The following is a 144,179-nucleotide window of genomic DNA, read 5'->3' on the forward strand; positions in this document are numbered from 1 at the left end:
CTGTCAGGTGCAAAGAGATCTCCATGGATGCTTGCGCAACTGCATAAACATTGGAGACTTGTATGTAACACTACATGTGTGGTAAGGGTTAATTGGACTTTTGAACATGTACAAACTACATGACCCATTGCAGGAGTGGAACGAAAATCTACCATGTTGATTTCAAATGTGTTTGCATTGCCCTCTCATTTGTGACATATTAATTTGGGCTCAATGCTAGCCATCACAGTTCAAGAAAACAAGCTTCCCCTTTCCTACGAATGCAATTCTAAAAGAACCAGAGTAACACGAATCGAATCTCTGACAACAATTCCTGTGTGCGCACAGACTCATGGTGTGATTCTAGGCAGAAAACGAAATTTGATTTGCAATTTGAAAGCACACTTAGAGCAAGTGATAATTTCTCTAACAGTCTGACACATTTTCATTTTTTTTTTCAGAAACAGAAAATAGCACATGCCCAAACAGCTTTTTTATGCTGAATACAAAACATCACAGTTCTAAAAAACAAGCTGCGCCTTTCCCACGAATGCCATTCTTACAGAACCAGACCAACACAAATTAATTCTCTGACAACAATTCCTTTGTGCACACAGACTCATATTGTGATTCTAGGCAGAAAACAGTATTCCTGGGTGATACCAGTACACCTTAACTTCTAGAGAAGACATACTCCATAATATCTTACAAGTTCAAGGCACTTAAATATCTTCCCTATCTTAAAATATAAAACACAACTTTAAAAGTGGAAGGAAAATGTTCCATGTTAATTTCAAATGTGTTAGCATTTGCCTCTCATTTGTGAGAAAGTGATTTCTGCTGAATGCTAACCATCACAGTTCAAGAAAACAAACTGCCCCTTTCCTGCGAGTGCAAGGCTAACAGAGCAAGAGCAACACGAATTAAATCTCTGATAACAATTCCTGTGTGCACACTGTCTCATGGTGTGATTCTAGGCAGAACACAGTATTCCTGGGTGATACCAGTACACCTTAACTTATGGTGAAGACATACTCAATAATATCTTACAAGTTCAAGACGGTTAAATATCTCCCAAAACACAAAATGTGAAAAACAACTTTAAAAGAAGAATCACATTTCTATTAATTATATCAAAATGCACCACATACATTCCCTCTCAAATTCATAACTCACCTTTAAAAGTAGTTAGTTCAGAAAGAAATGTGGCACTCAAACAGCAGATTATCACAGCAACAATCTCTGAGCTGTACACCTCTCTCCTCTCACCAGAACCAGTTAATGGCAATGTTTCCCTCTCTTTTTTCACACATATACATGTTAACTCCAAATCACACATTTTCTTCAAATGGAAACACACATTTCTATTGGTTGCAAATTCCAACCCTTTCCAAATGATCCCTTCCCCCAACATGACTTCTGCCTGCTACCATAGCAACAGGTCATGGAACACTGCTGTGAGCAGAGAGGTCATAAGTTCAACACACAATGTTTCTAATCCTTAGAGCAAGAGTGCTTGACTTTTCAAACCTAACAGCAAATCCAAAGTAATGTTCTGTGGTTACACATTTTTCTGAGCCAATACAAAACATGCTTGTAAAAATCTAAACATACAGCCTAGTTTTAACTGTAAAATGTTTTGAATCAGCCAATCAGTTCTTTTTTTTTTTTTTTAAAGTATGTTAGCCTCCATTTTACAACTATCTTTCTTTTCATATTGCCATTCTACTGAAAGACACCTTCTGAGTGCATCCAGATCTCCTTGAAAGATGTTCACAGTGTGGATTGTAGGTCATAGCTATGTCTTCTGGAGTGAAAAGTTTGCAGAAAAAAGAGTTATTGTGAAAGACCTTGCTTTGCCAAATGTAGACATTAAATGGATTGGTCAGAGAGGGTTAAAGTGGCGCCAATTAATGCCTTTGGTGAAAACCTTTCTACATCTCCCACAGCCTAACCTTATTATTGTGCACTGTGGTGGAAATAACCTAGGCACATTAACTGGGGTAGGTCTGGAAATGCTTGTTAAGGACACCTTTGTGCAATTGATGTCACTTTTTCCACAAACTGCCTTTGTATATTCTAATATATGCCAAAGGCAAAAGTGGAACTGGTCCAACCAATTTTGTCCGCAGATTGACAAAGCAAGAAAGCACGTCAATAAGTCTGTTTCTGCTTTCCTCAGAGACTATGGTATGGGTTCTATATACCACAACAACTTGCGTTACAACATGCAACACATTTATAGAGGAGACGGTGTACATTTCAATGATGAAGGGAACAGAGTCTTCCTCTTGAACTTTAGACTCTGCATTGGTACTTACTTGTAGGTACCAAAAAAACACTCAATAAACACAACGGCTCTTTTTAGAGCCAACCAACATCTAAACATTGAATTTTGATTTTTAATTCTATTTTTTGTATTTTTTTTTACCGCCGTACACGTACCGTACGCGCACGGTACGCGTACGCCGCGATTTTTTTAAAAATAATAAAAATGTATTTTCCACACTTCTGGGTCCTTTTTGGACCCCCTGACAAAGGCTAGGGGGTCTGCAACTCTCTACCTTGCCCCCTTTTCATGTTCTTTACCTTTGTTTTCAGTGTGAGACACACAAAATGGCGGCGGACACTTCCTGATTTCGACCGACTGGAATGTTTACTGTCATGTAACCACCAATCAGAATTACGCTCGCGCACGGCAGCGTGCTCGTACGGTACACGTACGGTACGCGTACGGTACGCGTATGGTGCGCGCCTATAGATATGTATGTACTTTTAACTGCAATTTTCTCAGGAACTACTGAACAGATTGACTCCAGATATTCAAAAGGCACATCCCTGACCTGAGGACTTTCTCTTTCCCAAATTTCAAATAATTCTGTTCAGCCGTTCGGGCTGTACTTTGGACTAAAGGTCCCTATAGAAAAATGCATGGGGAAAAACGTTTAGGGACCCCCTTTTTTCTCAGCCCCCGCTTGACTAATCACCCCGAGACTTTCAGGGTAGGAGCAGAGCGGAGCGCCCCACCTATTTTGAAAATTTTGCGAGGATTCGTCAACCGGCGCCAAAGTTATTCAAAATAGAATGTTGAGGATTTCCTATGGAAACACGGTCCTAACTATAACTATCTACTGGCGACCGCCAGTAGATAGTATTATCTACTGGCGGTCGCCAGTAGATAGTTATAGTTACAACCTAGTTTCCATAGGAAATCTCAAAATTCTTTTTTGAATAACTTTGGCGCCGGTTGACGAATCCTCACGAAATTTTCAAAACTAATGGGGCGCTCCGCTCAGCTACTACCCTAAAAGTCTCGGGGTGATTCGTCAAGTGGGGGACAAGAAAAAAGGGGGGTCCCAAAACGCGTTTTCCCCATGCATTTTTCCATAGGACCTTTAGACACAGCTACAGCCCAAACGGCTGAACAGAATTACTTGAAATTTGGCAGAGAGGTAGCCATAAGGTCAAGGAAGTGCCTTTTGCATGTATGGTGTAAATCTGTTCAGTATTTCCTGAGAAAATAGCATTTCAATATCTATACGTGCGCACCGTGTGCGCACCGTGCGCGCACGGTGCGCGCACCCTGCCGTGCGCGAGCGCAATTCTGATTGGTTGTTAGATGTCGGTAAACATTCGAATCGGTCGAAACCAGGAAGTGTCGGCCGCCATTTTGAATCTCGCAGTCTGAGTGGGTGAAAAACAAAGGTGGAGAACGTGAAAAGGGGGCAGAGTGGACAGTTCCTGACCCCCTAGCCTTGGTCAGGGGGTCACAGAAGGACCCCCAAGGGAGAAAAAAACTAATTATTTTTTTTAAAAAATCGCGAGGTGCACGCACCCTGCGCGCACTGCGAACCGTGGGCGCTCGGTGCGTGAAGTGCACCGTGCGCGCACGGTGCGCGCACGGTGTAAAACCTGAAAATAAATAAATAAATACATAATTTAGCATTTAAAAAACCGTACAAATTCACTGAAAAAAACATAGGTTTCACACACTATATAGTTACGAAATAGCATTTAAAAAACCTTGCAAATTCACTTAAAAAACCATAGGTTTCACACATGTTATAGTTAGCTGGACATTTCACTGGTAAAAAACCAATACAACCAGGCAACTATAACTCACGCGACCGCAATCCTCTGCTGATGACGTCAGATATTACATCACTGATGACATATGTGTCTTTCTGAAAAATAAATATTTGTAATATATGTATAGCTAAAGATTAATGGAAGAAGACATGGGTCGTCATCAGCAGAGGATTGCGGTCGCGTGAGTTATAGTTGCCTGTAGTAACTATAACGTGGGAATTTCATTGGTTTTTTACGAGTGAAATGTCCAGCTAACTATAACATGTGTGAAACCTATGGTTTTTTAATTGAATATATATATATATATATATTCAGTGAAAAAACCATAGGTTTCACACACGTTATAGTTAGCTGGACATTTCACTCATAAAAAACCAATGAAATTTCCCCGTTATAGTTAGTTAAGCTAACTATAACTCACGCGCCCGCAATGCACTGCTGATGACGTCACATATTACATCACTCATGACATGGTCAGTGACATCACTCATGACATCACTGATGACATCTCAAATGACATCACTGATGACATCACTGATGACATCATCCAGTGAATGTGTGTTTTTCTGAAAATTACATATGTTTTATATATCTCAAGGTCGATGGAAGAATAAATGAGTATATAAGTGTCTAAATGGATGATTTGTTTTTGAAAAATTGATTGTATTACTGACTGATTAAGTGTATCTTATTGAATACATGGCTAAGTGAGTAATGTTTAAATGTGTAAATACCTGTATCAGTCTCTCACTTTGTGTATAAGTGGCTGCATGGGTTGGTGAGCAGCAACATGAGTGTCTATATAGGTTATTAGTTGGTTTTTTGAGTATCAGTATGAGTGTCTGAGTGTCTGTATGGTTCAGTGGGGGGTATTACGTAGTGCATAAGTGCATGAATGAGTGACTCACTGTTTGTATGTGTTGAAGACTGCATTTGTGCAGGACTGTATGGGTGGATGAGTGTGTGCATGGGTGTGTTAGTGAGTGAATGGCTGTCTCAATAGTGTCTCTATGAGTAACTACATATGTTTTAAACTAGTATATGTGACTATTGGTGTATATAAGTGAGTGTATGTGAGAGTGAGAGATTGAAAGAGTTCCTGTATGAATAAGTATGTGTTTCTATAAGTGATTGTTTAAAAGACTAAGTATGTGTAAGTTTCCGTAGAAGTAAGTGTGGTGGTGTGTGTATAACTGTATATGCAAGTAAATGGATGTTTGATTCTTTATTAGCATGAGTAACTATGTGTGTGAGTAACTCTATGGATGAGTGGCATTGTGTTACAGGATGTATAGGTGTATGAGTACATATGATGTGTGAGTACACGAATGAGTGACTGTACAGGACTGTTGGTGAATAAGTGGATGTTTATGTGGATCTTAGAATTATTGAAGAGGTTGTTGTAATTGGTATTGGTATGTCCATTTTTTTGAAAATTTCAGTCTCTATTTTTGAATGTGTGTATCAAAGGTTATATTAGGGTGAGAGGAGGTCTGCCACTCTATCACATGGATGATGTCATCAGTGATGTCATTTGAGATGTCATCAGTGATGTCATGAGTGATGTCACTGACCATGTCATGAGTGATGTAATATGTGACGTCATCAGCAGTGCATTGCGGGCGCGCGAGTTATAGTTAGCTTAACTAACTATAACGGGGAAATTTCATTGGTTTTTTACGAGTGAAATGTCCAGCTAACTATAACGTGTGTGAAACCTATGGTTTTTTCACTGAATTTGCAAGGTTTTTTAAATGCTAATTCCTAACTATAACATGTGTGAAACCTATGGTTTTTTCAGTGAATTTGCAAGGTTTTTTAAATGCTAATTTCTAACTATAACGTGTGTGAAACCCATGGTTTTTTCAGTGAATTTGTATGGTTTTTTAAATGCTAATTCTTAGCTATAACATATGTGATTCCCATATTTTTTTTATTGATTTTTTATGATTTTTTTTTTATAAATTCTTATATTAAATGTGTTTTTTTTTTTAAAAAAAACAAGTTTTTTTAAAAACTTTTTATTCTCTTAAAACACTATGTTTTTTTCTTTAAAATCTACAATATTTCAAGATGTTTTTTTTTTTTTACCAAACAGGTAAGATATATTAGTATAACTTTGAAAATATATATATTTTTTTTTTTTTTTTTTTTTTTAGTGCGCGTACGGTCAGCTTACGGTAAGCGTACGGTTTACGCAATGTCCGTAATTTATCTACGCTGTTTGCGTATAGTTACGCAATTTGCGTAGCCGCGCGTACTGCGCGTGGGGCGCGTACGCGTGTACGCTACACGCGCACGTTACGCGGAAGTGTTGGGGAGTGACTGTTATGCGCATGCGCGCGAGCGCGTGTCTTTTTTACGCGCATGCGTACTTTTGCCGTAAGCGCACCGTAAGCGCACCGTAAGCGTACGGTTGGTCATGTGATCATGAAACACAACTTTTGATTGGTTGAAACTACTTTCAGTTCTAGAACTCTCCTACACCACACCCATTCCCCTCATTTCTGCTTGTGATCCCTTAGGAGAAGGAGCTGGGTTGTCTTTGTGATACGATGGCAGAACAGCAGAGCCCTTCTGAGAGTGAGGCTAGCAGCACTACCTTGAGGCAGAGAGCGAGGAAACAAAAGACCTCTTTCATATGGGAGTATTTTTCTTTTCCAGAGGGCCAGCAAAAGGTAAATGCACCCTTAGTGACTTGTAAGCTGTGTGGCCGTGTACTTTCAAGAGGGAATCCCGACAGGAAGTATTCCTTCGGGAATCACACCATGTTGAGACACCTTAAGGATGTACACAGAAGGACACATGCTCGACTTACTGAAGGTAACCCTTCAGTAAATCAACCAAGCACATCCACAGCAGCTCAGCCTGGACCATCATCTGCAGTGCCGAGTCCTTCTTCTGCAGGTCAGGTGAGCCCTTCATCTGTGGGGGGAGCATCTCCTTTTTCTTCTCCTCAGGAAATTAACCCTCGGTTTCTGAGGGTTGAAATACGGTGCGCCAATTGTCATGATCTAATTTGTTATAGGGAGACCAGTATTTCCCTAGTGAACAATAAAATAGATCAGCACACTTGTCGTAGCCAACCTTACCTTTCATCTATTTTTTATATATGTTTTTAAAACTTTTTTTGTTTGTTTTTTTACCGTACGCGTACGGTACGCGTAATTATTATTATTTTTTTTTTTAAAACACTAAAAATCAATTATCACATTACAAGGTCCTTGAGAGACTACAATGAGAAACTGAAAATGTGATTGTGGAGAAGTGGAAAAAAGGGACCATGATATTTTTGACTTACCATACCCACTCAAAAAAATATTTATTCATTTAATTTTTTTTTTAATTGCTTTAAAAATGGTTCTAGTTTTCGAAAATTTTCTATCTCAATCTGAAAAAATAGAAAAAAGTATTAATATTTAATAAAACATTTTATAATACAGTACACATATTTACATATTTTTCAAAAAAAAAAATTGCCTTTTTTTTGCTGTTTTCAGAATATATTACATTTCACTATAAATTGTGAAAGCAATTGCATTCATCATTTAACAGCGGGCAAAAAAAAAATAACAATCTCAAAGATTGTATAAAAAAAGCCCAGAATCTCTTTTAACTTAAACATAACATTATAGAAATGCATAATATTCTAAAAAAATATCAACTAATATCAATACCTATTTCTTTAAAATACCGTCTGATATTTTTGTTTCAGAAGTATAATCACAAAAATATATCTCAAATAACTCCACAATACATCTGGTTCCATTTCCTTTAGGCCAAATAGTAATTTTAAAATTCTTTTTTGATTAAATTTCCAATGTTAATCCAATAAAAATCTAAAGTTTAAATTGTACAGATCTCACCGATTCTCTGTAACATTTTGGTTTCCGAAAGATTTATTAATAATTAAATAAGTCCACAATAGAATTGTTTACCTTTCCGCATGGCCAAATAGTAATTTTAAAAATCTTTTTTGAATACATTTCCAATGGCAATCCAATAACATTCCAAAATTTAAATTGTGCAGATGTTACCGATTTTGTCTAAATTTTTGGTTTTCCAAAGTTTCATTAAAAATTTAAAAAGTCCACATTACAATTGGTTACCTTTCCATTAGGCCAAATGGTAATTTGGAAAATCATTTTTTTTTAAAATTCCACTGGTAATCCAATAAAATGGTAAAATTGTTTTGTCCAGATGTTGCCAAATCTCTCTAAAATTTAGGTTTCAGGAAGATTAGATAGGAATTTGCTAAATCAAAAGGCAAACGTTGCTTAAAAATCAATTGGGAATCATTACACAGTGTCCAGCCTTTTTCACATTTAAGATAAACTGTGTAATGTCCAGAAGTTACAGTAGGTCCATCATGGAAAATTATTGCAACTGTTACAAAAGTTTTTCCTGAAATTGATAATTGCTGTCCTGTAAACTTCTTTATTAAAGTATCTAATTTTGAACCATCAGCTTTACAGCGTTGCATCATTAAAATTACATACTGTCCGTATTCCTTTAAAATTAACGTTGAAAACATGTCAGATTGACACTCACTGCATTCCATGCTATGATTAGCATCTTTAACTAATTTAGCAAAAGTGACTGTTTTACTTTCTGGCAATGTTAAATAAATAAACCTTTCAGAATAAACATTAGAGCCACATATATTATAACAGTTTTCACAACTATGTTCCCATTTATAAGAGAGACCAAATACATTTTTAATGGGAACCCCTTCTTCTTCCAGTACCTGAAGAAAAAACATCAAGAAATCCTGTGCGTCTTGCTGTACATTTTGAGAAAACTGTGTTCGTCCTGAACATACATCTAAAAGTTTTCTAATTTCAGTGGCACTTTCTATTTGAGTTTTATCATTACTCAGCTTTTGAAAAAGGAGACTCAACTCAGAACAGAATCTTTTTCCCTGATTTACTATTATCTGCTCTTGCACACTTTCCAGATAAAATGCAACATTCAGCACTACATTAGCGTAGCAGTTGACACCAGAGCTATTTTCAAAATGACATCCTACAACCTGTTCTTCATTTTCCTTTTTCTTTTTGCTTGCAATTACATCACTCCTCTTTTTTTTCCTCCTCTCTACATCTTCATTACAGATATTCTCATTTCTCCTTTTACGAGAAACTACACGTTTCTCCAACACAGGATACTGACCTAAATGAGGAGCATAGCTTCTTCTTAATCTATTAAACTCCTTTACACAATTTGCATCAGCACTAACTTTTGAGTCATCAAAGTCTATCATGAATAAACCTGATAATGTTTTCACTCGTGACAAAGCAACATATGCCATACCTTCTTTGAACACAGTTGAACCAATGTTCACAAATGCACAATCTACAGTCAATCCTTGACACTTGTGAATAGTTACAGCATATGCTAGAGAAAACGGAAACTGCTTTCTACGTACATATAAATCTTTCACAAGCATGAAACGAACTGAACAACGACAAATGTCTTTAACTTCTTCTATCTGATCAAATTTTATTTTTAAACATTCAATTCCATCTTTTTTCTGATAATTAATAAAACCCACAACTCTTCCCATAGCTCCATTAACTAAACCTTTTTCAACATCCAAATTTCTCCTTAAAAATACTCTACAGTTCATGCAAACATATAGATTTTTTTCTAATCCAGCTGTTTTGGAAATGTTCTTCTCTAGTGAATCCAATTTATTTTTCAGTGTGCCTGTTAATGTGACAGTAATTCTTCCATCCTCAATTTTGTCCACTGCTTCCAATTTCCTGATATCTTCCTTTTCCAATTTCAAAAGCTCCTCATTGAATATTGAGCATTCACGTAGAGTTGGCATTAAGCAGATGACACTTTTCTTTTCTGCAATGTTCTTGTATATCTTCTCTGCAACTATTTCTTCCTTTGGAAATAAATTATGTAGCAGCCGACTCTGTAATGCTTTTTTGCCAGCTTCAGTGAGTAGTCCAATTCTGATATCTTTCAGAATACTTCCATTTTCTTCATCGTTTGCTTGCCTCATATTAGTAGTAAGTTCCTTGTACTCAAAGAAGGACCAAATATTTGCATTACCGATGCTTCCCAATGACTTCTTTGTGTCTTCATGTGTCACAGTATTAAACACTGGTTGTCCTTTAACTGGAGTAAGTTGCAAAAGATCTCCAAAAACTATGACGTGTTTTCCTCCAAATAACACGTCATAGTCTGTCTTCAGAATTTGCTGCATTCTTAAATGCACAAAGGCAAGCATTAAGTTTGATACCATGCTCACCTCATCAATAATGAGAACTTGCATCTTCTTCAATACTCTTGAAACTTCCAAGCATGCTTCTCCAGTTAGCTTGTTGTATTGTATTTTGTTCTCATGCTCCACTGGTAACATTAGCAAACGATGTAAAGTGATTCCTTTTATGTTATATGCTGCTAACCCAGTTGGAGCAGTAACCACACAAGACAAAGTAGAATCCGTTTTTTGCTGTAGGTAGCTTCTGATGACTTTTATAAGGAAACTTTTTCCAGTTCCAGCTTGTCCGCTTACATACATCCTGATTGGATGAAATGATGTGCATGAGCACTCTTTTTTTTCATGTAGAAATCCGTGATCAATTTTGTTTCTGATCTCTTCATAAATTTGTTGCTGCTCTTCGTTCAGTTGTCTTTCCAAATTTTGTAAGTCTATAAATTCTTCTTGAGCTTGATTCATAGCTGTTTCCACTTCATTCATGGCTATTGATGCTTCATTTTCAACGATTGGTTGTCCTAGGGGATCTTGACTGAGTGTTCCTGAACTTTGGCTGTCCTGAGAACTGTCTCTAGCTATTTCTGCTGCAATTGTAGTTTCCTGTTCAATTTCTTCATTTAACATTTGCAGATAAGTTGAGAATGTACTGCATTGTATGCTGTCTTTGCAAGCATTAAAAGAATCTTCATAGCTTTGAAATTCTCCCAGTAGTTCATCCTCTGTACGCCATGGTTTAAACAGCTGTAAAAGAGCCAAGTAGTAAAATTCCTTTTTGTCAGTAGTGTCGCAACTCAGCTTCCTGTGATTTATCAAACTTCCTTTTGTTTGCTTCACCAAACATCCTTCCTCACCAATGACTTTATATTTTCCATTGTTGATGTCTTCTGTGGCTTTCCGTGAATAAATGTAGTTCTGCAGCACTTCATAGAGACACATGTTCTCCAGATGATGACTTCTCTTGGGATAATATGTGTCCAACATGTTTGATTTCAAGATATCTGTACTTTCTGGGTCATTCTCGGCCAAATATTCAATTTCTCCAACAGATTTCAGTACCCGATTTCTCATTGCTGCAAGGCCTAAACTTGCCCAAATTATTTTTCTTGATTTCGAGTAGAGACTTGCAGAAGATAACCTATCTGAACATTCGTAGGATCCAATTTCTCGATGCGATAACATCTTCAAACTAAAACTGTACAGCTTCTTACTGACAGTCTTCTCGTGAGAAATCTCTTCCCACATTTCCTTCAATTCAGTTTTTTCTGATTTCGTAATGTAAGACGTTACATATCGAGCAACAGCAATGGAATTGTCAGCTACATACTGTATATCCATGTTAGCATTCCACATGGATAAAATGACTGGGTTGTAGTCATTTATATTTTTTGATTCTTCTTTTCTTTTAAGGTTGTAGGTATTCGTAGGTGATTTTCTTGTGATAGTGTGTCTCACAGATGACATAAAACTGTTTACTCTTCCATTTGAAAGAACAGGTCTAGGAAATCCAAATCGACATTTAGTGTAGTATTTATCTTTGCTCTTGTATTTCCGTCGACAGTATTTTCCACACCGATGACTTTGGAAACGTAAAACTTGCTCCTTTAACTTTTTATCTTCTGTGCTTTTTGGTATAGCACATGTTGCATATTCTTCAATGTAAGATAACACTGCTTCATCAGCATCTGTTCCAAACTTTGGGGCATCCTTGATCCACAACAGCATATGAATATGAGGAGCACCTCTTGCCTGGTACTCTTTTCTCCAAAAGAAATCCACTACTTCTCCTAGAGGTGGATTTTATTTATTGCAGATGAACGACATCATAGCCTCAAATCTATGATTGAAATATCTGCAAACATTAACCGGATCCAATGAGCACAGTTCTCCTGCTGTCTTGTATTCGATGTTTTTAATGTTTGAATTTGCCTCTCGTAGAAAATCCAGTAAATCATCCCAAGCGTACTCAGCACAGCTTAGGGTAACGAACCATGTTGGTGTTCCTAAATTCCGTAACATGCATTTTAATTCACCATGACGTCGGTACCAATATTCATTTGTCCCACGCTGACAAGCCATCAGATTGATCAGTTGTGTTTCCAAATGATCATCTCGGTGCTGCACTTTCTCCATAAAATCCTTAGCAGACACATTTTGTAAATGTACTCCACTTTTTAAAATGTGATTTACTGCATAAGACAGTGCAGACAAGTCGCTTTCAAATAAAAGATGGAACAAATAAGGAATACTTTGTCGAAATCTGGGATCTTCAGCATATAGTCTTGTAGTCCGATACTCAGAAGCTGGAATCTGTTCCGGACGTTCATCGTATCGTCCTCCTTTTCCTGTAGGAAACAGCTGGGGAAAACATCGAGCTTCCAAGCTCTCCTCCCATACACTCACGGGAGTTCCTTTTGCTTTCTTCATCTGAAACAGATCAATATTGTCTCCCATAACTTCTTTTGAATGAAGAGGATGTATGCTAAAATGTTCATAAATTTCTTCTTCCTTTGACTTGTCCACTTTTTCAATTTGTCCAGTTGGTGTTTCTGTGTCTTCTTGTAAATCTTCTTCTTCTTCTTCTTCTATATAAATTGATTCATACCATTTGTTATTCCTTTTCAAATACAAATTTGCTCTTTGTACTTTCCGTACATCTACCAGCTCCTGCCAAATCTTCTTATTCTTTGTAGGTACACCATTAACCAGAATAATTAATGGTTCAGTTTCCAAAGTATCCGCATCAATAGTTTCCATATTTTTTTTCAAATCCAAGGGCAAATACACCACTCTACCTTTTAAACCTCTCAGTAAATCTGAAGGAGGTAATTTACCAGTTTTGGGCTCCATACGTACTATGGTCTGGAACGGATGAACACATTGAATGAGTATAGACTCATATGTATTTAATTCAGAAAGTTCAGCAGGAATTGCATCCAATTCTAAATTATTATGTACAGCTCTGGTCGGCATTCTATTTTCTTCTAACTTATTATAACAGTATTTACAAATACGCTGAACTTCACCCAATTCAAAACAATTTTCAAGAAATATATATGTGGCAAAATCCTTCCACTTATAATTATCTTCATTTTCACTTTTTCTATAGAGATCAACATACCTGGTTTGTTTTCTATAATGAGTTCTGCGGCAACAAATACAAGTAATATTTGGTCTTTCATTAGAGATTATTGCAAATTTTGTTATGTGATCATTAAATGTCTTACTTACAGAGGGTTCTACATTCTCTTCCACTTCTTCCTCATTTACTGTGTCCTTTTCTGCACTGTTTTGTTCAGGACCAAAGTAACAAAACTGAATTTCATCAACAACCTTCTCTACATCTGATACCGATCCACGGAACAGAGCCCTATTCAATTCATCTAACTTTATTGCTGGACTTTTAGCAAAATACAACCGTCTCACAAACGTTCTCATTTCAGTATGATGAACAGCCAGCATCCTAAAATGATGGAAAACACTATTACACACTTTTCTAGATAGACAAGCCAGAGAATGACCCTGCAAACCAGTATTCTCTCTCACTCTGCATGGATCCAGACTTTGAAGCACCTTAATCTTCTGTTTTACACTTTTTTTTACTATATTCTCTTAGAAACTCACGAAATTTATCAATAGATTCCTGACGCACGGTGCAAATACTACTACAATTCCAAGTGTACACTGGGGCTTTAGGACATCTCCCCATAGCCTCATCCGCCATCACTTGTACCTCATCTCTTGGAACCATTATCTCCTTCTCCATTATGCAACCATTTTTCACTTCGTAAGCACGACCTCTGGTGTCAACTGCATGCAGCAAACTATTACTTTGAAAATAGCTCTCTTCATTAAAAAAAGGTTCACTACTTGAACTATGCATCCATTTTCCTAAAAACACTTTACAAAAGTTTGTTCTGTTCACTACTCTTTTCCTTTTGCTTTGTGATTTCAGTACATTAACCATTTTATCTAATGTACGCATCCTATTCAAAATTAAAATGAATAGTTTCCTTTTTAATTCTAATGCCTTTGCTGCAATGGCTTCAATTTCTTTTTTTCTCTTATAAAAATTAGCCTTTTGCTTATATTTCTTCACATCCTTTATCAAATTGGACATAACTCTTCTCTGAAACATTTTTCTACGTATCTGTTTAAACGCTGTTTTTCTGTTTAAGTTTATCTTTTTAGTTGCAGAAGGTATATTTGCATTAACTGAATGCTCAATTTTTTCCTCTCCTTTTCTATTGAAAACATTTTTTCCAGTACAGACATTTTGTACATTTTTCCTTTTTTTGAATATGTTCTTTAAAATATATTTTGTTTGCTTACCAGAAGATTTTTTCTTTTTCCCAACATGAGCATCTCCAACTAACTTAGGTCCTCCAGTTGTCTTCAAATATAGGTTTTTTTTGTGGTCTTTCTTTACTCTGGATTTTGTAGGCATCTTAAATTTTGTTCACTGCTCTTCAGCAATACCTGAAAAAAACTAAAAAAAAATTCCTTTATTTTATTTAAATATATTACTACATTTTTTATGTTCTTTAGAAATCTTAAAATACTATAAACCCCTTTCCTATAAATGAAAATCATAATAACACCTTCACAAATTAAATTTCTAAAAATAATTCCTGTGTGCACACAAAGTCATGCTTTGAAATTAGGCAGAAAACTGCTTTTTCAGACCAGCACCATGTGTAACCTCAAACCCCACTCGCTTGTGAATACTGTGCATGATTCCACAGGGTAAGCAGCTGGGTGTGTGCTAAGAGTCTGCTTCTGCACCAAAAAATGGCTCCCCCTTTCCATCTAATGCAACTGTGAAATCACCAGAGCAATACGCAATAAATCTCTGCCTGTAATTCCTATATGCACACAGAGTCATGTTTTCACATTAGTCACAAAACAAAATTTCTTTGCCATTTTGAACGCACACTTACTACTCTTTTTTTTGGCAAGTGATAAACACTTTTACAGACTGACACATTATGAATCCACTTTTCAGATTCTTAAAAAAGCACATGTCCAAACTGCTTTTTCAGACCAGCACCATGTGAAACCTGGGTGACTGCCTACACTCCAGCAAGGGCAACCAGCCTTAGTGATGCTGAATGTATTTGCATTACTGACTGAAACCTCAAACCCCACTCGCTTGTGAATACTGTGCATGATTCCACAGGGTAAGCAGCTGGGTGTGTGCTAAGAGTCTGCTTCTGCACCAAAAAATGGCTCCCCCTTTCCATCTAATGCAACTGTGAAATCACCAGAGCAATACGCAATAAATCTCTGCCTGTAATTCCTATTTGCACACAGAGTCATGTTTTCACATTAGTCACAAAACGAAATTTCTTTGCCAATTTGAAAGCACACTTACTACTCTTTTTTTTGGCAAGTGATAAACACTTTTACAGTCTGACACATTATGAATCCACTTTTCAGATTCTTAAAAAAGCACATGTCCAAACTGCTTTTTCAGACCAGCACCATGTGTAACCTGGGTGACTGCCTACACTCCAGCAAGGGCAACCAGCCTTAGTGATGCTGAATGTATTTGCATTACTGACTGAAACCTCAAACCCCACTCGCTTGTGAATACTGTGCATGATTCCACAGGGTAAGCAGCTGGGTGTGTGCTAAGAGTCTGCTTCTGCACCAAAAAATGGCTCCCCCTTTCCATCTAATGCAACGGTGAAATCACCAGAGCAATACGCAATAAATCTCTGCCTGTAATTCCTATTTGCACACAGAGTCATGTTTTCACATTAGTCACAAAACGAAATTTCTTTGCCAATTTGAAAGCACACTTACTACTCTTTTTTTTGGCAAGTGATAAACACTTTTACAGTCTGACACATTATGAATCCACTTTTCAGATTCTTAAAAAAGCACATGTCCAAACTGCTTTTTCAGACCAGCACCATGTGTAACCTGGGTGACTGCCTACACTCCAGCAAGGGCAACCAGCCTTAGTGATGCTGAATGTATTTGCATTACTGACTGAAACCTCAAACTCCACTCGCTTGTGAATACTGTGCATGATTCCACAGGGTAAGCAGCTGGGTGTGTGCTAAGAGTCTGCTTCTGCACCAAAAAATGGCTCCCCCTTTCCATCCAATGCAACTGTGAAATCACCAGAGCAATACGCAATAAATCTCTGCCTGTAATTCCTATTTGCACACAGAGTCATGTTTTCACATTAGTCACAAAACGAAATTTCTTTGCCAATTTGAAAGCACACTTACTACTCTTTTTTTTGCAAGTGATAAACACTTTTACAGACTGACACATTATGAATCCACTTTTCAGGTTCTTAAAAAAGCACATGTCCAAACTGCTTTTTCAGACCAGCACCATGTGTAACCTGGTTGACTGCCTACACTCCAGCAAGGGCAACCAGCCTTAGTGATGCTGAAGGTATTTGCATTACTGACTGAAACCTCAAACCCCACTCGCTTGTGAATACTGTGCATGATTCCACAGGGTAAGCAGCTGGGTGTGTGCTAAGAGTCTGCTTCTGCACCAAAAAATGGCTCCTCCTTTCCATCTAATGCAACTGTGAAATCACCAGAGCAATACGCAATAAATCTCTGCCTGTAATTCCTATTTGCACACAGAGGTGCCGATCACGATCCGGTAAAAAATTCCCCCGTGCGACTCGTATCGGGTCTTTTTACCGTACGAATCGTACAAGTGCCGTACGAACTGGCAATCACGATTCGCATGGTAAAAAGTCCATACGAACCGCACTGGGAATCATTCCCCACACGTCCTCGGGTCGGAAAATGTGTCCGACACGTCCTCGGACGATTTACCTTACAAACGTGAAAAGCCAAGTCCGACCGAGGAATCACGATCCATCCCGTGCGTCCGAGCGTACTACCGTATGGAAAAAACACCGTCCGCACCGAACACCTATAGCAACCATGGAGACATGTGCCCGCATACGCGCCCAACACTCCCCCCAGCCCCCGTACGTCCGACACGTAGCCCCCGTATATGTATACCCCCACCCGTCCATGTACACCCCAGTACGTTCCAGTCGTACCCCCACCCCAGTACGTGTCGTACCACCGTGAACCTACACCCCAGTACGTTCGAGCCACACCCCCACCCCAGTACGTGTCATAGCCCCGTCTACCCACACCCCAGTACGTTCCAGTCGTACCCCCACCCCAGTACGTGTCGTACCCCCCGTGTACCTACACCCCAGTACGTTCGAGCCACACCCCCACCCCAGTACGTGTCATAGCCCCGTCTACCCACACCCCAGTACGTTCCAGTCGTACCCCCACCCCAGTACGTGTCGTACCCCCGTGTACCTACACCCCAGTACGTTCGAGCCACACCCCCACCCCAGTACGTTTCATAGCCCCGTCTACCCACACCCCAGTACGTTCCAGTCGTACCCCCACCCCATTACGTGTCGTACCACCGTGTACCTACACCCCAGTACGTTCGAGCCCCACCCCCACCCCAGTACGTGTCATAGCCCCGTCTACCCACACCCCAGTACGTTCCAGTCGTACCCCCACCCCAGTACGTGTCGTACCCACCGTGTACCTACACCCCAGTACGTTCGAGCCACACCCCCACCCCAGTACGTGTCATAGCCCCGTCTACCCACACCCCAGTACGTTCCAGTCGTACCCCCACCCCAGTACGTGTCATACCCCCCGTGTACCTACACCCCAGTACGTTCGAGCCACACCCCCACCCCAGTACGTGTCATAGCCCCGTCTACCCACACCCCAGTACGTTCCAGTCGTACCCCCACCCCAGTACGTGTCGTACCCCCGTGTACCTACACCCCAGTACGTTCGAGCCACACCCCCACCCCAGTACGTGTCATAGCCCCGTCTACCCACACCCCAGTACGTTCCAGTCGTACCCCCACCCCAGTACGTGTCGTACCACCGTGTACCTACACCCCAGTATGTTCCAGTCGTACCCCCACCCCAGTACGTGTCGTACCACCGTCAATGTACACCCCCCCACCCCTGTACGTGTCGTACCACCGTCAATGTACACCCCCCCACCCCTGTACGTGTCGTACCACCGTCCATGTACACCCCAGTATGTTCCAGTCGTACCCCCACCCCAGTACGTGTCGTACCCCCCGTGTACCTACACCCCAGTACGTTCGAGCCACACCCCCACCCCAGTACGTGTCATAGCCCCGTCTACCCACACCCCAGTACGTTCCAGTCGTACCCCCACCCCAGTACGTGTCGTACCACCGTCAATGTACACCCCCCCACCCCTGTACGTGTCGTACCACCGTCAATGTACACCCCCCCACCCCTGTACGTGTCGTACCACCGTCCATGTACACCCCAGTACGTTCCAGTCGTACCCCCACCCCAGTACGTGTCGTACCACCGTCAATGTACACCCCCCCACCCCTGTACGTGTCGTACCACCGTCAATGTACACCCCCCCACCCCTGTACGTGTCGTACCACCGTCAATGTACACCCCCCCACCCCTGTACGTGTCGTACCACCGTCCATGTACACCCCAGTACGTTCCAGTCGTACCCCCACCCCAGTACGTGTCGTACCACCGTCAATGCACACCCCCCCACCCCTGTACGTGTCGTACCACCATCAATGTACACCCCCCCACCCCTGTACGTGTCGTACCACCGTCCATGTACACCCCAGTACGTTCCAGTCGTACCCCCACCCCAGTACGTGTCGTACCACCATCAATGTACACCCCCCACCCCTGTACGTGTCGTACCACCGTCAATGTACACACCCCCACCCCTGTACGTGTCGTACCACCGTCAATGTACACCCCCCCACCCCTGTACGTGTCGTACCACCGTCCATGTACACCCCAGTACGTTCCAGTCGTACCCCCACCCCAGTACGTGTCGTACCACCGTGAACCTACACCCCAGTACGTCCGAGCCCCACCCCCACCCCAGTACGTGTCGTACCACCGTCAATGTACACCCCCCCACCCCTGTACGTGTCGCACCAACGTCAATGTACACCCCCCCACCCCTGTACGTGTCGTACCACCGTCCATGTACACCCCAGTAGTTCCTGGCGCACCCCCAACACAACCTCCTAAGTACGGAGCGCACCCCATGCCCCAACATCACAACCGCATGTACGAGTCGTACAAAGCCACACACAAGGACATAATCGTACAACCAAATGGCCCATGTACACACCGTACACACGCTCAAAACGCACGTACACAACAAGGACAAAACAAAACAACACAAGAATACACCATTCGAAAGGCACACAGCCACTAAACATGGCCAACAACCACTAAAATAACACAATCACTGACCTGCAACTGCCAAAAACAAACTGAGGCCCAATACACCACCACTCCTTATAACACACCCACCCAAAATTCAAACACTGCCACACCCACCCATGGACCAATGAAAAGAGCCCACACACACAAACCATGAGCCTTTGCAACAGACTCACTGCTGCCAGACACCACAGAACCAGACTACAAGCTACACCACATCTTACACTTGCACACCTTCACACGACCACCCTCACAAACACCCTCTCATCACATTCACACACACACACAACCATCCACACCCCCCCCAACATCCACACACCCCCCACACCCACACCATCCCCACCCACACCCCTCACCATGCCCACTACCAAGAATCCAAAGTTCAGTCACCGAGAGTTGGAGGTCCTTGTTGATCAAATCCTCAGAGTCGAGCCACAGATCTTTGGAACATTGGTCAGAAGCACCAGCCAGGCAGCCAAAACAGCCATGTGGCAGACCATCGTCGATGCTGTGAATGCCGTTGCGGACACCAGGAGGACCAAGCAGGATTGCCAGAACAGGTGGTACGATCTGCGGAGGAGGGTCAGAGCCAAGAGGCAGGAGGAACACGACCAGGCCAACGCCACCGGAGGAGGGCCCTCCCGCAGAGCCGTACAGTACCATCCCTGGGAGGAGAGGGTGATGGCCATACTGCCGGTGGAGGCAGTTGAAGGAGTAGAAGGACTCCGAGACCCGGGTGAGTACACAAACAACGCACCTCACATGGGGGGAACTGCAACCACAACCAAAATTACTAACAGGCACGCAACCACCACAAGCCATCGCATGACTCAACCACACTCCATGAGCAGGCACATGCCACTGCTGCCACCATGCCCCATGCACCCAGCTGGACAATGTCAAGTCACAGGCCACAGAAGACAACAACACATGACACGGTAACCCGGATGGCGGGAGGCTGGGCACCAAAAATCACATAGTGCGACTCCAAAGCAGACAACAATGCCCTCTGCCCATATGGCCTAGGTCACAGCCAGACAAACACTGTGTCCCAACACAGGAATGACTTGCCAGCAAATGGCGGACGCCTTGCATCAACACATGGGGGTGAAGGCACTGTTTTGCACATGACAGCAGCTAATGAACAGCCAACATTGTGAAAGAGTGGCAGCACACACCACCACAGCAGCAGCGCACAGACACACAGCAGACAAAATGGGTGCCTGGAGATCAGAAACAAACTCACATCAACAGGCCAAGGGCCACTCAAAGATCTGCTAACAGTGTGTGCCCAGGAAGCTGGGCCAAGGTGACAGAGGGTGACACACGGAGGGAGGGAGAGGGGGACACAGAGGGAGGGAGAGGGGGACAGAGAAGGAGGGAGACACAGGGAGAGCAAATCAGTCCTTTGGTGTGTGGGAATGTCTGCTCGTCAGCAGGTGGACTGCGTGCATGTAGACAAGGGTGGCCAGTGCCAGAACCCCCCCTCTTCATCATGGCAAAACGCAGGGCCATGTCAAAACCTGTACACGAGCACAAGGACAGCCACCTGCATCATATAAGTGTGTGGATCCACTCCATGTGCACATGTACAGTGCTACAAGGAAGGCGCAAATGCATGGCTCGCCACACCTGCACACTCCACTGCTGACTGCAGTCACACTTGACGCAGCAAGTAAGACTGTGCCACACATAGTTAAAGGGGCCAAATTGGTGCCCAAGGGACACACCCATGCACAAGTGCACTGTGAGTGGAATGCAAGACAGATCCTAATTCCAAGAGGAAATGTGCCAACTTTGAAACGGATGAAACATGGATGTTGCATGGACCAAAATTAACATTGTCTCTCTCACACACAGGTCAACGTCGTGCTGCACCCCCCAACACTGGGGGGGAACACTCACAGGACCGGGATCTGCAGGAGACCGATCCCACCGGCAGCGACCACTCTCACCACTCTGCGGACGACCCCGACCGACCTGGCCCCTCTGGTGTCCAACCACCTGCAGCACCTGCGTCAGGTACAACTGTGCCAACCACCACCCCCACTCCTGCCACATCCCAGGAGACACCCAGGATCCCTGCCCCAACACCACAATGCAGCCAGGCTCGCCAGGAGGGACACGGTGTCCCGGGCACCCAGGAGGAGGCAGGCGACAACGCCAATGCCACCCCTCAGGGGTCCCGGAGACCCGATGTTCCCACAAGTGCAGGCCAGACGCAAGTGGGCAGGGGTGGTGGGAGTGGAGGACGGCGGAGGCGCGAGCCTGACCAGTTGGCTGGGGATCCGGTATTTTCCCATGTCCGTAACATCCTGCACTCATACCGGCAGGACACCACGGGCATGGCCCAGGTTGTGTCCGTCCTCGAGGGGATCAAGGTCCAGTAGGCCCAGCAACATGCGGAGCTAATAGCCTGTCTACAGGTACACCAACGGAGGATGGAGGACAGACAGGCTGAGCAAGTGACGGCGTCCCAGGGGATTCACGCTGCACTCCGTCGGATGGCCGACACCATGGCCGACCCTCCCTGTGCCAGAAGGCAGAGAACATCACCACCCACAGGGAGGGATCATGAGGAGGAGGAGGAAACATCCGACGGAGCATCCCAGACGTCGTCACGGCCTGCTGCTGAGGTTCCCCGCAGGAAGCCGGGTCGTCCACGGAAAGGACCGTGAGGGTGGCTGCTACATCACCATCTCCCAGGACACCTGGCCTGGCACCTGGCCCACTGGAGCAACAGCATCACAGCATCAAGAGACATTCTCTGCCACATGGCCCTGCTGGTCACTGGCTGACCAATGTTGACAAAGACTGTGGCATGGACTCTGAGGATTTCCAATGGCAAGGACACCAACTCCCCTACTGAACTTTGGATTCCCTAATCCCGGAAAGCCCCTCACTTTGTCCCCCCCCCCCCCCCAATAATAAATCACACTATTAAGAGTAGATGCCTGCTGGTAGCATTATTACCTAACATGTGTCTTGTACAGTCTAAACATGCCTGAGTCATCTGTTCACTTCAACCATCCACACCCTGGGGCCTGAGTCTGGCACAGGACACATGGGTCACAGTTTATTAGGCAAGAAAGACATGGAGCACCATACACACCCGTGATGGGCAGAACCAGCTGAGGGGGTGGCCGAACAACCGTGCTGACAGACACATTGAGAACAGCAACAGTCATGCGCAGAGGTCAGGGATCCTGGCCCGTGTCCTGGGGGGCACCCAGGTATGTGTAGACAGGTGGCAGAACCATGTCCTGCAAGCTTGAGTCCGGTGGATGCAGAGAATGGGGTCATGGACAACGTTGGATGCATGGGGATGGCACATGTCACAATACCCACACAGTCATGGACATCATGCCCAATACACAGTCTCAGCACACACACACAGCTTGCATCTTGCCACTCGACACATTGACACATAGCCACAATCAGGGAATACCATGCCAGGCATGCAGGATGCTCCGTGCCAACACACCAGCATTGACTGAGAAGAGGCACCTTGGAGGCATAGGGACACCTTTATTAGTCATGTGTTTGGGATTGCAGAGGCAACTTGAAGTACACATGAACACATCATGTGGAGTAACATGTGGCTCCAACACTGGCACCCCCCTTCTGCAGCACAATTGCGTGATAGCCATGGAACTGGCACACAAGCGTCGGCTAACAGCTAAACACCCACAGCTGCTCACGGAGAGCCTGCCATACACCATAGATCCGCTGATGTGGAAGTCCCACGCCATGTCAAGACAATGTTAACCGTATGTGTCCGAGGGCAGTGTCACACACATTGATGCCATCATCACAATCCACTATCCCATCACTGATGACTGACAACCAGGCAGCCCATCTATTCAGGTGTACCCAGCTGCATGTCGTGTCCCATGGGGATGCCACATGTCTGCAGAGGAACCAAACCCCGACCGGGGCAGTGTGCACACATCGTGAACAACTGCCACACCCAATACACCCCAGATGCATCCCTTACCCGATGGAGACTTCCAAACGTGTCCGTGCCTGTAACGCTGAGTCAGCCCACGATGTCATGTCCATGAGGAATAGCAGTGCCACAACAATTCAACCAGCAAACGGCATGCGCAGGTACCTGGGGAAGAGAGACACACAAGAAGTCAGCCACAAAAAGCACAGCCACTTGCATGTGCATTTACTCGACACATGTATGGATGACAACATGCTAGGTCACAATTATGACTGGGGAAATACTACCATCACTGCCACCATCACTCCAGTGACACACCCACACACACCTCTGACCCACGTGCCATACATGCAGGTGGAGACACACATCACAACGCATGCCACACGGGGACCAATGCGTGCACACTCAGACCCTGGTACTCACCACTAAGCAAAGAAGTCGCGTATGAGCCGAGTCCGGATGTCCTCTTGCGGCTCCACATCCTCCACATCACTAGCCCCATTGCCAAGCCCTTCGTCCTCCACGGGTGGATGGTCCTCGTCATGTTGATTCAGGATGAGTGGCACAGCTCTTTCAACTGCCATGTTGTGCAGCATGCAGCAGACCATGAAGATCTTGCAGACCTTCGCCGGGGCATAAGGGAGTGCACCGCCGGTCTTGTGGAGGCACCGGAATCGGCTCTTCAGCATGCCAAACGTCCTCTCTATCACTCGCCTTGTCCGGCCATGGGCGGTGTTATAGCGGAGCTGGGCCGGCGTGATGGGGTTGCGGAGAGGTGTCAGCAGCCAAGGCATGTTGGGATAGCCAGCGTCCCCTACATGGGAAGCACATGGACATCGTTAGAACTGGTGTAGCGGTCGTGCTGGTCGGCTATACAGAATACAGGACAGACAGACTATACCCACCAACAACACATGCCCGTTCGTTGCGCAGCTGCATCATCATATCAGGCATCCCGCTACGCCTCATGATGTAGGCATCGTGTGCTGATCCTGGGAAACGAGCACAGACATGTGAAATCACCATATTGGACAGACACACCACAAGGGCATTGATGGAGTGGTAGTGCTTCCGATTGCGGTACGCCACCTCCCGTGCGTGTGGTGGTACCAAACCTACATGTGTCCCATCTATGGACCCAATGACATGGGGCATCCCTCCCAGGGCATAGAATCCACACTTGACCTCAGTCATCTGTTCAGGGGTTGGGAACTTGATGAAGTCATCCAGGTGAATCAACATGGCCTCCAAGAAATCATGCAGCACACCGCTGAACATGCTCTGGGACATGCCACCAACATGAGCTATGGTATTTTGGAAGGTACCCGTGGCAAGAAAATGTAGGGCAGCCATTACCTTCAGCTGGGGTGTCAGTGCCGTAGGATACCTGTGCTGCGGTTGCAGGTGTGGTGCCAGTCTCGCCGTCAGCTCCAGAATCAACGGTTGGGTGAAGCGGTAGAGCCGGATCCTGTCATTCTCCTGCATGGTAGCCAAGTCTGGAATTCTTCGGGCAACAGGAGGCGCTCTGCAGTAATTTGGAATTGACAAGGAAGAGTGAGTGCACTACGAGAACAACTCATGTCTACTGAGCACATGTAAATCTGGCAATACACACATGCCACATAGGGAGTCAGGCATGTGCTACATGCCCAGGACACGTATGGATGCAAGGTGACACTCCTTCCAAGACCCAGCTACACACGGTGATTGAGAACCTCCCCATGCCACGCCATGGAAATAGCTGTGTCCCAGTGCAAGTGCACTGCCCGACGCAAGACAGGAGTGACATACACCCACACATCAGCAGAAGTGGGATGCCGATTGCAGAGACTGGTAGAGGAACACTGGAGCCACAGGTCACATGACATTACACTAGTCCAGCCCACACACCTTGCCATGAAGGTGCACATGTCATGACTCACCACACATTCCTTGTGAGTTTGCTGACATGGCCTTGTCACGCTACTCCGTGTCCCATGCATACATGTGCACCTCACATCCGATAACACATGTGGCATGGTGTGCGGAACAGTGTGCAATGACAATCTACACACAGCCACATGTTGGTTGCTGCAACGGCTGCAGCTTTTGAGGGTGCTACAACATCAACCTGATGTAAATCCCGGACACATATATGACATAGTCACATTGTGCACTGTGGGTAGTGACAAGTCATGTGTCATGACCCCTGTACCGGGCATCATGGGACACTTCCGTGGGTTGGTGTCCGTGCCATGCCAGTGACGCTCACCCCAAGTGCGCAGTCCCACATGCACACATGTCTAAGGAGTCAAGGGCATGCCTGGCACACATTGCACCCTCACACAGTACACATGTACACATCTCATCATACATCTGGTGCCTTCTCCACTCAGGAGGCATGTTCCACATCACAGCCTGTGACACCTGTGCCCCACACATGTAGTAATGCACAGACGATGCCTTGATGTCCATTCCTGGACAAGTATGTCCATCCATGGACAAGTATGTCCGCCCTATTCCTACATGTGTGTCGCCTATCACCACAGTGATGTGTAAAAACCGCCGTACTGCTGCTGAGAGGGCCTGTGCATGTTCCCAAATCACTGTGGGAGTGCTGCCGTATGTGTACCCATCGTGATGGCGAGCGTACAGGCATTTGTACGGTCCGTAGCACTACGGGTACGCATACGCGTGCAGACCCATAGTGATAGTGAGCGTAGATGCGTGTGTACGTTCCGTACCACTACGGGTACGCATACGCGTGCAGACCCATAGTGATAGTGAGCGTAGATGCGTGTGTACGGCCCTATCACTATGGGTCTGCACGCGTATGCGTACCCGTAGTGGTACGGACCGTACACTCGCATCTACGCTGACTATCACTATGGATCTGCACGCGTATGCGTACCCGTAGTGGTACGGACCGTACACTCGCATGTACGCTCACTATCACTATGGGTCTGCACGCGTATGCGTACCCGTAGTGCTACGGACCGTACACTCGCATGTACGCTCACTATCACTATGGGTCTGCACGCGTATGCGTACCCGTAGTGGTACGGACCGTACACTCGCATGTACGCTCACTATCACTATGGGTCTGCACGCGTATGCGTACCCGTAGTGGTACGGACCGTACACTCGCATCTACGCTCACTATCACTATGGGTCTGCACGCGTATGCGTACCCGTAGTGGTACAGACCGTACACTCGCATGTACGCTCACTATCACTACGAGTACGCATACGCGTGCAGACCCATAGTGATAGAGAGCGTACATGCGTGTGTACGGTCCGTAACACTACGGGTACGCATACGCGTGCACACCCATAGTGATAGTGAACGTAGGCATGCATGTACGGGCCGGTGCCATGCATTTGGGGTGCCCTAGGGCCCCGAAACGCACCGTACCTGTGTGTGATGCTCCAAATTACCTAGGGGACAAGTATTAAGGCCTACATGCATGCTGGTTGTCATGGAGACCAAGTTCAAATTTCGAAATTGTTCTGGAAGGTGCACAGCAGAAGTCAGTTGGAATTCTTCTACTTTGTTGCAATGTGTTTGTGGGGCTGACATCATGCAGGAGAATGAAACCGATAGAGAACCCACAGACTGCTAGGTTTGAAGGGATTGGTGGAAACATAGGATGCAAATGTGAGTGACCAATCACTCTGTACTCCTGTGCATGAGACTGGGCAGAAGGGCACATATAAGGCAGCCAGGTCCCATGAGGGAGCACTTGCCTGCACATCTTTGCATTCGTCGACCCAGCTGCTGCTACTGATTCCCTGGAACCATGTCAAGGGCTGTGGAGAGGACACAGCCATTCACCCTGGAGGAGAACATGGCTCTGCTGGATGTGATCCTCCCACAGTACTCCATGCTGTATGGGCGACCAGGGTATCAGGTGAGTGCATAGGCCACTGCCACAGACTGTCCCTATGTTGTGACTGTGACTTCTGCCATTGCGTCCAGGTGTAACACACATGCCATGTACTGTCGGGGGGGTCCCAGATGTCTCCCAGCAGTGCCCTGAGACAGGAGGGGTGGGGGCCTATCACTCACAGCAGTGCCCTGAGACAGGAGGGGTGGAGGCCTATCACTCACAGCAGTGCCCTGAGACAGGAGGGGTGGGGGACTATCACTCACAGCAGTGCCCTGAGACAGGAGGGGTGGGGGCCTATCACTCACAGCAGTGCCCTGAGACAGGAGGGGTGGGTGTGATGCACAGTGTGAGCCTTGATCATTGATTGTGACATTGCCATCATTCCACCTGTGTACCCACTGTGGCACGTACGGCTTTTTCCCTCACCAGGGGATGATGTCCCTATGACAAAGGTGCAATGCGTTGGCTGCATGACATGCCTTGTTGTGACCAGCTAATTTGTACCCATATGTCTCTCTGTGACATGTGGCTGGTGTATTGATGTGGTGTCACTTGTTCCTCCTCACAGGTAGGCGCCACTGCCAAGGAGCAGATCTGGCTGACCGCCGTCAGTGCCGTGAGGGGTGTGGATGGTCGGAGGCGGAGCCTGCCCCAGGTGAGAAAACGCTGGCAGGATATCCGGTGCTGGACGCGGAGGATTGCACGGCTCCTGCTGGGGGACTCACCTGAGAGCCACAAGAACCGCGGCCGCCGCCGTCTGAGCCACCTCCACAGGCGTGTGCTGCCGGTGGTCTTTCCAGACCTGGAGAGGCGCTTACAGGCGATGCAGCAGCCGGAAGGGGGTAGGTACATGTGTGTTTGTTGTGTGTCACCGGCATTTGTAAGGGCACAGTAGCATGAATTAACTGGCAGGGTTTAAAGGTGCTGTGCAGATCCTGTTTGCCCCAGTATAGCGCTGTGCCCCTGCCACCCTTCCCCTCCTTGCAATGTGTTCCCTGGTCTGTGTGTAGTCACTCCTTCACAAGGTGATGTAGGCTGGCGCTTTGTCCACGAGAACAATGACTGTAGCATCATGTGTGGGGGTGGTGTGTAACAGGTTGTGGGACCTTGCCTGTGCACTGTCAAGTTCACTGCATGTGGGTTCCATGTCTGTTGGCACTGATGCTGACTCCAGACATGGGAGTTGGTCTCTCATGTGTCATGCCTTACAGCGCGCATGTCCTATGTAGTGGCCTGTGACATGATGTGCATGAGTGTGCGATACACATAGTGCAGGGATGGTGACGTGTGTTGCAGTCATTACCATTCAGTAGCATGTAGTTGCGTGCCCACTACTGTCCCCTGGGGCACATTTTCCTCAGTGGTGTATGTGTCATCATTAACGTGGACAATCTCAGTGTCTACAGCGTAGGTTGTGCTCTGTGCCATTGTCCCCTGTCACCATGTATATAGACGTGCTATTTTGTACAGGTGTCCACTGTGCAGCCTGACCTGATTGTCCTTCTACATACTCACAGTTGCCAGTGCCTGTGTGTCTTGTTATACTCATCTGAGGATGGGCACTGGTACCTCATTATTTGTACAGGCGCACCTTGGCTGTTTGGCGTACACTCTTGCTTTTTGCCTGCCCCTGTGTGTATCAGCCAGACTATGAGATGTTGGTGCCACCTGTGTCTCAACAATTTGCCTCGTGTAGGGTCTTGTTGGTGCAGGCAATGCCTATGTGTTAAATCCTGATTTCTACTTGCTGGGTCTGGGCAGTGTGTGATGTGTCTGGACACACACGCAATGTGCAGTGACCGAGTCATGTTGGGCATGTTTTCAGCATTACCTATGCAGCATGTGTCTCAAGTTCATGGATATGGTCCCTGGTCATCGGTATTTTCGCCAACGCTGTGTGGTGCAGATGCAGTGCTGGATTGTCCCCAGGGCCTGGGTGCTATGTCAGACTCCGTTTCCTGTGTTTAGCTATTGTCTCATGCTCTCCATGGTATTTCAGTGGCATGGTGGCTCAACCAACTGTGTGTTTCATGCCCTACATCGGTACCTTGTTTAGTAGATGTTAGGGATCTTCCTTTTCAGGCTATGCAGTGTTACCTATGTCGATTGGACTCATGTGACTGATGTGTACAGCTGTCTGATTAATTTCTGTCTCTCCACCCTGCCCACAGCATCGTCGGGGGACACAGAGGGAGACATGGACACAGGCAAGGCGGAGGGACCGAGCACCAGTGCCAGCCGTGACATCGGGGCTGGCACATCGAGTGGGACAGAGGTGGAGGATAGTGCGGCCGAGGACCTGTCGACTGGCACGTCAGAATACGAAGCTGACAGGTCCGAGGAGGATGTCTCCGAGTGGGCGGTGGCTGCACCAGCAGCTGACAGCGGAACAACACCTCGCACCGCCCCCTCAGTTCCCACCAGCCGCCTCCCACTTGCTCGTGTCCCTTCCCAGCGTGCCCGGTCACAGCATGTCTCCTTCCTGCCAGGCACCGCACCCCCTGCCCCTGTCTCCACTGCTGCCGCCAATGCAGAGTCTGTGGACATCCAGCGGCAACTGCAGGTTGGTCAGGCTGCGATCCTTAATGTCCTCCATGCCCACGGCAAAACCCTCACCAACATCGAGGCTTTCTTGGAGGGCATTCATTCATCGCAGGCTGACCAACGCAACTTGCTGAGGTCCATCGACTCCACACTGACTGCAGCAGTGGGTCTCCTGCAGCGTGACCTCCCCCCACCTACCCCTGCCCCATCCACACTTCCCACTCCCATGCCTGTCCCACGTACACCCAGACGTCGGCATGCACCCACATCAACGGACACGGGCACCACACCAGCAGGGAAGGTCCACCGCACTCCTCCTGACACGCACACACAGGGTGAGGTAGGCACACCCACTGGGTCGGGGGGCAAACGTGTGACACGCAGCCATAGTGGGAGTCCGCATTCCACCCAGTCCACTCCCTCCAAATCCCCTCCCCTCAGCTCTCCTGGCCACATCTCCCCCAAGGACTCCTTCATGGCCGCTCTGTCCCTGAGCCCCACAGTTACACCACCACGCAAGCGGTCAAGGAGGTCCACGGTCAGGGTGGTTGAGTCTCCCCCCCTGTCTCCACCCTCCCCCGGTGGCGCTGCGACCCATCCCTCTGACCCCCCCCCTCCTTGGGGCCTGAGGTCCCTTCGGGTGCAGGGGACTCCCTGGAGGACCTTGCAAAGGTGTGTAGTGCCATCCTGGCCTCCGCCTTTGGCACTGACCCACCCCCTGTGGTGGAGTCCTCCATCCCTGCACCCACAACGCCGCCCCTTTGCCCTGATGTCCCTGCGGTGCCTGTTGCTTCCCCCCCCCCTGATGCCCTCACCAGTGTGGAAGACGATGCCATTTGACTGTGCAGGCAAGGTAGGGGACACGCATCCCACTGTGTCCCCCATCCAGCTGAGAATCAGTGACTGCCCTATGGGCTTTGTGAAGATTGAACTGCCTGCGATCCACGGACATTGTGCTCATGCTGAATAAAGCTTAATTTTATTTTCATTATCACACTACTGCTATGCTGGTATTGGTGTTGGTGGGGCTGCTACATGGTTTTGGGTGGTGTGTAAGGGTTTGGGTGTGTGGGATATGTAGTAGTGTACTGCTCATTGGTGGGACCCTGGGATCTGTGTGCCATCACAAGGTGTTGGCTAACTTTCTTTGTTCATGTAAGCAGTTACTGCATGGGGCACTTGTCCCAGGGTGTATTCCTTCCTCTGTGTACCCAGCTTTCTTCCCTGCAGGGTGTTCCCAATGTTTAGCGCAGAGCTGTGTCTACATGAGCTGTGTGTGTGACGGAGCCCTTCTACTTTGGCCATGCATGCAGGGCCATGTCTCCACCTGCAACAATCGTGGCATCCTTGATGATCACTGTACTTGTGTGTGGAGTCTGTTGACATGAGTTCATGGGGACATGTTCCCTTGTAGCCAGTATGCATGTGGATAATTCTGGCCTCACACACATGTGTTACACCCCTCCTGTCTCAGGGCACTGGTGGGAGGACTCCACACCCACCCCTCCTGTCTCAGGGCACTGATGGGAGTGATAGGCACCCACCCCTCCTGTCTCAGGGCACTGCTGGGAGGACTCTGCACACACCCCTCCTGTCTTAGGGCACTGCTGGGAGTGATAGGCACCCACCCCTCCTGTCTCAGGGCACTGCTGGGAGGACTCTGCACACACCCCTCCTGTCTCAGGGCACTGCTTGGAGTGATAGGCACCCACCCCTCCTGTCTCAGGGCACTGCTGGGAGGACTCTGCACCCACCCCTCCTGTCTCAGGGCACTGCTGGGAGTGATAGGCACCCACCCCTCCTGTCTCAGGGCACTGCTGGGAGGACTCTGCACACACCCCTCCTGTCTCAGGGCACTGCTGGGAGGACTCCACACCCACCCCTCCTGTCTCAGGGCACAGCTGGGAGGACTCCACACCCACCCCTCCTGTCTCAGGGCACTGCTGGGAGTGATAGGCACCCACCCCTCCTGTCTCAGGGCACTGCTGGGAGTGATAGGCACCCACCCCTCCTGTCTCAGGGCACTGCTGGGTGGACTCTGCACACACACCTCCGATTTCAGGATATGTACGCTTGGCACATACACGGTGGGGGTACGCTCAATGCATTCGAGGTGAGGGTACGAGTCTACTTACACTGGTGTGGTGGGGGTACGCTCCATGCATACGCGGGTGAGGGTACGGGTCGAACTTACACTGTTGGGGTGGGGGTACGCTCCGTACGTCCGCGGGTGGGGGTACGGGTCATACTTACACTGTTGGCATGGGGGGTACGCTCCTTGCATACGCGGGTGGGGGTACGGGTCGTACTTACACTGTTGGGCTGGGGGGTACGCTCCTTGCATTCGCGGGTGGGGGTACGGGTCGTACTTACACTGTTGGGCTGGGGGGTACGCTCCTTGCATTCGCGGGTGGGGGTACGGGTCGTACTTACACTGTTGGGCTGGGGGGTACGCTCCTTGCATTCGCGGGTGGGGGTACGGGTCGTACTTACACTGTTGGGGTGGGGGTACGGTCCGTGAGTCCGCGGGTGGGGGTACGGGTCGTACTTACACTGTTGGGCTGGGGGGTACACTCCTTGCATACGCGGGTGAGGGTTCGCGTCGTACTTGCACTGTTGGCATGGGGGGTACGCTCCATGCATACGCGGGTGGGGGTACGGGTCATACTTGCACTGTTGGCATGGGGGGTACGCTCCTTGCATACGCGGGTGGGGGTACAGGTCGTACTTACACTGTTGGGCTGGGGGTACGCTCCTTGCATTCGCGGGTGGGGGTACGGGTCGTACTTACACTGTTGGGCTGGGGGGTACGCTCCTTGCATTCGCGGGTGGGGGTACGGGTCGTACTTACACTGTTGGGCTGGGGGGTACGCTCCTTGCATACGCGGGTGAGGGTTCGCGTCGTACTTGCACTGTTGGCATGGGGGGTACGCTCCATGCATACACGGGTGGGGGTACGGGTCATACTTGCACTGTTGGCATGGGGGTACGCTCCATGCATACGCGGGTGGGGGTACGGGTCGTACTTACACTGTTGGGCTGGGGGGTACGCTCCTTGCATACGCGGGTGAGGGTTCGAGTCGTACTTACACTGTTGGCATGGGGGGTACGCTCCTTGCATACGGGGTGGGGGTAGGGTCCGTACATATCCGTCCCCACGCTATGTGATGTTTGTGCGGCCCGTACCCAGGCCTTTGCCACGTGGGTGCGATCCGTCCCGCCATTGTTGGGGTGACGTGTGTGGGCGTGGTCCGACTCGTACCCACGCTCTTCAGGCGTGGGTACGGGACGTACTTGTCTGGTTGTGTTGCCGGTTCGCGTGGTGACGACTTCCGTTGTGGCGGTCGCTGGCTTATCAGGACACGCCCCCACCCCCTCGTGCTGACCAGGGCATGGGAGTCAGGTATGTCCAGGCCATGTGTGGTGTGTGACTTATGTGGTTGTTTTGTGGCCTGCCCTGGTCCTGCCACCCCCACCCCACCCCACTTTCCCCCCTCCCTTAGTTATTCTGACCTTCTGCGGCGTCTGCGTCGTAACCTGTAGAGGAGGTGTACTGCTATGAGGGCAGGGATGACTCGTAGGTTCGGGTCCATGTCTGTCCGTCGCGTACTGGTACTCCTTGCTCGCGTCGTCCTGTCGCGTACAGGTCCTCCTTGATCGCGTCGTCCTGTCGCGTACGGGTCCTCCTTGGTGGCGTCGTCCTGTGTGTCCGTCACGTACTGGTCCTCCTTGTTCGCGTCGTCGTCTGTCCGTCGCGTACTGGTGGTCCTTGTTCGCGTCGTCCTGATTTCCCGGCAGTTTTTGGCTGCCGCAAAATATTCACCGTGCGGGGTGACGTCGGTGCGAATCGTGATTCCTGGGTCGTGAATGGCTGGCTGCGAGCGTCCCGACGTCAGGTCGGCGCTTTCCCGGATCGCATTGGTAGGTGTTTTTTTGTTCGGTCGGGCTTTTTTACGATTCGTACGGTAATGGTGTACCCGTGCGAATCGTAATTCCTTGTTGGTGAAAATTGACGACCGGGTACGCGTCGGGCGGAGATTGTGCTCCGTCCGACGGTTCGTACCCGGTTTTTGCAGGATCGTGATCGGCACCAGAGTCATGTTTTCACATTAGTCACAAAACGAAATTTCTTTGCCATTTTGAAAGCACACTTACTACTCTTTTTTTTGGCAAGTGATAAACACTTTTACAGACTGACACATTATGAATCCACTTTTCAGATTCTTAAAAAAGCACATGTCCAAACTGCTTTTTCAGACCAGCACCATGTGTAACCTGGTTGACTGCCTACACTCCAGCAAGGGCAACCAGCCTTAGTGATGCTGAATGTATTTGCATTACTGACTGAAACCTCAAACCCCACTCGCTTGTGAATACTGTGCATGATTCCACAGGGTAAGCAGCTGGGTGTGTGCTAAGAGTCTGCTTCTTCACCAAAAAATGGCTCCCCCTTTCCATCTAATGCAACTGTGAAATCACCAGAGCAATACGCAATAAATCTCTGCCTGTAATTCCTATATGCACACAGAGTCATGTTTTCACATTAGTCACAAAACGAAATTTCTTTGCCATTTTGAAAGCACACTTACTACTCTTTTTTTTGGCAAGTGATAAACACTTTTACACACTGACACATTATGAATCCACTTTTCAGATTCTTAAAAAAGCACATGTCCAAACTGCTTTTTCAGACCAGCACCATGTGTAACCTGGTTGACTGCCTACACTCCAGCAAGGGCAACCAGCCTTAGTGATGCTGAATGTATTTGCATTACTGACTGAAACCTCAAACCCCACTCGCTTGTGAATACTGTGCATGATTCCAAGGTTCCATGATGGAATATCGTTAACATAAATATCGTCAGAAATAAATATCGTCACTAAAATATCGCTTACATTAATATCGTCGTCCTGTACTTAAACAAGATTTCACACAAATATCGATTTTTTTTTATCGACAACCCTAATATCGTTCACACTAATATCTACAACATAAATATCGACTACTACATTATCGACTTTATTTTAAATATCATTACCTTAGACATTTATATCGACTACACTAACATCGACGACCTATCTGCTTATAGAAATATACAAAAAATATCGTCTTTTTATTACCAACTCGATATGCACGATTCTTTTATTTTACTCACTTGTTTTTACTATTTTACTTTACAAAACTATTCACACATACAATTATTTAGTTTTCCTAATACTTATTGATATAAAAATATATAATATATGTTAAAAAAAATTACATTTACTGATACTATCATACACTCCGATGGCCTAAATGTGAAACACATTTCATTATTTTCTACATATAAACTATTTACATATCAAACAAAAAAGCACATATAAACCTTTTTACAATGTACTTTAACAAACAAATAGTGATGCAACAAACTCTTACGAAAATAACGGTTTTCTAATTCGAAATTACGTTCTCGACCAATGATTTTGAAATTTCACTAATTGAACCAATCAAAAGCTACCATTAATTAACTCACTAATATAAAAACAATTATACACTTAACGTAATTTACCATTTTTGGCACAAACTTGGAGAAAAACGGTTACCTTGCTGAGAGAAGAGAATACAAACCTACGACTACAACTACAAAACGTCATACTACACTTCAAGTAAGTAAAATCCCATTGCTTTTTTCATTCGAACTTAGCAAAAAGTAGATAAACTCCCTAATTTAAAAACTGTTCTTCTTTAGAGTGAAAACAAAACATGTTGAACTTATCAACAACGACCAAAAAATTAGATGTAAAAACATTTATAAACTACCTTATCCATGTCTACTTAGATAGCTGATAAAAATTATTTAAACTTGCTAAGTAAATGTACTATTTACTTCATATGTTAACAACTACTATCATCCAAATACTATAAGTAACCCAATGATTATTTTTTCCACAGACTCTACAAAATTATTTACCTATCTACAACTACACTACCAACATCTTCTACTACATCAAGTAAGTATAGTCACTGTATGTATAACAATTCTGAAAGTAAAATCAAACACCTATAACACTAAATCATGTCTTTCAATTATTCTTTAACACTACTACAGAACTTAAAAATAAGAAAATTCAGAAAGAGAAATACGAATAAAAGAATTACCAGTGAAGCCACATAGTAAGTATATGTTCACGCTTTTTCCTGCTCTTATACACATCTCTGTAAATCGTCTTCAATGTTCTTAAAAATACATATATATATTTTCCACAGATCTACCTTAGACATGGCAACTGGAGCTACTTTCATTACTTCGCAAAAAGGGAAACTAATGCTGAACTACATGGGTTACACCTACACCCAAGAAAGAGTAAAAGCGAATAAGACCCATTGGAAATGTAGCAAATATTACTCAAGTGCATGCTATGGTAGAGCAACAACTGTTGATAACAATGTGGTAAATGTACGTGAGCATAACCACCCACCAAATGTAACAGAAGTGGAAGTTAGAGAAGCACTGGAAACATTGAAAGATGCTAGTAAAGGATCACAAGAAACAAGCACTAGTATTTTGAAAAATGTTTTAAGCAAAGTGCCAGAACATGTGACAGGACAGCTACCTTCGATTCCCAACTTAAAAAGATTAATTTCAAAAACTAAACGTGCTTCAGATCCAACTCCACCAACGCCAGAAAGTTTTAAGGATATAAAAATATATCCTGAATATACCATTACACATAATGAGGATAAATTCCTAATGTACGACAACCAGAGTCATGACAAACGAGTTTTACTTTTTGCTACTAATAGTAATTTGCAAAAACTTAAATCATGTGAAACATGGATGATGGACGGGACTTTTAAAGTTTGTCCCAAACCTTTCTATCAACTTTACACCATCCATGGGGAATACCAAGATACAAATATCCCTCTACTTTATACTCTGCTGCCAAACAAAACAAATACTACCTACGTTGAACTTTTAACAAAGATCAAAGAATTAACAGATAATTACTATCCTCAAAGAATTATAATTGACTTTGAAATAGCCATGATTCAAGCTATCCTTAAGATATATCCCCATACCTCAATACAAGGTTGTTATTATCACTACAACCAAAGTATATGGAGGCACTTACAAAAATCTACCTTAAGCATTGAATATTGTACAAACAGTCACTTTGCTTATCAGATAAAAAAGTTGATTGCATTGGCATATGTACCAACAACAGAAGTAGCTAACTACTACAATTTATTAATTGACAGCCCTTTCTACCGCACCAATGAGAAAATACTAACTCCCTTCTTGGACTATTTTGAAGATACCTGGGTTGGAAGATTACATCGTTCAGGCCACCGTAGACAACCTAAATTTCAAATTCCATGGTGGAATGTGTATGCTAGTACAATAGCACAGAAAGCTAAAACTAACAACGCAGTTGAAGGATGGCATAATGCCTTCCAAGCCACTTTAGGAAGAAGTCAACCAACACTTCACAAACTAATCCAAAGCATTAAAAAAGAACAAAGCTACCAAGAACTCAGAATAGAGCAATCCCTTTCTAAAATTGGCCCTAAACTAAGTAAACAAACATTAAATATGTACGAATATCTCCAGCAAAAAACTAGACTGTACCCAAGTATAGAAGGTCTAGCATACTTAGACCTAATAGCTAAATCCATCCTTTAAATATAAATTTACCATGTTTAGTAATAATTTACTTTTTATTCTTAAAAAACAAATGAATATTGTAAAATATACATTAATATGTTCAATAGAATTATATATTAATTGTTTATTGTATATTAAAATATGTTTTTCATTGTTAAATATTTTTCTCAGATGTTAAAAAATGTACATTTATGTTATGTACATATCGTGATAAAATCAATGTCATAAAAAATATGTAATATATTAAACTTTTATAAAAAATATAAAAATTTAATATACTAAAGTATGCATAATTGAAACTGTATTTATGTACAAAACTGCATATAATTTGTTAACAAAAATTATGTTAAATGTTTTATAAAATGTTCAAAATCTTTGCAGTAACAAATTAAAATATAAATAAAAAAAAAGATCTAAAAATTGTTATTTCTTAATTTAGAAACTTGTCATATGTATGTAAAAATGTTATAAAAATGTTTTTAATTTATATTGTTGAAATTAATATTACAACATGACATATATTATTCTTATTAAAAATAGTAAATAGATAATGCTGGATAATAAACCATAATAATTAACTATTCTAACTCCAATCCTACGTAAGTCAGGGTAAATGGTGGATAGTAAACCATTATAATTAACTATTCTAACTCCAAACAAAACATAAGTCAAGGAAAGTGCTGGATTGTAAACCATAATAATTTACTAATCTAACTCCAATCCAACATAAATCAGGGAAAGTGCTGGATTGTAAACCATAATAATTTACTATTCTAACTCTAATCCAACATAAGTCAGGGAAAATGCTGGATAGTAAACCATAATAAATTACTATTCTAACTCCAAACATAACATAACTCAGGGAAAGTGCTGGATAGTAAACCATAATAAATTACTATTCTAACTCCAATCCAACATAAGTCAGGGAAAGTGCTGGATAGTAAACCATAATAAATTACTATTCTAACTCCAAACATAACATAAGTCAGGGAGAGTGCTGAATAGTAAACCATAATAAATTACTATTCTAACTCCAATCCAACATAAGTCAGGGAAAGTGCTGGATTGTAAACTATAATAATTAACTATTCTAACTCTAATCCAACATAAATCAGGGAAAGTGCTGGATTGTAAACCATAATAATTTACTATTCTAAGTCCAATCCAACATAAGTCAGGGAAAGTGCTGGATAGTAAACCATAATAAATTACTATTCTAACTCCAAACATAACATAAGTCAGGGAAAGTGCTGGATAGTAAACCATAATAAATTACTATTCTAACTCCAAACATAACATAACTCAGGGAAAGTGCTGGATAGTAAACCATAATAAATTACTATTCAAACTCCAATCCAACATAAGTCAGAGAGAGTGCTGGATAGTAAACCATAATAAATTACTATTCAAACTCCAATCCAACATAAGTCAGGGAAAGTGCTGGATAGTAAACCATAATAAATTACTATTCTAACTCCAAACATAACATAAGTCAGAGAGAGTGCTGGATAGTAAACCATAATAAATTACTATTCAAACTCCAATCCAACATAAGTCAGAGAAAGTGCTGGATAGTAAACCATAATAAATTACTATTCTAACTCCAAACATAACATAAGTCAGGGAGAGTGCTGGATAGTAAACCATAATAAATTACTATTCTAACTCCAATCCAACATAAGTCAGGGAAAGTGCTGGATAGTAAACCATAAAAAATTACTATTCTAACTCCAAACATAACATAAGTCAGGGAGAGTGCTGGATAGTAAACCATAATAAATTACTATTCTAACTCCAAACTTAACATAAGTCAGGGAGAGTGCTGGATAGTAAACCATAATAAATTACTATTCTAACTCCAATCCAACATAAGTCAGGGAAAGTGCTGGATAGTAAACCATAAAAAATTACTATTCTAACTCCAAACATAACATAAGTCAGGGAGAGTGCTGGATAGTAAACCATAATAAATTACTATTCTAACTCCAAACATAACATAAGTCAGGGAGAGTGCTGGATAGTAAACCATAATAAATTACTATTCTAATTCCAATCCAACATAAATCAGGGAAAGTGCTGGATAGTAAACCATAACAAATTACTATTCTAACTCCAATCCAACATAAGTCATGAAATGTGCAGGTTAGTAAACAATATAAATTTTTCTATCTAAATTATTTTTTATACCCTATTACCCTATAATACCAAAATAACGCTTATTCAATATTAATGTAATATTTTTTATTAATATAACAAAATAAATTTCATGTAAAATTTTAAATTTCGAAGTTAAATTTTGATTTCATGATAAATTTCTAATTTATTAATATTTTCTACACTTTTAAAAAACGACATTTTTAAATTACTACCAACCCTAATCCCCTATAATACCAAAAACCCGCTCCTACAATTTTTTGTTGGAAGTTTAAAATTTAATTACAAATTTAATTTGGTGAACAATTCGAAATTTCTAATTAAAATTTGGATTTCTTAATTATTTTCTAATATTTTTATATTTTAGCAATTTTGTAAAAACCAAATTTTAAATTACTACCCACCCTTATCCCCTATAATACCAATAACCCGCTCCTAAAAATTTTTTGGGGAATTTTAAAATTTAATTACAAATTTAATTTCGTGAACAAATCGAATTTTCTAATTAAAATTTCGATTTCTTAATTATTTTCTAATATTTTTATATTTTAGAAATTTTGTAAAAACCAAATTTTAAATTACTACCCACCCTTATCCCCTATAATACCAATAACCCGCTCCTAAAATTTTTTGGGGGAATTTTAAAATTTAATTACAAATTTAATTTTGTGAACAAATCGAAATTTCTAATTAAAATTTCGATTTCTTAATTATTTTCTACTAATTTTATATTTTAGAAATTTTGTAAAAACCAAATTTTAAATTACTACCCACCCTTATCCCCTATAATACCAATAACCCGCTACTAAAATGTTAACAATTCTTTTGTAGAAAATATTTTTAACACATATTATTACTAGTAGGAGTTTTGTAAGTTTTTTAAAAACATAATACATATTTTTTTATAAATTTTATAACAACTTATATTTTTCTGTCGATATTATATGAAACGACATTTTGATCAACGATATTCTGTTCATCGATATTTTTTCTTGACGATATTTTTGTCATTCTCAAGAAACAATATTTTTAACAAAGATATTTTCTATTACGATATTTTTCACAGTCGATATTCTTACCACGATATTAATGCTAGTCGATATTTTCCCATCGAAATTCTATCTTTATACCGATTCCACAGGGTAAGCAGCTGGGTGTGTGCTAAGAGTCTGCTTCTCCACCAAAAAATGGCTCCCCCTTTCCATCTAATGCAACTGTGAAATCACCAGAGCAATACGCAATAAATCTCTGCCTGTAATTCCTATATGCACACAGAGTCATGTTTTCACATTAGTCACAAAACGAAATTTCTTTGCCATTTTGAAAGCACACTTACTACTCTTTTTTTTGGCAAGTGATAAACACTTTTACAGACTGACACATTATGAATCCACTTTTCAGATTCTTAAAAAAGCACATGTCCAAACTGCTTTTTCAGACCAGCACCATGTGTAACCTGGTTGACTGCCTACACTCCAGCAAGGGCAACCAGCCTTAGTGATGCTGAATGTATTTGCATTACTGACTGAAACCTCAAACCCCACTCGCTTGTGAATACTGTGCATGATTCCACAGGGTAAGCAGCTGGGTGTGTGCTAAGAGTCTGCTTCTCCACCAAAAAATGGCTCCCCCTTTCCATCTAATGCAACTGTGAAATCACCAGAGCAATACGCAATAAATCTCTGCCTGAAATTCCTATATGCACACAGAGTCATGTTTTCACATTAGTCACAAAACGAAATTTCTTTGCCATTTTGAAAGCACACTTACTACTCTTTTTTTTGGCAAGTGATAAACACTTTTACAGACTGACACATTATGAATCCACTTTTCAGATTCTTAAAAAAGCACATGTCCAAACTGCTTTTTCAGACCAGCACCATGTGTAACCTGGTTGACTGCCTACACTCCAGCAAGGGCAACCAGCCTTAGTGATGCTGAATGTATTTGCATTACTGACTGAAACCTCAAACCCCACTCGCTTGTGAATACTGTGCATGATTCCACAGGGTAAGCAGCTGGGTGTGTGCTAAGAGTTTGCTTCTCCACCAAAAAATGGCTCCCCCTTTCCATCTAATGCAACTGTGAAATCACCAGAGCAATACGCAATAAATCTCTGCCTGTAATTCCTATATGCACACAGAGTCATGTTTTCACATTAGTCACAAAAAACGAAATTTCTTTGCCAATTTGAAAGCACACTTACTACTTTTTTTTTGGCAAGTGATAAACACTTTTACAGACTGACACATTATGAATCCACTTTTCAGATTCTTAAAAAAGCACATGTCCAAACTGCTTTTTCAGACCAGCACCATGTGTAACCTGGTTGACTGCCTACACTCCAGCAAGGGCAACCAGCCTTAGTGATGCTGAATGTATTTGCATTACTGACTGAAACCTCAAACCCCACTCGCTTGTGAATACTGTGCATGATTCCACAGGGTAAGCAGCTGGGTGTGTGCTAAGAGTCTGCTTCTGCACCAAAAAATGGCTCCCCCTTTCCATCTAATGCAACTGTGAAATCACCAGAGCAATACGCAATAAATCTCTGCCTGTAATTCCTATATGCACACAGAGTCATGTTTTCACATTAGTCACAAAACGAAATTTCTTTGCCAATTTGAAAGCACACTTACTACTCTTTTTTTTGGCAAGTGATAAACACTTTTACAGACTGACACATTATGAATCCACTTTTCAGATTCTTAAAAAAGCACATGTCCAAACTGCTTTTTCAGACCAGCACCATGTGTAACCTGGTTGACTGCCTACACTCCAGCAAGGGCAACCAGCCTTAGTGATGCTGAATGTATTTGCATTACTGACTGAAACCTCAAACCCTTAAATTATTCTTTATTTTTACCAGTACACCTTAATTTATCGTGAAAACATAGTCTATATTATTTTACATGTTCCTCACATTTAAATTTCTCCCAAAACAGAAAATAATAAACACAACTTCAACAAAAGGAATTCCATTTCTATTATTCATTTCTTAATTTACCATATACATCCCCTCTCAAACTCTAAACTCACCTTTAAAATTAGTTAGCTGTGAAAGAAATGTGGCACTCAAACAGCAGATTATCAGAGCCAGGATCTCTGTTCTTTACACCTCTCTCCTCTCAGCAGAACCAGATAATGGCAAACTTTCCCTCTCTTTTTCCACACATATACATGTTAATTTCAAATCTCAGTGCTTCCCCTTTTTTTCAAATGTAATCACACATTTCTATTGGTTGAAAACCAACCCTTTTCCAAAAGTACCCTTCCCCCAACTTGACTTCTGCCTAGTACCCTTCCCCCAACTTGACTTCTGCCTGCTACCATAGCAACAGCTCATGGAACACTGCTGTGTGGAGTTAGGTCAGAAGTTCACCAAACAATGTTTCAATTCCAGAGAGCAAGAGTGCTTGACTTTTCAAACCTAACAGCAAATCCATAGTACTGTTCTTTGGTAATACATTTTTCAGTACCAATACAAAACATGCTTCTATTAATTTACACATACAGCCTAGTTTTTATTCTAGAATGGTATGAAACAGCCAATCAGTTCTTTTTTTTATGAAAAAAATATGTATGCCTCCATTTCCAAACTGTCTTTCTTTTCATATTGCCATTCTACTGAAAGACACCTCCTGAGTGCATCCAGTTCTCCTTTGAAGATGTTCACAGTGTGGATTGTAGGGCACAGCTATGTCTTCTGGAGTGAAAAGTATGCAGAGAAAACAGATATGGTGAGAGACCTTGCTTTGCCAAATGTAGACATTAAATGGATTGGTCAGAGAGGGTTAAAGTGGCACCAATTGATGCCATTGGTGAAATCCTTCATGCACATCCAACACCCTGACCTCATAATAGTGCACTGTGGTGGCAATGACCTAGGCACTTTGACTGGGGTAGGTCTGGAAATGCTTATGAAGGACACCTTTGCACAACTGTTTTCACTTTTCCCTAAAACTGCCTTTGTGTTTTCTAACATATGCCAAAGGCAAAAATGGAACTGGTCCAATCATTTCTGTCCGCAGATTGACAAAGCAAGAAAGCACGTCAACAAATCTGTTTCTGCTTTCCTCCGTGACTATGGTATGGGTTCCATTTACCACAACAACTTGCGTTACGACATGCAAGACATTTATAGAGGAGATGGTGTGCACTTCAATGATGAAGGGAACAGAGTCTTCCTCTTGAACCTTAGACTCTGCATCGGTACTTACTTGTAGGTACCACTAAAAAATCACTTCATAAACACAACGGCTCTTTTTAGAGCCCCCTAATATCTAAACACTTAAATCTGCATTTCATTTCATTTTTTTTTTTTTCTACCGTACGCGTACGGTAAGCTTACCGTACGCGTACCCCGCGATTTTTTTTAAAATCAATAAATGTTGTCTTTGTACTTTTCTGTCCTTCTTTGACCCCCTTACAAATGTTAGGGGGTCTGTAACTCTCCTCCTTGCCCCCTTTTCAAGATATCACTCTTTTTTTTCTGAGTGAAACACACGAAATGGCGGCCGCCGCTTCCTGGTTTCGACCGATTCGAATGTTTACTAAGATCTAAGAGCCAATCAGAATCGCGCTCGCGCACGCCACTGTACGCGTACGGTAAGCGTACCGTAAGCGCACCGTAAGCTGGCTCAGATATATATATTGATTTAAAGGCTATTTTCTCAGAATCTACTGAACAGATTTACACCAAACCTACAAAAGGCACTTCCTTGACCTGAGGACTACCTCTCTGCCAAATTTCAAGTAATTCTGTTCAGCCGTTCGGGCTGTAGCTGTGTCTAAAGGTCCTATGGAAAAATGCATGGGAAAAACGCGTTTTGGGACCCCCCTTTTATCTCAGCCCCCGCTTGACGAATCCCCCCGAGACTTTCAGGGTAGGAGCGGAGCGTAGCGCCCCACCTATTTTGAAAAATTCGCAAGGATTCGTCAGCCGGCGCAAAAGTTATTCCAAATAGAATGTTGCGGATTTCCTATGGAAACGTGGTCCTAACTATAACTACCTACTGGCGACCGCCAGTAGGTAATATATATATATATATATATTACCTACTGGCGGTCGCCAGTAGGTAGTTATAGTTAGGACCCTGTTTCCATAGGAAATCCGCAACATTCTATTTGGAATAACTTTGGCGCCGGTCGACGAATCCTCGCGAAATTTTCAAAATAGGTGGGGCGCTACGCTCCGCTCCTACCCTGAAAGTCTCGGGGGGATTCGTCAAGCAGGGGCCGAGAAAAAAGGGGGGTCCCAAAACACGTTTTCCCCATGCATTTTTCCATAGGACCTTTAGACACAGCTACAGCCCGAACGGCTGAACAGAATTACTTGAAATTTGGCAGAGAGGTAGCCATAAGGTCAAGGAAGTGCCTTTTGCAGGTCTGGTGTAAATCTGTTCAGTATTTCCTGAGAAAATAGCATTTAAAAGCATATATATATGTGGGCGGAGCCTAACCACACATCTCATCCTGAGATCTGATTGGCTGTCAGCACTTCATCCAAGAAGTGTTGGCAGCCATCTTGGGACCAATATACATGATAGCACCTCATTAAAAAGCATTGCAGTTAATTGAAGGTTTTAAGACTTTAGTTACATTATAAATCATTTGTTGATGGTACCATACTCATTTTAGGAATTGTGGTATGTTCTAAGGTGATTTCACCATGTGAAAAAGCCTTCTGCTGGGATATTATGATTGAGAGAAAAATATTTTCTCATGCTTTTACCATAGAGGTTTGGAAGGTGATCTATAGGCTAAACTGAGAGCTTATTTTCTGTAAATTCACATTATCTTTCTCAGTCATGTGAGAATGAAGTCTGACATTCTCAGTAAAACATGTACATCCAACAAGGGCAGAGACTGTCAGTTGATTCCTTTGTGTTCTACTGCAGCTTCCCAGAGTGTTCCAAAGAACTACTAGAGCGCTAACAGTCCTACTTATGATAAACGTATGGCACACCTGAAGCCATCTTGCTTGGATTAAAGTGGTAACTCTTAAAACATTTAATTTAAAAAGGAACAAAATGAGGGGGTTCATTTTTCCATCAAAAGTATGATTAGTGCTGCAGAAAGAAAAATTAGGGCACATTTTGAGTGACTTCTCAAATCCTCTTCTATTTCATTAAAAAATTCTGACATGCAGACTGAAACATGCACTTTCAATACCAGCAGCAGTTTTCCCTGGTGAGCAGTAGCTTTACTACATTGATCTAATGAGCAAAAAGAGTGTTAACATTCTGAATTTATGGCAAATGTGTGACACATCTGAATGCCTTCTTGATGGAATCAAAGTAAAAAACTGAAAGTATTTCCTACTGAGGAGACTGCAGTAAATGAGGAAATTAGGAAACTTCATAACAAATAAGTCTCCCAAGATGGCCACCAGAGACAAAAGAGCCCAAATGTAGCCCAAATATCACCCAGATGTAGCCCAAGTATAGCCCAATGACAGAATGTCCCAGAATGTTCTTAAAAACAACTAGAGCGCTTACTGTCTTCATTATGACAAAAGTAAGGCACACCTGAAGCCATCTTGATTGGAATAAACTGGTAACACTTAAAACATTTAATTTAAAAAGGAACACAATGAGGAGGTTCATTTTGCCATAGAAATTATGATTAATGCTGAAGAAAGAAAATGAGGGCACATTTTGAGTGACTTCTCAAATCCTCTTCTATTTCATTAAAAAATTCTGACATGCAGACTGAAACATGCACTTTTAATACCAGGAGCAGACTTCCATGGTGCAGTAGTTTTACTACAGTGATCTAATGAGCAACTAGAGTGCTAACATTCAGAATTTATGGCAAATGTGTGACATATCTGAATACCTTCATGATGGAATCAAAGTAAAAAACTGAAAGCATTTCCTACTGAGGAGACTGCAGTACATGAGGAAATTAGGAAACTTCATAACAAATAAATCTCCCAAGATGGCCACCGGAGACAAAAGAGCCCAAATGTAGCCCAAAATCACCCAGATGTAGCCCAAATATAGCCCAATGACAGAAGTGTGCAAAACACTTATTATTTTGTGTTTTTGCAGTGTTATATAGTGCAGACTTGTCAGGTATTGGAGTGCTTTACATGAGCATTGGTTACATCACACAAGAACAAATTCATTTTGGTTGTAGACATGGGGAGACTAAGTGATTTGACCAGAATCACAGAATGTCGAGCTGAAGCAGAAACTTCAACCTGGTTCCCCAGTTGCAAAGTCTGCAGTTCTGGAAGTAACACCACATCCTCTCCCCTAAGTGCAACATTTAATCAAGTGGTCAACTGGATAAAAAAACATAAAGATAACAAATAATTTAAAAGTGCTTTGTCGCTATTTGAAAACTCAGAAAATATGTCCTTATTTTAGTCTTTTAGAGCACTAACCATAATTTTGATGCCAATAAGACCCTCTCATACATGTAATTTCTAAAGGAAATGCTCTAGGTATTACAGTTTTGATTACATCAAGATGATGTCAGGCGTTCCACACTTTTGTAATAAATATAGAATGTTAGCAATCTAGTTGTTCATTAGGATACTGTTGAGAGGCAGAGGCCAGGGGCAGGGACTCTGAAAATTGAAGGCAGGTAGGAGGGTGCAAAGGCAACAATTTAACCACACTGAGCAGGCAGGAAGGGCCGTGGAAGCACAACAGACTATGGAGGGCAGTGGAAAGGGGGGCAGGGGCAACAAACCAACAATACAGGACTTGCAAGAGAGGCTGTTGGAGGGAAGATCTATTACGGGTCAAGGAAGCTAGGGGCGGTCCCCAGATCCCCGGGAGCCACCACAGAACTGAGCAGGAGAGTGAGTCAGGGACAAAAGGGGCACCTTAATTTGAGCCGGGGTGCCTAGGAACGCTTGCTCCAAAAATGAAGAAAACAGACATATGAGACATGGAATTGGAGGCAGAATACAATGGCAGTTTAATGAGAAGATGCAACTTCAAAGAAACCGCAGAATAGAGACATAAAGTACAAAATACAGAATCCAGATAATCATACAGCTGTCATAATATTCTCTGTATCTCAATTAATGTACTGAAAGAGAGAGAGAGAAAACACATCTATAAATGCATCATGAGAAACAAGTTACACCAAGGAAAATGTTACCTAGGAACACTCACGTTTACTCTTAGAGCAAGCATTCCTGCAATTACAATACAAAATCTTTTAAATGCAAAAGTAAAGAGAACAATGGTTAAATATAACATGACATTTCATATAGGTAAAATAGAATAAGATACTTCAAGCAAAGCAGAGCAAGACATTTTAAGCAAAGGAAGACAAGAGCTCCCAGCTCTTGGGGAAAACCTGCACTGCCTGTTAACCTACATACAGACGGCGAGGTAGTCCGTCGATATCTGTGGGTGCTCCCTTTTTATATCATTTTGTGGGCTCCTTTGCACGCTACATCTACCTACGTATGCTACCCAAAAGCTTCGTCTGTAGATTTTACCAGACATTTCGTCATTTACCCACTTAATGCTGACAATGGACTGGGTGAAAAGGTCAGTCTCTCAGGCCAATCGCTTATCGTAAGTTCCATAGAGCAAGCAGAAAATAATGGGTATTGTACGGGAATTCAATATATTCATGTATAAAATCTCCTCAGTTCTCCTAACTTGACGCTCTGCGGTTGCCACTTCCTTAAAAGCGGGAAACCTGCCCAGGAAGCAAGTACCAGTCCAGGATGCAGCCTACTGTATGTCGACAGCTTCAGGGGGATGATGAACTTTGATACCGAGCACGGAGCACTCGGGTAGGGTGGGGGCTACTAGTTTGGATCAGAAGGCCTCGCAGACCTGCCTTCAGACTGCTATACACTAAAATTGCAGAGCTATGGTCAATTTAACAAAGAGGCCTACATATTGAACAGAAGGGCCTACACAGGGGTTTTATGCTGGCTGAGTGGTAAGGATGTCTCAGGATAATTATATAGCAACACAGGACCCGCTGGTCAATTTAATACGGCCTACAAATGCAGCTGGCAGGGCAAGGACAAGGGTCTCATACTTCAGGTGTGGACAGAACGGGCCAGGGGCCCCCTGTGATACAAAATCTACCCTCCTTCAAGGCTGTGGCAATGTAATAGACCATTGTGGGCAGAAGGAAGAGGCAATGGTAGTACAACCATACATGCCAACAGACCCGATTCAGCCAGGAAACGTCCAATGTTTTTAAGCTCAAATGGGCTTTATTTGATCTGTCTCCTGTCTACAATATCCTCTTTTTCAATGTAACTCAAAGGGGAAAATCAATACCCCAGTTTTTTTTCAAAATCTCCCTCTTACCAAGTTCAAAATGTTCGCAAGTATGGTACATTGGATCATGGAAGGAAATGGGATAGGGACATGGACTTGGATAACAGAGGACAGGAGGGACATGGAGAGGTGCACCAAACTGACCCTGCAGGGCAGGCATCAGGGTTTGCAGCAGCACAATACACCACACAGGGCATGCAGGACGGGAGTGCAGCACAACAATCCATAGAAAGCAAGAGGGAGGGGACAGGACCATGCACATGGACAACAGAGAACAGAGGGGCAAGAGGCAATTGTAGCTAGCTGACCATAATGGACAGACAGGAGAGAAAGCTGCAGTATAACAGACCATAAAGGGCAGGAGGGACGGATCAGGGGCATTACAATGGAACAGACAAGCCAGGAGGGAGGGAGTAGGGCTGGGGGCAAGGGGGCAGGGCAGGAGCAGCAAGATAGCCATGGAGGTCAGGCAGGATGGGCACTAAAAGCAAGACACACCATGAAGAGCAACAGTGAGACTGTGATGGCATACACACAGAACATGGAGGGAAGGTGGGAGGGGGTCAGGGGCAGCTAACTGACCACACAGGGAAGGTGGGAGGGGCCATGGCAGCACAGAAGACCATGCATGGCAAGTGGGAGGGTTAGTGGCAGCACAATGGCTATGATGGGCAAGAAGGAGGGTGGAGGGGCATGCACAAAGGACGATGGAGGATAGAAGGAAGGGTCAGGACCTGTGCACAGACAAGAAAGTTCAGGGGAAGGGACCTCACAACAGACCACACGGGGCAGGCAGGAGGAGCAGTTGCAGCACAACAGACCAGGGAGGGCAGAAGGGTGTGGCAGTACAATGGACCATGTAGGACAGGAGGAAGAGGATAGGGGCATGGCATGTGGACAGGCAGGGTGGAGGTGGCAGGGACAGGTTACAGTCATCTGACAATGCTAGGCAGGTGGGAGGGGAGTGGCAGCTCAACAGAACACTCAGAGTAGATAGGAGTGGCAGGTCCATGGGACATGGTGGGCAAAAAGGATGGAGCAGGGGCATGCACAAAGACATCGGAGGGCAGGGGGAAGGAGAATAGGGGCAGCAAGCTAAGCACAGAGTTTAAGCAGGAGGTCAATGATGGGGCATAGAATTGGGCAATGGAGGGCAGGAGGAGTGGACTGGTACATCTCTACTAAATTGAGGGCAGTGGCAGCACATCAGACCATGCATGGCAGGAGGGAGGAGGCTAGTCCATGGATTCACAAACAGAGGATAGGGAGGAAGGGGATGGGGCAGCAAGCTAACTGTTCAGAGAAGGCGGGTATTAGGAACTTTATTGTTTTTAAAACATTGTGTCTGTGCGAACTACTTAAAATATGAACAAGTATGCAGCATAATCTCACTTTTATTCAGGAAGAAGAGGACGTTTGTGACTGTGACTCCGGGCTCACTTGGCAGAAACACCCCCTGACCCTCCACCCCCTATCGCAAAATGTAATGCCCGTGAAAAGGGTAGGTGAACACAGTGTTATATAGAACATAGTCCTGAGAGCACGATTGAAAATGAAAACTAGATATAGTGTATGGTATAAACTATGCACCAAAAAGTGTGTTATAAGATGAACCGGGCGTGAAATATAATATGCAATACATTGTGCGCAATGACAGATTCATTGGAGAGCGCGAGATAGCACAGGCACCAGCGCGTGCTATGCGATATGCGCCTTGGAGTGTAATATGCACAGGGCAGTGTTGTGTAACCTAACTAGTCTCTAAAGTTGTAATATAAAATATGTGCTGGGGAGTGTAACGTTGCATATGCACTGTGACAAAGATATGGATCCCAGATTGTAATATGTATGGCATAGCACTGTGCGTTATAACATAGGCATCGAGAAAGGCACGTTAGATGGGGCAATATAACCCGTGCGAAGACAAGTGTGGCATGACATATTCACGGGGTGGTGTTACAGTGCACATGGGCTAGAGAGTGTCATAGCATATGCACTAGCTAGTGGAATACAACACAGAGGTGTGTGGCACTCGGCAGGCAATGGTGGGTGTAACACAGCATTGGGCTCTGTCAGGAGCACGCTGTGACTCTCAAGTGATGTTCGTCCCCTTTCCAGAGAGTAAAATAAAAAGTATTACACATCCGGCAGTGGATGTGTGTTTTATTAACCGTGAGGGGGGTTTCTTGCATAGTTTTGGTCGAATTTTTGTCGAATCCCCTTTGAATGGCTTGGTGTGCATGTGTATTAAATGTGCCCGTCAATAGCTACCCATGTTTGTATAAATAAACGACAAGGGTGTCTACCAGGATTAGGCACGGTAGGGCATCAGACATGTCAGAGCTTCACTAGTGATGTAAATACATTCCATGTGGATTCATTGCATGCATAGTCGCCTTTTAATGAATATCACGCAAATCGTCATGGTGATAGGTACGTACGGTTTGTCCAGCATGTCCTAGGTGTGTCTATAAATATATATTTTTTAAAAATAATAAAAAAACAGTGGCCAGCCCTGGGGATTGGGGTCAAAAAAATATAATTAGGAGACTGGCCCTGGGGGATGGGGTCATCAGGGCCAATAAATTAGAATAAGAAGGGGAACAAAAAACAGCCCCCCTTCTTAAAAAACTAAAATAAATAAAAGACTGGCATCGTGCCGGAGGCCATGCCCCCTCCGTGCAGCACTCTGCAAACGCGCCCCCAACAGGCATCTCCAGTATGCGCCAGGGAGCTGCGCTGCAGCCAGGTGTTCTGAGGCCAAGCCCCTTTTTACACCTCTCTGCAACGCAGCTCTGTGGCGCTTACTGGAGGTACCTAGTGGTCTAGTTTGACCCTAGGGACCCTTAGGATTCAGGGGGACTTAATCTCTCAACTTAGAACAGCCACAGGGCGCGTTTACACAGTGGTGAAGGGAGGGGACGGGGCCTGAGGTGACGTGTGCAAACACGCACTATGGCACGTTTTAAATTGGGGATATAATTTCCCTTCAATACTGAGGGCCCCTGGGGGCTAACTAGCCCACCAAGTGCCTCCAGTAAGCGCCACTGAGCTGCATTGCAGAGAGGTGGTCCAGGCCGTGCCACTTTTTACACCTCTTTGCAACGCAGCTCTGTGGCACTTACTGGAGGTACCTAGTGGGCTAGTTGGACCCTAGGGACCCTCAGGATTCAAATGAACTTAATCTCCCAACTAAAAATGGACACAGGGCGTGTTTACACAGTGGTGAAGGGAGGGGACGGGGCCTGAGTTAACGTGTGCAAAAACGCCCTGTGGCCTGTTTTAAGAGGTAGTTTTAATCCCCATGCCCTATTATACACTAGGGGCTTACAGAGGAGGTCATGCTAATCACAGGGGGACCCCAACGCATAATGTTCCCTAGTGTATGTAGGTGTTTTCACTGTATTCTAAGTGTCTTTTAACATAGCACTGGCTCTAGGACTGGTTAGTCAGACTCAGTTACCACCAGTATCCGTCTGAAAAAGTTGAGGGTACAGGATGATTTTGCAACAAGGCTTCTTTCTGCTCTTCTTTTTGTTCTTTCTGCACGTTATCCTTCTTCCTGCACTTATCTTCGTATTTGAGGACTTCTGTTGCTTCTTTCTGCACTTCTTTTGTTTCTTTCTGTGCATTTTTTCTTCTTTCTTCACATGTCCTATCTCTGTAGGCATAGTTAGAAATTAGCATTTAAAAAACCTTTGAAATTCACAGAAAAAACCATAGGTTTCAGGCACGTTATAGTTAGGAATTAGCATTTAAAAAACCTCAGAAAAAACCATAGGTTTCAGGGGTGTTATAGTTAGCTGGACTTTTCACTTGTACAAAACCATTGAAATTCCCCCGTTATAGTTAGTTCAGCTAACTATAACTCGCGCGCCCGCAATGCACTGCTGATGACGTCACATATTACATCACTCATGACATGGTCAATGACATCACTCATGACATCACTGATGACATCTCAAATGACATCACTGATGACATCACTGATGACATCATCCTTGTGATAGAGTGGCAGACCTCCTCTCACCCTAATATAACCTTTGATACACACATTCAAAAATAGAGACTAAAATTTTCAAAACAATGGACATACCAATACCAGTTACAACAACCTCTTCAGTAATTCTAAGATCCACATACACATCCACTCATTCACCAACAGTCCTATACAGTCACTCATACATGTACTCACTCATCATATGTACTCATACACCTATACATCCTGTTACACAATGCCACTCATCCATAGAGTTACTCACACACATAGTCACTCATGCTAATAAAGAATCAAACATACATTTACTTGCATATACAGTTATACACACACCACCATACTTACTTCTACGGAAACTTACACATACTTAGTCTTTTAAACAATCACTTATAGAAACACATACTTATTCATACAGGAACTCTTTCAATCTCTCACTCTCACATATACTCACATATATACACCAATAGTCACATATACTAGTTTAAAACATATGTAGTTACTCATAAATACACTATTGAGACAGTCATTCACTCACTAACACACCCATACACACACTCATCCACCCATACAGTCCTGCACACATGCTGTGTTCAACACATACAAACAGTGAGTCACTCATTCATGCACCTATGCACTACGTAATACCCCCCACCGAACCATGCAGACACTCAGACTGATACTCAAAAAACCAACTAATAACCTATATAGACACCCATGTAGCTACTCACCAACCCATGCAGCCACTTATACACAAAGTGAGAGACTGATACAGATATTTACATATTTAAACATTACTCACTAAGCCATGTATTCACTATGATACACTTAATCAGTCAGTTACACAATCAATTTTTCAAAAACAAATCATCCATTTAGACACTTATATACCCATTTATTCTTCCATCGACCTTGAGATATACATATATAAAACATATTTAATTTTCAGAAAAACACACATTCACTGGATGATGTCATCAGTGATGTCATCAGTGATGTCATTTGAGATGTCATCAGTGATGTCATGAGTGATGTCACTGACCATGTCATGAGTGATGTAATATGTGACGTCATCAGCAGTGCATTGCGGGCGCGCGAGTTATAGTTAGCTGAACTAACTATAACGGGGGAATTTCAATGGTTTTGTACAAGTGAAAAGTCCAGCTAACTATAACACCCCTGAAACCTATGGTTTTTTCAGTGAATTTCTGAGGTTTTTTAAATGCTAATTCCTAACTATAACGTGCCTGAAACCTATGTTTTTTTCTGTGAATATATATATACATATAAACAGACACATTTGCTCATCGGGGCTTTTAGTTAGCCCCCAACTTCGATTTATCTTTTGTTGTACCACTCACGTTTTTCTTATGCACATTAAAGTATCTGCTCACTTCAGCCACTGAAGTACTTCACTGTGAGTGATAACATTTTTCTCTTTCCCAAGGATCATATTTGCGCACAGAGTAATGGCCTGGTTACTTCTTGGCAATCTTTATTACTCCAAGTCCAGGTTTTCCTTGTTACAGCCCTTACTCACACAGTAGAATTTCACGAAGCAAAAACTATAAACTCCACCCACCCCCCAGATTGCTATCTTCTGGCATACCTCCCATTATTAGCACTTTCTGCTTCTTAAAAGTTTAGCATTTCTGTTGAAGCTGAAACAACCTCTCACTCTTCAGGGTGGGTAGAGATAATTCGACTGTCACGAAGAACACCTGGAAGCTGAGTAATGATGATTACTGGTAAGTAAACAGACCATTACTGGTAAGTAACCCAGACCATAACCTCTTTGTCCATCCCACAATTTTAAACTCTCATGAAGGTATGAGTGGTATTCCATGTGGCAGCTGTCCATGTGACGTAGGCGTGGATGGCTGCTTAGATAATTGCAGAAGTCCCACCACCTCTGTGGAACAACCCAAACTTACTAGGTTTGCCATTTCAAATGCCATCCCTTTAAACACAGCCCACGAATCTGCCACTCCTCTAGATAACCTCTAGAGAAGCTGGGTGGACAATGATCTTCCTTGTCTCTCATACAATATTATATTGACTTGCTTCAGCTGCCTACTTAACATAAATCCTAGGGAGTGAATCTCTGGCCTCTTCAGAGAAAAAAACTTTTCCGCAATCTTGTTGCAAGGGGCTCAAGACCTCCGGATGTGGACTTCTACTCGCTCTTACAACCACACACTGGGCACTAACAGTGGAACTGCAAGTCCCAATAAATTCCCATCCCTCAAGAAATCTAAAACTGAGGTTGGATCACAAGAAATTGGATTTAGATTTATGGCTGTACATTCCAGGGAGGACCTGGCTTGGTAGTTCGGGCTGGACTGTTCCCATGAGGCACAGGGTCAAGACTGATTTGCATATGGCTGGGTTCAAACTGGAACTGCATGGTGAGCAAAAAAACTATGGATTTAGGCCCAGATCTCTGTACTGGGGTGAATGTATGACATTGTTCTGCATTCTGTCCATCAACTTGTTTTTGCATTTGTCACCCCGAGTGGGAAGGGTATGCCCAGACGTGGGTCCCGTGCTCTCCATGCCACTGGAATCAAGCTATCCTGGCTGAAGAGGGGTGACACCCGAAACCAGTCCTAGGATGCTTGTTTCCAGTCCAGGGAGGACCTGGCTTGGCAGTTCGGGGTGGACGGTTCCCATGAGGCACAGGGTCAAGACTGATTTGCATATGGCTGGGTTCAAACTGGAACGGCATGGTGAACAAAAAAACAATGGTTTTAGCCCCAGATCTCTGTACTGGGGTGAATGTATGACATTGTTCTGCATTCTGTCCATCAACTGTTGTTTTTGCGCATGTACATCATTTACTAATAACTGCAACAATGCCTAGAATGAGACTGAGGCGTGGATGGCTGCTTAGATAATTGCAGGAGTTCCGCCACATCCGTGGAACAACCCAAGCTCACTAGGTTTGCCATTTCAAATGAATGCCATAGCCATAGTGGGAGACAGGTCAACGTTTCAAGTTTAGACGAATAGAGAAAAAGATGTGAAGGAGTGCTTTGGCCATGGAAAAGAAAAGGCATCCACCTTTTGAACTCGCTGACAAGGAACTCTCAAACAAAACTGTGGCAGAAGTGCATTTGCCCTGGTTTGAAACTATTCCACCACCAGGCTCTCAAATCTCTGCACTATCTGCTGGAATGTTCCTGGAAAGAGGGCTAGATGTCCTCATGCCCATTCTCTCTCCTTGAATACAGACTGCGTGTAAGGAGAGGAGATTGCTCTCCACACAAGATCAAATCTTCTGGGCCAGGGACAACAAACAGTGTATTCTAGAGCCCCCCATGATGGTTGATGCACAGAATCATTATGTTTAATGTCTTGACTTGAACATTGGGTCTCTTCACTAAAGGTGTAAATGTGTCAATATCAACTGGACACGTTTAACTCCTTCCAAGTGGAAAAATACATTTTCTGGCTCTCCGAACTCTTGACTCAATCGCCAATATTAACTTCCATCCCTGCTTGCATCTGCGGTCAGGATGCAGATCTGGTTGAAAGTATCTCCGGAGAGAATCCCTTGTCTGGATTTTCATAATTGAAGCATCATTGTAGTGCTTAGGACACTTCCAAAGAGATCAAAATTCTGTGACTGTATTGTAATTTGGGATATAAGTAAATAGATGACTACTGATTAAAGGTGCAGCTTAGCCTAAGGTAGAATTGTCATTGATGATGCCATCTAATGGCATGAAGTTTCAACCAATCCCTGACTGTCGGGTTTTCCTGAGTCAGAAGAGCTCACATGTACATCAGCTTCTGCTTTTGGGAAGACAACAAGCACGCTTTCCCCGAATGTGTTTCTGAAGTGGGCTGTAGTACTGGATATCCTGTGTCAGTGTCAAGTGAGGCTTTTTATGGTTTATCAGTAAGCGGTGACAGACCACTTTCACCTGAGGCTTAAAACATCAAGAAGAACACATCAGCCAGTCATCCAAATATATGGAACCAGAATGCCTTTCACATGCATTAGCCCCACCAATGGTACCAATACCTTGTTAAGGACTTTTGGGAAGGGGGGGTCAAATTAAAAGGTAGATATTGAAACTGGTAATGATTGTCTTTAATTGTAAATCACAAATACTTATGTGATGTTTCATGTAATGAAACATGTAGGCATACCTCCATGAGATATATCGACATCAGAAAGTATCCTTGTTTTACATATTTCAAAAGTTTTCAGTGACATCATCTTGAATTTGACATGTTGAATAAAAATGTTAACTGCTTTTAGATATAACACTGGCCTGAAGTTTCCAGATGCCTTGTGAGCCAACAAGATGATTGAGATGAAACTTTCACCATTCTCCATGATGGCACAGGAACTGGAATCCCTGCCTTCTTAGAAGTAGAGCTTGGACTCCCCCCAACAAGGTCTGCTGCCTCATCTGAAATTTTGGTAGAGGGTTCAGCTGAAAGCAAACACCTGGATCTGATTGAAAAGAAATTTGGTAATATCTTTGAACAATGTCTAGGACCCACTGATTTGTAAGTGACACTTTGCACTTGTCTTGAAAATCAGACATTCTACCTCCTACCGCCGAGGTCAGAGGGTGACTGGGGTAGGTTGGAAGACACCCTGGCTTGAAAAGGTACACCAAAAACTAACTGATTTCTTGACAAATGTCTCTAATTTGGTGCCAATCAGCTTAGACTTTCTGTAGGGGATATGCATTAACAGTGTTTTTTCTGCACAGAAACCACCTTCTGAGCCCTCATCGAAATGTGCCTTCTTGTAGCTTCAGATGAACCTGCTGCTGCCACTGCTGAACCCAGATATTCGAACGGCACGTCTGACAGGAAGCAAACCCACTACTACATTAACGCTGTGGTAGAGGTCACATCCTCACCTTGATCCATTTGCCCTGCCGGTTATTGAAAATCTTTCATTTAGGGCAGTATGGCACAATTAGCATATGCTGAAGCCATGACTGTGAAATTAGAGGCTAACTATGCTATTTTCATTACCAACTCAACCAGCTTGTCTATCGGGTCTGATGGTGATGCCTCTGTGGATATTATTGAACCTAGTGATGACTGCTCTGCCATTATGAAGTCCATTTTCACCTGTGAAAGGAACTCCTCCACAAACTCAGCAAGAAAATCAGGAAACTCTGCTCTCTCCACTCATGTGGCATCACTTTTCTAAATGTCCCAGGGAAAGGTAAGCTCTCTGGATCTTTTCTCTGATATTTGACGAAGACGTCTTCTTCTTTTTCCTGGGTCAGGGCATTTTGGAATAGCAAATTCTACCTGAGATGCTGCAATACTTCTTTTAATTCTGCCCCTGGATAAATCTGCCCTTAATTTCTTCCTCCACCAGATCCTGGTCCTTTTTTTTTTTTTTAAATATTTTTTTTTATTTTCAGTGGCAGAGGCATACAAAATACAAGGATGAGAAAAACATTTTAAACAATGACAATCATTCGCATAATTGCTGATACATTATTAACAAAACCAAGTAAGAAATAAATGAAAAAGAAGAGAAAATAAACCGGTGAGACATAGAAAACATAAGATATCTCTTTTTACAGATGTGGTCGTTATTAGATTAAATCCAGTTATCAATAGGAGACCATAGTTTCCTAGCAAATATCTTCTTTCTGTGTCCTTTCAATTTGTACACTGCTTTATCCATTCTATAAACATTTAACAACTTTCCCAACCATTGCTCAAATGATGGTGGATCAGCATCTAACCATCTTGAGGTAATACAAAAACGGTAAATGGACATTCCAATAAAAAGAAAATGTTCTTGATCAGCAGATAAGCTCTCAGATGGAACATATAAGCCAAAAATAATCACAGATGGACATAACTTGATATTAGTATTAAGCAAATTAGTCAAAAACTTTTCTATCCTATTTATATATACAGTTAGTTCAGAACAGCTAAAAAACATATGACATGAGTCTGCTGCTAAAGTTCCGCAACGACTACAATTGATACCTTTCGTAGCTTTCCATTTGGCCAGTTTTGCCGGTGTATAGTAAAGATCTAGAGATGCCATGTAATGTTGACTTTTAAGAGAACTGTTGATTAATGTTTTATTGCTAATCTCAAACGCCCTTGCCAGATCTATCCCTTCTATACACAGTTTCCTTTCCCATTTCTGGGCTTGTTGGTCGAGATCATCATGCAGCCTGTTGACCATTAGTTGATAGATTGTACCAATGCGACTACCCCTCCTGCCGCTCTCCATAACAACATTGGTCTCCATTGCGTCACTATATAAGAGGTTTTTTTTTCCAGAAAACTACGAATTTGTAAGTATTTAAAAAATTCGTTTCTGGAGAGACCCAATATATCTTGAAGTTTGGAAAAGGACATTAGAGCCCCATTTTGGTACAGTTGCCCAATTGAATGAATCTGTCCCAGACGAAATCGATTCGTGGGGATATCTTGAGAAATACCAAATAATGAAATATTGCAACAGATGGGTGTATAAAAATTATATTTTGAGATTATCCGTAAAGCTTTATTAATTTGTCTCCAAACCAAAAAAGCAGAGAGAAGAACCTTAAATTTTGTTTTTTTGTAATAACTCGGCTCCGTAAATATCAATAAACATTGGCGCACATGAGCACCCATAAGCATTTCAAAAATGGATGGCGACATAAAGGTTTCGTTGACATGATCATAAAATAATAAAACCTTAATTGTTTTAAGAGTTATAGCCCAATAGTACATTCTAAAGTTCGGAAATCCCAACCCACCACGCCCTTGCGGTAAGGTGCACCATTTTAGAGATCTTCTTGAGCGGCGATACCCTCATAAAAATCTGGACAGCATCGTATCTATTTTATTAAAAAGGGACATTGAGAAAAATAGGGGAATGGTGCGAAAAAAATAAAGAAATTTTGGAAAAATCAACATCTTAATGACATTGGTCCGTCCAAATAAAGATAAATGTAGATTATTTATCCTTTCTAAGGTTCTGTTAGTGGATATGAGTAAAGGATCCAGATTTAGTCCAACAATGTCATCTATTTTAGATGATATAGTTACACCAAGGTATGTAGCAGTATCATTTAGTAGAATATCAGTGGGTGTACCAGTTTTAGAATGTACAATTTGGGTTTTTGAGATATTTAATTTGTATCCAGAGAATTTACCAAATTCACTAGCAATTTCTATTATTTTAGGTAAGGCGGAAGAGGAATCAGAGGTTACAATGGCCACATCGTCTGCGTATGCTAAGACTTTGTGGTCTATCTCATGGAGTCGGACAGGTGGAATACCGGGTTCTATAATTAATCTATTCAAATAGGGTTCTAGATAAAGTGCAAACAAAAGTGGAGAGCAGGGGCACCCTTGCCTGGTCCCCCTGGTAATTGAAAATGGACTAGAGATATCCGTGCCTAATCTTATTACACCCTTTGCATTAGAATAAAGTGACTGTATAGCTTTAATAAATTGTGGTGGAAAACCCTTCCATTTTAGTACAGACCAAAGGAACCCCCAGTCTACTCTATCAAACGCTTTTTCAGCATCGAGTAGGATAACTCCGACTGGGGATTCCTTTGCTTGAGCCCAATCCAACAGTGCAATAACACGTTTAACGTGATCTGTAGTGTCCCTGTGTTTAATAAACCCGTGTTGAATATTAGAAACCAAACACGGCATAACATCGTTTAGTCTATTTGCAAGAATTTTAGAATAAATCTTACTATCAGCTGTAATCAGGGAGATGGGACGATACGAGCCTAATTCCTTTGGATCCTTATTCTTTTTGACAAAAACAACTATAGTAGCTGTGGACCAGGAGTCAGGAGCTTTGTCTTGAAATGCTACGTTAAAAATTTTAAGCAACTCTGGTTTCAGCAAGAGTCTAAATGTCCGATAAAATTCAAGAGGAATCTGATCGGGCCCCATAGCTTTACCAGCTGCAAGACTCGTAATAGCCCTTTCAATCTCTTCCCAACTTATTGACCTAGAAAATAAATCTATATCATCTGTGCACAAAGAAAGTTGGTTAATGTTTTGTAAATAATCTGTGGGATTAAGAGTCTTGTCAGTTTCATTGTTAAAGTCGTGAAGCCCTGAAATGCCTCTAATATTCCTTCCCTACTTTCGTGAAGGACCCCATTTGTATCTTTAACACATTGTATTTCGTTAAAAGAAGATTTTTGTCGTAAGCGCTGTGCTAGAATTTTTCCCGTACGTTCGCTAAATTCGTAACGTTCCATTTTATATTGTTTAAATTTTGCAGCTACTTCTTCAGCAATATGTGTACGAAGACCTGAGCGTTCAATAGTTAATCGTGTTTGTACATCCTCTATATTAGCATTGTTTTTACATGCGGTAGATAATTCCAGCTCGACCTGCCTTATCTTGTTTAACCTGTCCCTGAGATCTGTTTGGTTTTTTTTCCTCTTATAATTTGCAAAACTGATTGTCTCGCCCCGTACAATAGATTTGAAAGAGTCCCAGACTACTTGTGGAGAGGCAGTATCGTTATTTATTAGAAAATAATCTTTAATAATATTAACCATAAATTGAAGGTATTCTTCATCTAATAATAAATTTCTTTGAAATGACCAGGATCTAGTGGAGTTTTGGCAATCAGTAGAAAATTGCATCTCAGCAATTATAGGATTATGATCTGAAATGACTTGTGGTAATATCTCAATACGAATTTTCTCCAAAAAAACTGAGGATACAAAAAAATAGTCTAAACGGACAAATTTTTGATAAGGAGTAGAAAAAATGTATATCCGGGGTCATTATAAAGAAATTTATTCCAGACATCAGTTAACCCATTACTTAGTACCAGGTCTCTAAGTGCTTTATAAATTTTAACCTTTCGACCCGTATATCTCTTCTCTGATTTAATATTCCAGTCGGCTGACATATGTATATTTAAGTCTCCACAGACTATAATCGGTTGTGTCCAAGTGGATAGCTCTGTATTCATAGTGTTAAACAATTCGGCATCGTCCAGATTGGGACCATAAATACAACATAAGGTAAATTTGCAGCTTCCAATTTTTAGCTCAGCCAGTCCCCATCTGCCCCATTTATCAGAGAGTGTTTTTAAACATTTCCCTATTCCCTTTCGCATGCAAATTGCAACGCCTCTTTTGATACCCATTTGCTTAGATGTAATCAAAACTTCCAATCCCAAATTATTCAGAAGAAAACGTTTATCCCATGAAATGTGAGTTTCCTGTATACATAGCAGATCAATATTCAGCACTTGGAGCATTGTTCGGAACATAGCAATCTTCTTTAAATCATTAAGACCATTGATATTAATAGTACATATTTTCACCTTTTTATACATATCAAAAGTGATAGAAAAAAATTATCGACCATCATCACAAGTATTTGCTCTTCAATGTTATCATTTAAATGCCTTATATTCATCCCTGTGTTGAACACCTCTGCCTTACACCCCCACCACCAACCCTTGCCCTTGCCCACCCCCACCCTTGTTCCCAGATCCTGGTCCTGGTGAAGGGAGGATATCTAATGCCTTTTAGGAGAAGAAGGGTTCTCTCCAGCTTTAGATGATATAGAGACAGCATGCTCAATTAAATGCTGAATATCAATCTTAGCAGGTACCTGGGCAGAGGATTGGCAGTCCTCTGTCTCTTCAGAGCTACTCAGAACCTCTGCCTAGTGCTTCTCAGCACCACTCTTTCTCTGCTCCATGTTGCAGCCAACAGTGATTGAAAACAATGCTACCCCCAACAGCCAGAGTGTTTCTACTAAAACTAAGCAGACACTCCACAACAATTACAGCTGCTTAAAATGTACACTAATCATTTTAAATTTAGGCCCCACTTTCGCTTTACGAAATTTGTGTTTCCAAACCCTCTTCCTTGATAAATGGGGTAGGTACACCATGAAATGAAGTGTACCACTCAGTTGGTGCTAATTAAGGAGCATAGCTATGAGGGGAGTTGCGTTGCTCTTTCACCACTCAATGTGATGAAAGTGGGACACAAGCCCAAAATGCACAGAGTGGCTTCATAAATCTGGAGTACCGCAACACAGCGCAAATCACTGCATTGCGTTACTCTACCCTGGGAAGGTGTTCCCATTTAACACCCCTGGTTTTTGACATAATCCCATATTTACTAGGGGTGGGCGGAATTTGCGTAAATGCGTTACGCAAATCTCCGCGAAACGGTAAAAAATCTCCGCGAACACGCAGAAATTCCGCGAACACGCGGAATTGCTTGTTCGCGATGCTTTTTTCCTGTTCACAATCGCGGTTTGCGTGCTCGGGGAGAAATATCTCGCGAACACGCATTTGAGAACGCGAACAAGCAAAAAATTTCGCGAAACCGCGGAAAGCAGACTTTTGAGCAATTTCGCGTTCTTCGCGGAACGCGAAATTACGCAAATTCCGCAAATTCCGCGAGCGGAACGGAATTTACCGCCCAGGCCTAATATTTACCAAAAATGGTAGACCTGGGAATGCTCCAAAAAGATACGACTTCTCAGAGGAGGCATTCTGCAGCACACGTAGAAATAAGAATATGCCTCTGAGGATTGTTTTTGTGCAAGAAGGTACCCCTTCCTGAACAAAAAGAATCCTGCATGCAACACCACCATTGTACAAGAGTGCCTGCATTTGCGCCAGGCAGCCAAAAGGAGCCAGCGCAGGAGCAAAGGGAGGAATGCGCTGTATGCTTTTAAATACAGCACAATTTTGCCATGTTCTTGCGACGCAGCGTGACTTGCTGTGCTGCATGACTTTCACATTAATATGCCCCTCACTCTAAAGGACTGTGCCGAGGAAATGGACAAAGTGGTAATTCCCGCCACTGCCAGGGACTATTATGACAATGTATGCTTTTTGATACCAAAAATTATTTTTCATTATAGCAATTTGTGTGCAAGGGTCCAGCGACTCCCCAAAAAGTTTTACTAAAACCGTTAAAAAATCTAAATGCTGACAGTCATGCCAGACCTACAGGCTTTGCCAATGATTATTTTGACTGTGTTATAAAAATGATTCTATGGCTGGCCTGCTATCGACGGTGTGTGTATTTTTTCTCCTCTTGCCGTATACCTGACTTGACACAAAGCCCGCCCTGATGAAGGCGCCGTTACATAGAGGTGATTGAAACATACCTCTCTGTAAATTACAATCCGCAAGCCGGGCTCCCTCCTCATCACTTCCCGAACTCGTTTTCTCAGGGAAGCGTGCATTTCTTTAAAGGCCTGTTAAGCAAAACCAGAGCTATATTTATATGTGGCATGCATGTGCCAACTACAACTGGCCATTCACGTCTACATTTTTGTGCACAGCGACAGCAGAACGCGCCTCAGAAATGGCAAACATACATATACAAGAGCGGGCAATGGAGTTTGCCCTCATTGGTCAAGAGAAATATGTGGCTGAAATGCCCTCTTTAATGACATGAACATGCATCTGCCTCTAAATGCTTCAAATATAGCATTCATGTTGATAAAAAGGCAATAGTTTTTCAGCCTACATTGATTTTCGCAAATATACTCTTCTGACACATAATTATATCAAATGTCAGTAGCTGATGGAAAAGAACATTGATTTCAACTCTTGCTTCATCTGAAGGACAGATTAATGGTTCAACATTCCTCTTTTATTTATGGTTATATATCATAGTGAAGGGTATTCAAAGTTACAAAGTGTTCCAACTTAAATTTGTTTAAACTTTGCAAACTGCGTGAGATGCAAAACTATCAAACATTCAAAATGAAAGGACAGTTTCAATGACAGAACCAGCAGCACAAAACTTTCCTCAGTGCAAAGGAGGTCTGGGTGCCATTTGGCATCTGTTACATGGACATTTCTGGTTTTTTTGGAGCGCTGGGTAAATAGGGAATGTGTATGTATTTATTTATTTGCATAATTTCTTTAAAACCATTGCATTACAATAAAGCATTAAAAAAGGACATCGCAGTTCATAGAGGTTAAGAGATCTGGTAAGGCGCAATAGTTAAGCGCCAACGTTTGACTAAGCGAATATCACCCTACTAGCTCCTTCAAATCACCAGAACTACTTTTGTTTCCATTCTTCTCGCTGGTACTCTTTCTCTTGTCAAGTGCCTATGTTTTGCGACTGTATAGGAGAGTGTTCTTCTGAAGTCCTCTGTTTAAAATAATCCAGTATCCGCGTTTGGACAGTACGAGGGCTAGATCGGGAGGCCGTGCCGGGGTACATAGCACCCCTGATAGATTGTACAAATCTTCCTCTGCGGGCCACGATATAATGTTCTTTTTGTATGAAACATACAGCAGAAGCCTCCTGTAAGGTGGTTACTTTTTCTCTCGAGCAAAGTTCTCTAAGAAGGATCCTCCTTTCAGTTGCTAAGGTCGGTCAACACCAGAGGAGGTAAAGCCATGATTCTCGTTTGTATTCACACAGTCAACATACTCCTGTGTTTTGGTTTGCCCAAGCCCAGCTGAAATCCATAATTCGAAGTGTCAGCAATCGCATGTACATAATCTCTCTTCTGGCTTTAGCGTTAAGCGGGGCAGAAAGGTAGGGCTGGTGGTTGTTTACTAAATATGAGTCATTCAGCAGGATCAGGAAGGATAGTGTTTTTAATGTTGCCTGGTCTTGCTGAAACAAAACTTGTTGGAGTTGTTTATTGATACGCGTTTTCCTGGTAGTGTATGAAATGCAAGGCAGAGCTAGTGCTGGTTTGTTTATTTCAATCGAGACCATGGCTCTCATAAGCTGCTTATTCCATGGTGACACAATTTTTTCAAATGTGTCTCTAAGGCAGCTCTTTAAGGATTCCCCTGGAGATTTTAGGATTCAAATGTAATATTTTAAGAAGTGGGCCTCAAGGGTTAGTAATTGTTTGACCAACCCGAGGTCCAACCTAAGTCTTACCCTGGAGAGGTGTTTTGGGAGTTACAAATTCTTTTATAGGCCATACATTGAGCCCGCTCTAGGATTTCTGAACAGGTGCCCGGAAACGCTTGATGCCCATACGAGAGTGCTGGGAGAAGGGAGGCTTGAGGGACCTTTCTGATGGCCTCTGCTGACGGAATTTTTAACTTGTTGTTCAATTTTATTAATCCATACATTATGCCTGTCGATTTATTAGTGAGATCCTTTTTATGGGCAGTGGGTCTTGCTGTTTCTGAGAACCAGATCCCCAAGTACTTATATTTCTGCAGTGAGTTAATTATCCTGGAGCCTATGGTGCATGTAATATGTTTTTTGTGTTTTTGCCTGCCTAATACTATGATCATGGTCTTATCTGAGTTGATGGTAAGGTGATTGGATGGGCTGTATTCATGTAAACTGGTCAAAGCTCGTTGGAGACACACTTTAGTGTGATCCATGATGACTATGTCATCTGCATACTGAAGAATGTGTAGAGGTTAGTTGCCTAGTCAGGGAGGGGCCAGGCAACTGTTGACAAGAGCTTTTCCCAGGTCCACGGTATGCAGATTGAAAAGGAGGGGAGCGAGCACACAACCTTCTTTCAAACCACCAGTCGCACAGATGTTAGCCGAGAGAGATGTGAGACCTGTTTTCACCTCTACCCAGGTTTCTGAATAGAGGGACATTATAGGAGTGAAGATGGGATGCCCCAATTTGCTAGTTTCTTCCACAGCAATTGTCTTTCAACCTTGTCGAAGGCTGTGGTTAGATCGACAAAGCAGCAAAAAGAGTGGGTGTTGGTGAGGCTGGGTGGCATGGTGGCAGAGGGCAGATAGAACGATTATGTTGTCGGTTGTTGCGGCTCCATCTCCGAAGCCTATTTAAAAGAAAGTGAGCAACTCATTTTCTTCAGCCTAATTTTCTATTTTTTCCAGAAGGATATGTGCATATGCTTTAGCTTCCAGGACTAACAGGGCTATTAGGTGATAGTTGCTTGGATTTAAACGGTCTCCTTTTTGTGAATCGGGCATAGTATTGAGCCCCTCCAAGCACTAGGGGTTTTTCCGAGGGTGTATGCGATGTTGAATAGGGGGGTAAGTAGCGTTGACAAGCCCTCAGGAGCAGTTTGAAAGAGCCCGCAGGGAAGCTGTTTGGGTCCAACACCCCGCTTGATTTCACAGATTTTATTAGTCTTGCAATATCCCTCGGTTGAATCGGGGTTTGATGCTTGTCTCAATTCGATGAGACTGTGCCCTGGATGGCTGTGAGATTGTGTGCCAGGAACTGGGTTCTTACATGGTTCTCCCACACAGGTGCCGGGACCGCATTTGACCTCGGGGGTCCGAGGGATTTTAGGGTGTTCACATACTGTCAAAATCGAGCTAAGGATCATTCTTTTAGCATTAAGAAGATCTTTTTTCATCTCTCCTCTTGCTGAGCACGTTTCAGGGCACAGATGTTTTTTTTGTGGGTATTCTGTGCTTCTTTTACTGCCAGTAGATTTCCGTATGTTGAATTTAGTTTGAGCAGGCAGGATTTCATCCTCAGGTTGTTCCGCGTGAGGTTAATGCTTCATTCTGATAAAGGTTTGTTTATGTAACTTGGAAATTGTTGAAATCCCTTTGAGAGACCTCTGTGACCCTGGAGAAGTGCTCGCAGCTCTCTGGTCATCTGATCCCAATTTATTAGGAGAAGATTCCCTGGATGAACCTGTAGTCGCAGATTCACGTTGTTGAGCCATTTAGCCACCTGGGACGAGTGGAGAGGTTGGGACTTAATTCGCATTACCACGTTTATTAGTTAATCCTCTGTAGAATGGCCTAGCTCCTGGCCTGTATCTGCTATATGGTGGTTTATATTCAGATTTATTACCAGGGGATAATGATAACTTTCTGTGTGATTCACGATGATGAAGCTCTGAAGATGATTAATTGAACCGCTTGACATGAAGATGTATTCGACTGTAGAGGATTTCTTAAACATGGAACGGGCTTTCGTTGGTGTCTGGTCTGACAATTTTAGACCAAATATGGTAAGTAGATTGTTGAATTGATCATGTTCGCTATTCCTTTGTCCGGTATTATGACGATAGCCAAAGTATTTGGTGTTAAAGTCGCCTACCAACACAATTTCATGTGTGGGATGAGATTCGATGATTGTCTTGATGGTCGAACACAGGGTCCTCATGGGGTGCACCTTTGATGGTTTGCGGAGGTTTAGGTAACAATTTATAAGGATCAATGAGAAAGTCTTCTGGCTGCTTTTTAGGCCTTTGATGGCTAGGGCTTGCACGTTCTTGTGGGCCTGCATGAGTGAGGAGATTAAAACTATGAGAGATTGTTTTAGAAAGATTGAAAGGCCCCCCGATTGCCACCCGAATAAACTTGTTTGCGTTACCGATTGAAATGTTTTCTAAAACCCATAGATTGCCGTGGGGTTAGTAAACAGGTCTCCTGGACTCAATTGATGTTGTTCCAGTTTAAAACGTCGCGCCCCTGTTTAGAATGGAGTGTTGAAGCCAGCCTTGCCACATTCCAGGAGATAATGGTGAGTTGATCTTTTGATGCCTATTTCCCCGACTGAATGGGCACAGTTGTTGGCCTGGGAAGCAACTTTGAGAATAGCGTCTCTGGTGGCTATTGAACCCAGTTTGTTATTGTGGATTCGGGTGACCTTGTCCCAGGTATGCGGGTGAATTTTAATGAATGTAGTTCCACTGAGGTTAGATGCTTGAGGGATGGTATATGTTGAAATAATTTTAATAGGATCCCTCTGTTCAGAATATCCAAGTCACACTGGAGGCATAGTGAGGGATAAATGTTAGGCCAGCCGAGGAGTTTTCTGCCTTCTTTCCCCGTCCTCTTTAATACGGGGATGCAAGGTTCCCCCCGATAGATGAATTTGGGGTGCTAAGCATTCACGTACTGGCGGGCCTGTTTCCTTGTAGTCCCTTAACGCTGGTGACCAGGGTGCATGTTCCCATGTGACCTTTTCCTATGCGGGTAGTTTCATGAGTTGGTATGGACTACGATTTCATGTAAGGTCCCATGTATTTATACTCCCCCTCAACAAGTTTTCCTGCACCTATTCATCATCCCTCGTAGATTTGACCATCGTGTGCATTAAGGTTCCTTGAGGGAGTTCGATTTGAATGGATGTTGACGATGAGCTGGCAGAAAAGAATGGCAAGATGGAAATGGTGTGCATACCGTTCCGTGCGGCGCTAATTTTTACACTGAAGGGGAGACCAGGGGCTGTAGTTTGAACTGCGCACCTGCTTGAAGGATGGTATGCACTCTGGTTGTTTATTAATTTTCCTGTGCTGGCCTGGTGTAGCGATGGGTTATCAACCAGTGATCCAAGCATAGCTGTTATTTGAGTTGGGGTCAATAGCAAGTCACTTTGCATGCCTTGTACAAGTTTGTCTATGTTTGGTTTTCATTGGGTGCTCTGAATGTCTCTCAATACTGACAACTAAGTCCTTTACGTCTGAGTTGTTGGAATTCGAGCTGGTGCCAAGGTTGGATCCCTTATTGAAAATGGGGAAGAATTTTAATACCTTTCCTTGTTGTACGATTGTGCTTGTTCTTGATCCTGGGACTGTTGTCACTTGGAACGTTTTTTGTAGGTGCTGTTTTTTGAAGGTTCTTTTAGTTTCTTTTTTGCTATTCTGGATAGAAGAGGCTCCCCTGAGACATGAGTGTTAGGGGCTTGCTGGGAGCTGAGAGAGGGCTCTTCTGAGGCATGAGCATTGGGAGCTTGCTGGATGGGGCTCATGGATAAAACTGAGTTTGTGTGGGAAGTTGAGGTGGGATTGGAGTGGGCATTTACATCCCTGCATTCGTTACGGCGAGAGGTTGCCCACTGGTGTGCTGGTTCCCCTTTGGGCATTGGGGCACTCGTTGCTGCCTCTCCATTATCCTTTTGGGTGTTTGCGGGTGGACGATTCTTCTTACCGGTGTCTAATAAGGCCCACCGAATTTCTGGAAGTGTGGTCAATTTGTCAATTAGTTGAGTGCTAGAACAAGGTTGGCCTACTTCCGTCTGGTTAAATCTGTGTTCGATCATAGTTAGCCTATTCTCTAGAACCACTAATGTTGTTGCTATCAACTGAATAAGGTCAATCTGGAGCTCCATTTTTTGTGACTGCCAGAGTAGAGCTTTGGCTATTGTGTCTTGTTTATAAAAAGAGAAATCTTCCCGGTTGTAATCTACTGAGCTACCCAAGCTGGCTTGGTCGTTGCTCTCTTCAAATAGATGGGGTGGGCGAGTGATAATTAGTATTTGTGACTTGTGTAATGACTGGCCCTGGTGTTTGGGATATGGGATTCGGATATTCTGAACAGAGGGAACTTATTAAAATTATTTCAACATATATCATCCCTCAAGCATCTAACCTCAGTGGAACTACATTCATTAAAATTCACCCGCATACCTGGGACAAGGTCACCCGAATCCACAATAACAAACTGGGATTCAATAGCCACCAGAGACGCTATTCTCAAAGTAGCTTCCACCTTCGATGCATGGGGCATAGAACTGGAGCCCACTTGGCGAAGGAAATATCGTCATATCCTAATTGAGGACCACAGATCTCCTCCAAGAAAATATATATTGAAGGGAGCTTGGGGCGCCATTCATGATTGGCTAACAAGTACATCACGGGCATTCAATCCATTAACGATCCGTTTCAGTGAAATTTACCAGATTATCAGCTGGCAACTCACAGCCCAGAACTCTTAGGGGACAACCACATATTCAGCTCCCATGAGCAGTAACTTCCATTCTGCTGCCTAGCACAAGGGAACTCTCTCCCAGGCCAACCACTGTGCCCATTCAGTCAGGGAAATTGGCATCAAAAGATCAACTCACCATTATCTCCTGGAATGTGGCAGGGCCGGCTTCAAAACTCCGTTCTAAACAGGGGCGCAACGTTTTAAACAGGAACGACATCAATTGCGTCCAGGATACCTGGTCACTGACCCCACGGCAATCTATGGGTTTTATAAAACATTTCAATTGGCAACGCAAACAAGTTTATTTGGGTGGCAATCGGGGGGCCTTTCAATCTTTCTATTTGGGCTTCTAGAGTTGTTACGAATTCCTGTGATAGGGCCCACTGAACAAGCTCTGGTGTATTCCATCACTTCTGCTCCCCTTGTAAGGCTTGTATTTCTGGGGAGTTTGGCGGCTTTCGTTGAATAACCGCTCCCTGTGCTGAAAGACGTGCATGAACTTGCGCTATTATTACAGTATGGGTATTTCCCCTGGCCGGTCTGTGTGGGTCACTATTGATGGAGTGTAAGGTGGGAGTTTGATCTCCTTAGGTCCTTAGGCTGGGTCGGCTCTGGGCTCAATGAGGCTGCCCTATTTAATCGGGAGCATCTGGTCGATTCCTTTGGACCCTTCTCAATGTTGCAGTTGTGTTTTTGGTTAACGGTGAAATGTGAGGGATGAGTGATTCTTTGGAAATAGCTTTGGATTTTGCCCCATGGATGAGGGTGCGGAGGCATGACTGTCAGTCCTCTCCTGGATGGGCTCTTGCTCAGATAATTGCCAGTTTCCATTTTGAGTCACTGTTAGAAATGGGGGTCCCTAGTTGGCAGAGGTAGGTACCTTTGACCAAATAGGGACTCTTGCTTCTAGTCAGGGTAAGGGGGATACACACTTTAGATAACCCCTGCTCACCACCTTGGTAGTTTGGCACGAGCAGACAGGCTTATCCCAAGGGCATTGTGTAAAGTATTTGTACCAACACTCACAGTAACACAGTGGAAACACCACAAATGGACTCCACACCAGTTTAGAAGAATAAAATATCTTTATCTAAACTAAACAAGACCAAAACGACAAAATCCAACATACGGAAACTCATTAGAATGTCTTTGAAAAGGGTTGTTGCAAAAATAAACTTGTAGATGATAAATGCAACACTTTAGTCTCAAAGTACCTGGGATGCGTAAAGCAAAACCAACAAAATGGGCACAGAGAAGGCGATGCGTCGATTCCTCCTGCGCTCCGGTTCTAATGCGACAAGATGGCGCCTTGATGCGTAGCGACGATCCGGTGCAATGCGACAAAAATGGCATCTCTGTTGTGATGCAACAATGTGGAGGTGATGCGTGCATGCCCGACGGCCGTTCGGCAAACTCTGTGGTTTACTGAGCTGCGACAGGCCCTGCGACACGCTTCTCCGGTGATGCGACAACACCCTCGGTGATGGGGACACGCTTCTACGGTGTTGCGGCGGCACGCTTCTTCAACGATGTGATGATCCAGCGACACGCTTCTCCGGTGATGCGATGGTACCCTCTGTGATGCGACGGCAAACAGCGGCAGCGGCGATACGATTCCTCGATGATGCGACAGCAGCTGCTGCAGCGGCGTCAAGCTTCTCTCTCGTTGCATCGCGCTTCAAGCTCCCAACAGCAAAAAGGCCACACACACTTTTACAGGCCCTCCTGGCAGACTGGAACTCCCAGGAAGGAAGTTCAGGGAAGCTGAGGGTGAAGTCCTTTTGGGCCGGGAACTTCAGAAACAGGAGTCCAGCTCTTCTCAGGCCCTTGGAGACTTCTCCTCAGTTGGACACAGCACTCAGCAAAGTCCTTTTTTAAGCAGGGGGGACACACCACACAGCAAAGTCTATTGGTCCTCTCCTCAGTAGAAACAGAAAACTGCAGGCCAGCCCTAGACACACTTGGGCAGTACTTCACCTCAGTCTCTTCAGCTGATCTTCATTGACAGGGATTCCTCTTGAACATTAAGTAGTCTGACTTACAGGGGTTTTAGCTCTAGCATTTATACCCCAAAAGTCTTTGTTCTCCATGTGTGAGGGGTCCTGGACCCAGTCCAAACCAGTTCTGGGTGCACTCTGCCAGTGCACAACTTCTTCCTTTGTTAGTGTGGTCCAGGGTCATCAGATACAGCAGGAGGTGGAGCCAGCATTGTGGAAGGCAGGCACAGCCCTATTCAGGCCCAGGTGCTACTCCTCCCACAACTTCAAATGCAGATCCGCCTATTCAACCTAGTGCTGACTCACCCAGACTGCTGGAGCCACCCCAGCCCCTGTCACTCTCAAACCAGACAGTCAATCCACAAACAGGCAGAGGCACACAGAAAGGTTGAACAGGAAAATAGCCACGTTTTAAAAGTGCTATTTTCAAACACAGAATATAAAAAACATCCTTACTAAAAGATGTGTTAATAAATTCTCAGTTCAGGGATACTAGACTCCAATTTTCTGTCTCACTCTTATGGGAAGATATGCAGGTAATATGTTACACAACATTCCCCATTCTGTCCTATGGGCAAGTTAGCCTTTCAATAGTGAAAAACGAAATTGGCAGTATTTCACTTTCAGGACATGTTACACACACTAGAACATGTCCTACCTTTCACATACACTGCACCCTCCCCAGGGGGTACCACGGGCCCACCATAGGGGTGTCCTAAGTGTAAGAAAAGGGAAGGGTAAGGCCTGGGAAGTGGGTACACTGGCCAAGACAACATGACAGTTAACAAACTGAGCGCAGGCACTGTAGTGGCAGGCCTGAGACATCCTTTTAGGGCTACTCATGTGGGTGGCACAATCAGTGCTGCAAGCCCACAAGTAGCATTTGAATTACCAGCCCTGGCACACTCAGTGCACTTTACTAGGGTCCTACTGGTAGGACAAATATGCCAATCATGGGTAACCAATCACAATAACAATTTACACAGAGAGCATATGCACTTTAGCACTGATCAGCAGTGGTGAAGTGCCCAGAGTCCTATAGCCAATAACAACAGGTCAGGAAAAACAAAGGAGGAAGAAGCAAAATGTTTAGGAATAACCATGCAAAAAGGGCCATTTCCAACAGTCTCATTACGAGTTCCATTGTTGGATGAGTTTGTAGGTGTACGTGACTGGTACCCAGTGGTTCTGGTAAGGGACTATCTTGCCCCGTTTTAGCTGCCTCTTGGCACTCACTTGTGTGGTCTGTTGGCCCCTTCCTATCCGTGCTTCTGCCCATCCTTGGTCTTTTCTTGTTTTGGTCTTTGGCCTTGGCTACTAACGCCTAAAAAGTGCCCTTTTTTCCAGGTGTCTTTTCCGGACCCTTTGGGTCTTTTGGCCGGGATGTCTGTATTGCTGATACCGGTGCAGTTGCTTTAACATTGCTAAAGGGGGGATGCCGGCTGATTTTTCTGCCACTTCCCCCCACCCCTGTCCGAGGGCTTCCTCGGGGTACGAACTACTGGCCAGCCTGGGCTTGGCCCCTCTGATCCCCCTGATCCCCCTGTGTCCCCCTTGGGCAAAGTGTGAAGTCCGTTGAGGTGCTGGGCAAGCTGGGGGGCCTGGGGGGCCTGGGCTAGAGGGTTAGGGCTAGAGGGTGGGCATCTACTTTACCACCTCCTTCATAGGGGAAGCGCTGCTGGAAGTACTGGAAGTGCTAGCTTGGCAGGAGATGGTGGCAAGCTCCTGGAGTGATGGCTGGATTTGAGGCAGGGTTCAGGCGAGTGGGACGAGTGGGGCACTGCAGGGTAGGCACAGGATGCACCCGGGAATAACCAGGCTGCGTCCTTGCCCCCTGAGGCTTCCTCTCTGCAGCAGCTGTCTGACAGCGGCCGCACTCGTCTCATGCACTTGCGTCTCGGCCCACTCACTGGAGCTGGAGCTTCACCTCTTTCTTCAGGGCGCGGGGTGTGTTGGAGTCTACCCATGATCACTGGATCACACAAAAATGCCCAATAAGTACAAATATTTGAAAGCTGTATAAAGAGGAAAGATTATATTAGTCACACTAAGTGGAAAGGTTTGTCCCACTCTGTGTGGAAAGGTTTGTCCTAGGTCTCCTAAAATGTATTTCTTTAATCTAATGTTAACAAATTGTATCCAGATTTATGTTTTATGTATGTATGCTGTATGTACCAAGCCTTAAGACAGTGGAAAGTGGAAAGACACAGAAGTCGGCTCTTGAGGTAAGATTTATTCTGGTCAGTAGGACATATACATCTTCTTCCTCCACTACAGAAAACCAACTGCCCTCCCTCACACTATGGAATTCTTCCACGACCACCTTCTACACATTCTCCAGGCACGCATAGAAGCAGCTAATGTGAGAAGAATGTACGGAAGAACCCAGCACATCTTTCCACTTTACATCGAAAAGAAGACAGCGATAATTAATCCTAAAATTAGCTGATTAAATATGAGAAGCAACATTTTAAATTGAACAGTGTTATAACATAGAAGCATGAAAAATAAAATGACTACAGATAAGGAGTCAGTATTAAAAAATGTAATCCTGGAACCTTGACTGCAATCGGGTAGCCCTAAAAGATGTGGAACGACTCGTGAGTTGTTTCCCCAAGACCCAAGACCTTCCACCCGGACTTGATACATGAGTCTGTCCCCTTGGGATGATCTAGACAGAGATATCTTCCCCTTGTTTCACCATTTACCATCATCTAATTTCACAGCGCCTTTGTTAACCTTCACCACTTCCTTAAGATCGGAGAACCTAGATTCTCCCTTGGGTAAAACCCTGGATGCTTCAGTGTCACCATATCACCGACATTCACTCTTAAATCCCAGGAACCCAGTGTTAAGTGCGTTTGATCATATTTGTTCTGTGCCTCGACTCTCAACCTACCTACATCTTCTATTTTCTTCTGCGGCAACCCAAACGCGTCCTCACCCATCCATCTCCTCAACAACTTTGAAGAGGATAAACACCCCGTAGTAAAACAAAAGGTGGCACACCAGTATCAGAATTGTCAGTAGTGTGCACTGCCCACAACAGCTTCTTGACTTCTATTTTGCAGTCGAGTCCCTTGGCTTTTGACAATTGCACATTCTCTTTTATCACTCTGCTAAAGCGTTCGACAAGACCATTACTTCTTGGGTGTTACAGGGATGTTTTGATGTGTTTAATGCCCATGAACAGTAAATTCTCCTCATATTATGTGGATGTAAACTGACAACCATTATGGCTAGGTAGCTCATCAGGGATGCCTTCTCTTGCAAAAAATAGACTCAAGAAACGAAATCACACATGCAGAATTGGATGTTTTCACAAATTTTACTTCAGGCCAGCGACTAAAGTAGTCCATGAGGACTATGCCATATTCTGGTACACAATTCATTGGACCCACAATATCTATGGCCAATTTAATGTCTCTGTCCTGAAAGTAACCCGGGAGACCACAGAACACTCCAACCTCCCTGGTACCTTAATGCAACATAGCATATCAATGACTTTTGCTGGCTCAAAGCAACTGCCACAGATCGAATGTGACTGCCCTGACAGTAACGAAGGAAACCACAGAATACCAATTCTGGCAACATAGCATTGCAATTTCAACATATCCTTTTCCCTTCATGTGACAACAAATTCACAATGAAAACAGGTAACTAGTACTGCAGCCCTTCCCACCACTTTCAAAAAAATTACTTAAACATTACATTACCTAAACCTTTAAGTACAACGGAGCTCTCCTTGTCCTCTGAGCTCTTTCTGCACCAACACCCTATGCACCTACAATCTCACTGTTTTGAGTAGCAACCTGCAGATGCTATGGAGCAAAGCCTGATGGGTCGGGAGGACGTAAAGGATTTGCCATATTCACTGAAACAGATGGAACAGAAGTGGGCATAACTAAAACAGTCAACTCACTGGCAGTACATAGAAGAGGCACACTGTGCTCTTTGTTCTCACCTCCCACTAGGAAGCACAAAACACAACTATCCCCTTTCTCACAGCATCCATGCAAGTTTTCTCTCAAACCAAACTTTGCAACTCCCATGTAATTCCATTTCTCACCATTGTTCAGCACCACATGCCATCTGTGAACATATCCAACCTAATAAAGGCCACAAAACGTATTCAACCCTCTGACAGTCCTTCCAGACTTGATCTTCACCCAATCACCTTGCACAGTTTTGTTTTTCATGTTACTCCGATACGCCTCAGTTCCTGACTCACTCTCCATTCCTCCATCTATACTGATCTCCTTATTACCCTTCAAAAAACTCTCCAACCAAAATGATGTCAATCTGGTATTAAGCCTCCTACCGTGCATCAACCTAAATGGTGAGACTTTCACTGTGGCATTTTCCATAGTGTGATACTCCCATACAAGATCAGAAACAGTCGTATCCACACTCAACTTGCTGGCTAACATCAGCTGAAAGGCCCTTTTGACCTTCCTGTTTGCCCTCTCCACTATTCCGTTAGCCTGGGGATTCTACAGGGCAGTGTAGAATCAATAGTGGAAGCTGTCATCACCCCGACATAAACTTAACCACAAGCCATCTTGTGTGTACATCAGGTAATACAAAAGCAACCCTTTTTTGCATGTCCTAATCCAAACAAGGGACCTATAACATCTCCACAAACCGTGTGCCATACATGACCGGGGTCGTGAATACTCCCAAAGTCAACCGGAAACCCCACCTTCAAACGTTTCTCACCCTCAATTCATTCTGCACATCTCTCCACCCATTAGACCACATCATAATCAATCCCTACCCACCAAAATCTGGCCCTGATCCGTTTTGTTTGTTATTGTCTGCCCCAGATGTCCCTCATAAGCAATTGAAAACAGTTTATTCCTCACACCAACAGGTGGTATGATCTTTTTGCCGCGTACCAAAACATTGTCACCCATTAAAGATAGCTCATCCAGCACTTTGGCATATGTCCTTAAAGCCCTAGGCAAGGTACTCTCTCTACTTCCACCTTTCAACATCATCTCAGCCACAGCCTTCAGCCCTTTGTCCTGTAACAGATCCTCATTCCACTCCTCCTTCCTCACGCATCCAAGGACCAGTGTACCACATCACTCACACATGCCACTGCTCCCTGTCTTTTGCTTCTCATCACTGCCTCCTTGTCCACCAGTTCCCAGTTCAACAGTAAGAACAAAAGGCAATTTGCTTGCACGTTCTTCCCAGCAGGAATATATTCTAGCACAAAATTGTACTCTTGTAACCTGCCCACCAATTCGGGATGTTTGGCTGACCCTTTACCTGCTCCACCAGGGGAGAGAATCTTCATTAATGGCTTGTGGTCTATATGCAATTTCACCTGACGGCCCCAAACATAGGTCCTGAAGTGCTCCATACCCCATGCCGTGCCAACGCCTCTCTCTCTACACGATAGAATAATGGCACTCAGTGAACATTAGGAAACGAGATGCAAACACCACTGTTAGCTCACTGGATCACTGAACCTGGCTGAGAACTGCCCCTATGCCACAGGCACTCAAATCCACTGTGACAAAGGACTTACACCTTGTGTCAAAGGGAACTAGAATGTCCACTTTACAAATGTCATCCTTTATGTTCTTAAAACTCGCATTCTCATAAGGATTTTAAGATCTTGTGTCTTAGTGGCAAAGTTCTTCAAAAATGTTGAATAGAACTCAATCAGACCTCAGAAAGATCTCAACTAATCTTTGTCCTGAGGTGGCGGTGCCTACTTAATGGCATCTAACAAATCTTTCTTAGATTTGATTCCATTCGCTGACAACGTATGCCCCAAATATTCAATCTCTTTGGCAAGAAAGACACATTTCTTTCATTCTCAAAGTCAAACCAGCCTTTGTGATCCTGTCTTGAATCTGTTTTAATTTTGTGAATCTCTGTAGTGTCACCTAAGACTAATATATTGTCTTGGAAATATATGACATTAGTCATACCCTTGAACACTTCTGACATCACTCTCTGAAAGACACTTGCCGCAGAGCATAGACCAAATGGCATCTGGGTAAATTGGAAAGTGCCGTCTATGGTTATAAAAGCGGTCAGTGGTTTGGTGCCATTATGCAACTTAACCTGATGGTAAGCATGTTTGAGGTCTAGTTTTGTGAAAACCCCTACACTTTTGAGTATTGAGACAAGCTCATTGATATTGGGAAGGGGAACATTGTTCCCTACTACATTCTGATTCAAGCTTCTCAAGTCGACACAAAATCTAAGCTTGCCATCAGTTTTTTGGGTAATGACTACAGAGAGATGCAATTTGATGTTTCCACAGGTTCTATGACTCCACTCACCAGCATCTCATCCAGGAATTTTTTTACTTCCCCTTCAATCATTATGGGAACTCTTCTAACCTTGCGTTCTATAGGCATCACATCTTGTTTTGCCTGATCTTATGCAAATAACCTTTCAACTGTTCCATCTCATTACAAAACACACTCTGTGTTCCTAATAATATCATCCAACATTAACTCAGCCACCATTACTTGATTTGGAGCATGAGGGTCAATAACAATGTGGAGGTCTTACTGATGGATTAAATTGAAAATTGGTGGTCCTGACTCAGCCACATACAGTTTCCCTCTTGTGTTTCAGCCCCATAAGACAATGTGAGATACTATATACCTTATGTTGTCGATCTTCCCTCCTTGATATCCCTCTGGATTTGGAAGCAATTTCACATTTGATCATTTTGACGAGAACATATTCTGGGAATGTCTGTGTATGAAGATCCTGAATCAACCATCAAAGCTACTCGTTTCTCTCCTACTTCAAATTCTGCCTTAGGCATGTGCTCTCTACCTGGACAATCATCATCTTCTGTGACATATAGATCCTCTCAGTTACCACAATCTCATTCCCAGAGGCTGGTTGTTCAGTAAGTAGAGCCACTTTACTTTTCACTGCACCTCAACATTTATGGGCAAATTGTCCCGTCCGTCCATATGCTGTGCAAACTATCCCTGAGGCGAAGCAGTTTTTCGCTTCATTAGTGTAATTGAGATGGTGACACCTCCCACACATCCTATTAGAGGATTTACCCATCTGGAATCCTTTGTATGGCTTCAAGGCTACACCACCAGCCTTGGTCATAGCTGCTATCTCATTTGCTGGAGAATCCACAGCTGTTACTTCTTCCTTCACTTCGCACTTCTCCATTTCCTTCATACAGTACTCAGACTCTTTTACTATCTGTGCTTTAGCTATTGCCTCATTCAAAGTTAGGTTCATTGCAGTCCACAGCCTTTCTTGCATCTTTTAACTCCTACACTACACTATAAGTTGGTCACAAAACATTTCCTCAGCCATTGGACCAAACTGACACCATGTTGATAATTCCCTCAACCTAGAGACGAAATCATCAGTATAGATTTTGTACCTCCTCATCATTACATTTCTTTCCTTAAGAAATCTGATTTTCAATTTCTTTCGTGCCTCTTCGTACACAAATAAATCATGCTGACCTTCCAGCGCTGGTAAGTATCTAAAAATGTGCTGTCCCTCTTTACCCAACGCTGTCAAAAACATCACCCTTTTGTGACTAGGACAAAATGCCAACCTTTCTAAAGCATCTATATAATTATACAAAATGTCCACCCACTCTTCCAATTCAATTGGTGGGTCACCTGGTTGACACAAGAAAGATGGTGGTGGTGATATTGAAGATACATTTATTTTGAATTCATACTGTTTACCTTGTCCCTGCACAGAATACTATGGACACAAATATAAGCTCAAAAGACAGACTTGCTTGATTAAAAATCAATGCCATGCAAAAAATAAATGTTTGTCCAAAAATGTAACGGTCTTTCCTCTAATCTTCTAGGTTGACACGGAACACCAGTTAGTTCCTAGCTTGTGAACAAAAGTGTAAGGAGTATTCCTCTAATCTTACTGGGTGGACCAAACTGCTAGAATAATAAATCTTCAAGAATCTCCTCATTCAAATAAAGTGCTGAGCAACTCTTCGATGAGGTGCTGTGTTTCGTTTAGCAAGCTGACATTGAAAGTCTGCAGATGAGAAAATGCTTCCCCGCATTGGCGTTGATGCAGCAACACACAAGATACGGCACTTGAGCTCCGAGCAGATGGCATGGGGTGTGCTGTAAAATGATGTGTACTGTTTGATCCTACCCGCAGGTGGGGTGCGGCATTGAGAGGCGGCGCTTAAGACACACAAGCAACTAGCACGCGATAAGCTGCAATACTCTGTTCGCTGAGCAAACAAACAGTCTATTTCCACCGCAAACACACTTACCCCACCAGATGAATTCTCCAGATGTCTATAGCCGAACACTTTCCACCACCTAACAAATCACAAAGGCTCAGCACTACACAATACAATTATATAGTAATATTCAAAGCAGTGAGCACATGAAGAAAAATCCAAAGTGCAATCGTTAGTCTTTTTTTTGTACCAAGGCTGGCTTTATTGATTTCTCATTAAAATCTCAAAGGATCATAGCCGACACGTTTTGTCTCAAACTGAGACTTCTTCAGGGCTTTGGAAAAACACATGCAAACATATATTTTAAAAAACAGCATACAGATATACAAACAAATATGTATATTTTGTCTCTTTCTCTTATTTGTACAATTCATGAGACGATTTACATTGACAAATTGCAATTCAATTTATGACAAAAGCTAATTCAAGCTATTATTGCACAAATGTAATAATAGATTGAATTAGCTTTTGTCATAAATTGAACGGCAATTTGTCATTGTAAATCGTTAGTGCCGTCTTCTCATGAATTGTACAAAAAAGAGAAAGGGAAAAAATTTACATATTTGTTTGTATATCTGTAAGCAGTTTTTTTTAAATATATGTTTGTATATGTTTTTCCATAGCCCTGAAGAAGTCTTCAATATATAATACAATATATATTTGTATTGTGTAGTGCTGAACCTTTGTGATTTGTTAAGTTTTTAGGAATTCATTCCTTGTTGAGGAGTACAGAGGGAAGTGCTCCTTGGTTCTTTGCACTATTACATTTTACTTAGAAATACTACATTTGTCAGGATCTCGATAGCCCCTACCCTCAGTCTATTTAAATATTATTTCCACCACCTTCACAATTTTCTTCCTCCTTATTCAGATGGTGCGTGGTGTACTGCGCTCTGCTGTATAACAACTGCTTAGTGATAAAATTAGTTGACAACTAAGACAATCCTCAAGTACATCTTAGTTCACTCCTCACACGTCAGTTACCACTTTCCCAAAAGGTTTGTAAATAAATACGTTATGACCCTCGCATCGCGTAGCTCAACTGGCCAGAGGTGTGGCAAGTTGTGGCCCATTCAGCTCGTATGTGCAGTGTAGCTCTTACCTCGACCAACTGAAGATTTGATGGGCTGCAGCACAGTCTGGCTTGTAAGTTCCAGGCAGCACTTACCTCAACTAGCTGGTTACATCAGCCAGTTGGAGGCTGAAGCACTGCTGTTGTGCCACTGGACATTGCAGATTAGAATTCCTTTAAAAAGCTGAAGGTTAGATCATTTGCTGCGGTTGTTTAGCTTGCAGATGTTCGGCTTGTATATTGTGTTGAAAAGTACTCTGGAAGGTTGAAGTTCATGCCACTACTTCTCCTTTCAGCCAGGGACCCATTAGTTGCCAAATCTATGTTATAAAGAGGGTCAGAATCCGTTAATATGTTAAAGGATGATGTTAATTAAGATAAAGATAAAGGGAAGAGGAGTTGGCCTAACAGTTAGGGCGCTCGACCTCGGACCTGGGGGAACTGGGTTAAAGTCTTGGTAATGACGCTGAACATCCTGTGATTCTATGCAAATCACTTAATCTCCCCATGCCTATCAAAAAAACTAAAAAATGAATGCGTGTCCTCATGTAACATAACTGGTGCTATGTAAAGCGCTCTGATACCTGATTGGATTCGGCTCAAGTTCGCGCTATATAAAACTCTGCTAAAAAAAAAAAAAGTGTCAGGATCTGTGCTGGCTCAAAGCAACTGCCATGATCAAATTTCTCTGCCCTGACAGCAACAACGGAGACCAGAGAACACTCCAACCTTCCTGGTCCTGTATGGCAACATAGCATTTAAAGTACAACATAACACAGAAGAGTTTTGAGTATATGGGTATAACTAGCTATAACTAACTGGTATGCATACACTTGATAACCCAATTAAAAAAAGGCTGTGTGAAAAGGCAGTAGTGCACAACACTCTAGACCCTCTCAGGGATCACAATAACAGGACACACCCTTTCACTCTCTCACTCGGTCTTGTCCACCAAAAAACAAAAAAAGAGACACAAAGGAAGTTTATTTAAACGATTGTGCTCTAAGATGCAATAATTGTTCCACAATTATTAAACATATACATCACAATAATGTCATCAACATGCTTAACGAACCATATACAATAAAGAGCATTGTCATGTTATCTGACGGATCTGCCTGAACTCTCCCTCACTACTAAAACTAATAAATTATAGATCTCTAGGTTTGATGGAGGACCCCGTACCTTAACACACATAGGGGGATGTTCTACATGTCGGCTGACACGGCACTCCCGCCTCAGGACCTTCGCTCTGTGAGTCTATGGTTTTCCAGAACCCTTGTCCCTAGTTATTTGACACGATATGTGTATTCAAAACAGCAGCTGCAGCTCCTAATATGTCTAAGTGCTAGTGTCTGACCAGAGAAAATTATAAGGGGCAATGTTATTTGACCGTGCTTAGGCTGTTCAGACTAAATCCCAGGAAAAGACTAAAATGCGAAAACATATGCTGGTTCTGATTGAAAATATAACTTGGCACAAAGCAAGCATGATATTTAGTCATGTGTGCAAAACCAAAATGCCCTACAGTGTGCATGATTAGGGAAAACGACAATGGTTCATGTTAGAAAAACACAACAATACCTGAACTGTTTTACTTTTACTTTGCACTGCTGCCTTTTCACACAGCCTGTTTTTAATTGGGTTAACAAAGTGTATGTATACCAGTTAGTTATAGCTAGTTATAGCCATGTCCCACTACCCTCTGTAAATATATTATTGATAGACCATTAGTGGGGTAGGGTACGCTGCCAATGCATATATTGCATACAACAATCTAGATAACTAAGGAAAGTCAAAGTTATATAGTATAGTTATCTGCAGTAGAAGTTGGTTACTTACTAACTAAAGTAGTTCACTTCACCCCAGTTATCTAACCTGAATAGAATAGAAGTGATGGCTGCTAGCTCTCTCAATCTTCCAAATCATCTTGCAGGGTATCCCAAGGTATCTTCTTAATAGTGGTGGTGGTAGTAGCAGCAGTCTAGTGCGCTAAAAGAGATGTCATCACAACAAGTGAGGTCACACTGCCACCTAGTTGAGCTCCAACTGTATGATAAAGCAAATGTACTGTTCATCACAGGCAACTAAATTGAAAGAAAAATACAAAGTTAGTGGGTTATACATTCATATCATAGCTTTACAAAGACTGAGACCAGACTACTACCATTGTGACACAGCAAAGAAAATAATACCTTATATTATAACAAAAACTAACAATAGTTTTTTTTTGTGTGTTTTTTACAGAGTTTTATATCGCACAAACTTGACCCGAATTGGGTATCAGAGCGCTTTACATAGCACCAGTTGCATTATATGAGGACACATTGATTTTTGTTAGGCACGGGGAGATTAAGTGATTTGCCCCGAATCACAGGATGTTCAGCGTCATTGCCAAGAGTCGAACCCAGTTTCCCGGTCGACCGCCCTAGCCATTAGGCCAACTCCTCTCCCCATAGTAACTCCTTGAGTCAGGAAAAGTGGACTCATAGTCAGGTGTGGAGGTGACAAGGTTAAGCATTTACGGAAGACAAGGACTGAATGATGAAGTTGACAAATTCTGTTCTACATCTCTAACCATTTATGCGTGGGTAGTAAGTGGGGCTGGTGTGGGTCATTGCTCAGGTAATAGAAGATTCCACAGTGAGTTGTGTTGCTTTCACCACATCCGCGCCACCAAGTGTGTGATCAATTTATGGTGTAAATTAAGTCACCTCAATAAATCACAAAGCCCAGGGAAACAGGGTTAGGTGTTTGATGAATGGATGGGAAAGGGGATTTGGAGAAAGGTGTGACAAAGACAAACACTACACAACAACAATATGAATATTCATCAGGGAGATGATGAGCAGCACATCAACATTAATCTGTTATGGAAGGAAATTAAGAAAATAGGATGACACAGTTCAGTTAAATCTATGGCAAACAGTCCTTCAGCCGCAGATAACCAAGTTATATATCTATATGAGGAAAAGTCCTTTCAGACAAAGCCGGAATCGTGCTGTAACAACACAGTGCTGGCAATAGAACCAACGCAGCATTAGCACACATTTGTTTAGCATGAAAGTCGTAACAACAACTTTCTTTTAAGGGGATGCATTGGTGAAATGGTGTTGGATTGTAAGTCCAACACCCCCCCTACTGATGCGCAGAATGGAGTGGAATAAAAATTAAGCTATTCCAATATCCAGCACCCTCTAAGGCAAGTGGTTAAAACGACTTGCATGCCGAAGAAATGCATCCTAAAGATGTGCTCATACTAAAGACGGCATTCTGAACATATGTGTCCTGAATGCTTGTGTAATACTGTCAAACATTCATCTAAATGTTCTACCATCTAGGTTTGAAAAGTACAAAATATGGAGGAGTGAAAAGTAGTGTAGTCTGGGTGTGCTGAGAGGGGCCATATAAATTGATAAGTGCCTGGATACCCGAGCAATGTGCATCCAACCTGCCATTTGAGACTGAACAGTGACAGAAGCACCTGCGCTACTGAGACAATGCAAATGGAGGGCAAATAGGAAGGTTCCTTGTTTAAGGTCACTCAAAGGCTTGAAAATGTGTTGGTGCACTACCAAAGTTGGGGTATCAGGAGGGAACATCTGAGGTGCAATGAGATGGGGGTACTGAGAGGCCAGAAAAGGAGTAAGAGGCACAGAGATATGGGGATCTTGTACCTAGTCCCAAAATGAGGAGAGTCAAAAAGACCCTGCTAAAGTTTACTGTACAAGCCTGACCCCATTTTGTGCACCCTGGCTTCCGCTGTAATTAGTGAACCCACACAGTTCTGAAAATGATGATTGTTAATAGAAAAATGACACTGCTTTGCCAAATTGGGCGGTGCATCTGAATTCCTGGAATGCCCATCTTTGGTGCATGGCTAAAATGCTCTTATAAGGTAAGAAGGAGTGTTATGGAGCTTTCGCCTTTCATGCAGGAGAAGAGGAGGCCTACAGATTGTAAAACAGAAACTATATTGTATAGTCAAGGAAGAGGACAAAAGGTAAGCTTCTTGAGGAGTGTACCAACAACCAAGACTTAAAGGCAGAGCAAGTTCATAAGCTGCTGTAATCATTCATTTTTATCAGTCACAGCATATTGATTAGCTGAAAAGTGAGAGCAATTGACAACCAAACACAGACAAGTGGCTGGAAGTACTTGGCTGATCAATCCCACAACTGTCATCATAACATTGCTTGTATCTTCTGATGATTGTGATGTAGCATCATGAGTCTGTTTCCATTTAAAAGCAAAAGGGGCGGAGCCAAGATGGCGGAGTGAGCAGTCGTCCTGCTCCGGGGCTCCCGCCGAGGTCGGATTCAGCACCGGCCACCAGGCCATCCTTAGCACCGACGGTACCCGAACTGCATCCCCCAGAGTCCCGGGACCAGAACTACTGCCATTAGTAAAAAGTTCAGCGGCCGAGGGCTGTTTTTGACGCAAGTGAAAGGAGGCGGCGTATGGCGGTGCTGAGACCGCGCAGGAGAGGCCTGAGCCGGCAGGAGCATCGGAGGTCGGTGGGGGCTGCGACGGAGACCTCTCGAGCCTGGGGCGGAAGGTAAGCGACGGTGACCCCCAAGAGCAGTGGCTGGAAAGGAGGTGAGGGTCCCCGGGAGCCTGCGACGCGGTGCAGCGGCCGCGGCCAGGTCCGGCCCGCCATTTTGGAGAGCCGGGTGCGGCGCTGGAGCCGAGACAGAGTAACAGGGGCCCGTTGCCGGCCATGGGGCCTGGGCCTTGGTCAGATGCACTGACAGGGGACTGCGGGCTGGGAGTCATGCGCCCCCCCCCGAGACAGCGGACGAAGCGGAGAAGAGCGTGGAAGGCCGCAAAGACAGGCAGCGCGGGGGAGCGACTCGTACCCAGTGAGAGCCACATCAGAACGGGGACAGCGGGGTGTGGGGGCTCGTTGTGTGCTTCCTCCCCCCCCTAGTGGCAGTGCCCTTGTCCAAGGCCTGGTGGCGGTCGGCGTGAGGACTCTGGGAGCATAGGGCTTGCGGTCCGGCGGCCTGCTGGGACTGAAGTGCAGAGGTAGGCCCTCACGCCCGGAGTCGGGCGTGGCCTACGGCACTGGCCACAACGAAGCAAGATACAGCGGGGCGCAAAGCTGAGCAGCGCCAGGGAGGGACCTACTGTTTTGGGGAACTGAGCCGGGGTTGGGACGGCGGGGCCCGGAGGCCTGTCGCATACTCTGCTCCCCCTTCCCGGTAACGGTGGATCATCTGGGACCCATTCGGGACTGATGCGGGGCCTCTGGGTGTCGGGGCTTTGCGGTCCAGCGGACCCCTGGGATTGTGGTGCCGCACTGGGCCCCCGCCGTACGAAGGAGAGCGGGGTCTGGTGAGCCAGGAACATGATGGGCAGGCGCCGTACCTGTCAATAACAAAAGGGTGGCCACCGCGCGCCGGAGGGGACAAGACGACTGATGCTCGCATTGGCGGCGCGGAGGCGGACTGAGGTCGCGGGCTGTTCGAGCAGGGGCCGAGGTGCACTCACGAAATACAGCACTCCTTCGGGGTTCACGAGCAGGAGTGCCACAGGTGGCTGAGAACGCTGGAGCACCTTCATGCGGAGACAGAGACTCTGGGCCTGGCGCTGCCTTTCCGGGGATCGGCCGGGTCCTGTTCCCCGACTGCGGCCTGGTGAATAAGGGATAGGATAATTGCACGACACTCCTTGGGTCCCTCGGGACACGCTATGTCCACCTCCAGGAAGCGAACAAAAGGGGTGGGGATGGACGGAGCATCAGAACCAATCAAACACTCACACCCAGTCAACAGATCTGGGTTTGATCCATCACCGTTCTTTAGCCCACTCTGCCATATGCAAATCAGTCTGACCCTGTGCCTCATGGGAACAGTCCAGCCCGAACTGCCAAGCCATGCCTTCCCTGGACTGGAAACAAGCTTCCTAGGACCGGTTTCTGGCATTTCAGCCGTCTTCAGCCAGGCTTGCTTGAATCCAGTGGCAAAGTGAGCAAGGGACTCACGTCTGAGCATACCCTGCCAACTTATGGCGAACAAGGCGAACAAAAGGGGGTGGTGATGGACGGAGCATCAGAACCAATCAAACACTCACACCCAGTCAACAGATCTGGGTTTGATCCATCACCATTCTTTAGCCCGCTCTGCCACCCCAGTTCAGACATGGCCATATGCAAATCAGTCTGACCCTGTGCCTCATGGGAACAGTCCAGCCCGAACTGCCAAGCCATGCCTTCCCTGGACCGGAAACAAGCTTCCTAGGACCGGTTTCTGGCATTTCAGCCATCTTCAGTCAGGCTTGCTTGAATCCAGTGGCAAAGTGAGCAAGGGACTCACGTCTGAGCATACTCTGCCAACTTATGGCGAACAAGGCGAACAAAAGGGGGTGGTGATGGACGGAGCTTCAGAACCAATCAAACACTCACACCCAGTCAACAGATCTGGGTTTGATCCATCACCGTTCTTTAGCCCACTCTGCCACCCCAGTTCGGTGATGGATCAAACCCAGATCTGTTGACTGGGATGCTCCGTCCATCACCACCCCCTTTTGTACCTCCAGGAAGCGGCAGGCCAAAATTATTAAGGATCTGTTCTCCAAGACCCTGGTCGGACAGATGGCCGCTGCTGCGGACTCCGGGGGCTCGAGACGGGGGACGTCAGAGGCTGGGTGATCGGAGCCCATCACCAAGGCCTTCCTGGAGTCGATGTTTGCCGCATTGCGGGACGATATCCAAACCTTCAAGCAAGAGTTCACGTCTGAGCTCAAAGAGGTCCGCCGCGACATGGATGGCATCGGTGAAAGAGTTGCGAATCTGGAGGGCAAGAGCGAAGGAAGGGATGAGGAAATAGTGAATCTACAGCAGGAGATCATTCGACTGCACGATCAACAGGTGGATCTTCAGGTCCACCTTGAGGACCTTGAAAATCGCTCCCGTCGCCACAACATCCGAATCACGGGAGTGAAGGCGGATGACACCTCGAGGGATCTTTTCACTTACGCAAGGGAGCTCTTCAACCACATCCTAGACCGACCATTGGACACAAACTTGGAGATTGATTGGGCGCATAGGGTGGGTCCCCCTAGAGCGCCATCAGCCCCTCCGTAGGACATCCTAGTGTGCGTGCAGGACTACCGCACTAAGGAGTTGATAATGCAAAAAGCACGTTGTTTGCACCCCTTACAGTTTCGTGGCCACAAACCGGTGCTGTACCAGTACTTATCCGCTCTCACGCTGCAAAAAAGGTGCCTATTCAAACCCATCACGAAACACCTCCAGCACAGTAACATTCCCTACAGCTGGGGTCACCCCTTCCGCTTGGTGTTTCGTAAGGATGACAAGCTATACCAGTTGCGCTCTCTGTCTGAAGCCAGCAAGCTGTTAGGGGTGGACCTCCCAGACGAGGAGGGAGGTGAGGGGGCCCCCACAACAGGAGCAGAGAACACTGGGCCTCGATGGCGTCAACAGGGTTGTAAACGCTGTCTCAAGAAACCACCAGCTGCGGAGATTACGAAGGGCCGACTATCGGCGTTGGAAGCTGTGTCCACAGACTTTTCTGGTTCTAATCTTGGCTGACCCGGTTATGCACGGTACCTGAGAGACATCCTTTCTTACATCCAGATCTTTGGCGGGAGGGGGGCTTTCTTCCACTGTTGGTGGACACACCCCAATGACTTTTCACCAATCACAGACGAGTGATGGACTATGTGTTTCCAGTTATTACGGTACTCTGTTTTTTTGGTTGGGGACTTTTGGGGTGGGTGAGGGAGGGAAGTTAGTTCTCCGCATCCACCTTTCCTTTAGGGTTAGTGCGACCCCCTGCGCCCCCGTGTCCCTGATTCATTTACACACCGGATGCTCCGGAGCCACAATACACGACGCTTCACGGTTGCAGTGCCTCCTATGCGACACATATCATGCCACCCACCACAGTTAAGACACTGACCCTGAATGTCCGGCGTCTTCACAACCCAGTTAAACGTAGGGCTGTCCTATCATACTTAGAAAATTCCCACGCAGATCTTTGCCTGCTTCAGGAATCCCACCTATTAGCACGCGATTGCCATCGTCTTAAGTCCCGGAGATTCCCCACCCAATTCTTCTCCTCCGGGTCTACTAAAACAGCAGGGGTGGCGATTCTAGTGGCACAACGGTTTTGGGGGGGAAGTTCTGCGTGGCGGAGATCAGGGGGTGCCTACTGACATACCGCTTTGCCCTTGGAGGAGTGCCGTTCACGATTAGCTCCGTGTATGCCCTGAATGAGGGATCCGAACGATTCTTCCATTCTGCGCTCACAGAGGCCACGGCTACACCTGATCGCAATGTCATCCTTAGGGGGGTCCTCAATTTGGTGTTCAATAATGCTCAGGATAGATCCAGCCAGCGCTCTCATCAAGCCGGGGCAATTTCTGCGGAGGGGCTTGAACGCTTGCAGGACTTTGGGCTATGCGATCGATGGCACGGCATACATCCCCGAGACAGGGAATACTCCTTTTATTCTAATGCGCATAAGACCTACGCCAGACTAGACCATTTCTTAGTATCGGCTTCGGCACGGGCGCTCTCGACAGCAGCCGACATAGGAGTGGTTTCTTTATCAGATCCTGCTCCGGTGACTGCGACTTTCACCCTCCCGCCCATGTCACGTCCATCCAGGGTGTGGCGTCTTAGAGACGCTCTCCTGCATCGGGAAGAGGTGGTCACATGCATACAGCACCACATTCACGATTTTCTCATACATAATGATAACCCAGACACTACACTTGCCACACAATGGGCAGCGCTGAAGGCGGTTCTTAGAGGGGAATTCATCTCGATCTCGGCGGCGGACAATAGGGAATGAGGGTGCAAACGGGAAGAGCTTACACAACAGGTCCAGAAACTGGAACGGATGCATCAGCGGACGGGAGCCCCGAGGATATGGCGGCAGCTCAGAGCTGCTTGCCAGCAGCTAACGGCACTCGACCAAGACAGGGCAGAGTTTGCGGCACTGAGGTTGCGACACGCCTACTATGCGGGTGGGGAAAGGTGTGGGCGCCTTTTGGCCCATAAGCTTAGAGAGGTTCGTCAGAGACAGGGAGTTAAAATGATCTCTCGGGATGACGGCACAGAAGCAACGGAGGATAGGGATATCGCAGAGGCATTCCGAGATTTTTATGCGACTTTGTACACGGAGGCCCCCTTGGCCCGCTTGGACGGGACGGCTCTCTTAGACTCCGTCACACTGCCGGCTCTGTCCATGGCACAGGCCGACCATCTAGATAGATGCATTCAGGTGGAGGAGGTAGTGTCCTCATTTCTCGTCTCAAACTGGGAAAGACCCCTGGTCCAGACGGCTTCCCCGCTATCTTCTATAAGAAATTTTGTTCCCTGTTGGCTCCGATTCTTACCTGGTTGTTCAATTCCTTTGCTACTCAGGGAGCCATCCTGGGCGATCTCTTAGAGGCTTCGATAGCAGTAATTCCCAAGCCAGGGAAAGATTGCTCACAATTTGGATCTTACCGCCCAATATCCCTCCTTAACATAGATTTTAAACTATACACAGGGATACTGGCTGCCCGCCTCAGCCCCCATATGCCAGGCCTCACGGACCCAGACCAAGCGGGCTTCATCCCTGAGCGGCAAACGACAGACAAGCGGATTTTGCATCTTATTGAAAAGGCTACCCGGGTCCCGGGGGAATTCATGATGCTGGCCATCGACGCCGAAAAGGCGTTCGACCGCGTACACTGGCCATTTCTGGAACAGGTACTGGAGAGGCCAGGAATAGGCGACCGGTTCCGCACGCTTATCCTTAATTGTTATAGATTCCCCACAGCTACAGTCAGAGTGAACGGCTACACATCCTCTCGCTTCAAGATCGAGAGGTGCACGAGGCAGGGGTGTCCGCTGTCTCCCCTCCTCTTTGCCCTTAACATGGAACCCCTGGCTCAGAGGCTGCGACAAAACCCGGAGATCACGGGAATACGGTTCGGGGGCTTCGTCCACACAATCAGTCTATACGCGGATGACGTATTATTATCGTTATCTGATCCGAGGTCTGCTCTCCCAGCGTGTTGGGCAGAATTGGATGCTTTTGCCCAGGCTTCCGGGTTCAAAGTGAATGCAGGGAAATCCTTAGCCCTAGACTTATCGTTATCGCGGTCCACCCAAGATCATTTGCAAACCCGGCTCCCCATCCATTGGGCGACAGACACGATACCGTATCTAGGGATTCAATTGGCCCCATCGCTCTCTAAAGTGGTTCATACGAACTATACACTGCTACGTGACAGAATCCGCCGGGAACTCAACAGATGGCGGCACTATCCCCTCTCTTGGTTGAGTAGGGTTGCAGCGGTCAAGATGACCATTCTCCCACAGATTCTATACCTCTTCCGCACTATACCTCTCCGTCCGCCCGGTGGATGGATTCGAACGATGCAGTCAGATCTGTCCCGGTTTATCTGGAACGGGCGGAAGCCGCGAATGCGGCGAGCGCTGGTGGTATTTGCACCGAAGCGGGGGGACTGGGGGTTCTAGATCTGGGACTCTACTTTCAAGCAGCCCAACTGAGATATTTAGTGGAATGGAGCAGATGAGAATCAGAGAAACATTGGTTATTTCAAGACCAGGCGGTAGCAGGAAATTCCTTTCTTACGCAAACCCTACAGGCCTCTTAACCTGTATGCCTCTTATATTACGCGGGTCCCTCTTGAAGTTTGGGACACCACTAACCTCACGCATGATCTCACATCATTCCCGTCTCCGCTTACCCCGTTGATAGGCAATCCCGACTTTACCCCTGGATTGGAGGATGCTGCCTTTGCGAGTTGGAGAGCTGTGGGTTGCCGGTCCCTGTATCATGTTTATGGGGAGGAGGGGGTACGCTTGTTCGTCCAGATGCGGAGAGACTTTGGGCTGCCGGAGACAGAGAGGTTGCGGTATATGCAGGTGAGACACTGGGCGCTCCAGCCACAGGTTCGCTCCGGGGCGGAGAGGCGCCTCTCCCCCTATGAGCGATGGCTTATTACACGCACAACAGACAAACATCTCATCTCCGATCTCTATAAACAATTGCAGATTAAATACAAACACTCATATAACTCTAGCAGAAACCGGTGGGAAAGGGAATTGGGAAGAACACTGAGTCATAAAGAATGGGAGGGCATTTATTACAGGGCGTGGCATTCTGCATACCACATGGAGCTCGCGGAAGATTGTGACATACTGGTACTACACCCCGGAGTGCTTGCATGCGATGGATCGCCCTCGGGAGGCAACGTGCTGGAGGGGTTGCGGCCAAGTGGGCAGTCTAGCTCATGTACTGTGGGAATGCACACATCTCCAATCTTTCTGGAAGCAGGTGTTGGATGAAGTGGACAAGCACTTCGAGATGGAGATACCGCGCTTCCCAGCTTATGTAATCTTAGGACTGCCCAATCCCCTGATCAATCCATTGCGTTCACGTAAGGGCAGGCTGATGGCCATCGTGCTAATGTCAGCTATACAAAACATACTCACACACTGGCATACACCCCAATTACCGACCTTCAAAGAATGGTTACATCGTTTGTGGTATGTCTTGGGTATGGAAAAATTAGCACAAACCATGGCAGGAGAGGGGGACAGATATGGGGAATTATGGCGGCCCTTCTTGTCGCTCTTAGCCTCTGAATTTAGGGAAATCACGTACCCCGATATTTGAGACTGTTACGTATCGCAGAGATCCCGGAGGGAGGTGGGCATTAGAAGTTCAGCGGGACCCCAGGGAAGACGCGGAGCCAGGGTCGGGAGGGATGGGGATAGGGGGAGTGGGAGCTTTTTGGGGCTTGAGTTTTTTGGGTTTCTTTTATACTTAAGAGCTCTGTTCGACCAAAGTGATTCCTCAGCTATGCACACTCTGATTATACGGAGCACGATGAAGACCCGGTTTGCAGTTATATCATAGCAATGTATATTAGCGGCTCGTTGCATGTAATTTTGTCTAATAATCAATAAAAACATTTAAACCATAAAAGCAAAAGGACCCCAACTACAACCACATAAAAGAAGCTTCACATTTGTGCCAGCACACACACTTAGCCTCATTCCTGAAATTCATGCACCTCACTCCAGTCCACAGAACAGATGTTGCAATTAGGGGTGGGCATAATTTGCGTAAGGAACCTATGCGGAGAGGCACGGAGATGGAACCAATCTCCGCACTCTCCGCATAGTTCCGTTATGCGCCGCCCGCCTCCCACCCTCAGTATTAAATAACTTTAAAAAGCACATTTCAAATAACCTTACCTTATCTTCTGATGAGGAATGCGCATGCACGGGCACCCGCGCATGCGCAGTTTCCAGAAGAAGACGCGATGGAGACGGATGGAAGCCCGGGGACGCCGCCGATAAGGTAAGGTTATTTGAAATTTGCTTTTTGAAGTTATTTAAAACTGCGGGCGGGAGGCGGGCAGCAGGCGGGAGGCCAATTTCCGTTAAGCCCAAGTGTGCGGATATTTTTGCTTTGTATCTCCGCCTATATCGCGGAAGGCGGAAGGGGCAAATCTGCGCATATTCCGTGGGCGGAACGGAGTTGTCCGCCCACCCCTAGTTGCAATATGTAATAGGTTGAGTTCCAAGGTGTTGGCACCGACCATATGAGGGCTTTAACAAGTACTCTATTCTCTTGCTGATTGATCCTCAACTGGTCCTGGGCTTTAAAAGACTGGCTGAAATAAATGCAGATTATTCTGTAGGTGGTCAGTAAGTTGCTGAATGTGTCATCTTTTTTGAGAAAGTCCTGCATAAAGATGTTGATCCAATACCATGGCCTTAACTATATTACTGCCATTGCCATTACTGCCATTGTCAGTGGTAACAAATTCAATTCTGAGACCTCCGGTTCGCAGTTATTCAAACACCTTGTTGGTAAAGTCTTCCAAGATGTTTTTAGCAGTATCGGATTTCTCCATGGTGAACATGGTGAACATAGCAACTGTTGCATGATGCCAAACGCCCTTAAAAATTTTCTTTAGCTCCAAGATCTAGAGATACCTGTTGCATAACCCCCACAAAAGAGATCCAGTGTGCAGTGATACACATGTAATCAGTGGCTTGACAAATTGTCCACATGTCTATTGTCAGGTTGATAGTGTGAACAGCAATCTGCTGCAAAGCTTGTCCAACAAATTGCATCATGTCGTGATGGAGCGCTGGAAAAATAAGTCCAGCTGGGAACCTTCCATTTCGGGCAGATGGCCTGCACAAATTCCAAAAGACACACAATTTCCACACAAAAAAGGGGAAGAGGTCCAGCGCTAACATTTTAGTCAGCTTTCCATTGCACAAATGTGTGGTTGGGTGGTTGCATTTGTAGGGCTCCTCCTGCCTAAACATGCCCGTAATAGTATCCTGCATTTTTTTCATTTGTGGTACTACTGATGCTGGCGGCTTCCAGAGAGAATCAGTAGATGGGAGACTCAATGTGCATCTTGGGGAAGTCACTGGATGATATTGCTGTGGTGTGTCTCCATCTGACTCTTATGCCATTGAGATGTTGCTGAAGTGGGTGACACTAGAGCAGTGCTTTGTGTAAAGAGCATTTCACCCTCTTCTTCCTCACCACCTTCACCTTTCACAATAATCAGACTCAGAGGTGATATCCCTCGCTCATCACCGCCACGACCTGCAGCAATTTTTTTATGGTGCACCTCCTACGAGATTGCGTGCTGTTTTTCATATGGTCATTTGACCTCCAGTAGCATAGTATGAACCAGGCTGCCATCAACGAACAATCGTGTGGCAAATGGAGCATATCACATAGTTATCCTACTGCTTGATAATTGTGAAAAAGTCCCAAACTAGGAAGATGAACTTTGGTGCCACTGCCAGTGCCCAAAAAACTGGAGGTAGGCGGGTGTGTCAACGATTGGCTCTCTGTAGTGCATACTTCTACTGATCTAGTGTGGATGCAGGTCTCAGCGGGGACCTTACAAATATGTGAGCTGGTGCTGCCAGTCATGTCACATTCCTTGGAGCAGGTTGAATAATAGGAGTAGTAATGTCTATGTCCTCTGGGCCAACTTCCACAATGACTGGCTCATCATCATCCTCACCCATTTCCAAAATTGTTAGGTTTTTCTTTTCCTGACCCTCTCCTGGCATGTCTCCTACTCAGCCGGGTTCCAATCCATGCCCAGATCATCAGAAGCGGGCCTTGGAGAAGATGGAGTACCTTTCATTTTTCTTGCCGGAGATCCAGAAGCCAATTGTTCTAAAACAGAAGGTTTTTCTTGCTCAGCAGGAAGCTCAATATCCTGTTCTACTACCACATCAGGAAGACCTACTATTACTGGCTGAGGCTGTTGTCCACTATGCTCAGTTTCCTGCAACAATTGGGTACTAATTTGCAAACTAGAGTAATCCACTTCCATATCACTGCTCATCGGATTTGCCATGATTGCAGTGGCTGCTTCAGTAAGAGACATGGGCTTGAGCTTAGGTTGGGGAGGCACAGGTTTACTGAAAAATGTTCTGCTCAGCACGCTAGCGGCAGAAAACTGCTTCTTCTCACTTGCCACTTTCTTAGCAGTATCTTTCACTGGGGCCATCTTGAAGCTGTCTGTTAACAGTGGCACTTAGCTGCACAAGTGGAAGAGATTGAGGACTCATGTCACATCACGTGTTACTCTGGGTGGCCTCTTGTGCACCTAAAGGCAAACAAGGAAGAAAAACATTGAGGCAAATGTGGCGTTGTTGCAGTTTGAATCAGTACAGGCAAAGACAAAATAATGTAGTGTGGTTAATTAAGTTATTATCCTAACTGATTATCAAAAACAATGTATGCATTCCAAAGTCAAACCACACCACCATAACATAAATATTTAATTTCCGATCAGTGCAAGCAATATACGGATGTAAATGTTTGCTTTATGTGCATCTAAGCCAGAGAAACACCTGTGACCATCAGAAAGATGCAGGGGAAAATGGAATAATCCTTAAAAAATGAATGCTGGAGTGCATCTATTGCAGGCAAGGGGTCCAGGGGCAAATTGAATAATCCTTAAAATATGAATGCTGGTGTGTGTGCACCTATGGCAGGCAGAGGGTCCAGGTGAAAATGGAATAATACCTAAAAAATGAATGCTGTTGTGTTGCTGTGCACCCCTGGCAGGCAGGGGTGGATGGGTGGATGGATGGAGGGAAAATGCAAACAAATAAATACAAATGTTTAAAAAAAGTTGCAAATAATCTACCTAGAAAATGGCTTTGAATGAAAACTGAAAAAAGTAAACCAAGGATAGCTGTACAAAATGGCCGCAGACCACATAGTCAACCAACAACAACCAGCTAGGAGGCATGGCCTTAACGAAGAACACATGCAGGCCTACGGGGAAAGCACACTGGCTGGCTACACAAAATGACCACCGCCACATGGTCAAACAACAAGCAAAAAGGCCTGGAAAACAAAGAACACATTCAGGCCTACAGACACTGTCTACATAAAATGGCCCCTGGCCGCATGGCATGGAGAACAAAGACAAATGGTGATCTATGACTAACACACTCACTGGCCAGACAAAGGGGGCAAGGTAACACTGAAGAAAACACTACCATTAATTCAGCAATGTCCAAAACGAAAATTAACTGTGCTATAAAAAATTTACAACAACACACATCCTGCCAAGGAATCAAAATGTACCTCATCTATGCATTTTTTGCAGAAACAAAAGTGAAATACCCCCCCCAAAAAAATAAATGTTTAACTTAATGCCATTCCAACATTGAATGATGTTTTAAACAACATATACCACAGAAACAGTTGTTTCATGCACCTATGACTAGTACTGGGCCACATAGTGAAATAAACCAACAAGGAGAAAATGTACTGCACTGTGCAAAATATTTCCTTTAGAAAAGGTTACACATTAAATGCAAAAAAATAACTAGGTCCCTGCTGAAACTGCACACCACCTACCACAATAAATTAAAAAAATGGATTAAAAGTACAAATAAATACTGCTACAACACTCTTATACAACAGTTTTTTAACTTACCAAAAACAAAGGGCCTCTTTTAGATCTCATCCGAGGGGTTCCTCCGTCATAACATGACAGATATCCTGTCCGCCTAAATATAAATCCCATTATGTTGGGATTTGCATTTCGAAGGACAGGACATCCATCACCGTTGTGATGGAGTAACCCACCTTCCAAGATCTAAATCAGGCCCAAAGTCCTTAAATCGAATGGCATATATTCAGCAGGCAAAGAGAGTGAACCTTCCAGCCACAAATACAAATGAACAGTGACCAGGAGTTTGACAAAGCACTGGGAAGAACCTGCTGGACAAGAAGAAGAAGTTGAAGTCTCTGGGGCATTTTCTTCTTGTTGAAAGTAAAGAAAATTGAAATAAATGCTTCTAGCACTAAAAACTACTTGAACAGTCCATTGAAGTAGAATATCAACTTGAAAACATGTTTTCAAGGTGATTTAGCTGCTTTTCGAGAAGACAATCTGCTTGAGGTGCAGCCGCCATCCCTAGCTAGCATCACTAAAAAGGCACCCAATCTTGCATGTGCTTGATAGCGCCTGGCTAGATTAGTGGCACTTGCCAGCATGCGCTAAAACATGTTTCACATGTGCAAACAGAAAAATAATTCAGCCTCATGCCGGATGGCTACAGCTGAAACACGGTGTTCTCAAATTCGGCAAATGCCACAAGCGGAGTGAATTTTTCCACCCACCCTCTACTCAAAGTAGAAAAGCGAATTTGAGAGTTTTTCACTACCAGGACATATAAACCCTGAGTACATGTCCAAGTTTTTAAATAGAATACACCCAGTCCAATGGGCTGTTTAGGGCCTACCATACGGATGCGTTATATATTAAAAAGGAAAGGGAAGTTTAGGGCTGGCAAAGGATTTCTTTTACCAGGTTGAAGTGGCAGTTTAAACTGCACAGACGGCAACAACAGGCCTCAGAGGGCTACTTAAGTGGGTGGCACAATAAGTGCTGCAGGCCCATTAGTAGCATTACCTGGGTACATGTAGTACCACTTTACTAGGAACTTATAGGTAAAATAAATGTGTCAATTGGATGTAAGCCAATTTTACTATGTTCAGCAGTAGTAAAGTACACAGAGTCCAAATGCCAGCAAAAACAAATTTCAGAAAACAGGAGGGAAGAAGGCAATATGTTTCAGGGAAGACCACACCAAAGTCAGACAGGTCTGACATGAAAAGTGCACAGCCACATTTACCCATCTCTCTATGTGACATCTGGTGCAGAAAGCCAGGCCCGAAAGTTTGTGTGTAGTTTTATTTAAAACGATTTCATGAAATACCTTTATTTAGTAGTAATTTCAAATAAACTTTGATTGAAATTTGCTCAATGAATGGCATTGATGATTTCATGGAAATCAATTAATAGAATGTCTGTTTTTTTCTAAATTGCCATTTGCATGCTTATTTATTAAGGTGCAGATGCAAGGTTTAGAAACATTTTGGTGGTGTTATTTATTTCAAAGCTTAACTTCAGCTGACATTATTTCGGACTTACATCTTTTACAATATCAAACAATTACTGTGAATGCTTTGAATTCAGTGACTGCTTACCATCCATAACCATCATCCATCCTTGACCCCCTCACAATCCCTAAACACCATCTATCCCTGGTCGTGAAAAAGTCCTCGCAACACCAAAACTGCACCCATCATTGACCCCTACACTCCATCATCACTAAACCCTAAAAGCCCTTTACACACTAACTCCTTCCATCCCGAAACCTTAAAAGCCACAATTATCCCTAAACTCCAACTATTCCTAAACCTTTTAATCCCCATTCTATGTCTAAACCCCTCCAATCACTGAACCCTTAAAACTATGGTTGGGTGTAAACTTGGGTGTAACTCACATAATTTGTATAGCCTAGTTATTCAACATTACATAAAACTACTCAGAATGCAGAGTAATTAGACAAAATCATGTCACACGCAATAAATTAAACAATTGGTCCGCTAGGGGTAAAAATTTCACTCAAAGGTGTAATCTCAAGTTGATTTCTGGTTTCTTGAGTTCAAAGCACTGCTGCTTGCATTTGGATTTGTTGCTTTGCGCTCAGAAGTTACCCAAACAATCCACTCGGGTAAAAAAATCTATCTGAAATGGTTATTGACAGCCAATGTTAATGGAACTACCGCCCGCATTCAAAATATTATTGTTCACATTTGGATTTGTAGTTTTGTGCTAAAAAATTACTTGAACTGTCTTCTTGGGTAAAAAATCTACCTGAAATGCTGCTCCTGTGCAAAAATTACTCATAACGGTAAATCTTGTGTTTAAATGTTATCCCTGAAACTATACAACACGGTATAATAGAGTAATCACGGTAATCTTGGGAAGTTTATGTAATACAAAATTCACCCAGGTCTACTTAAAACCCTTCAGAAACACTAAAATCCACCTATCCATGAACTTTTAAAAGCCCTCCCCACCCCTAAACTCTATCCATCCCTGAACCATGATAACGGTCCTTCAATACCATTAAACACCAACCATCCTTGACTCAGTTCTTAGTTTGAGCTGAAGGTTGACGGTGGGGCGCTACCAGCACTCATATATGGGAACAGGCACTTAATTGTCCTCATTAGGTGTTTTTAGAAATCAAGAGGGGAAAAAACAAGCACAGGGGAAATATGAAGGCAGAGAAAGACAGAACACTCAGCACAAAAGGAGAAAGCAGAAACTTGCACAAGTGAGATAAATGATCAGTGAGTGTCTGGTAGTGGGTTAAAGAGTCATGAGGTGGATTTAACATCACACCGCCTTGGGTTCAATGTGCAGATATTTAATAGCGCTTGCCTCAAACTGCTGAGTAGAGCTTTGTGCACTGGCACTTATTTCTTTACAAATTAACTGCTGATCTGAAATTAAAACAACCCCGTCAAAAACCATAACCTTAAAAACCATTTCCACATCTAAACTCCATCCACCCATGAACCGTTACACTCTTTCACCACCCATAAACACCACGGGCCATACGTAGGTAGCATCACATTTACCGATTCATAAATATCGAATTTTACCGATTCCGTATTTATGAATCGGTAAATGTGATGTAGGTAATAATTCGGTAAATTTTACCGAATCGGAAAAATTCAGTAATTATGAATCGGTATTTACTGATTCGGTAATGAGGCATACCTTCCCATTGATTCCTATGGGCCTGGAGGCCCATAAGAATCAATGGGAAGGTATGCCTCATTACCGATTCGGTAAATACCGATTCGGTAATGGGGGGAGCATATTCAAGGGTGGCAGGGTGTCACATTGACACCCTGTTGCACCCCTGAATCTTGCATGTGTGCACATGTGGGGCACATACATGCCCTGAGGGCATGTATGTCTGCCACATGGCACTCTTAAATCTGCAAAATATTACTTTTTGCAAGGTATTCGTTATTTATCACCAACCTGTATTCTTAATACTAATTTTCACTCTTTAGAGTGCTCCCTACATATGATTTCAGGATTCGGTATTTACCGAATCGGTATTTTACCGATTCGGTAATTTACCGAGTCCTGAAATATGCCTCCTACATCTCAAATAGCTAAATACCAGTCGGTAACGGGATATTTACCGAATTTCGGCCGTTACCGACCGGTATTTAGCTACCTACATGAGGCCCCACCTGTTTCTGAACCTTTAAACTGCTTCTTCCCAAAAGCTCTACCCATCCCTGGCCCCTACAAATTCTCACCACCCCTAAACTCCAACCATTCCTGAATCCTAAAAAACCTTCACCACCCCTAAACTCTACTCATCACTGAACCCTAAAACAACTCTCATGACCCCTGAACTCTACCCATTCATGATTGCTAAAAAAGCCCTCACCCCTCATAACTCCAGCCATGTCTGAAGGCAAAAAACCCTCAGCATCCCTAAACATCACCCATCCTTAAACCCAAGAACCTGTCACTACCTAAGTCTGCCAACGTTTAATGCACTTTTGCATTATTACTCAAAATAATCTGGGGCAGATTTACAAGGACTGGCGCATCCCCGCATATCAGCAGGGATGCGCCAGGCAAGATGCGTCACGCAAGTTTACCCCTGCGCCACCACAGATGCGCCGCATTTACAATACGGCGCATCGTGGCTCAAGGATAAACAGATGCGTGACGCAGCTGATGGCGTAAGGGCGGCGCATTGCTGGAGTCGTGTCGCAAGAGCGACGCAACTCCAGCAATGCTCAGGGGCTGCCCATATCTAACATGCTGCGTCACGCCTCACGTCTGCTTCAAGCAGGCGCAGGGTTTTGACGCAGCAGCGTCACTTTTCCGAGGCTTTTTCCGAGGGAACACCCACCCTGCATACATTAAACCTGACTCAGGTTTAATGTGGCGCAGGGCTTTACAACGTGACGCATCTCCCTAGATGCGTCACGTTGTAATTAAGGCGCAACATGGCGCATGGTTTATGCCACCACTGCGTCACAGAAGTGACGCAACTGCGGCGTAAATGTGTCGCAAGGGGCATGTAAATCTGCCCCTAAGTCTTTTAAAACATTTCATCCAATGTTTGATTTATTTGTATTTCCTTAAAATTGTCTTTCATTAAAAAATTTCTTTTTATGGTTTGGATTATTCCAACGTGTTTTCTCAGTTTTCGTTTTTCCATTAATTCACAACAATAAGCCCCAAACATGGCTGTATCTCACTGGTGGTCTGTTAGTTAATATTCACAGATTCATCACCAGGGCAGCACACAAAAATTACTTAACAGCCATAATTCCCTTACGTCATGGAGGTTCCTTGTGTACTGATTTGTTCGCACTGTGTTTTAAATCAGGGTGTGCAACATTGCTATTAAAGAAGCAAATCTCGTGAAGTATCCAATTATTCAGTTAACCATGTTTTATGGGTTTTCATCGTTCCTGAAATGTTCACTCTTGAGGGGGTTGATTCTTGTAGAAAATGCCGCTCAGGAGCTGAGTGTGTGTACAGGCTGATTGAAAGATGCTAGCATCAATTTTGGTGTGAGTTTTTAAATTTAATGGGGAATACACTTTACTGGTATGTCGTAAGGCTGTTGCATTTAAGGGCAAACCTCTTGTAGAATTTTAATTCAGACCCTCAATGCACCTGCTATGTATAAAATGTGAAACTTTTACAAGATTTTCAAGTGAAAATAAAAATTACAATTGGGCCTAGTACCAGTTTTTTCATCAAGCTCAAATTAAACAGTGAGGGGCATATTCTCAAGGATTTTATCGCCGAGTTATCGGCACTTTATCGCAGCCAAAGTGGTGATAAATTAATCGCATCTTTCACAAGCTGGTGCTAACAGCCAATACCACCAGTTTACCTGCGACATTAGCCGCAAAATACATCGCCACAGATGACACAGGCAACTAACGCTAATGAGATGCAGATTAGGTGTTCCCGTGCAAAAAGCCGCAACAACACCACTTCGGCAACATTCCTAACGACCAGCCAGATAGGCGATATGATCACAAAACAGGTGATAAGACATGTTAGCAGCAGGGATTTAACACCTGATCTTACCTGGTGTAAAGTTGGATGACAACCTGCACCATGAAAGGGAGTGCAGCCCAGAGCCACACCTGAAGAACAACAGATGCCATGGAGCTACTGATCATTCAGCTCGGACACCCAATAGGGCCACAACACCCACCACCACCACCCCCAGGACCCCCCCCCCCCCTTGGGCCCTACCCCGGGCACACCCCCGTACAAAGATATTTCACATCAACTTTACAAAATCATGATCAAAACAATTTGCATGATGTCACACAATCACAACAATCAACATTCGTGTGTGGTCAGAAAAAGGAGAACCATTCAATAATCTTTGAATTTCCAAACAAATCATTTTATTCAAATTAAACTCTAGACAAATATAGGGAACAGTCATGGCGGGTCTCCTCTGGACAATCTGTAAGTCACAGCCTGCCAGACAAAATCCAAGATAAGAAGGTGTATCATGCGCCCATCAGAGGACAGAGAGAAAGAAAGGGAGAACAAAAGGGAGAGAGAGAGAGGGAAAGGAAGAGAGGTAGAGAGAAAGAGAGGGAAAGAGAGAGAGAAAGAGAGGGAAAGATAGAAAGAGAGGGAGAGAGAAAGAGAAAGAGAGAGAGAAAGAAAGGGAGAACGAAAGGGAGAGAGAGAGAGTGAAAGAAAGAGAGGGAGAGAGAAAGAGAAAGAGAGAGAGAAAGAAAAAGAAAAAGAAAAAGAAAAAGAGAAAGAGAGGGAAAGAGAGAGAGAAAGCTAGAAAGAGAGGGAGAGAGAAAGAGAAAGAGAGAGAGAGCAAAAGGGAGAAAAAAAAAGAGAAAGAGAGAGGGAGAGAGAGAGAGAGTGTGGACACTGCAGACCCTGGGCTCACTGCTCAACTGCTGCCACCGGTGTGTCTCCAACCACGTGCTGATAGACACTGCAGTCCATCAGGTCCCTTACCTGAAACAAAGTCAAGATTTATGAATGTCAGAGTTCCCATAATTGAACACGCGATCATCGCCTGCCCACCCCTGCACACACAGGCTGCTGCACCCAGCCCCTCCCGCCGCCCAGCGGTGATTGCCCGTTCATGCACACACAGGCCTCACTGTTCACCTTCTGCCACCGGCGTTTCTCCAAGAGGGCCCACCACATGCTGGTGAAAGCTCGAAGCCCGGGGCCCCGACCTTGGCATCCTCCACATCATGCAGGCCCGCACTGCAGGCCACAAGGTCACAAATGTGATTCTTGGTCTTAATTTTGCAATGGCAGAGAATATATCAGTGCACACTGCATCATTGAAGGCTGCACACCCGCTCAGCCCTATGGGTGCCACTAACTCTGTGAACCGTGAGGCCACACCATGTGGCGGTCAGCAAGCGCAGCTCGCTAGCTCAGGCCTACACTGCGGTCCAGCAGGGCACACACAAATCCTTACCAGTCCGGACCGCCAGGATGGTGCATCATCGCAGGCTGCACACCCACCCCTACACTGCGGCCGGCACGGGCCCACCTCAGTGCACTGAAAGTCACCGTCCCGTGGCGGTAGGCCCGTGCCGGCCGCAGTGTATTCTGTACCACCAAGTTTGTGCAATGCAAGTCATGGCCCGTTTATGATTGAGTTTCGTGGTGCGGACACCATAATGTCACCTCCGGAATGTGATGTTGTAGTGCACTAGGCCATCATGCATAAATAAGAACCACACGCATACACCCAGATAGAGAGTGGAAATGGCATCCAGCACGTGCGCCCGGCCCTTTTTATTGGCAGGGTCACATGTCCTGTGACGCCTGTGCTGGATGGGTGTGGCGTGGGTGTGAACCAACCGTGAGGGAGTGGCTGTGGCATGCTGACAACTAGACCTGTGATCAGCAGATCACTACAGGGAAGACCTGGGGCATGTAGCGTTGTCGCCCCCTGTGAATGTGAGCAGAGTGGGCTGGCCTGGCATATGCCAGTCCAGTGTAGGGGTGTGAACAATGACCCCGGGGCACTGGGCGTGGTTCCGTCCTGGCCTGGACAAGGAGGTAACTTCTGTGTGTGTCTCTGTTGTAGTGTCGGCGTCACTCGGACCGCAATCTGCAATGTTGCACCCTGTGACTCAAGTCCCACAACATGAGCAACATGGACATAAGGGGTACTCACTGACCCTATATCCATCCATACTTCCACACTTGAATGATCATAGACATGACACATCTGTGTGAAAATGATGGTTTAATGCACATTCAGAGGAGTGTTGTAGCTGGAGCAGTACAGGGCCATGCAAACCCCACTTTACCCCACTTTACATTGTTGTTGCTTGGAGGGCCAGCCAGAGTCCTTTAGGGAATGACAAGTTCATCGGAAGAGGAAGGGTCCAGTCTGCAGTCTGATTGCTGTGTCATTGGTAGCGAAACAGAATGTGGCAGTCCATGTCGAGGTCCAAGGTGAGGGCCGCAGAGTGCATCGGGGACAGTGGAAGGTGATGATGCAGAGGGCAGAACCAAGCAGGAACAGGCCATATGGCGGAGATGAATGCTACTGCTTCCTTCTTACCACCAAGGCAGAATCATCTGCATCTTCGTCCTCCGCTGTTTCATGTGCCTCACATGTGGGTGGTGGTGTTCTGTCCCCAGCACTGTGTGGCAGTGACACCTCAGGGGCTGGAGGTGGAATGTCTGACACTTCAGGGGGCGGAGATGTGGATGGAGTGGTAGCAGCAGCATTCATCCACGCCAGGTCTTGTGACAGCAATGCCATGAATAGGGTCTTCAGGCCATTGAGGAACCCAGCTACCTCTTGCTGGTGTGCAGCCGTGGCAGCCGCTCTTTCCGCCTGTGTCCGCTCCATGTTCTCCATGATCCTCAGCATGAGTCCCAACTCCCGGGTGACATCGCTGGAGCCACTCTGACTAGACTCAGAGTTAGGACTCCAGCGATGTCAGCCATGGATCGTTGGAGAGCATGGAGCGCACTGTGGGTCTCTGTTAGGGACTGTGAGTGGTCCCTGATGGGACTTAGACACCCACGTATGGCATCTAGTTTGGCTGCCATGCGGTCGAACCCCATCCGCACCTGTTCAGCCATCTTCTCCTTGCACCCCAACACAGGGCGTTGGAAGGACATGTGTTGTTCGTGGGGGTCCTGGGAGGCAGCCGTGGTGGTGGGTGCTGCTTGCTGTGTGGTCGGTGCAGGGGGTGGGGTCTCATCGATGCAGCTGGGCTGGCCTGCTCCTTGAGGTGAGTTGAAGTAGCTGTTGATGAACTCTTGGAGGGCGTCGGTGTTGAATGTGTGGAGGTCCTCTTCGTCATCAGAGAAGAGAAGTTCGGTCTGCTCAGCAGGAGGTGTTTTCCCCCGGCAATGTGAAGGGGAGATGCAGTTTAACATTGTGTTCACATGTATGTTGACGAATTATACATGTTTACATACAGACTGCATGACAGTGTACATTGTGACTGTTTTGGAGGAGCTGCTTATTTGATGCGGGACAGTGGACATTTCGACAACATCACGGATGTGTGTTAGTACTTGTAAATTATCAACTCACATTTCCCTGATATGCCAAATGTGATTGGCCAGTTTCTATAGACAAGCGGCCCCAGTTGTGTCCCCTGTTCTGTTTTGGACGTGTTGCGGTTGGTACCACTTTGTCAATGGTGATGTTCTCTGCATGTTATGTGTGTGTGCTGCAATTTGGGAGAGTCGCCCCTGCAGCTTAGATTTTGCTGCCCCTTATCCCTTTCATGCGGTGTGCCTTTGACTCCTGTGCTTCTACAGAGCTGAGATGTTGCATACTTGGGTACATTGGTTTCTTGGTGGGAGTTGGGGGTCTGGGGCATGGTTTGTCCGCAGATGTGATGTTGACGTCAGGGGTTGTTTGTGCACGTGGATGTGTCAGAGTGTGACCTGCTCATTTGCAGATGTGCTCCACACTCAGCCACCTCAGTGTCGTTGCGTGCACCATTTCATGGTATGCGGACTGCAGCAATGCTATTCGTCATGCAGTGTCACTTGCATTGTCTGTGTTGCTCACAGACATGCCGCATTGCTGGGTTTGACACATGTGCATGGGTTGGTTGTGAGATTAGTGGTGTGCGGGACGGGCCCCCTCTGGGCACATAGTCGACGGAGGCCTACTTGCTGTTCCTAGGTGTACTGCAATGTGCCAAGGGGATCAGGGACATGATCCAGAGTCATTTGGATGTGCAGTGTGCTCTACTTAATTGTGCATGTGTGCCATTGTGCCCATCTCCCCCCGTCCCCCCAGTCCCTGGTCGTTACTCACCCTGTTGTTGTGGTATCAGGTCATGTTTAGCAATGACCGGTCCCCCAACTCCTGCCACCGTCTCCCCACTGATGACTGTGGACATCATTTCCTCCATCTCATCCAGCTTCTCCTGTGGGGCAGGACTTCCACCTGCAGTCTGCACTGCTGCCTTCTGGTTGTTGCCTGGTTTCTGCTTGGTTTTGCTCTTCACATCATTCCAGTGCCTCTTGACCTCTTCCATTGTCCTCTTCAGCACACCGACTGCATTCACCTTGTCCACAATGGACTGCCATATACCATTTTTGTTGCCAATGACACAGTGGAGGTGACTAACAGTAGTTGATGGTGTTCTATCACCTCCATTATCAGGATCCTGTTTTCCTGAGGACTGAACCCCATCTTCCTCTTCTTCTTGTCCTTGCCTTTCCCTGACCACGAGGTCACCACCTGGGCCTCCGGGGGGCTTGTGGGATTCTGGTTGTCCTCTGTACTTGCTCCAGCTCCCTCCATTGTGCTTCGCAGTAGTTTAGCTTTTGTTTGTATTTCTTTTTTTCTACTCTTATAGTGATTTTTCCCGCCTGACATGTGTGAATTGCAGGTCTGGCGCAGCTGAATGCTGATTTTGTTATCGCGGTTGGGCCCATCGCAACTTTTCTCACGTTGGGGTTTAGATTTTTATCGCCATCTCGGTGACTTTATCGCGGACATTTGATGTGTTATCGGGGGACTATCGCATGTTACCGCTGTGTTGTGAATATGACGTTAACACAGAGTTATTTTCCCGTGATAGACGGTGATATGTGAAATTGCGTTAACCGATTTTGGCGATGATTATCGCACATTCTTGAGAATATCCCCCTGAATGTACTATTAATGGCATTTGGTTTGACCTTATTGAATTTGCATTAAAGCGCCTCAGATTTAAGCAGAGAGGACTTGTGAATCACAGTGCGCACATGAATTGTAATCTGAAGCTTCCCTTTCACTCTGCCACACTAGCCTAAACACTGAACTGAAGGATTTCTTTCAGATACAGTGACCCAAGACCAATCTACTTGGCTGGTAATTATCTGTAAGATGCATCGATTCTCCCACACAGAACTGAAAATGGGTGTTTTTCTCCTCAGAGCATGCTCATTTGTTTTGTCATCCATAATAGGAACAGTTCTTTTATGAGTCACACACATTTGATTTCAGATAGAGAATTGTTGGGTGATAACAATTTACAATGTCAGTCATAAGGGTATGATAAGAGGTTGCAGATGATGGATGTCACAGGATTATTCATCTGATAACAGACAGCTCTTGAAGTTGGGATAAAGACAGACGCTTTCATCATGAGAGGATATTCTCTCTACATTTCCAGCTTCAGTTTCAAAATGGATGGCAGTATTTCTAGAGTGAATATGTCATTACTTTTGAAACATATTTGTAGGGATTGATGTTAAACTTACATTGTTTTTACTTTTACAGTCCTTCACATAACACGCAAGCAAAGGAAATTGAGTATATTATCTGACCAGGTGCATAATAATTATGGAATTTTGTGTTCAACCTCATTTTGTAGTATGATTTGTAGTAGTACAGAACTTACTAAAAAGTGCTGCTCACAAATTGTGCTTTTTGTATAATAACTTACACTTTTGTAGTAAGCCCCTATCTTCATGTTTTTATTTGGGAGGGTGTTGCAGTGCCAGAGGATGGTCTTGTAAAATGCTGGCCCAAATTAAAAAGTAAAAGTTACTACAAAAGTGCATTTTTTTAATACTGAGATGTTGTAAACGTACTCAAAAGTTTAATAAGGCGAATTGTGTCTACTTTTGTGAAATATTGAATACGGTAAACACAGATAATCATGTTATAAAGGGCAAAGGGTGCAAGATATTTCATCGTTGGTATAATGTCACATGACCCCACCCCTTTCCGTAGACATCGCCGCATAGGACAAGCCATTACCCTCAGGCAACAGTGTGCATAACCAGACACTCTGAAGTACTAAGAAGACAAAGGAAAAGTGATCTATTGCACTATGCAAAAAGTGTGCAACATGACTTCAGAAAACATAGCTATTCATTAACACATCTTTGCCAGCCTCTCTTTCTTGTCTCATGATGGAAGCAAGTGTGCGTTTTTCTGATAAGTAAGACAAATTGATCCATTCCAAATTGTACCACAACTTCTTGAGGGGTAGTGAGCCATGACGTATTCATTGGGAGAGGATAAACCCTAGCTAATGCTGCTATCCATGACCTGGCCATTAGTAAATATGGGGGATTGGATCGCGGCAGCAGAACCCATGAGACAAAACAGGTGAAAAATCTTGGGCTTTATCAGGTCACATGTGCAGCTTGACTTATCCAAGCAGTGTTATCTTTCTGGAGGCACCCAACAAGTTTAGAACATTTAAGCTGTTACCACGACATTCCATTAAGTCTGAAATGCCAACCACAGCAGTGACTCAGGCTTAAGCCCTAACATCTATTTTTACATTGTGGCCTCTAGTATGACATGTATTGTAACAGTATCAGAGATGGCTGGCAGGTACCAGGCCAGTCCTGATCACACCCTGCAGATCTCTTACTGCCCAGGCAAGAAATGCATACCAGTTCACCGTTTAGATCAGGAAAAATGGTCCGGTGTCCCATGAACCTTTTATAATTTTGCATGTAAGGTATCCACATGAGGAACTGAATGGATATTACCTGTTCACTCTTCCCTCATCCTTTCCTGAGAGAGGGCACGCACCGAAAGAATATTATTAGAGACTTTTATTAGCACCATCGTCCTGTGCACCAATGGCTACCTCTCCTCCATATACAAATTGCCATATGCTGGCTATGGAGCATTCATGACCTACAGCGGAGAGAAATCCCTCTTTCTCATTACGAGCTTTAGAACAGTCCTGGGGTCCTGCACGCCCCCTTCACCCAGCACCACCCGGCCTTCTACCCCTACGGCCAGTACCAGTTCGGGGATCCTCCAGGTCCAAGCACACAGCTCGTGAAAACACTAGCACCCTGAAGGCCTGGCTGGATGAGCACCACAAGAACCCAACCAATGGCGATCAGAGCGTGCTCTGCAAATATGTGATATATATTTGTCCAACCTCAATCGCTTCAACTTTTCTTAATATGTAATCTTGAGTGAATTTGCAACTTGTATATCTGTAACTCTAACCACCAGTAACTGTAGTAGACATTTGTACTGTCACTTACTACCAGTCTTTTTGAGTTGACGGTTTATCTGTTGTGTATCTTTCATGTACTCTGAAGTCCTTAAGTAATATATATTGTTCAATTGTAAAGTGATCTGACACCTTCGGGTAAAGTATGCGCTATAAAAAAATGCTTAAATAAATATAGAATATATGCAAACTATAGTAGCAAATATAGGAGGAAATATCATACGACTTCTGGATATATCTTTCTCTAAAGAACACACCATGATCGGACGGACACCAGGGGAACCCCAATAACAAGGGGAGACCATGCTGACAGCCCCTCATCATGCAGCATACAAATTGGAGACCCAAAGACACACATGAAAATACACAGCCACTGAGTAAACCAGCTAACCCACCTGTGTCCTAACACAAATTCGACAAGAAAGGGTGTGGTATTGATAACACACAAAGAGAATCCACCACCTTATACCTTTCTGACTACACTTTGTAAAAGACCATAGAGCTGAATCAGTGTTACCAAAACAGGCTCGCAGTAATTTTGAGATGATGGATGGCAAATATCGGGTACTGCAGACCCTTAAAAGATGTCCAGGATCAACATTCAGAATATCCAAACAATCGCCTGGGCGGAGCACAGATAAACCCCAGACTCTTGTAACCATTAAACAAGTGTGTGTAAACTGAGCAGAGCAGAAGTGGGAAGAAGTAGCAGACTTGTAGAGAAGGAGCAGAGCTGAAACGCTGACCACCGAGACGCCGATTGCAACTGCGCCGCGCTTCGCGGAATGCGACCTGTGACACTGAGGAAGGCCGGGGGTGAGGTGCAGCAGGGGGAGGAAAGCCTGCTGCCTGTGCACCAACGCAGAGCATTGGCACCCCAGGTGGTGTCTGCAGGTCATGATTGGCCTGGCTCGAGGAGGAGGTCCGTGGATGAAAAGGCGTTGATTTTTTAATTGACATGTGTTTATTAGGGTTTTTTCATGGAATGCATTACAAATAAGAATCATCGGTATTATCATAAGTTCTTGTACTACGGCACAGCATAACATTAGGGATCTATAGGGAAGTTAGCGTGTGTATGTGCTGTAGTCCGTCAGTGGCTCATATCCCTCGTGGTGTCTTGAGAGACTCGTCTTCCCAGTGGTCGGCTCCGTCTGGCCCCCATGTTCGCCGACCTAGTCGTGTCTACATTTTCGGCCTCGGTCGGGGGACGGTCGCCCCTTCCTATCGAGGTCCGAGCTGCGGTCCCCTCCCTCCTGGATTCCCTGTCATGTCATGTAACTACAAACAACTGTGTTGAAACCGCTAACTGGGGCTCTCGCTGCCTACGGGGCGGCTTGAACAGGGCTCTTGGGTAGGGGAGGGGTCTCGTAACCAGGTAGAGTAGGGGAGGGAGGGAGGTGATGGGGAGAGCATGGGGGGAAGAGGGAGTGCGGGGTCGGCAGACGAGGGAATCTCGTGGTAGATTGGGTATGGACCAGTGGTAGGTGTGTGTGGCGTGTCCCGGGTATCCCTGGGTGGGGGGGGGAGGCGGATCCGCTACCTGACCTTAGGCGGGGAGGTCGGGTTCATACGCGTTCTCGCGTCTAGGCATGTTGTCTGCCTTATGGGTCGCCTGTGTCTCTTGTCGTATCGGGGCCACCGGGGGGGGCCACTGGGGCGTGGGGGGCGGAATGTGTTAGGTCTAGGGTTTCCCCCGTTGCTCCCGTTTGCTTAAAAAGGATGAGGAGCTGAGCCCACTCCATAGATATCGGGTGTTTGCGGGCGCCGTTCGCCTCCTCCTCTCGCAGTAGCTCCTCCTCTGCTGCACCCCACTTGAGCACCGCGCCAACCCATGCCTGGCTGGAGGGCCCCTCCGGGGCCCTCCAGTACATCGCGATGTTCCTCTTCGCGAGTAGAAGGGCCAGGGAAATGAACTTCCTGGATACCTTCGCGGATTTTCTCCTCGGGGTCATCCCCAACGCGCATTCCTCCCATGTGGTGGCGGGCGGGAGGTCGGTCGTCTCCTGAAGGGCTTGGCGTACTCCCCCCCAGAAACATTGTATGGACGGGCAGGCCCAGAACATATGTTTGAAATCGGCGTCTACTTGGTGGCATCGGGGACATTCGAATCGCGTATCGGGGTAAAACCGGTGGAGCCTGTCCGGGGTGAGGTATGCCCGGTGTAGGATATTAAATTGGATATTTTTAAAACGCGCATTCCTGGACACCTTTTTAGGAGATTCCAGGGCTTTACGCCATTCCGCGTCGTTGAATACTCTGCCGGCGTCGTTTTCCCACGCTTCTCGGAGTTTGTCTAGGGAGACGTCTGTGAGCTCCCGGATCGCTTTATATAGCCAGGTGATGAGGTGGTTGCCCGCCCCCATCCGTAGCACTGTGTGCAGCACCGGGTGTGTCGGCGGTTCCCCATCGCGTGTATGCCAGAATTGGCCGCTACTCTCCAGCAGCTGTCTGTGTGTCAAGAACTGCCCCTGAGGGAGGTCATGCCACTCCACCAGCTGTGCGTACGTCCGCAGTTGTCCCTCTTGGAACAGTGCCTCCATCTCAGTGACCCCGTGCTCCGTCCACACCCGGAGGGCCTCCGCAGTGTAGTATCCGCTCCGTCGGGGGAAGCCCACAAGGGGGAGCAGAGGGGAATATATCGGCTGGCCCCTCGACATGCGGTGTATCCGCATCATGCATCTGCGGGCTATAGCAACCTGGAGCGGGTGTGTACGTGCCGGTTTGGAGCCCGGCATGAGCAGCCGGCGGATCATCGGTAGAGGAAGTTTGCCGCCCTCCGTGATCGTTTCCCCCACCTGTCGCTCCGCCGTCCAGTGTGACAGCCACTGGAGCTGCGCCGCGAGAAAATACGACTCAAAGGATGGCGCTCCCAGGCCGCCAGCGGTCGTGGGGAGGTACAGTGTACGCAGCGCCACCCGGTGGCGACCGCCCCCCCAAATCAGGGTCGTCAGCAACGTGTCTAGCTCCCGGAAGAAGGAACGTGGCGGTATGATGGGGAGATTCGCGAAGTAGTAGAGCATCCTTGGGACCATGATCATTTTTGCCAGAGCGACGCGCCCTATAGGGGCTAACGGCAATGTCTTCCAGAACCCTACCGCCGAACGCAGCCCTGTCAGCGCTCTCCGGTGGTTCCCCTCAAAGAGGTCACTGGGGGAGTGATATAGGCGTACCCCCAAGTATCTGGGGGCCGTCCCGTCCCATCGCAACGCCCGATCGCCCAACGTGATCTCTAGGGGTTCCGTGCGGGCGCCCAAAGGGAAGATGGACGATTTCTCCCAGTTGACCCGGAGTCCCGAGAGTTCCCTGTATTCTCGCAACGTTGCCCAAATGGGCGTGAGGTCTGCCGAGATATCGCGGACATATATCAGGAGGTCGTCCGCATATAGTGACACACAGTGGGTAACGTCCACTATGGGTATCCCCCATGCATCCCCCTCCCATCGTAGTCGTATTGCCAGAGGCTCCATGGCTAGGGCGAAAAGGAGAGGAGAGAGGGGGCATCCCTGCCTAGTTCCGCGGGTCACCGGAAACGGCGCCGATATGAGTTTGCCGAGTCGCACTCTGGAGGTGAGGCCGTTGTACAGCAGGCGGGTGTAGGCCAGTAGCGTGGGCCCCACACCTACGAGCCGCAGAACCTCAAAGAGGTACGGCCATAGCAGGGTATCGAACGCCTTCTCCAGGTCCAGGACCAGACATGCCGCCCGGGGATATCGTTCTTTTGTCTGATCCTGAATGTGGAAGAGGCGACGCAAATTATGTGAGGTGTTTCGCCGGGGAACGAATCCACACTGGTCCGAGTGGACCAGTGCGGGAAGAATTTGGCGATAACGATCCGCTAAGATTTTCCCGAGGATCTTGCAGTCCGCGTTCAAAAGTGTTATCGGCCGATAGGACGCCGGGAGCTCGGGGTCTCTATATGGCTTCAAGAAGGTCACTAACATCGACGTCCGCATCGAGTCCGGGAGCATTTGGCGGGTCACCGCCTCTTCGCATATGGAGACCAGCCGCGGCGCTAAGATCATCGCAAACGTGTGGTAGTACTCGACCGGGAATCCATCCATGCCCGGTGCCTTCCCGCGTGCCAGAGCTTTAATCGCTTGTTTCACATCGACCGGTTTGAGTTTCTTGTCGAGATCTTTTCCGATCTCGGGGGGGATCCAGGGTAGAATCAAGCCATCCAGGAATCCGGTAAGGTCTCCCGAGGGCTCGTCCCGGGGGGAGCGGTACAGGGTCGCGTAGTACGTGCAGAAGACGTGTAGGATATCCGTCTGTGTACTTTTGAGTTGCCCGTCCGGGGCCCGGATTTCAGTGATTGGGCGCGACACTGTGTCTTGCTTGGCTAGCCAAGCCAGCAGGGATCCCGCCCTATTCCCCTCCCTATGTGTCCGAGCTGCATATGCTCGAAAGTTATATTTGCGCAGATCTCGCATCGCCGAGGCATGGGAGGATTTGGCCGCTGAGAGTTGCGCCGCAGTGGCGGCTCCTTGGTCTACTCGCCTTGAGAGTTCCGCGAGCCGGGTCTCCGCCCCCTGCAGTGTCCTATCTAGCATTCTTCTGACCCCCACTACCTGTTGAATGCAGTGGCCTCTGGCGCTTACTTTGAACGCATCCCATTCAAACGATCGTGCGGTCGCCGTGTTATCGTTTTGTCTAAAGTGGCCTTGCATAAAGTCCTCTAGGCTTTGGCGGAATACCGGGTCTGTCAGGCATTCTCGGGGCATCCTCCATGTTGGGATTGGGGGGTGAGGGGGTGTCCACCTGAGGACCGCCGTGTGTGCGTCGTGATCCGACACTACTCTACCTAGGTAGTCGGACTCTTGTACCGAGGATAGGAGCGACGCGGAACATAGGAATCTGTCTAGTCGGACCCTCAGATCGTGTGGGATCGAGTGAAAGGAGTACAGCTTCGTGGTGGGATGGCGTGCTCTCCAAATGTCGGTCAGTCCCCATCTGTCTGCCCAGTTGCGTAGGTCCGTGGCTTGTTTGTATGCTGGCGAGTGGGCCTGTGGCGGGTGTGAACGGTCGAGGTGTGGATCCAGGGTGCAATTGAAATCCCCTCCCAGAAGCCATGGGACCGATGTGTGGGGGGCCAATGTGTGGGTGAGCTTGCCCCAGAAACTCTCCTGCTCTGTGTTAGGGGCATATATACTCCCTATCATCAGTTGTCGGCCCTCTAACAGTCCCGTCAGTAGTGCATAGCGGCCCTCTTTATCCACAAGTCTGTTTTGCTCTTTAAAGGGTACCCCCGGTCTGATCCAGACGAGCGCACCCCTAGCGAACGCTGAGTAGGTCGTGGCACAAATGATGCCTCGCCATTTTCTCTGTAGTCGGTCCACCTCCCCTGCCGTCAGATGTGTTTCTTGTAAGAGTGCTATCTGGGCTTTTTGTCGCTTGATGTATGCATAGACGGAATAACGCTTGCGGGCTGTATGCATCCCCCGAATATTAAGTGTCAGGAATTTTATGTCCGTGTTGGAAGAGTTGTGGGATATGGTGTGGGAGGTCATGTGAATACGTCCTTGTAATAGTGTGGGCCCTTCGGCCGTCTCCCCCGGTCGCACGTCCCCCACCCACCATCCATCTGTGTATTGTCTCGTCTGCGAAGGTTATCCTGTCCGCACTGGGAATGACGGGGAAGGAACATAGGGGATAAGGAAATGAACCGTAACAAGGGTGGGAAACAGTCCCAATGCTGGGGGCACATCGTGCGAAGCGATGTGCCCAAACTGGTTGCCTTGGCGTAGCTTTAGTTCGTAAGCGCGGGGGTGGTGAATCTAGTGGCTGCCGATTCCTGCTCCGGCGGTCATCCGTAAATTATTGAAGTCTATACATGTTCTGCCCAGTGTCGGGCCTCGTGGCTATACTGTTCCTCGTAGTCTGCTGGGCTGGTCGTGCTTGTTTTGTCGCCGACCCGATCCGTGGGTCCCTTGTCAGATGAGCGTGTCCGCGGTCTGGGGGGTCACCACAGGGGGTGTCATCGAGCCCTCCCGTGATCCTGGCGTTGCGCTCTTTTCGTCATCTGAGCTAAAAATGTGAGGGCCTCGCTCCGAGTCCGAGCCCCTATCCTGGGGACTCAGGGTGGCCACCACCTGGAGCGCCCTCCGTCGTTCCGCGATTATCTGAGCGAGGTCTGGAGAGCTGGCGGTGGTAGTTCCTGTTTGTCGGTTAAGCGGTGTGGAGGACGTCCCACGGGTCCGGCGGCCCGGGCGACCGGGTTTCGTGGGCAGGCGAGGGCCGGGGCCATCTCCAAGTTGTCGTGTGTGCTGCTCCGCCCAGACCGCCGCGGCGCCCGGGTCCGTGAAGAAGTGTGTCTCACCCCCATAGATGATCTTAAGGCGGGCCGGGAACAGGAGCGCATATTGGATGTTCTGCGAGCGTAGGGTACGCTTCACTGCCAGGAAGGTGGCCCGTTGCTGCTGGACTGCACGGGAGTAGTCCGGGAACAGCATAACTTGTTTGTCCTCCAGCTGTAGCCGTCCCCGCTGTCTGGCTGCCCGTAGGATAGCGTCTCTGTCCTGATAATGGAGGAGTTTAAGCAAGAAGGGGCGAGGGGGCATACCCGGTGGCGGTCGGCGAGCCGGTACTCTGTGAGCCCTTTCCACGGAGAAAAACGCGGTGAGTGTGTCTGCGGGTGTGAACGTGGCTATCCAGTCCGTGATGTATTTGACCGGATTGGGCCCTTCAATGCCTTCCGGCAGGTTCATGATGCGGATGTTGCTTCGCCTGGATCGCCCTTCCAAATCATCTGTCTTATTCTCCAATACCTTTACCCTAGCGAGTAGGTCCTGGAGCGTGGTGGATGAAAAGGCGTTGATTACGCTAAATTGTACCCCTGTCTTCCTCCTTACAATTAGCGCTCAGGATTTTTTATTTACCTACTAAACAGTGGTGGAGGGGAAAAACACTTCATAACACGATGACAATAATATACCTGAAAGTACCACAGACTCCGTCTTTAGGGTTGTCAATTTATTATAAGGCCAAGAATAATAAGATGTATACACATTGTAAGATTAACATATAAAGATATAAGAAAATCAATACAGAGCCGATTCTACGAATATAAGTAATTCGGCATAACAAGAAAAGAATTGTAAATTCGATGATCAGGATGCAACTCAAAACTGACACAGAGTCTAGGTCCCTTTTTATCAGAAATAAAACAAATCTATCCCTACACTGTACTAAGAGGAGATACTATCTAGTACCCTTCCATCTATTCCCAAAGGTGTCAGCACGTGTTGACTTCCTGAGAAGTACTCACGTCAAATGGGTTAGGGTGCTTAAGGCTAGGAGCGAGTTTTAAGATGCTCCTTTCTCTCCGAAAACTAGCAGAAGTCTGGGGTCTCTGTCCCTACGCACCATACAATATAGAATTCGATTCTTGGTTTCATCCTGGTACAATTTTCCATTGCAACTTTTTTCTTTCTGGGGAGGTTAACACTTTCTAATTAAGTCTTCTTTGTTCGGCGTGGTGACCTTAATTCTCAGACCAGCCAGACACGAAAGATACCCTCCCTTCTCGCTTCCAACTGTCTTCAAAGCATTCCTTGTATCTTCTCCAATCTGAAAATAACGAGTTGGCATTCCGATACCTACAGTAGGATGAGAACATTGCTATTTCTTAAAAACAACATGCAGTTCATTATTTATTTCTTGCGAAGCCAAGGAGGTGCAAAACAAGTACAGTCTTGAGCCTAGGAAATCAGGCAACTTAAACATCCATTGATTATAATATATGATACTGAACTGTCCTGCTCTCTATATATGCAGGCATGACGATACATAGATGATCATATTATAACAATTGCACTACAATAAATATGTTAATGAGTCTAGTGAATACATGTGCATGATCACAAAACACTGCAAACAATATATTTGTGCTTAAGTGCATGACAACTTATGACTATAATGCACCCATACAAAATAGAGTGCTGAGAGTGCTCTACCAGCGTGAAGGGGCCTGGAAGGAAAAGTGGAGGTGAAAGGAGGGGGGACTGGATTATGGCCTAAATCCCGGTGAAGAGCTGGGGAAATGACTGGCCGCACTCGTGCCCTCCCAGGCCAAACCACTGCCTTGCCTGTAGCTGGTGGGCCTGGCAATGCCATAGGGGCGGCGTGGTGGCCCATTAGCTCTGGTTTATGCTCTGTGGTAGGTAGGGAGAAGGCAGTGCCAATGCGGCTTACAACAGACAAGCTTTAGAAACCCCTGCTCTGACTCATGCAGTCCTGGAGTTCCTGATGCCTCAGCAATATTCATCATAAATCCAACAATAATAACTACTGGAGTCTTGTGTGGTGTCCTGCACAGCCTTTGGTCCCTAAGGAGTGTACACAGACACAGGTACATGGATTAACACCTGTTTATTCTGTGGCGGTTTCGTGGTGCATGCAGGCACCTCTTTCCTCAATACCTTCTCCCCTAGAACTGCCCTATCCCCCTTCCCTGACCCTAAGTGGTATCCAGGGGCCAACTCCACCCTTTGTGTCCTGTGCGGGGTCCTAGTGCCCTCTGCAACTCACTCTGGCATCTCGCCCTTTTGTGGAAGGAAAAAAGAAAAAGATAGAGAGAACTAGTGATAGAGAAGAAATAATAGCAAGAAAATAAAGTACGAAACAAAGAGAAAAAGAAACAAGCATAGGACACAGGAAAAGAAAAAGAAAAAAACAATGTCACTACTAACACACCCCCATTGTCCTGTCTACTGTTGTCATTGTCTGCTTTGTCTCTGAAGGTGGCGGCTTGCTTTCCTATCGCTATAGTTCCTCAATGAGCCTTTTTGGCTTTCTGCTCACTCTCTTTGAGCAGGATTTTCTGTTCCCTCTTTCGGCATCTCTCTTGTAGTTCCAGCTCTGTCCAGTACTTCACTACTGTGTGTTATCCTTTCTACATCGTCCTCAGCTTCCTCTTGTACTGTTGTTGCGTTGGTCCATGGCACTTCCTTTCCTTCCTCTTCGTCTGATATTCTGAATCCCTTTAAGTGTGAGATATTTCTGGTGATGCAGTAAGGGCCTGCTGCTGCCATTATCATGGGCCCTTTCATTGTTATTGTTAGTGGGCACTCAGGAAGGGCAGCCCGACTTTCTTGATTGGCGCTGGCACACCAGCACTAAATCCCCTTATTTCAGCACTGATGCTGTGACACGATGCTGTGCATCTGCGTACTGTTTCATCTTCCTCCTTGCCTCTTGATCTCTTTCGGCAATGCTGCTATGTTCAGGTGGCACTTTTCCCTTCAGCTGGGGCTATCTTGCTCTGCTTGTTTCCCCCAACACCAGTTCTGCTGGTTATCTTCCCTTGCAACTGTGTGGGGTGTTTCGGTAATCTCACAGTACTTGGCACAGTGCTTGGCTCACTGAGATCTGTGCCAGTTTGGCACTTTGGACATCCTTCTTGATGTTTCCCATGAATCTTTATACCATGCCATATGCTTGTGGCCACAGAGGTGTTATTTACCTTTGATGTATTCCCAGGTATGCCATGAGTCTGGGAAACTCTTCTCCCCAGAATTGTGGCCCGTTGTCTGTCTTTGTGGTTTGTGTGGTGCCCCACATTGCAAATATGTCATCCAGTATTGGCAAAGTAGCAGTTGCAGATGTTGATGACACTTGTCGTACTATGGGGAACCGTGGGTACTCGTCAATGACTACTAGCAAATAGCCTCCAGTTTCCAACGGCACATAGAAGTCAGCTGCCAGTGTCATTCACACTGCCCAGGGAGGTTAGACATGTGTAGTTGTTCTGGCTTTACTAGCCTTTCATTATCTGCCATAAGTGACAGTTCATGATTGTGTCTTCAACCAAGCAATCAATACCCAGGAACCATTCTTTTGCCTTTAGCATCTTTTTAGTTGCCATTTTGCCCCTGTGGGACTCATGGGCAAGAGTCACAGTCTCCCTTTGTAGCATTTGTGGTATTACTATACTTGTTCCTCGAAGTAGAACCACTCTTTCCATTTCTGAAAGCTCCTCCTGTATTTCTATGAATGCTAGAATTTCCTCCCTTCTTACTCCTTCGTCATTGGAGTGTTGTTGTTTAACCCTCTGTCTCTGTTGCCATGTTGTGGCTTTGACTGCTTGTAGCATGGCATTACCCATTGTCTCTTGTTCCAGTTCCTCAATTATTATTGGAGCTGGGGTGTTTTGTCGCAACACGAAGTTGAGGTACTTCGCGCCAGGGACATGATGTTTGGTGCCCATGGTAGGGGACAACATGACATGTAATCAGTAGGGTTTTGTTCCTTTCCTGGTATGTGCACTATTTTGAAGTCATAGTTCATGAGGCGTATCCCCCACCTTTCAATGCGCAGCAGAATTTTCGAGTGGCGTTTCCATATATCATCTCTAGTGCCTGGTCGTCTGTCAAAATGATGAACGGCTTCCCATATATGACCATGTGGTAGTTCTCACAAGTCCACACCACTGCTAAACTTTCCTTTTCTGGTTGCGAGTATACCCTTTCTATGTTTGATAAGCTCTTGCTTGCATAGGCAACAATCTGTCTGGGCCAGTCTGTTCCTGGCATGTGTTGTGCAAGAATGGCTCCTAACCCCACCGGGCTAGCATCAACAGTGAGCTTGGTGCATAGCGAATGGTTGAAGTAGGCAAGGTTGTCCACTGCTGTTACTGCATGCCGGATGGCTTCAAACACCCTGTCACATTCAGTGGTCCATAGAAATGTCTGGCCCCATTTTGTTAGTTCAAAAAGTGGGCTGCTCACCATCACAAAATCCTTGATGTAACGAGTGCAGTAGCTCCAAGCCCAAGAAACAACCTCACTTCTGCCACGTCTGCTGGAGGCATTGCTTCCTGCAATGTTTCTACTTTGTTGGAATCAGGTCTCATTCCTTTCTTTAAGAAGATGTGTCCAAAGAACACTAGTTCTACCTTTCCCAGCTCACATTTGTCCTCATTCAGGGTCAGGCCAGCGAGTTCCAGCTGGCTGATGACTTCTCGTAGGGTCCTATCATGCTCCTCATCTGAGCGGCCGAACATCAGGATATCATCACTGTAGTGTAGGCTGTTCTTTATGTGCCTTATCATCTGCCTCCCTGTATCTTGGAAGATTTCCACTGCGGATGATATTTCCAAGTTGAGTCGCTTGTAGCGAAAGAGATCCATGTGAATGGGGAATGTTGCGATGTAGCGTGATTGTGGATCCTATTCCAGTTGATGGTACCCTTTGCATAGATCTAGCTTTGAGTATATACATGCTCCAGTGAGGCAGCTGAACATGTTGTTCAAATGAGGGCCTGGTCGTCTTTCTCTTTCAATTGCTGGGCCCGATTCACAGAATTAACTTAAGACTAAATCCTAAACTTACTACTTTGTGGTATTCACAGAATGCACTTACTACTTTTGCTATTCACAGACTGCACTTACTACTTTTGGTATTCACAGAATGGATTTACAACTACTAACTTTATGTCCGCACTCGGGCCGGAAATTCCGGCCCGGAGGCGGAGCTTCCAGCCTGGAGGCGGGGCTTCCGGCCCGGAGGCGGAGCTTCCGGCCCGGAGGTGGAGATTTCGGCCATGGCTAAATCTCCGGCACCGGCCGGAATCCCCACCTCCGGGCCGGAAGCTCCGCCTCCGGCCCTTAAGCCCCGCTTCCGGGCCGGAAGCTCCGCCTCTGGGCCAGAAGCTCCGCCTCCGGGCCAGAATTTCCGGCCCGAGTGCGGACGTAAAGTTAGTAGTCGTAAATCCATTTTGTGAATACCAAAAGTAGTAAGTGCAGTCTGTGAATACCAAAAGTAGTAAGTGCATTCTGTGAATACCACAAAGGAGTAAGTTTAGGATTTAGTCTTAAGTTAATTCTGTGAATCGGCCCCGCTGTGTTTGGAATATAGATGCAAATTTTTGATACGTTCTTCTTCGGTACCGCCACTATCGGAGATACCCATGGAGTTGGTCCATCTGCCGGCTTTATAATGTCTTGCGCTAGTAGGCTCTTTTGTTTTTCTTCTACTTGTGGTTGTAGGTGTACGGGCACTCTTCTGTGGTGCTGAGCCACTGGCTTGACTGCTTTGCTGATTTGCAGTGTTATTTGCGTGTCTTTCAGCTTCTGTGGTCCTTGAAGCATTGCTGGGTGTTCTCTCAGAATGTTGTGATGATCTAACATGTAATATGTCATGGCTAGGAGGCCCATCACATTAGCAGTGGCATTGCTTAGTAGACACGGTGCTGAGATGTCTCCGCAAGGGACATGCACTTCTTTTACCGACCTTTCTTTGTATGTTAGCGTCCCAACAAACTTCCCTATGTTTACCACCGGTTTCCTTGAGCCCCATGTGAAAACATCGACTGTGGACAGTGGCAGTGGAGGCTTGTTTCTCATCTTCTCATATTCTGACATGCACATGATGTTGCATGTGTCACCACTGTCTAACATAAAGCTTGTGTTGTGGTGTCCTACCTCAATGTCGACCATCACTGTTTTTTTTATCTGCTGTTTGTCCATAAATTGGATATGCCTGGGCCCCTGTGTTGGAATGTTTGACATAAGGTATAGTCGTTCTTCGACCTCGTGTGCATTTACTCCATCCGAGTCAGCTGATGGGTTGCAGTTCTGTGTGTCCATGTTCCATGCATACAGACTTGCTGTTGTTTGTTGTCTTGCTGGTCACCCTCACTCCATTTTGAATTGGCCGCTCATGCAGACACTTGCAAAGGGATTTTCCCAGTTGTATTTGCGACACTGATGACCCATGCGGAATTTGAGTCCCTAATGATGGCATGTTCTATCTTGTTTCTGCTTCTGGAGTGGCAGTGTTTTGTCATGTCTTCTGGCATTCCCAGCCGTGTGATTAGCTTGCTCCATCATCCGCGCTCCCCCATTTCCCATTTGTTTGGCATGTGTTGTTGCCTTGTCCTCTGTGCGAGCCATTGTCAGTATCTTCTCCAGTGTGTATGGTTCTTTGAGCATTCTGGTGTCAAAGTCAACTGACTTACAGCCTTTTATGATGCGCAGCCGTATTGCTGCCTTGTTGGCAAATTTGTCAGATTCGCAGTATGTGACCAGTTTGTGTAGTCAGTTCACAAAGTCATTAAGGGATTCCTCTGCCAGTTGGCATGTTGTGTTGAAGGTATATCTTTCAAAGTTTACTTTTCCCTGGGGATCAAATTCATCAGTGAGACAATTTACTAGGCCTTTTTATGTTTAGATTTCTTCTGGCAGGAACGTTACGAGCAGGTCCTTAACCTCATCACCCATGTAATTTAAAAACAGATCCATGTTTTGTTTGTCTGTGTTGTCTTTGCATATGGTTCCAGCTCTACCAGTGAGCGCCTTACGTCTGAAAGTCAGAGTTGTTGAAAGGCAGGTCTGTTGAAAATTGCACTTGTGGCAGTGCTTTTGTTTCGCTCCTCTGTCATTGTGGTGGTTGCGCAGGTCTGCTCCTCCTTATTTACTTGCCTTTATGTAACTATTGATTTCTTTATGTCTTCTTTCTTCTATTTTCCTTTTTTTTCTTGTAATTTCACCCTTTTTGTGCTTTCCAATTCACTGTGCCTGACTTAAAAATGTGCGCCAAGGCTTTCCTGTTGCTGATTGGCTCCTCTACCTGGTCCTAATATGGCCGCCGAGGTTCAGCAAAAGCGAGGTTTGGCTTTTTCTTTACTACCTGACTCTAAGATGGCTGCCGGTGCTTCTAGCCTCGCTATTGACAGATGCACCTGACTTTGTAATGGCCACAGAGGTCTCACGAGATTTCAGTTCCTACTTGAAATCTTCGTGGGAGGCTCGGGCTCTGTCTTTAGTCAGTGGGCGGCTGTGGGCATGACGGTGTGCACTGCTTGCTGGTGGAAGGTCGCGCGGGTTTTTCTTAACACCTGCACGCAGTGTGACCAGGATGGACTCCTGACTTTGCTTCCTCCCTCCTTTGTGTTTCTTGGCAGGTGGACCAGGGTGGGCTCCTGTCTCTGTAGCTCTTCGTGCTACTGGGTTGGGCTCATGACATTGCTTTTTCCTTACAGACGGACCAGGGTGGGCTCCTAACTCCATTTCTTTTTTCTGTAATTCGGAGGACACGGGCACATGCGTCTGGTGGCAATATGTTGATCCCAACTTTGTGTCACCAGTTGTAGTGTCCTGCACAGCCTGTGGGCCCCAAGGAGTGTACACGGATACATGTATGTGGATCAGCACTTGTTTTTTCTGTGGGGTCTCGTGGTACACGCAGACACCTCTTTCCTCGATCCCTACTCCCTATGAGCTTCCCGGTAATCCTTCCCTGATGGGAAGTGGTGTCCAGTGGCCAACTCCTCCCTTTGTGTCGTGTGCAGGGTCCTAGTGTCCTCTGCACCTCACTCCGACATCTTGTAAGCCAAGAGGTAGAATTTAACAGGTTATCAGGACTTTAGTACAAAGGATCAGAAGGATGGGCAGTGTGAATGCCGACTGACAAATATTTGCACTATTGGACCTGATCTATTTAGCATTGGGCACTTAGCAGTACCTGGTTTCCATACCTCTGCGGTTGGTGATCGGAAGCTGACAGCGAGTGGGCACCAACGCTACGCCCCCGAGAGGAGCTGTTGGGCCAGCTGTAGTCAGGTGCTGCTATCCTCCGGAGCCAGACCTATTTTAAACCAAGGCGGATTCAAGCCAAGGAAAACAAGTAAATGAAAGAACTAGTACTATTAACAGCCACCAGAGACATTGGCCACAGCAAAAGCAAAACAAGCGAAAACCAAAAAGTCAGTGCTGTTAAAAATGCCCTTGGTAATGGACACTGCACGGTTGTGTGAGACCAGTCATGACAGATAAGATCAGGAAAGACCAGGACCATGGTGTATGTTGGTGTAAGGAAAAGAAAGTGTGAAGTTCAATCAGAGTTGGTCCCCTGAAGAAGAACACAAAACGTAAAAATGTAAAAAGCTCACTAATGTCACCAATCACAGTGCCCATACCTGGATCTGATCCTGAGAAGGGTCAAGTGATGATGGGCAGCTTCAGTCACAGGCCCACACACTGGGTAAAACTACCAGACAAATATCAGACTTGTTTCATGCCCTCAACCTACTGGCAACAACAGAGGTTTTTAAAACAACAGAGGCAATTAAAACTAGTCCTGCTACCTCGGCAAACAGCTGCATATTGTTGGGCCTCAGGAGCTTTAGGTCTTTTTTTTACTGGTGCTGGATGGCTGCTTGTCAATATTTATGCTTTTTGTTCCAACACCGTGGTTGTATGATGGTACAATGCATGCTTGAACAATGCATGCCTGTACCACACGGTCTCTACCACAATTGGGTCTTTATCACGCATACCTTTACCATGCGATTTTGTGGTAAGGACATGATGGGTAATGGGACATGCATGGTAAAGAGCATACCCCTGCCCTGTAAACTGTCCCATTAACAACTGCCCTGCACCCTATAAATTAGACCCAAGCCCCCACAATTATCCTGACCCCAACCACCCCAACCTGAGCCCTAAAAACTGTCCCCTACATCCATAAACTACCCAGCCCCTCACCCTGAGGTCAAAAACTGCCCTCTGCCCTGATACCTGTCCATTTTCTCCCTGCCCTGAACCCTAACAATTAACCCCATGCCCCAAAAATTACCCCAACCCCAGCTCCCCCGCCCCACCCTGAGTCCTAAAAACTGTCCCCTACATCTGTAAATTAACCCAACCCAGCCCCGAGGTCTAAAACTGTAATTTCCTGATGTAAGTCAGTTATGATACTAATGTAATGTCAGGGATATAAGTACAACACGGCTGGGTCTTCAGTGTTTGACAAAATCCGCTAATTTTTTCAAGCAAAATGTCAAAAGCAATTTGGTTCTTTATTACCATAGCCCTGATTGAAAGCCTCTCGCCATCTATGAGCAACAAAGATCTGGCTGTGTCTGTAGATAGCTTATCAACTATGGTAGACAGCTTCCTAATCTTAACATCATTCAACACCACTCCCAAACTAGGTATCACGGCTCCAAAGATGTCTACTGTAACCGCTCTAGCGTACCCTCCACATTTTAGTCTAATATAGTCACGCCACTCAAAGCACCAACTTCCTCCACAGGGTATAGCTTCTGAAATACCACAGCCAGGTAACAAGTACCATACCACTTACTAATATATGGCTTCTTCCCACACACAAATTAGACTCCTGGAATAGGATATACATAATAATTCAAAAAACATCTTCCATGGGCCATGAACCACAAATGTGTGTTCACACTCACTCTTCCCCACAAACATAGAGCTATACCCACTCTCAGCCAGCTTAATACACAACCTTCTTTTGTGTCAATCTAAAGCTAATGGTCCTAAACTCCTTTTCGCATAATGATCAAACTCCTCCTTTGTCCAATAAGGGGATTTGTAAGATTTAGGCACTTCCTTTACAACAACTCTAAACCTATCTTCTACTTGGTCTATAAACTTTTTCTCTACATCTGTTAAGGTAGAACGTAGAAGTCAAGTTGTTTCTATGAGCATAAGCAGTATCTAAGGCAGCAATGGGCACAAAATAACTTCCTATCATCTCAATAGTCTTTTTAGTGACATTTCTGTTCAAATGCTTCTAAACTGGTACTTCAGAAAATACTAAATCATAATTAGAAAAATAGAATTCATAATGGTCCTTCTTATAAAATATACTAAGAAGCAAGTTACAACTAATGCCATAAGGCACAGGTAGGTGATTGTAGGTTATGCCCTCTTCTACAGATGAGGGTAGCTGCATACAAACATAGCAATACCGAGCTTCCATGGTGTGTACATATTTGTACAGCAATCTATAATAAGATTTAAGGGTGTAATCACCCTTAGATAGATCTACATGAAGATGTTGCTTCCCTTTAGCAGCACAATCGTCAGTTGATCCTAGAGTACCTCTTTTTGGAATCTCAGGCCCAGGGGTAGCCCTCTCACGGACAATATCCTTTCGTCCCTCTTCTGGAAATCTAGGAGATAACTCTACGATTAGTACTATTATTACTACCACTACAATAGTTATGAGTGTGCCTATACCTTATCTGCACCCACGGGTCAGATTTCCAGACTCCATTTTAACAGTGTCAGCTTCAACCGGAGTGGAAGCACAGCAGCCACAGAGTCTTTTTTCTCGGTTAAGTTCAACTCAAACAAAGCATGAAAGACAAATTCTATAAGCAATTTTGGACTCTTTTCTCAATTGTTCCCTTAATGTATATAGTTGGTGAGACATCTTTAACCCTACTCGGTCTTCTTCTAGGTGTAATCTCTAATTTAGTTATTTGCCCACATGACATTGTCATTGTCTAGGTAGTCTTCTTTATAGGCACTTTTATCACAGTTCATAAAGTTCATTCAACATCTCTAATGAGCACCAAACCCAATTATTGTTCAGGTAGTTACAATAAATCAGCTCTCAGCACTGCTTCTTCCACGAATCCTGGTTCTATGCCAAAAGGAGTAAAAGTGACATCATTCAAAACCAGAGATCACAGGCTCTCATTTTGGTGGATAGGGGATGGCTAATTAAAGGAGTGCATGAACTTCAGTCCCAGGAATCCTCAACAGGACTTCGATTATCAGCACCGACATCTCTGAGCTTGCCCATGTCGGCATTGGTAGCGAAACAAGTCGACTCAGGTGAAGAGTACCTCCAACAAGGTACACTAACTCTTTTGGACCTTCTGGAACTCAGACTCTCACCCTCAGCATCACTTAGTTCAGATTCTGACATTTCAGCAGTAAGTGCAAGCCATCTTTCAGGTGCAAGCCTCAGATTCTTTCTTTGATCTCTTTCTGGCCAGGTATCTATCAGGTCTGTCCTTGGTTTTGACTGCACTTGCCCTGTTCCTTCACTGATTCCCTCATCGGGGTCGGACTCCTTCTCAGACACCACTGTCTCATCTCCTTCAAAGGCAACATCAGCTCCTTGTTCAACTGGACTCCCCTCTGGTCGTTCCAAATTCTGTCAGCCTCCACCGCTCCCTCAACAGCTTGGCTCTTCCCCTGCGGTGACCATCCTGTCACGTCCGTTAGTCCTCCAGGCAGATGAGCTGTTTCTTCAGAGGGAATTGGCACTCTTCGTGTGTGAGAGGCATGGATCCGATTTGGAACTCCGCCACACTTTACAGCAGTCGTGGTCACCAATATCACTTAACATGGCCCACGCCAGCGGGGTTCGAGGCAGTTCTTTCTCACATGCCTTTATACAAATAACAAGTCTTTGGGGGCCAGATCGTGACAAAGGACTCTAGTGATTGGTGCAGTTGCTGCTTCAACCGGATGAGACACAGAATGAACTACATCAGCCAGTAGTCAAGAACCAAATCATCCATCATGTTAACAAATGCATTGGCAGGTACGTCAGGCAATCTTATTGTGGTACCCATAAGGATCTCATGAGGGGACACGCCAGTCCTCCTGTCAGTGTTACTGTGCATACTCATCACCCCTAGGGGCAACCCATCAGGCCATATCAAACTGGTGGAAGCATACACTTTTACCAATTTGCATTTCATAGTGCTGTTGACCTACTCAACTATTCCTGATGCCTCGGGCCTGTAACTGTAATGTAATCTTTGTTTCATCCTCAAGACTGCACACAGTAGTTTTAGGACCTCATTATTGAAATGAGTTCCTCTGTCTTATTCCAATGTAGTTGGAAATCCAAACCTCAGAATGAGTTCCCTCAACAACAGCTTAGCTACTGTAAGAGTGTTGCACCTCCTTATTGGATCGGCTTCTACCCAGCGGGAGAATAGACACACCACAACCAAAATGTATGACAATCCATTGTGCACAGGCATCTCAACAAAGTCCAACTGCATTCTGTTGAAAGGCCCTCCTGACCTCCCTATGGAGCTTAGTGTGACAACAGTCTTCTTCCCTGCATTCATTGGCTGGCAAATCACACACCGATGGCACAGAGCCTTTGCAACCACTTGAAACTTGGGGCTAAACCAAACCTGCCTGAACACTTTAGTTTATGTCCACGGCGTTTCAACCCTTTGTTCAATGAAGGGTCTCTTCAGGACCTAGAGATGTAGGGACATCTGAGATTTAAAGAAAAAGAAACTATCAACGTGGGCCTTGATGATGGCAATAATACTTGAATAGGGGAGCCAAGTTTTTCACCTGCTGTCCCAGCAGATTTCAAGAAATGTAGCTCATGTCCCGGTTTTTAGAGAGGGTCGACTGAAAATGGTGGGAGGTGTTTTTTATGCTTTACAAAGCAGGGATAGTTAGCATTTGTTTCAAGAAAGCAATTTAATTAACAGGCAAGTTACTGGGTTTAAAAATTGGAATTTATGTATGTTCTTACTGCTTGTTCTGTAATTCTCTGCTGAGGAGCACTCTCATCACTTGAAGTAAAATTTTAGTCCTTCTTCTATTTTTGTGAAATGTCCCCGTTTTTGGCTTTAAAATTCTGGACACCCTAAGCTTACCCCTATGTGAGGGGAGGGAGACTGGCAACGAGGATGGTACAAAAAGATGTGTCTGAGGATATATGAATGAAGTGCTTCATGGGCGCGCAACGATCCGTGCAGTCCTACTCGATCTCTGTAAGAGAGTAATGCATGTAAGTGATGTGTGGTGCCTGTATAGTGACCAACATGGAGAACAGATGAGAGGGTTCTTACCAAGAACGGAATCATTAGCTCGGGAGTTGCAGTTGCTCCGACTTGCGGTAATTCAGTAATTTCAAGGAACTCAATTAATCAGTCTTGAAAGTCCGTTTTCCTACAGTAGTGGAGAACAGGTGAAGAATCAGATTTATGGAAGAATCCCTATTTGTGTGGGCTGGTTCTACTAAGAGGGGGAGAGGGATACAAGCTCTTACCTTTTCAACAACATTCACAGATTCAAGTGCACCTGCAGCCGCTACGCGCACGTGTAGAGAGAGCCACGTCTGTCTGTCTCCACTGGCCGAATGACAATGAGCCCATGATTCCACCATCATTAAATACTGAGTGATCCCACCAGAACCGGTTTAGACGGCAGGCAACACTGTGGCTTGCCGCCAAATGGTGTAAACAATAACAAACCCCGCTTCAATTGTCAAACATACATTAAAATGTATATAAGTAATACATGCATATTTAGGTTGTTAATGAGGTCACAAAATCCCACCACTCTTCGGCAGGGTTCAGTCCATGGTTTATGGAATTAATCCTTTATGTCCACTGGCATTCAAGCTATTGCAAAATCTGTGTGAGATCGCCACCTCTTTCTGGGATAATCGCTTTTTCAATGACCTGCCATCTTATGTCATCCGCTGTATGATTTTTGTCAGCAAAGTGAGTGACCAAAGAAGTATTGACTACAGAGCATCTAATGCGACTGCAATGCTGTCCAATATGTGCCTTGATAGGTTGTTGTGTTTGTCCAATATATGGCTGATTACAAGGGCACCATAAACAGTAGACTACATTATGTGTGTTACAATTTGAAAAGAATTCCAGTGTTTGTTTCCTATTCACATGATCAAATGTGTGTCGAACGTAAAGGCACAAGAGACACAGTTGCCACATTTAAAGTGTCCCTTCAACACTGGCAGGCCCCAGGATGATTCCAATGTGTTGATTTTTCGCACAGTACCTTCTGTGGATGAGCGTATTAGATGATCTTTGACATTTTTGCCCTGCTTAAAGGCAAACATGGGGGTCTCTATCAATGAGTCAATACTTTTCATTATATCCCAGTTTCTCACAATTAAATTGCAGACTTTGTACGCCAAACGTGGTCACACAAATGAGTCTGTCAATTGGAGCATTCTCCTTTGTGATTAGAAGCTCTTCCCTGGGACAAAACCAAGCTCATTTGAGCGACTTTCTTATTAGTCTATTTGGATAGCCTCTTGCCAACAACTTGGCTTTCAGTACTTCAGCCTCAATAATATAGTCTTCCTTATGTGAACAGTTTCTGCGTAATCACAAAAATTGGCCAAAAGGTAAACCATCCTGCAATGCTCGTGGGTGCTGGCTTTTGTACACCAGAAGCGTATTCCTTTCTGTTTGTTTCCTGTGAAGACAGGGGTATGGGACACCATTGTCATGTTGTTTGTTTTGGTCTAGAAAAGCTATGGCAGGCTTATGTATTCTGGATGTGAATGTGAGGTGTTTCTGAATGTTGTTGCGATGTACCACAAAGGTCACCACATTTATTCACATCTTGGGGTCTACAGGTATAGGTGCCCGCTGTCTCTCTCCCCTGTCCTGATACCCCTCCATTTTTCTAAGTCTGAACTCCAGCTGGATTGGTTCCCTGCACCCGAAGAGCGTTTCCAGCAGGTACCTGTACCTGCCCCCCTTTGAGCGTTCCACATCTGTACTAACATCAGCTTCTCCTTCAAATTCTTCTGCTTGGAATCAACTTCATCTCTACAATACCTGGCGTAGCGCAGAATTCCATCCATTGTCTTATTTTGCCAGCAGACCAAGTGTTGTTGTATCATGAGACTGATCTCAGGTCTCAACCCAGTTACAAATGTGGACACAAATTGTCTCTTGTTTTTAGAATCGAGCGTATCAAACCCGCTGTACTAGTTGAAAGCCTGCAACAGCCTTTTTTAGTACTCATGGACAGTTTCCTTGATTTCTTGAGTCGTTCTATCAATTTTTACCCAGTCAATATCCTATGGCGCTATCTTAGCCTGTAACCAGTTGAACACTTGACTATATATATCTTCATCACCATCGGTAATGGACTGGGTCCTTGTCTGGTTCCTTCTCAGGCCACTTTATGGCTATCTTACACACAGACCACAAGTCATTCAGTACCACAATCTCAAACAACGTATTCAAATCAATCCACAGCACCTTCGAGATCTTCACAAACCGATCAACATGTTGATACCATTCAGCCAGTTTCTCCCTCAATTTAGGGAACTCATTAGTGAAAGCGGCAAGATCACCTCGACTCCAGGGTACATGCACATATCCCTCACTTGGCACTTCCCATGATGGGTATACCTCGACTCCTGCTGACCCCCCTGCCAGAGGAGGTGGCTCCCCTGACACATTCTTTGCATCCTTCTTTTTTAACCACTTCTCTTCCCATTTGTCTAACATGCTTCTTGCACTCATTCCTACAACCAGTTCCTAAATGTGAGTTTTTGGACATATACACTTCTTAGCATGAGGGTATATAAATACAAAGTAAGAGGAAATTGATCTTTCTGAAAAGGCTAACTCACAGGAGCATAAGAAGAACAAGACGCTCAATTATGTTTATGCATGAGATAAGAAAACAGAAGCTCAAGTAAGTCTCCTTGATTTGGCACTTCCTCTAGATGCAGCACTTATACATTGTCCACCTGCAATACAAGCGTGAGACAGAAACATTCTGTAAATTTCACATACAAAGGTAAACAACACTATCATCAAAGAAGACTCTTCTAATGAAATACAAATCAAGCCTATGAATCAAGACAAGTTAATAAAGTCACTGTTAGAAATGGGATTTCTGGTTGGCTAGGGCTTGCGCCAAAGTCAGGCAGAAACCACCACTCCAAGTCAGGGCTGGGGAGTTACCGCCAAAGATAACCCCTGCTCACCCCCTTGGCAGCTTGGCACGAGCAGTCAGGCTTATCCCGGAGGTAATGTGTAAAGCGTTTGCGCGCGCACACAGCAACAACACCCTAGGCCCACCACAAAAGGAACTCCATACAAGGATATATATAAAAATAGCCTTTGTATTATAATAAACACATTTGATAATATTCACACCATTTACACGGTGCCAACTGGCACTGGGCGGAATTTACAGGGGACTATTTACATCAGACAGGGCCAATGGACCCCTGTCAGGATCATCACAAATCACCAATTGTAACTGTAGAAATGTAACTGTAGAAATGTAGAACAAATAATAAATGTAGCGCACAACCAGTAACCACTGGTAAAAGGTAAGTACACCCTACGCAATCCTAAACACCTTAGGCATATATCACGCAGGGAACCATGAACTCACTAGCATAACCTATACTAGGAAAAACCATCTCCTACGCATAGACATAGTTAGAAATAAAAATAGCATAAAGGCAATACACATTAAATGTAGAACCAATCAGAAATGTAGCGAACAACCAGTAACTACTGGTAAAAGTTAGGAGCACCCTATGCGATCACAATCACATTAGGCCTAAAACATATTAGACCTAAAACACAGGAAAACTGTCCCCCAGGCCAAGTTGGCCTCTCAGGGGCTCAAACGCCCTTTGTCCAAAATGTCAGGGCTGGGCTGCGCAGGCAGCCAAGGCAGAAGGCGCAAAGGGTCAGGCCTAAACGTTGCAGCTGCCCACTACTTGCTGGGCAGCTGTAGACTCAAAAGATGGGCCCGGGCATTCACTGTGCCCTTTCTAACAGAACTGCACCACGTTGTAGCTGCCCTCTATCACACGGGGCAGCTGGGGAAAATGCCAGCACCAACCAGGTGCACGTTGGAGTCCTGCTCTGGGACTCTGAAATTAGACTCAATACCCTACTCGTGGCAGCTGCCCTCTATCTCACGGGGCAGCTGTGAAGACCACCAAGTACAGACAAGGTGCCTCGATAGGCACCACAATACCCTTGTGAAGCCCCACTCACCGGGGACTTCTCTTGGAGAACTCCGCCCCTCGCTCGGGCTCTCCTCTGGTCTCGCGGCAGCGGCGGCTGTGGAAGTTGCACGCGGGGCTCTCCCCTGGTGCCGCCTCGGTCGCCCTTCAACTTCGAGGGACCGGTGTCTGCAGCCGGCAGATTCTCCACCCACACGCAGGGCTCTCCTCACTCCCCGAGGAGCCCCCACCTTGCGGAGCGAAATTTCCGTTGTACTCGGGCCGCTGGCCAGCGCGAGGTACGCTCCCCCCTGGCTCTGTCTATTGATGTGGGGCTCTCCTCCGGTACGGAAGCCTTGAGGAGTCCTGACGTGTGCGTCCCAGAGCAGGGTGGGCTCCCGCCTGGGTCTTCTTCTGGGGCCGCGCTGTGATTGGTTGTCCCGTGCAGCTTCCGGTTGGCCCGCCCCAACCCGGCAATGGCGCCTGTCTTCCGGGTCGTGCCGATAGCGCCCAGAGGGATTTTGAAAAGCGGCTCCGGCCGCGGCGGGGATTGCGTTTTTTCTTATGGCGGCAATTGAGGGGTAGGCTCCCTCTCAAATCACCATATAAAGCGGGGTGGGCACCCGCTCAGAGTGAAAAAATGCAGGGTGGGCACCCGCCGTAAAAGCAGCAAAAAGCGGGGGAATCCCAACGTCGGGACTCCCTCGAAAATGATCGTAACTCAGCGCTGCACACCCAACGACAGAGGCGCTCCTCAGGAAAGGAATAAAGCACTTTCCAGGCTGAAAAGGTCAAGCGATCACCAAGCCATAGCGCTTCCCAGGCGCTGGAGTTACAGAGTCCAGGGAAAGTCTTTCAGGAGGCAGGGGGGCAAGGGCTGGGCCCAGGGGCCTTCTCACAGGGCCCTCCAGGCAGGGAGGCAGTCCCCAGTGGCGGTCTCTCCTGGCGCCCAGCAGCAGCAGCAGGCCCCCCTCCAGTTAGGATCAGAAGAAGAAGATTTTACATGGGGTCACAGCCCCTTTTTATACACAGGTTTCCTTTGTCTCAAGGTGCAGGGAAGGGACGAACCAGATGCAACTGGACAGGCCAGGGACATCAGTCGCACCACAGGGGACGGAGCCAGCATTGTGTGGGGAAAGCCCAGCCCTATTCAGGTCCCAGGTGTACTCCTCCCACCCATCTGGATGTAAATCTCCCTATTCACCACTGGGGCAGACCCATCCTGACTCTTGGAGCCAGGCACACCAGCCCATCACAAGCCAGACAGTTACTTCACATTTAATACATAGACATGCCAGCATCTAGAAGTGGCACTTCTACACTAGACACAGTAACGCCACACACATCATCACACAGCATTCACTCTCACGAGTTCGCACATACCAAACTCGATCCTGCACTCCCCACGCATCAGGAACTACCATGGACACACACATTCCCCATGCATTCCTATGGGAGGGCAGGTCAGTCTCATTCAATGTAACACAGAGCGCACGCACTTTACACTGCGACACAGTGTTAAAGCGCCTAGAGGCCTAAAACCACTTACACGACATAGGGAAAGGCTAGGATAATTGCAAAAAGTTTAGGGGTGATCCTGCCAGAAGGGCCAAGTCCAACAGTCACCATACAAGATAAGCTCGCAAATACATAAACTGACTGCATTAATACACATTTTGTGTTCATCATCAATCTAGAAAAACACTTATCATCAACAAATCACATTTGTAAATAAAGCCTAAAATGAGTTACATTGATTACCATGAAAAGTACACATTCTAATCTCTAAACATTGGACCGTACAATGGGTTATGTCAATTTGTACAATACAATGTTGGTTGATTCACATTTTCTCCTAATAGCTAATTCATTCATAACATTGAATAACGTGTGAGTGTGTTTTACAATGATTACATTCCACTCCTAACAGGCACCCCATGTAGGATACAAATCCTTCGCTCTATCACGTGAGTACATTTTTGACCAATTCAGACTCTCTGGACACAAAAGAATACACCATATAAGACTCCGAGTTCCTCAATAATCTAGGATGTCATCTGCACTATATGTATTACACATATCTAGAAATCAGTGCTTTGAAGCTGAAACCAATCTCTGGAACTTGCAGATTGCCGTACAACAAAACATACATACATCCACTACACTTTAGAAGTATTGGAACAATAATGCCACAATAACACAAAAAACTAAATCATCATATAGACCTTAAAATTAAAGTTTCATGGAAATGTATCATATCAAATGTTTTGCCTTGCATAATGTAGAAAAAACAAATGTAAATAAGGAAAGTATATGCAGTTTCACCGCTTAATTACTAACACTCTTTTCTTATACATTCCCAATTCCAGAATCATGCTTCCACGAAGTTTAACAGGGTACAGTCAGATAAATATATATTTTACATTTATGCACTCACAGTGCATGACCAAAAGTAAGCAGTTGCAGGTTTTTCCTTAGCTTTTGTCTTTTTCCATTTTTCTTACAGCTCGCTGAAGAAATTGTTGTGAAGAAGACTCTACACAAAGGTACATTCTGGTACTTATTGGATCTCCTCTGCCCATCACGAATACAGCTACTGCCTCTCACCGCTCTTGGGGGGATATTCACAAGGACTTATCTCTGATTTATCTCCACCTTAACGCATCAAAAGTGGAGATAGATTTAACACCCCATTCACAAGCCGGTGCAAACTGCAAACATCGCCAGTATTTCCGCTATAACTGCCCAAAATGTATCTCCACGGTGGACACCAGCAACTCCAGTCAGCGCCATGTGGTGGTAGGCCCATGACGGCCGCAAAGCTTTGGGTGCCGCTGACCCTGTGCAACCCAAGTCAGCGCCACATGATGGTAGGCCTGTGACGGACGCAAGGCTTCGGGTGCCACTAACCCTGTGCAACCTCAGTCAGTGCCACGTGGTGGTGGGCCCGTGATGGCCGCAAGGCTTCCGGTGCCACTAACCCTGTGCGCAAAAACTCATGGGCCCATGATGATTGAGAACCGTGGAGCGTCCGTCATCCAGTCACCACCGGCAGAGGGGAATGTGACGTTGTCTGCCCCTTATATTTGTAGGGTCACATGGCCTGTGACGCCTGCGCTGGATGGGTGTGGTGTGTGTGCAAACCTGCCCTCAGGGAGTGGCCGTGACATGCTGACAACTAGACCAGTGACTTGCACACCACCAGCGAGTACGCCTGCGACAGGTAGCTATGTGGCCCCCCCCTCGGAGTGTAAGCAGAGTGGGCTGGCCTGGCGTATGCCAGACCAGCGCAGGGCTTGCAACAATGACTCGGGGGCTCTGGGCATTGTTCAGTCCATGTCCAGACAAGGAAGTGACTAATGCGTGTGTCCCTGTTGTAGTTTCCACGGCACCCGGAACACAATAGGCAATGTAGCACACTGTGACTGGCATCCCACTAGCTAAGCATCATTGACGTAAGGGAAATCACTGTCCCTACATCTATCCACGCATTCATACATGAATGATGAAAGACATGGCACAGCAGTGCGTTACTGGATGTTTATTGCACATCCAGTGGAGTTTTGCAGCTTGAGCAGTACAGGGCCATGCCAAACACACTACACAATATGGGCCCGTGGAGGGCCAGCCAGAGTCCACCTGGGGATGACAAGTACTGTGGAAGAGGAAGGGTACAGTCCTCTGTCTGGTCGCCATGTCATTGGTCATCAAACAGGAAATGGCAGTCCATGTCGCGGTCCAAGGTGAGTGCAGCGGAGTGTATTGGGGGTTAGTGGAAGGTCGTGGGGCCATGTGCGGCACCAATCAGAAACAGGCCAGGTGGCAGAAATGAATACTAGTGCCTTCTTCTGAACTCAAACCCATCCACGTCCTAGTCCTCTGATGTGTACTCTGCCCCACCTGTGGGTATTGCAGTACCAGCTGCGGCACTGGGGCCGGAGGAGGATTGTCGGCCGCACTGTGTGGCAGTGACACATCAGGTGCCGGAGTGGATATGCCTGCCGCACTGTCAGGCACTGACACACCAGGGGGCGGAGATGTGGATGATGTGGGGGCAGTAACATTCATCAGCCCCATGCCTTGTGGCAGCAACGCCATGATGAGGATCTGCAGGGCATGGTAGATCCCAACTACATTTAGCTGATGTGCGGCGGTGGCTGCCATCCTTCCCGCCTCCATCCGCACCATGTCTTCCATGAGCCTCCGCATGTGTGCCAGCTCACGGCTGTCATTGCTAGAGCCACTCTGAGCGGACAGGTGTTCTTCTCTCCACGTCATGACTCCAGCGATGTCAGTCAGAGCTCGTTGGAGACCATGGAGCGGGCCTATACACCCATGGATGGCGTCCAGTTTGGTAGCTATGATGTCGAACCTCTCCCGCACCTGCTCAGCTGTCTCTCTCTGTCCCTCCAGCACACGGCATTGGAAGGCCATGTCTTGTTCCTGGGGGTCTTGTGAGACTGCCGAGGCTGTGGGTGCCTCCTGCTGGGTGGTTTGGGTAGTGGGTGGGGTCTCCTCGATGCAGCGGGGCTGTCCTGATCTTGGAGGTGAGTTGCGAATGATGTCAATGATGTCTTGGAGGGCTTGAGTGTCGATGCTGGGGGTGTCCTCCTTGTCATCACTGAAGAGTGGCTGGGACTGCTCTGCAGGAGGTGTTGATGGTGCCCCTGCAATGTGAAGGGGAGATGGTGTATTGCAATGTGTCCACATGTATGTAACCGCATGGTACATGTTGACATTCAGACAGCATGGCATTGTACATTGTGACAGTCTGTGGGTCAGGGCCATGACCCAGACTCATTGTGGGTGTGCACTGTGCTCTGCTTGATTGTGCATGTGTGCCATTGGGGCCATCTCCACCCGTCCCCCCAGTACCTGGTGGTCACTCACCCTGTTGCGGGTGTTGTGTGTCCTGTCGAGCAGTGTCCGGTCCCCTGACTCCAACCACAGTCTCCACACTGATGACTGTCGACACCAGCTCCTCCATGTCATCCAGCACGAGCTGTGGCGCTGCGTTCCCACCTCCAGTCTGCATTGCTGCCTTCTGGTTGGATGCGAGTTTCTCCTTGGTCTTTCGCTTGATGGCAATCCATCGCCTCTTGGCCTCGTCCATTGACCTCTTGTGCGCTCCGACAGCATTCACCTTGTCCACGATGTCCCGCCATATTCCATTTTTGGTGCCCAATGACATGTTGGAGGTGACGAACAGTTGTTGATGGTGTTCCATCACCTCCGTGACTAGGATCCTGTTTTCCTGAGGACTGAACTTCGTCTTCCTCTTCTTCTTGTCCCTGTCCTTCCCTATCACCGAGATCCCAAGCTGGTCATCCGGGGTGCTTGTGGGGTTGCGCTTGTCCTCTGCGCATGCTCTGGCTGCCTCCATGGTGCTTGGGTGTTAGGTTTTGGTAAGTTTGTGTTTGGGTGTTTGTTCTACTTTTATAGTGATTTTTCCCGCCTGCCATGTGTGTATTGCAGGCCTGGTTCTGCTTATCGCTGATTTCCTCATCGCGCTTTGGCCCATCGCATGTTTTTTCGTGTTGAGGTTTGTATTTTTATCACCGTCGAGGTGGTTGTATCGCGGACAGTGGCCACGTTTTCGGCGGACTATCGCATGGTACCGCCGTGTTGTGAATTCCACGTTGACACAGGGTTATTTTCCCACGATAGGCTGCAATGTGTACAGTTGCCTTAGCATTTTTTGGTGATGTTTAGCACACGTTCTTGTGAATATACCCCCAGGAGCGCTCTCAAGCTTCTATACAAAGGCTTATCTCAACATACTAATGCAGCTTTGAACCAACTGTAGGGAACTACCAACAGGGTGAAAAAGGAAAGGGATGGGACCTGGGAAGGGGGATGCATGAAAAATACATAACTAAAAAAGTATACTGTATGGAAACTGAAAGATATAGGAAGGGAAAAATATAATAAGACATGAGAATATAACACAAATAAAGTCAAGAGTTGTAGGAATCCGGCTCGATGAGACACGGCGCTGGAAAGTGAATGACTGTGATGAACCAGCACCAAACTCCATGAACCTCCCGGGACTCTGAACACAGAGACAAGTATGTAAATTGCCAAATAGGATACAATTCCAAACATCGGGGCATATTTACAATAACTGGCGCATCCCTGCATATCAGCAGGGATGTGCCAGTTATTGTGCGCCACAGCTCCGCCACCATGGATGCGCCGCATTTACAATGCGGTGCACCATGGGGCAAAAAGTGGCGCATTCCTGGAGTTGCGTCGCAAGCACGATGCAGCTCCAGCAATGCTCGGGGGGGCTCTATCTTGCTGCATCAACCCTTACGCCTGCTTCAGGCAGGCGCAGGGTTTTGACGCAGCATGGGCCTAAAAGTGACTGATTGAAATCTTGTAGATTTCACTCAGCCACTTTTAGGAGGCGTTCCTGCGCGGGAACGCCCCCTCCCTGCGCAGGAACGCCTACATGTGGTGCAGGGCTTTACAACATGACGCATCTCCCAGATGCGTCACATTGTAAGTACCCCGCACCATGGCGCAGGATTTCCGCCGCTGCTGCGTCACAAAAGTGACGCAACGGCGGCGTAAATGAGGCACAAGGGGCTTGTAAATCTGCCCCATCGAGCGGCTTCAGAGGTGTAGCATGCAGTCTGAAAGGCTATGCGCTCAACCCCTTAAAGGAGCCACATACTCGGGAGCCCATGTTAGGGTAAAGTCCCCAATTAAAGGTGTATAATTTATAATATCAGCAACTCATCCCTCTATCACATTACAGACTGAAGTCCGAACCCTCTTCATCAACTCGTTAAAGTTAGAATACAAAAGTTGGACATGCTCAGTCCGAGGAACAGCTGGTGTTGCCAAGTGACAATGAGTTGTGTCGTAGGCAGGTTTTTCGATTGCCAGAGAATGAATCTAACTGACCTTGGAAGTTCTCTACTATTATCACCTCCCTAAAGACCTATGTCTAGGACTGTATGCCTCACTTTATTGTTTAGCTGTATTCTGTGTTCTACACACCTGACCCAATAGCACCTTCTATCCTAGGTTCAAATAGTCATAACATGGAATAGCTGCAGAAGACTGGAAAAATGATATAGTGATGGTAAATATGTATAAACATTCACCCTATTCTGCTCTAGTGCCTCTTCCTTCAGACCCATGCCACTCTGCCCTTAATATGATGGTTATATTACCTTGTCAGGATTAAAAACCACACTATGTCAAAACACTTTGACCATGGTTCTAAGAGATGAGGAGGGAACCAAATCTGTAATTCCATACTTGGAATTATAAAAATTGTGAGGATTAGAATTCCAGAATGGAGAAAGCAGCATCATTTTAGGAAATCTGCCTTTTCGATGTGCTCATCCAAGGTTTTTTAACTCTATTTTTGTTGGGTTTAGAACTCTAGTCAACTTACCCCAGCTTATCAGGAGTAAACTGCCTGTGCTCTCCCTTTAAACGTGCTTAAATTGGCATATGCCTATTGACACATTTAACCCACTTTTAAGTCCCTTTTATATAGTGTAGAGAGTGTATACAGGGCCTGGAATTTAAAGGGCTCCTATAGACTGCAGCACATATTGTGCCATCCACTATTGTGGCAGCGCATACATTGCTTCTGGCCTACCCTATGTAGCCTGACCTTTGCAGGGTAATATGTGCAGTGCAACCTGTCCAATTAACCCTTTTTAACAGGTAAAGATAGCCCTATTAAATATTATTAATTTAGCAGAAGGCAGGATGTAAGAGGAGTGGAGACCTTTATGACTGGGAGGACATTACATATTTCTATCATGTCAAGATGAACTAAGGGTTATCAGAAAGGGAACTATTAGCTTTCAGCAGGAGCAACACTGGGCTACACACCCCAATATTACATCAGCAGCTAGTCTCATTGCTGTGAAATGGCTTTTAACTAAATTGTGGGATAAGTGTATCCTCTCTGAGCTATACTAACAAATCATATGGGGACGGACATATGCAAAAATTGCTAGATAGAAGAAATGGGAGAAGGAATTGGGGAGAATGGTAGACATGAAGGAATCAAATGCAGTTTTCCAAGTCAAAGCAACTAGTGTAGTGGTTATAGAAACACTAATGAAAGTGGATTCATATTGGTGCAACAGCCCAGAGAGGTGACATGAATGGAATTCCACTAAATCAAAGTATTGCTGGTGGGGTTGTGGGAGTGCAGGCTTGTTGCTGAGCTTACTCTGGTAATCCTGGGAGGAGGTTCTGGCTGACATTGAAAAACGTGTAGCTGCTCAATTCTGAGACTCTCAGCCTACATAATTCTCAGGATTGACAACAAACTCTCATACCCTTTGGGATTCCCTAGGGGAAACAAACAACAATCATACTGGGTGCAGCTGAACAAGTAATATTGGAGGCATGGGGCACTAATAAAATAACCAATCACAAACAGTGGCTGCACAAAATCTGAAAGCCTATAGATATGGAAAATGTTCCGCGACACTGCATCAAAAGAGATAAGACGTTTAAAAGGGTTGGGATCTGTATCTGAAACTACTATCAAATACATTTAAAGAGTTGGCTTGTCCCAGATATCTTAAGGTACTCCAGTTATCAGCACCAAAGGATGAATAGTTACCCACATGAAGCTGCAGTTCGGAACAAGCAACAGAGGGTACTGCCCCATGCGTAAAAGGTAAAAAGAGATCCTAGAGTCAGCAGCACTGTTGATTAACAGTTGATTAACTAGTTTTAAAATGGCAGGAGGAATAGAAGAGAGCGAGGTGCATACGTTGGATTTGTATTCATATTTATTTAACTTCCAGCCATTTGGATAGTAGGCAGGGTAATATTGTAATATTTAAAAAATCATTAAAAAAATATATTCATGAATATTAGTAAGTCACCCTTATGTAGGCCTTGTAGCCCACAAGGCAGTGTGAACAGCATTTAAAAGTGGGACAGGTAGAAAATGTATACATTTATACTACTATGTCCCTACATTGACAAGTTTAAAAAACCTATTTTAACAGTGACAGGCCTAGCTGTCCTATGTAGGAAATCAGAATACATGTTAAAATACTAATACTGTATCTTGGGAATTGTGAATTGGCATTTTTATTAACTATCAAGGAAAAGTGTCTTTTAAAAAGTTACATTTTCCCTGCATTAAGTTTTTTTAGGCTAGTTTGCATTAACTCTCTAGCAACTCACAGCCTATGCGCAACTTGCCAAAAGATGTTAAAGCGGTGTTAAATTCCTCCCTGAAACACATAATAGCCTGACCTGAATGAGATGACTTCTCTGAGCTCAATAGAATATGCAGGGTGGGGAATGCGGGCATTCTTTTGGCACCACAGTGTGAAATCCTGCCTGGCTGGTATTCAACCATTGGCACTCTTGAAAGGAAGAGAACGGGATCGCACAACAATACTAGCGTATCCTCTGTCTGCTTGTTTAAGGACCATGATTTGGCTCCACTAGACTTTTTTCTCTAGTTATGTTGCAGACACAGTGCCTGCTTCAATCTGGATTTTAATGTTAGATGTGGGCAGACACTAGTGATTACGATTGTACACTGGCTCCCTATTCCACAGAGATGCACCGTCAAGGTTTGTTTGTCTCATCTTTAAACCCTTGAATGACAGGAGCCCTAAATTTGTTGACAGCCTTATTCAAAGGCACATACCCAGGCGTAACATGCGTTTTGCTCACAAGCACCTTCTGTCTACTCCCTCCTTCAAACTGAAGTGTCTGGGTGGTGCAAGGTTTGCCATACTAGCTCCCAGATATTGGAACTCCCTGCCCTCCAAAATCAGGTCTTGCACAGACCTCTTTAGCTTTAGAAAGCTCCTTAAGACCTGGCTGTTTAGACAAGCAAATTAGTAAGTTACCAGGGCTTCGGCAACC

Source organism: Triturus cristatus, chromosome 8 (assembly GCF_964204655.1).
Source record: "Triturus cristatus chromosome 8, aTriCri1.1, whole genome shotgun sequence".
Classification (NCBI taxonomy): domain Eukaryota; kingdom Metazoa; phylum Chordata; class Amphibia; order Caudata; family Salamandridae; genus Triturus; species Triturus cristatus.